At 36.3% G+C, this 144179-nt stretch overlaps 4 protein-coding genes across 9 annotated transcripts in view; 2 read left to right on the plus strand and 2 right to left on the minus strand.

Moving 5' to 3' along the window:
* The window catches only part of SPCS3 (signal peptidase complex subunit 3), a 7853-nt gene extending 5842 nt beyond the window's left edge, over positions 1-2011 (minus strand). The window contains exon 1 of the mRNA XM_050710549.1: positions 1673-2011. Within this exon, the coding sequence (XP_050566506.1) occupies positions 1673-1815 (143 nt within the window). The 5' untranslated portion in view covers positions 1816-2011. The remainder of the gene's footprint in view (positions 1-1672) is intronic.
* Positions 2012-4501: 2490 nt separating this feature from the next.
* On the plus strand, positions 4502-40147 carry ASB5 (ankyrin repeat and SOCS box containing 5). 4 transcript variants are annotated; one of them, XM_035557913.2, is made up of 9 exons: positions 11955-12202; positions 12763-12829; positions 14279-14571; positions 34104-34183; positions 35327-35434; positions 37011-37161; positions 37295-37429; positions 39233-39424; positions 39691-40147. In XM_035557913.2, the coding sequence occupies exons 3-9, from the start codon at positions 14376-14378 to the stop codon at positions 39816-39818; spliced, it is 990 nt and encodes a 329-aa protein (XP_035413806.1). In that variant the 5' UTR covers positions 11955-12202; positions 12763-12829; positions 14279-14375; the 3' UTR covers positions 39819-40147. The 4 variants fall into 4 exon arrangements, with proteins under 4 accessions (XP_035413807.1, XP_035413806.1, XP_035413805.1 ...); XM_035557914.2 differs by lacking the exons at positions 11955-12202; positions 12763-12829 and adding an exon at positions 4502-4617; XM_035557912.2 differs by lacking the exon at positions 12763-12829.
* Positions 40148-42260: 2113 nt separating this feature from the next.
* On the plus strand, positions 42261-48014 carry SPATA4 (spermatogenesis associated 4). The gene is given in 5 exon segments (XM_050710373.1): positions 42261-42661; positions 42744-42873; positions 43280-43398; positions 43780-44000; positions 47941-48014. Coding segments are annotated over 5 exon segments (945 nt in total).
* Positions 48015-50943: 2929 nt separating this feature from the next.
* Positions 50944-98617, minus strand: WDR17 (WD repeat domain 17). 3 transcript variants are annotated; one of them, XM_035557901.1, is made up of 30 exons: positions 98552-98617; positions 88031-88159; positions 86756-86939; positions 84780-85010; positions 80158-80409; positions 79383-79505; positions 78842-79029; positions 77503-77671; positions 75510-75601; positions 74348-74430; positions 73576-73662; positions 70977-71141; positions 70327-70529; positions 70069-70218; positions 69851-69981; positions 67882-68007; positions 65934-66089; positions 65594-65658; positions 65072-65204; positions 63496-63587; positions 62399-62498; positions 61184-61323; positions 58739-58759; positions 57441-57552; positions 56581-56722; positions 56394-56496; positions 55432-55533; positions 53125-53220; positions 52758-52941; positions 50944-51063 (listed from the first exon to the last, which is right to left on the minus strand). In XM_035557901.1, exons 1-30 carry the CDS (start codon positions 98615-98617, stop codon positions 50944-50946), a joined length of 3945 nt encoding a protein of 1314 aa, XP_035413794.1. The 3 variants fall into 3 exon arrangements, with proteins under 3 accessions (XP_035413794.1, XP_035413795.1, XP_035413796.1); XM_035557902.1 differs by lacking the exons at positions 70977-71141; positions 98552-98617 and having other exon boundaries at positions 88031-88153; XM_035557903.1 differs by lacking the exons at positions 58739-58759; positions 70977-71141; positions 98552-98617 and having other exon boundaries at positions 88031-88153.
* Between the last annotated feature and the right edge of the window lie 45562 nt (positions 98618-144179).

Below are 144179 nucleotides of genomic sequence, written 5' to 3' on the forward strand. Positions count from 1 at the left end.
TACTACAAATCTGCTGTTTGAGAAATATCTGACATTGCCACAGTAAACCGCATTAAAAAAATGAAACCAGAAAATAAGAGAGGCTCATCAGATATTTTCATATTATCAAAGTTTATCAGTTTACCAAACTCACCGTCTATGACAAGAATACCATAAACAGGCTGGCAATGAACTATGAACCCTAATTCCTCATGTAACAAAGGTACCAGTAATTATGAACTTATCAATTGCATTTATTCCACTGTGAAAATTAGTAAAATATAATTTCATGAAAATTACATTTAGTAATCTCAGAGGGGAAAAAAAAACGGTTACCAGTGAAAAAACTTTTGGAAATAGCAGTCAAGAAAAATACCACCAAAACTGACCATTTTAAGACTTGGTAGGCGCTTCCAACCCTTTGCAAAAATCAACACCTTTGTAAGTATTAAGCCGTAAACTGGGGGCCTGCAGAACTTATAAGTTCAAGAAAAACAGCTTCTTTTCATTAATATCAGATCTGCGCATCACTGAAGGGACTGGCAGTATAAATTTCATCCAGATTAGGTATTAGTATGCTACCTCACATCTGTCAAGCTCACCAGAACACTCTCTTTTCATGCCAGTTTTTGGCTGTTTGCAACCCTCAATCCACTATAAGTATGGGTTTGTTTCCTTGAGGCATTAAACCTATCCAAAAAGTGACTGCAGTTCCTACTCTTTAATTGGGTTCATCTTGCCTTTCAAAGGCTGCTGCCAGCCATCCGCTCCTGCCACTTGCCTTGGGGTGGCTCCAAACCTCCATCAGCTGCTTTAACTCACTAAACAAAACCGAACCTGGTAAGAAAACAAACCTACATTTTGACTCAGCAGCGAGTAAGAGCAGCTCAGAAAGGTGTCCAGCGCACCCTATTCTCATGTCCCATCTGGTAAGGGACCACGCCACCAGAAACCCGAGTTGAGGCCTTCAGTTTTTAGTGGCGGGAGCGCAACTGCTTGTGAAACTACAGTCCCACGCTTAACTTGATGCAAGCTTCCTGTGACAAAGTTTCCTTTGAAAAAAAAATAATGAAAAAGACAGTTCCGCTGGCACAAGTTTGCCTTGTGTCATGTGGGCAAGGTGCTTTCGATGCCGTGTTATATATTCCACACCTGGTAGGTTTCACAGGAAGACAAGCCACCCGGGTCAGCCTAATGCTACACAACTCGCCCACACCCCATAAAAAAAGGGAAAATATGTTACTAAAAGGAGCATCTGCGGTAACTAGTAATTTAAAATGTATACATATATGTTAATTCCGGTGCAATGAACTCCCCGCAGCCCACAGAGCCTTCCCGGCATACACCCGGCCCCCTGTGTAAGCCACAGCCCTGCCTCAAGGCACCCGCAGGCTGCCGGTGGTCGCCCCTAGGCGCAGCCCGACCCCGGCCGCCCACCCCGGGCCCCGCCCGCCACTTGGGGCCCCGGCCCCCCGCGAGCTCCGCCCGGGCCGGGAGGCGGCGGACGCCGTCGTGGGGCTCCCTCATTGGCCGCTGCAGGGGGCAGCGGGCAGGAAGCGGGGCTGCTCCCACGGCCCGGCGTTAACGGCGAGGGGGAGAGAGGGGCGCGGGCAGGCCCCGCAGCCGGCCGTTACCGTGCCCTGGCCGTTACCACCCCCCCCGCCGTTACCGGCCCCTCGCCCCCCGCACTCACAGCGTGACTCGGGAGATAGCGATGCTGACGGGCACGCTGCGCTCCTTGAAGGCGGTGGTGATGAAGCAGCCGAAGGTGAGAGCCGCCATCACGCTCAGCGAGAAGGCGAAGAGCGAGTTGGCCCGGGACAGCACCGTGTTCATCTCCCCGCTCGGCTCGGCCCGCCGGGCTCTAGCCGCTGCTCGGGCGCGGGATGTGAGCGAGGCGGGGGGCTGGGGTGAGGGGGTAGCTCAGCCGGCCTGGGACGAGGCGGGCGGCGACGGCGCCTTTGCCTTGGGCCGCGGTGAAGGGGCGCGCGGCCGGCACGGAGAGGCGCGGCCCCGCCGAGAGCACGCCCCGCCGGCCGGCACCGCCCCGCGCCTCGCCTCGCCCCGCCCTGCCTCGCCCGGGCGCCTGCGCTCGCGCCCGCGGTCGGAATGGCGCCTGCGGTCGGAATGGCGCCGCGCGCAGCCGTTGGGGCGACCTCACACGGTTCTGTCACAGCCGGGTCCTCACAGGGCTCTGGCGTTTTATTTTAAGGCAATTTTATTTTAATAAAATGGAAATAACACGAAGTGAAGTTTGATTTTTTTTCACTTGCTGTCTATCTTGCTCAATCTGGCACTTCACCTTGCTATGCGTTAACTGTTTCCTACAGTATTCCTATTACTTGCCACTTGATTGCACACGTTAGTATATAAACCATCTTACCGTTAGAATTTTTTCTCTTTACCAAAGGGCTCAGTAGTCCCACACATTAGCCTTCCACCCTGCTCTCGTGAGTTGGTTGACATTTCGCTTTGAAATGTCTAGCATTTGTGCTAGCAAAAATGAGCTTATGTAGTGGGGTGGCTTCTGGCTCATCGTCCCAGGCCCCGCCTGGGTTCCCAGTCCTGTGCCATGGACATGAGAGGTTACAAGTCTGAGAACTGGGAAGATGGAGGGTGTACTCCAGCTGACGTCATTTTCTCTCCCTTTCCTTCTAGTTTTGTACTGTAAGCCTAGGTGAGAAATGTTTCTAAGAGAGCCTGTACAACAGCATCTGTGTATTTAACTGTATGAAGTAGACCAGGCTTGATTAACACAAATTCCTCAGGGTGGACAACAGGTGTCAGCAGTGGTTCACTTCTGTTTCAGTTCCCACACTGCAAGTCCAGCACTATCAATGCAAGGAGTAGGCACAGGAGCTAAGATACAGGGGTCTAAAAACGTGCAAGGCCTCATGGTGCCTAAAAGCATGGACTGCCAGGCTGTTCTGAAATAAGTATATATTACAGTGCTGTTTCTTTCCCTCCCCTGTAACTGGCCATGAGTCAGGTTTGAGATCCAGGGAAGAAATAAAATCTTCGCAGATAAAAGTAGGGGATAGAAGGAAAAAAAAAAAAAAGATAGTACTAATGCTGTGTGTTTCTACCCAGCTGAAATATCTGTTGCACGTCTCTGTTTAGCTCTGTTCTTAACTTTAGGATGTGAAGGAATCTGTGAGGACGTGCTGCTGGTTTCTCTGTGTCCCGTGCGTTTGCCATACTGAAATCAGTTGCAGGCCTAAACAGGATGGGCTCTTTAGCAGTGTGCCGATGATAAACTTTTTGCTGGTTTGCAGTTGGTAATTCTGTGTGTTTCTCACATTCAAGAAGAGCTCGAGGAACACAGAGACTTCCTTGTGTAAAGGTTTTTAAGTCATTATTGTTTTATATTTTGATTTGCTATTCAAAACATAAGGTTGGTAGGTAAAGGTTTTTGATCTATGGTCTGAAGTAAAGCATTACTGAAACCTTGGATAACTGTTACTGGAAAGTGGGTACTTTCCACAAGGGTATTTGAAGACTTAGAAGCAAAAAGGAAATTTTTACTGCAAACTGGGGAAACTAAACATTTCAGAAGTAACATAATCTCTGCTACAATTGAAAACACAGTTCCAAATATTAACACTATTCTTTTTTTATACCTAAACACAAAGGGATTGATTGCCTTTGCTCTTGTTTCTAGTTCTTATAGTTGCAATATAGAGTTTTTCATTACAGAATCACACAGAATCTGTTAGGTTGGAAGAGACCTCCAAGATCACCTAGTCCAACCTCTGACCTAACACTAACAAGTCCTCCACTAAACCCTATCACTAAGCTCTACATCTAAACATCTTTTAAAGACCTCCAGGGATGGTGACTCAACCACTTCCCTGGGCAGCCTATTCCAATGTCTAACAACCCTTTCTGTAAAGAAATTTTTCCTAATATCCAACCTAAACCTCCCCTGGTATACCTTACGCCCATTCCCCCTCATCGTCACCAGGCACGTGGGAGAATAGACCAACCCCCATCTTGCTACAGCCTCCTTTAAGGTACCTGTAGAGTGCGATAAGGTCGCCCCTGAGCCTCCTCTTCTCCAGGCTGAACAACCCCAGCTCCTTCAGCTGCTCCTCATAAGACTTGTTCTCCAGACCCCTCACCAGCTTTGTTGCCCTTCTCTGGACATGCTCCAGCACCTCAATATCCTTCCTGTAGTGAGAATAGATATTCGATATTAGACAACTCTGCTGTTGCAGAAAACTGTAGGAGACAGGCAGAAACTGTAGGAGTAAATTAGTAAAATTTCTAAAGCATTGGTCAAGTAACCAAAGCAAGTTGAAATCAAAAGATCTAGCCAAACTCATGTTAGCTCCGTGTTCTTAAGACAAATAAATATGACTGTTGTTCATGTTGTTTTGAATGTATTTTAAGAGAACCTTTAATTAAATGTCACTTATAAACACAGTATGCAGGGGAAGACAAATCGTGTTGCTTATGCAAGGACCAATGTATTACTCTTTCAGAAAAACGAAGCCATCTGTAGCTTTTCTGTGATCAAAAAAAAAAAAAAGAGAGGAAAGAGATCAAAATAAAAAGTGAGGAAAAAAAAGTTTTGGAAGGATGAAGGCAGTTGTTAAGGAAGAAGAGAAGAGGTTTATTCATAATAGTTCTTTGTTGGTAAGTTATGAATTGTTCTGTGAAAAATATAAAATCCCTAGTGGCATAATATTAGTATCAGAAGTTAGTATCAGCAACATAAGCTGTGCAAGTCTGAATGTATCAAGTACCACGATTACTAAAAAAAATGTATAGAATCTTGGAGAGAAGGAAATGTTTGGGATACCATTTCCAAGATGCAATGCTGTAAGGTGGCCAGTATATCTGAGCACTGTATTAAGGTCCTGACCAGCAAAGCAGCTAAGTCTTGGCAGTGCTCAGGCTGTTCTTGTTTCAAGAAATTTCTCAATTTTTCATTATAAAATAATTGAATAAAATGCAGAGAGAGGATTGGTAGCAGATCTGAAACTTAGAACTATCGCTTGTTCATCCCTTCCCCAGAATTATCCCACTTTGGAATTGTGTTCTTATGTACTCTTTGATCTATTAATCATGCGCTCTTTTTGTGTAGCATCAGCACTTCTAGAGGATTGATCCCAGTCAGCAGCTCAAGATGGTAGTCTTCTGAGAGAGAGCGGTATGCAGATAAAGATTAAAATAAATGTCATCAGATATTAGAGTAAATGTGGCCATGAGCAGCAGCCTGTGGAATTTTCAACCCTGTTGCAAAAGCCTCCTTTCAGTTAGCACCTCTTCTGGCTGGGCCATTTTTACAACTGATGTGGGAAGACTGTGACTAAAAGAAGTAGTCTTTCTGGACTGCATCAAAGGGTTTTTGTTTCTAACCTTCTTCTCACCTCTATTTTTTTCATTATGGATCTACAAAGTATGGAGAATTCCAGGGTAGCCAAACAAAAATTTTCACTCGCACCTACATTACTGTTCCTAGTGCTTCAGCAAGAAAATGTCAGGTAATTTAAAATTTCTGATTTCAGAACAAACTTGATGTTTTATAACTGTGTCTCATTAAGTTGCACAGGGAGATGGGACCAGATATTCTTGTCTCCATAACCAACCAAGTATGTTTTGGCACCCAACACAGTTCATTTTTGGCTCCTAGCAGACTTGCTTGTGCCCGTTCCATGACATATGCATCCATGTAAAGTAAAGTCCTCTCATGCATCACTGGTTTAGCTGAAGCTTTCACTCTTCAGTGTGCTTTGCATTCTGTGGCAAGAAGCATGTGTGCTACTGATCCACCTCACTCTAGTTTGACCTCATTCCCTAAGTCAGTTACAAGTTCTTCATCACCAAGTATTTTTATATCTCCTGTAAAAACACCAAGCAGAGACTGTCATGCCTCAGCTTGCGGAAAAGAATGTTTTGATAGCTCTGTCATGATGATATCATTTAACTGATACCAATTTTAGTGGATGGAAAAACCTTTCTGATATTAATGCTAGCCATGGGAGTCAGCTTATAGTGACCCTGGACATATGCTTGTAGTGTCATCTCAGTCCTACCAAGTTATGAAATTGACTTAGTAGTTTTCTTTTATTAATACCATTCATAGGCACCCGAAATATACTTTACACAAAAAGGAGACAAATGAAGCTGCTTCTACTTAGTCTAGAAGAAAACTTGTCAAAAAAAAATTAAGAAAGTGTGTATGAAGTTAAAAGAAATTGATGATTTCACTTTTTTAGAAGCCACTTATAATAAAGAAAAAAACAGTTAAAAGGTGAATGAAAAAATAAAAGACCCTAGTGTAGAATAAAATTTAATAATTATGAAAGGATTTCAAGTTGGTGACAAAAAGCATTCACAACTCAGATATATCATCTCAAGCAAACTTTTCAGTTTGGAGTAATCAACAATCATCTCATCTGGATGACGTAGTTTGAGGGTCTCACACATAGATAATTAATGATTTTCTATAAATCCCAAATAGTTTAGTAAGTCCAGAAAGTATTAATTCAAACAGCTGAGGTCTGTCTAGGCCTCAAGACAGCAGAAAGGCTTTAGTTACAGTTGCAAGACTGGTCTTTTGAAAGCAATCAGCTGAAACAAAATTTCTGTCAACCCTATTTTTTAGATATATACTAACTCTACATGTGATAAAAACAAATCTTCACATCATGGCTGTTCTAGTATTTGAATGTGGCTGACTTGTTTATTTTTAAATAGATAGCTATTTAATAAGAATGTGACATTGTGCAGTTTAAGGAAAGGATTAACTGTATAAACTGCAAAAATGTCATGTTCAACCACATTAATTTAGATTAATAGAGGGTGGTTGCACTGCCTACTAGAGAAATAGCAAAATTAGGTCTGTCAGGGTGGTTCAAAATATCAAACACATATTAGCTGTAGTACCACATACCTAAGGAAGAGGGCGAATTAGTTGCAGAAGAAGCAAGCTGTGAAGTTATATAGATATGGTTAGTAATGAAAACATTTGTTTGGGCCCAAGAAAGGTTCCTATGAAAATGGGAAAGAGTTATAAAATGAGGAGACCCTTCAAAGGCTCATAGATACAGTCACATCACTACAGTCAGCTGTCAGAAATTATGACTAAGCTTATTAACAGGTGGCTTGTACGTGAGTTTTGACATTACTGTCCTCTCATAGTTTGTGCTACCGTTCATTAACTGGAGGTTACAATATCTGTAGCAGAATGGGTGGTGAGGCGTTTTTCACTGCTATGTCAAGTAGGTTAGTTTAATGAGCAGTTAAAATTAAATTGCCACATTTTGAACTGAAGTGGCAAAATACCAATACAAATTCCTTCCTGTTGATTTCCAGGAATGGGCAGCTGGAGATGGTAACTTTTAGCAAGTCTCTCCCCCCAGGAGTTTAGAATTTATCTGTCAATAATCTGTGTGCGCCTGCCATTTGACATGTTTCTGGTTTTAGTAATGTCTCCAAGTACGCACATGACTTCTCTTGGAATCTTCTGCTATAGAACTCTTAACAATTGGGTTGTGGTAGCTGTCTAAACAGGACTGAAATAAATACCATAGGACAAACTTAAAATGTTTCTTAGCAGAACTCAAATTGAATTTACTTGTAAGCAGGTCAGTTATATCTGCTTCACTTCTGTAGTGCAGATATAGACTTTACTGTCAGCAATTAGATGGAGTGGTTAAGCAGATCAAGCATGCTCATACAATAATGTTGCTGATAGCAGGGATTGTTTGATACTAGACTTGTAGTTGAAGTGGAATCTATCACCATTGTGACAAGCAGCTATCCAGTGGGTGTATAACAAAGTGATACGGCTTTAAAACTTCTGTGTATTCTTTCAAAGACCTGAGACAGTTGGAAAACTGGAATTTCGTAATCACTTTTTATGATTTTAAATACATGTGATATAGAGAAAATCTGGAATGTCGAGAGATACTGATTTATATTTAAATCCTTGAGAAGTAATTTCATTCTCAGGAAATCCAGATATGCAAGTCTGTATGTCAGAACTATTTTCCAAAGACAGGAGTAGTATTTTCAACAGGCAGGAAAGACAAAACACCCGAATAAAATCAATTTAAGTTCATTAAAAGTTATCAATAGATTAAGTAAACTTTTCATGATGTTACAAATGCAAGGTTGCATCATTCATGTGGTTCAATACTGGAAGAGCTTGATTTGTATAGAGCCTAAACAGTATCAGAGCACTGGTTTTAAAACAGTGGAGGAAAGAAAAAGTATGATTGTATCTACCCGAAGGCATGAATCTGGACTTTCTTTAGCAGTTTGAGAACTGGTAAAAATAATGTTCTAAAGCAAAATACATAGAGAAACTACATATCTAATAAAACTTAAGACAATTTTTTGTGCATTAAAGGTTTTTAAATGATCTGGTATGTTTCATAGTCTTATTAGAGAAGAAAAATGATGTCTAAATACATAGCCCTCTAGTGGAGTATGTGTCAGAAATCAGAGCATGACTACTGAGGAAAGGGGTTTTATGCTTATCCTGATTTTCCCCTTTTGCAACATGTAAGATATCACTGCATGGCATTATCTGGACAAGCAGGAGACTAGCATAACTTATAAAAACTGCAAAAGTCTGAAAGAAACATAGCTCTGTATATCAATTACAACTTCACATTGTACTCTGGATATCAATTACAACTTGACATTGCATTGTTTGTGTAGATTCTGGATAGACGTGGCATTAAGGTACATCAGGATGAAAACAAGCTGTAAAAAGGAGATGTAGGCCTTTAATTTGTTTATTTTAGTGTTGCTTCAATTGGCAATACAACTCTAAGGCTTTTGTGTGGACAATCTAGCTTTGTCATGTGGTCTGAAGAATTTTTAAAGATAGCAACAGGATGCAGTGAAAAAGCATTGGATCTGAGTCAAGCTGACTTCTCCAGACCAAAGTTTTTGTTCTCTCACTTTTCTTCTTTTCATTCCCCCAAACTAGTAACACTAAATCTGTATTTCCACTACCTCTTCTCTTCTTATTTTACAAAGGTTGTACTACAGGGCTTCAGTTCCTGTTTGGAAGAGGATCCAATAGCTGTTTCATGTCCTCCAATCACTCCAATTTGTGAACTCCCTCTAGCTATCAGATAGATGTGATTTGTTTGTTTTTCTGTGCTTAAGCTTGGATGTGTAATATTATTACTAATTATTACGGATATTCCTGAAAAGAACATTTCATATTTTTAAAGGTTTCATTGTATGTGTGTCATTTTTTGCTTTACCTTCAATGTCAACATTTTGCATAACAACACACATGAGCAAATGCCTTTTTAAAAATAGTTGCTCTATGTCTAAATTCAGTTCAATTGCTTTGAACAAGAAATTACGGGGAAATAATGCTTCAGAATGCATATTCAGGAGGAAATGACAACATTCAACAGCTTTAGATGAGTCAAATAAAATTTTTTAGCATTGAGGATTAACATTTCATGCATCTATTAAAATACAAGTCAGCAGGTCACTAAAGCAGGTAGTTTTTCTTACTGAATTAGACATTGTTTAGTAACTCTAGCTTCTCAGCATTTTTGAGTCTTTCATCAATAGTTACATCAGAAACTTAGTGAAAGAACTAGTGACTTCTTACTAATTTTATTTTAAACTAAAGTTCTGAGGTCGTTGTTTTTGAAGTTTCTATTGGTGGGTTATATATACTGTATAAAATAATGCAATCTTCAAAGCGTCTAAGTGTTTTCCATTCCTCTCCCTGGCATCCTATTTCATTAAATTATATTTTGTTATATTTGGTATAAACCAAAAGTTTCAAAACCAGTATGACCATCTTGTATATTCTTAGCCGGATCTCTTATATGTGTGTATATAGAGAGAAAGACATGCAGGTAGAGTGTCATACAAATAACTCCTTATGTTGTATTGCATATTTCATCTTTTAAAAAAATAAATAAATACCTGCTTTCAGATATTTAGATGCATTTCCAAAATACTGAAGTAAAAGTCTGTTAATAATGTGTTTATAATAACTCTTCTACAGCATACATTAATCTAATTTAAAGATACTGCTTTAAAAGATTTAATGAGAAGTGTACTTTCCAGAAGTAAATACACAGGATATGCTATGAAGAAATTGTATTCCTAAGTGTTTTACTGTGTCTTTTGTATTTAAGATGCCTTCAAAGACTAAATATTACATTGGTTATGTTATTTTTCTTACCTTACTGAAAATCAAGCACACCATTCTTCTAAGTATTGAGAATTCCTCAAATAATGCAGAGTTCATTATTGTGGTATGTAATGAATTGTAGAAGACAGAGCTTTTTTCCTAAAAGTTACTTGCTTAGATTGTGGGTAAATTGCACTAAATTTCTTAAACACTTTAAATTATCATATGCTGTTGCTGGAATGTTTTCTTTCTGCTATTGGCCACTACTCATTAACGTATTAAAGGGCAGGCTACTTTGTCTGGCATTGTCTGGTATTCTATTAATCTGAGGACTAGAGCTTGACATTAACCACTTTTACTGCCATTACAAATGGCAATACTTCTAACTTGAATATACTGGCTATGATCTTTAGAAATGATAACACAACAAGCTACATTAAAAAGGAATTTAAGACCATGAAATCCAGCATATGAAAGATTTTAGATGGTTTTAAAATTAAAATGATAGTTAATTGCTAGAAAAGGGGAAAGTATACTGGAAAAATGATTACATTATACTTGTTTTATTTGCTGAGAATATGCTAGCATGCCAAGCAAGGGAGATCCTTGTCTGTGACAGTGTTTTCATGCTCTTAAACAAAACAAAAATTTTGATACTGTTTGTCTGCAGTGTAGTTTGGTCCCATTTCCTTGTCTGCTGTGATATACCCTTAAATGTTAGAATAATTTTACACATTATCCCTTATGTAATCATGAAATCAGTGATCATTCAGTACTTCATTCTCTTTAGGTTTGTTATCCAAACTTTGTATTAAAAGAAAAAATAAGTACCTAATTAGCTTTAGTATTGTTTTCACTGTAATATCTGAGTGTTTTGTTTACAGCAATGAAGTAACCTTCAGAATCCTGCTACTGAGTAGTCCTGTTAAACCTATTTTCCAAGTGAGGAAGTGAGGCACCGAGAAATTTCATTTTCCAGTGCCAAAATTATACACGAAATATGAACGTCCAGATTAAATCACTGCTGCTTTCAAGTGCTTTTATATTTTTATAACGTATATTTGTTGCATATTGATGATGCATCTCTATTTGGAAGCCATCTGTATTCTGCACTGCTGCAGATCAGACTCCAATTGCTCCGCATTGCCATGCAATAGAACATTTACAGGCCATTTTTTTCTGCTCTTGCATAGCATCACAGTAATTGTTAATTCCTTACTACTTCTACTTTCTGATTTCTCTTCCAACATCCATAGCTTTCCATTCCTGTCCACCCAGTCTGCATGTGCTTGTTCTCAGCTATTTTGCGTTCAAGTCTCAGTATTCACATTGTTGATTCTTCCCAAATGCCACATGAATGTTAACATCTAAACTGTTGCTCTGTTTTCATGACTGCGTGCCTGGAAGCATGAGTCTGCCAACAAGCTATAAATGGCAATTTCTGCTGAGCTTTAGAAGCCTTAGACTAGGGTAAACTCAGTTGTTCTGTGCAGTTGCAGTGTTTCCAGTAAAGCTGGAAATGTGAGAGAGTTATGAATCTAGAGAAAGTAGAAATATTATTAGGAGAGTAATTTTGCAAGCTTCTTTGTATGTGTGAACTGAAATTCTCAAAACTTATTATTACTTTTGTCAGTATATAGTTTACAGCCATGGAAGAAAATTCATGAGAGGATGGAAGATAAGTTTTGATACAGGAATAACCCTTCTGCTCAATTTTTGTGCTATTTCTAAAAGCAGAAGATTTACAGATCAACTGGGATTTTTTGAAAGATCAGTTACAAAATATCACGTGCATCTGCAACCTTATTTTTGAAAAATGTTTTTGTTGACGTTTTACAGAAAAATTCAACCTGAAGAAGACACCTAAGAAATTCCTCTGTTCAGTGATTTGTCTACTGCAGTTGTAAGAAGTAGCAAACACAATTGTAAGGGGAAGATTAACTCTGAGTGTTGCTGTTAACTCCATCTGTTATTTATAGTAATTGCTATTTGGATTTTCACCTCTACAAAGAAAGGCTGCTTTGTTAATTAATGAAATGTGGGAGAAGTCCAGATGAGAAAGAACACTTACTGGATGACACAATACACAGTCAGGTAAAAAAAACAAACAAACAGACAAAAAAAAAACACTATAAAGAAAAAAGTTTCCTATAAGATAATTGATTCTTCCTTATTCTGCATGGTAAATTTGCAAAAACAAGTACTTCAGGTGGCTTGGGAATTCTGATTGAGTTAGGCTCAGTAATACACATAGAAATATGGAAGTCTGAAATTCCAATACTGCGTAGGTTACTAAGGAAAACACCATTTCTATTAATGATTGAAACGGAAATTGGCAGTACTGCCTCAGAACATAATGCCTATTTATCCTTACGGAAAACATGACACCTCAATTCAGTGTCAGATAACAATGTGCCAAATATAAAAAGGGATTTTCATTTGGCATTTTAAGTACTCACTTCTACTTCTAACTATGGTATGAGAAGACCAGTTCCTATTCTAGCTAGATGAGAAAATGTCTATAAACAAAATGTAAGAGAAAATGTATATATTTTTTCACAGACTAATATAGTTTACAAGGTAAACTGCCTTTTTATTGCCTTTTCTAGTTACTGTTTTGACTTCTACATAGATTAATTATTATTTTTTTCAAGGAAAAAGACTGAATGTCTGCTTCTCTCAAGATAAGCACAGTCTAGTTCCTGTCTGCTAAAAATCCTGGTATTTATTTCTAAGCACACTCTCTTTTCTTTTATCATTGTCTTTCCTTCACTTAGAAAGTTTTATTTGAATGTAGTTTTCAGAAAACATTACAGTTTCTTAATGTAATAAATTACTCCTGGAGCCAGGTGATAAGAGTGTTTTTTTGTTTGTTTGTTTTTGCCACTTTTCCTTTAGAAATATGATTTTGTATAATATTGTTAATTTCTGCTATGCTATTCATTAAAGGCAGGGGGATCTTTGGATGCAGTGACATTTGGATCGTACCCACTGTTCCTCATGGACAGTTGCCAACATTCTAAAATTTTTTTTTTTTTTGACTATCAAACAAGAGAATCCAGAGTAGAATAGAAAGGGTGTTCCACTTTAAGATTACAGAGTTTTTCAAGAGTATTTTAAGTTATAAGTAAAGATGCTATTTCTTTTTATTTAATAGGAAGTATAATGGAATTAAAATAGGACCTTCACCTATGCTGCCACAATTATTTTAGGGCCATAGCTTGCTTAGAAATCTAGTTCTGTTCTGTGGCTCCTCAGTTTGTGTCATGTTGTGACACTGTAATTTACTCATTAGTAATTACTCACACTAATGGAACAATTTGTGTGTGACTTCTGATAACTATGAGTAATAAGCTTATGGTATATAAGCAAATTCTTAAAAAATCTGAGGAACTTTGATTGCCCTTTCTAAAACTGGCCAAGAAAAAAACCTGCCATATCATTAGCTTAAAATAATATGAAACAGCACAATGAAATGTGTATCAGAAGCACTAGAAATTTTCCATGCTGTATATTTACTAGTGCCTTTATTTAAAATGTTCTGAGATCTTATTTATAAACACGTTAGAGTTTGATTCTTACCTGCTCTGAGTACTGTGTTGTGGTTTTTTTTTTTTTTTTTCATAATGCTATAAGCCATGCATACTAGCGATTTTCATTCAGCCTGAACAAAATAACAAGAGGCTGTCGAAGCTGGTCTATTTTAAAATCTATGTATCTTTATTAATGTGTATTTCAGGTATTTACTGATGTAATTCTCTTTTTTTTTAAGAAAAATGTTAGCCAAACATAAAATGAATTAACATAAAAGAGCACTTGTACTTAAGCAGAAGAACTTATTTTAGCAGAAACTGACTTATTTACCTGAGTTAGCTGTTTTAGTACATGAAATTGTAGCTTATAATAATAATACTTTTGACAGTGTCTTTTTAAACGTGTATAAACAGGATAAATAAATGAATTAGAAATGCAGAATCTGGAATGAAACAGACCTTTTAAGTGGAACAAGTACAATCCAGGCTCTTGCAACTTGTGTCTGTTATATTCTGTCCCACTTGAATATCACCAAGCCAGCAGGAGTGGTAGTGAACTCAATACTATGTACAGTATAAATAATCCTCATATTTTGAGCAGCAAGCATCATGACCAGCTGATATTTTCTTTCCTCAGCACCAGTTGTTCCCAAGAGTGCGTAGCTGGAGCCATATGATCTTATCAACACATTTGAGAGCCCTACCCAAACACTGAGAGAGATTTTGCTGCAGCAATGACTGTCATAGAAGAAAGTCGCCCCTTTGCCCAGCAGCTATCCAATGTCTACTTTACTATACTTTCCCTCTTTTGTTTTAAACTTTTTGTGAAGATCAGCCTTGCTATACTCAGTCACTTCTACATTGTGAAAGGGAACCGTAAGGAAGCAGCAAGGATAGCTGCTGAATTTTATGGAGTTCCTCAAGGACAAGGTATATTTGTATTTACTATCTTATCACTAAAGTTTGTGTTCTTTGTTGCTGTGGTTTTTTTAAAGTATTATTTATTTATTTATTTATTATGTTCAGGCAATTACTTATCTGCTAGCCTCTTTTATATCCAGTTTGTCAAATGATATGTAGGAGGAGTTTTTTTCTATAGTTCTCTGGTATTTTTAAGAGAAATCTGAAGGAACATTGTTAGATTCTTTAAGCAAATTATTATTAGTAGTAGAAGTATTTTTTTGCGTATTAATATTAAGTTCAGAATAAAACTGAAGTATTACAATCAATGTTCTGTTAGGAGAGCGGCCTATGCCTAAGGCTGCCAAACACTTCCCAATTCAAGATATTTTTCTTTCCCAGTTGCTTCTAAGGTTGCCCCCACTTTAGCCACATGTTGGTGAAATTTTCCGCACTTGGCATATTATTATTTGGCAACACTCTAGTGAAGCTAGTCCAGATAGTTCTGAGAATTATTTATTGATTAGGTTAAAGTTATCCTATAATTTATTTGAATCATAGAATCATAGAATCATAGAATGGTTTGGGTTGGAAGGGACCTTAGAGATCACCTAATTCTACCCCTCTCTGCCTGGACACCTCCCACTAGACCAGGTTTCTCAAAGCCCTATCCAACCTGGCCTTGAACGCTTGGAGGGATGGGGAAGATACAGTCCTTCTGCATCTTGAATGAGCATCTTGGAATGTATCAGGAAACAATGTTTGTCAGAGTGAGCTTTTGGCATCTGTGTGAAAACCCATCACATTTTAGTGGGTTGAAAGCTCTTGTGAAAATTCCTTTTTCTGTTTGTTCAAGCAGAACTTTGGCAGAACTGGGCATTACTGTTCCCACAAGCTCACCTCTGGTGAGCCAGTACCATTTTCATACAATACTTTTTCTGGGTCACAGAAGACAGAAATCTATTTTCTTAATTGACTGAGCTGTGCTTTTGTTCAGCATGGGATCCCTGCTGCCTCATTTGTCTTTGATTGTTCCTTGTGTTCCAAGATGACTGAAAGTTTGAGTTCGGCAATGAAACAGGAAGACTTGTCTTGCCTTTTATCACATTCATCTCTAGGTAACATGAGTTACCTTAGAAATAATGTGAGTTAAATGTGAAGGGGAAAACTAAAAATATGCCAAAAAACAGCTACAAACCTGAAGATCTTTTCCTTCTTCAGTACTGGGACAAAGAAGAAACTAGCTTGCTTTGCAGAACATTTACTTGAGGTGTATTTATATCATGTCTTTGTGTGATTTAGAGAAAGTTCTGAAACCCAGGGTTTTCACATCTGAGTATATTAATCAGATCATTTGAACTATTAATGCATGTGTGCTTGTGTGTGAATATATGTATAGATATATGTGTGGGTGTATGTATGTACATGTGTTCACTAGAGTGGGATGGAAAGGACTGACCATCTGTCCCACTGGCAAAAATACTCACAGAGTACATGGTAGGTAACCCTTGCTTGAAATCGAGAAGAACTTTTTGTCAGAAAACTTCCTTCTAGCTCTAAGGCGGATCAGTCTGTGAAGACAGACACAAAATCTGAGTAAGGAAGGAAAAGACTGGGGGGAAAATAGAGGGAAAGGAATAAAATGCATCAAGATGAAAAGTCTTCCCTATGTCATCTTTTGAATCCAGGTCAGTCATCAGATGTCTGAGCTATTATAGCCAAATAAATGTATGTTCAACCTTCTAGTAGTCAGCCCATACAAAAGATGAAAATCTGTCACTCTTGCAGGTTGCTGTTTTGCTCAGGTAGCAGACATTTATACTGATCTTAAAGGCTCACACATACTGTGGAGTTTCTGTTTTTCTGTTTGGTTTATTAAAAAACAAACAAACAAAAAACAGTTAATGCAACTATTTTGTATGTAAACTGTATTTTTCACTGTCCAACCTGCAGCGTTTTTGTCTAGTTTTGGAACAGTTCTAAGCACATGTTCAGCTAATGTTTCATAATCTACAAATTCAGCCATTTGTCATGATTAACAGGATTGGTCCTTGCTCTCTGAGATGCTAGTAAGACTCTTCAAAATCATGATTTTCTCTTACCCTGTCTGCATCTTTGCTCTGTGTTTGTAGAAGGGAGCATGATACTGTCTTAGCTCACACCATGTTGTGGCATTTGGTTTGTTTATGCTTGTGAAGTACAGTATGGAGATACCTTAATAGAGTTTATAAAATACCGTGAACAAAATATCCTGTTCAAACTAATATCTGGAAGATGTTCAATAAGTTATGTGAAGCCACAGCTCGAACCATTAAATAATAAAATTAAATACTGAATATCTACCTGATTACCGATCCTGTTATGTGTTTTTTATTAAGCAACAGAGAAGTCTCAGCAGGAAACCTGCCCACAAAACAAAAAAATAGCCTACCATTGCCTAATTGAAGTTTATAGTATCTTAGGAGTAGCTCCCATTAGAGGAAATGTTAGTTTTCATTTTCTAGTTTTAACTTGATTATGTTACTCTTAAAATCCTGCTAATGCTCGTATTTTCAGTTTGCTTACAACATTACAAAATTACTTTTTGCTGTTATAAAGGCTGGCTAGGATAGAGTGTTATAATTTTGAAGAAGAAAAGAGCCTTTGGAAATGTGCTACTAGCCACAGGCATTATTCCATATTTAGCAAATTGAGTTCTTGAGTTAAAATAAGCCATGCTTTTTACAGAGATTTAATAATTGAGGACATTTTAGGTACTGAGCACTAGTACTTTATGGAACTCATTTTATCATACTGAAGGTGTATGGGTCAATACAAGATTTGAGGCCTAGGAACCACACGTTTCTTGGCTGACTGCCTTAGTTTTGTGACTTTTTCTTTGTTGAACACAAGGAGACAGCTTTACCTGTATCATCTGCCTGTTGCAGTCTTGTTGCTAGATAGAAGTGAAACAGATCACGTTTTCTTCCTTCAGATTTCAGAAATATCTTCTCTCTTGTTTTCTCTGCAGTCTACTGTGTTAAATTTATCATTTAGATCTCACATGTATGTGAACAGCTGGATTGGGACAACGCCCATAATTAATTTTAAATTATTATATGGTTTATGTGGCATTGAAATATAAGAACTAGATCAGTGTCCAGCATCAGATAAGACCAGAAATGTGTGTATAAAATCTCTACTAATTATAAATTACACAGTTTGTTTATGAAGATGAAGTCTGAGTAAAACTTTTCTTCTGTACATCTCAAAGGCACCTTGAGAGGTGATTTGGACCCTCTAGTACCAAATATACATGGGTTGCCTGGTAAATATTTGCTTAACCTGTTTCTCAAATGCTCAGTAATAGTGATTTCTGCAGTGTCCTTATGCAACTGATGCCAATTTTTACTATTCTCATCACTAGAATGCTTCCCACTTAACCTGAGATCTACGTAAATCTTATATAATGAATGCTTTTATCAGTTTTTCTTCAACTATGAAATTTAAAGACTACTAGCATGCATGTTCCCACCTCTGTATCTTTTGTCTTTTCTAGAACAAAGGAAAAAGGATTTCACTTGGTCTGTTCTCTTAAGTCTTGTTTTCTAGACCTGGAATTACTGTAGTTGCCTTGTTTGGACTTGTGCCAGTGCATATGCAGTTCACAGACATCTTTATTCATGTCTAATTCCTCATGTTAAACTGGAGTGCTCCAGCTGACACTTTATGGGTGCACCCAGTGGAACTATCGGTTGTACAAAAGTGGGACACTTATGTCACGTGCCTGTATATGTGATACCCTATGTAATACCTCCTGTGGTGATGCTTTTTTTTTCCCAACAGTATAGTATTATGGATTGTAGCCAACTATAAACCACATGTTAAAACAGAGTCACTGTATTATGCATTTGCTTCTTCCCCTTTAAGTATAATACTTTATACTTGCCTTCAGGTAACTTCACGCAATTTCTCCATTTTACTCAAATCTATTTTTAACTGTTTCCCTCTGAGCAGTTGCAGCACCTGCAGTTCAGTGTCATCCACAGATCTTAGAAAAAATAAACATAATAGTCTATCATCAGTATTTTCAGTATTAAAACACTGAATAGCACCAAATGCAGGACAGAACTATGCAGTCCTTTACATTTGTTTAAAGTGGATTAAACACTGTGTCTTAATAAACTATCAAAATGTATTTTTTTTTTGCCTCTGGTGAAGTCAGTGGTATTATTAGCATAAAAGACTTAAATGAAAAAGGCATCCATTCTATTGTAAAGGTCCAATTTACTGGATTATTTTACTGTATCAGTTACTTTGGCACTGATCTTGTAAACACTTACTCATATACACATACTTGCCCCATTGAATTGAAAGGGACTGATTAGTTATTTAGAGCTAAGTGCTTTGCAATCAGGCACTTATAGCTGTGCTATAAATAGATTATGATACCTAGCTTTTCTGTCTATCTAGCTTTTCTGTTTACCTAGCTTTTGAGTTAAAGTGAACGTGTATTTATTAATTATTCTAGAAAAATAATTTTATTTATTTATTTTATGGAAAATGTCATAGCGCATGTATGTTTATTCAGTTTTAAAGTTCTGTGCCCTATAAACTGACCTACAGAAATGAACTTACTTACAGATTAATTTGGGGTATAATTAGCTCCTTAATAGGCTATCTGCAGTGACAGTGACTTGCACAGTAAGATTAATTCTCTTGCAGTATTTCCAGATCTGTGAAGAGTTAATAACTCAGGCTTTTGTACATCTGTTGCTTGACAGAAACCCAAAGATCAAAGCAACCTTTAGGCTCTTCCTACTATACCATCCAGCTGGTCTTACCATGAAAGTACTCTATATATACAAGTGCTGAATTAGAGATTGAGCTGACTTTTATAGTTCCTTTGCTTTAGGATGAGGTAGTAGGCTGTGGTTTCAAAGTACATGCATCAAATCTTCAGACATAACTAATTGTTAGATGTTTTGGGGACCGTAAGACATAAACTCTACTGGGAAATACTGCTGAAAGTTTGGCTTATATGGAAGAATCCATAACATGATTAATATAGATAATATAATAGAAGATGGAGTTATAATTCCCATTCATAAACCTGTGTAAGGCAAAATATTCTGTTTTCATAGAATCACCGAATGGTTTGGGTTGGAAGGGACCTTAAAGCCCATCCAGTTCCAACCCCCTGCCATGGGCAGGGACACCTCCCACTAGATCAGGTTGTCCAAAGTCCCATCCAGCCTGGCCTTGAACACTTCCAGGGATAGGACATCCACAGCTTCTCGGGGCACCCTGTGCCAGTGCCTCACTACCGTCTGAGTAAAGAATTTCTTCCAAATATCTAAACAAAACTTACCCTCTTTTAGTTTAAAGCCACTGTCCCTTGTCCCATCACTCCACTCCCTGACAAAGAGTCCCTCCCCAGCTTTCCTGTAGGCCCCCTTTAGGTACTGAAAGGCCGCACTAAGGTCTCCCCAGAGCCTTCTCTTCTCTAGGCTGAAATTAATTTTATCAAAATTAAAACTGATACTCAGTAGCTGTCAAAGTGCTTTTAGCTGCAAGCATAAAGTGTTCGGAGGAACTTTCTTTTAAAATAATAACTTGGCAGAAGTTAATGTAAGCAACAAACAACTAATCGTACTTACACAGGTATGTGGGGTCTGTACAGAAGTTAAGTACTTCTGACAACATGAAATGTTTATTCTTTAATATCCTAATTTTAATTATGTCAACTCAGCAAAAATCTTCATAGACTATCACTTTATGCATAACTATACTATTTTAAAGTTGTATTTGAGAGTTACTTGAAAGCAGAATTTGTAGTGTTTGAGTACAGTTTCTCAAAGCTAATTATACTATTTTTGTAGAACTGTAGAGGTGAATATGCTCTTGTTTCTTATAGGTTAAAAAAATAAAAGTCTACTCCTGATACTCTTGAATGAACATGGCAAGTTCTAAGCTACCCTTCTCTGCTTTATCTGCCATGGCTATGCATGGTAGAAATGACCAGTACATTAGTTATTCCTAGTTATCCAAAATTAAGCCAATGGCTAGGATTATGCCATTTAAGACTGGGGTCCCCATCTCCTTTCAGGATTATGAGACTGGTAAATAGTATTAAGTCTGCTGTACCCTGCTTTTTCCTGTACGCTGAGCACTGCTTGGGCAGACCCAAGAAACCAGGTCACTAAATACAACTTGGAAATTGGAAATAATGCTATGTTACACTGTTAGAGATCCACTATTTGGAAAGCTTGATTTTTGACCTGTAGCAAATGATTAGAGAAGATTTTTCCTATTATTCTACTCTAACAAGTTGCAATTGATAATGTCACTCAGCAACAGTTGTTAGGTAGGGAAGATAGGCACGAGGCATTTTCTCAACTTGCATTCCACAGAGATCACAGTTCTATTAATAAAAGCTGTATAAGACCTCTAATAGCTTCCTGGATACAATAGAGATTCATTTAGTAATGATAGGAATATTGTATGGCATACCTATTCACCATAGCACTCAGTGTAAGGCGCCACATTTAGCATTTGTTTTTCATATGCAGCACGTAAGCTAATGGTGTAAGAATGCTTAAGATAGTGAGAATGTTCTTTTTGAAAAGTTCAGAAGGGAGTTTTTTTGATGGAGCTTGTCATCCCCTTTTACATGTGGAATAACTTTGCTTAGTATGACAAATAACGGCCAAGGAAGAGTCATACTTAAGAATAAATCTCAAGATTCTAGACACTTGCTTAGAGTGGAGCTAAATCACACCAACATCTACAAGATACCAGAACCGTTCTCCCCTGAAGAACATAATTTTGACACCTTAAAGGCATTTTGGTGAAGGCTATGTGATGCAACTAGAGTGGCATGGAAATTCATGCAACCAGAGCTCTGAGCTGTCTGTAGCAGCAAAAACCAAGCACAACTGTTGGCAAGCATTGGCTCTTTCCCCACCTTAAAGAAAATCTCTGAGGCTACAGAAGATTCCAGTGAATGTATCTGCTGGGGCCTGTTTGCATGCTTGCTTCCCTGAAGGGAAGTGAGCTATCCTATCATGTAGGATGTGTTTTATTTTATTCCTGTTTGTATTTGTACATTAGGACCTCCTTGGGAAGACCATCACCGAAGGCTGTATATTACAATCAGTATCATTCATGTGTGCTTCCTTGACATGTGTCTTTTCTGAAGGTGAACTTTAACTTGTCACCATCACAGATCCTATTGGCATGCTTGATTTGTGTACTCTGAGTTCACATGGAAATTCCCTTCATCAATTGATTTATTTTTCTGGGTGAGATGAAGTAATAAGCTTTCAAACCACAAACAAGTACAAACGAAACTGTTTGAACTCCGACGTAGCTTAAAACAGGCACAGGTTTTAAAGGTGCACAGCAGTAAGATGAAAATATAATCCTGGAGCAAATGATAGAAGAATCTACCTGCAAGGCCTTACAGGCAACTATTCAAAAAACAAAGCCATGAGGAAGCTCCTGAACTGGGTTAGGGCAAGCTCAAATGCACCACCTGTATTTGGTCTTTTTTTACAGCAGCGGCAAGGCATAGGCACCATGGGGATACCAAAATAGCATAGCTCCCTGAAGGTGATGTTCCTTCCCGCACCCATAGACTTGTTATGGCCAGAGTTCTGCTATTCACACTCTTCTCTTGTAGGAGATGTTCTCAAACATTTGCAATGCAAGCAAGCAGCGAGTGAACTTCTGCCAGGGTTGGATGATGATGGCTTTGGGGGAATGCATTACATGCCTAAGTACTGAGCTCTGTTCGTGACTGCAGCAACGCTGCCTGGCTGGTCATAAATCCATTATGGCATGCTCCATCTGTTGCACTAGAGGATGTTACTTTTCGCTATGTCTAGTCTTTCTGTCAATAGACCTCATCTCTCTCTTTATGGCTCTCACGGTAGTTGCCTGAAGATTCACTCTGGGGTGCGCTGTACCATTCCCATGTGGACTACTGGTCTCATGCCTTGGCTCTTTATGCTCTCTGTCAATATCCGAAGCCCGGGTTTGTTTTGGATTTCCAACTAACAGAGAGTTATAATACTGTAAAATGGAGTCTGTAGTAGGATTGTTGGTTTTCTTTATAGTGGCATAGAAAAATAGCATTTTGTGCTTAAATAAATAGCGACCGTTTAAATATTATCTGCTTATCTGCTGGCATTGTCAAGATGTGGAGGACAGAGGACTGGTTGGTGACACCTGTGTAATGCCTAAGCTTCTGCTTGACTGCTAATTATATCATTGAATTGGCCATGAAATACACAAGTACATGCAATCATCTTTTTTTTGTTGTTGTTATTAAGGGGGTTCCAGTCCTTTCCTGTCCTGCTGCTGCCAGTTTCTAGTCCTGTTCCAGGATATAACGTGGCAGGCTCCATGCAGTCACTGACTGATAATACTGCCCAAAAAGGTGGAGTGACCAATTCTAAAAGTACAAAACAGTTTGGGAAGCTAAATGGCACATTAGTTGGCTTACTTGAGGAGGGTGGCATACAAAAAAACACCAATCTGTGACATCTGAAAATAGTGCAATTTTGTCCAATCCTTCTTAAGATAAATTGATGTTATTGGAGTTCAGACTATACTGCATTGGGCTTCATCGTGTGTTGGAAGGATTCTTTTTTTTTTTTTTTTTGGTTGTTGCTTTTATTTAAGCATCTTTTAGCATGTTATCATAGTGGCCTCTGCGTGGCCTTACAAATAGCCTTGAAAATAGAGTGAATTCCCCATGGAATTCGCCCCTGTGGAGTAAACTCAGAGCTATTTGCTGGCATAGAAATGTTTGAAACTGTACTGAATTTTATTTTAAAATAAAAATCTGGATAAAAACATTGTGAAGAAAATAGCTTTGAAGTTTCTTCTAACAGTTCGCCTATTGGGATATAAAAGCACTAATTATAAGTCAACTGCAACGTAGTGGTTTATTCAAAGCCTGTCAGTTAAATTAAGTCAGAATTCCAAACTCATCAGTAAAATCCCCCAGTTTCCGTATTTTGAAACTGTAGTGTCTGCCCCTTCCTCTTGCAGTTTTTTGGATGGTTATCTGCATTGCTCCCATGGGTACATGAATATACGAATGGACATATACATAATATGAATACTGTCCATAATTACTTGTGTACCAGGGCAGCAAAATAGTGGTCTATGATATTTTCTCCGTACATGGGTTTCTACTTAGATTTCTGTTACAGGTTTTGTAACGGATTTTGGAAATGTTTGTCTTCAATAGCAAAAAAAAAAAATAAAAAAATCTGAAGAACATAATCTGAGTACCAAACCTGAGTAATTTCAAGTAGTAGTAGTGGTTTTATTACTTAATGAGGTTGAGAGAGAACTGATGTTTATTTTGAAGTTGATGCACACAGTGCATGGATGGCTGACTTGAGCAAGATCACATAGCAATTCCATGTCAGGGGTGGAAATGAAATACCTGGTTCTTCAGTCTTACCACACAGTTTTAAGTATATGTCCATCTTTTCTTCATATCAACATCACAGTTATATTTTTAGTACATTTCTAGTTGATTTCTGATGTTGGTCTAGCTTTCACTTCAAAGGAAAAAAAACAGTTTATTTACTTACGGTTTTGATATGGCTTTTGCCCAGAATATGAAGAGCTTTGCCCACTTTAAAGCATGAAGAAACAGCATATATTTTTATTGTGCTTCGATGTCCTTCAAAGTGTTTAAACTATGTTGGAATGGCAAGTGTCTATGGAATAGAGATACTTTTGAAGCTGGCAGATTTTTGGGGTAGTCTACCTTCATTGATAGCTTATTGCTTCTTATGCAGTTTTGTGGAGGAGAATGAGCAGGTGCTGCTGACTCTCCAGGGAGTCTTCTCTGAAGCCATGAAAGCTTTCTGTGTATGTGCTGTTTTTCTCGCTACTGCGTGGTCACACCTGTGTGGATGGTGAGAATAATAACGTGGGGGTTGGAATATCTGTGGGAAGCAAGCAGTATGACCTGCGTCCATGTTGTTTGTGGCACTCCACTCGAAGGATCCAGCTTCATTGTCAGCTGACAACTTCATCCACGAAACTCCTACAAAAACATGTAGGTCTTGTCTTCCCATCCCACTGTCAATCCCTGCCCTGCAGTGCCAGATGCTTTGCTTGATCCTAATCCTCACCACCTTCTCCTGAAAGTGCTGGGATTCCATTCCAAATGCAAAGGAAACGTAAAACTGAGATGAGCCGCTGAGCCATGCCAAGTACAGAAATTGTCATCAGTTATTTCTCACCTGGAAAATAGTGCTGATATCTTCATGACACAGACACGTGTATACATGTTCTTAGTAAGGCTTCTGGTTGATGTGCTGTATTTTCCCATATTTATTTTCTTGAGGAAGATACGATGAGTTGACAACTAATTCTAGTATTAAGGTTATATATAATGTCCATGCCCTTTTGCAAAAGTTCTATGCCAGCTTTTACTTGCAGAGTCTGATTGCTGGATGTATAGAGGTGCTTATCTCAGTTGGTGAGACATTCTGGCTGATGCAGCTAGATAAAATCTGAGGAAAATAACTTTCTGAAAGGAGCATAACCTCTGGGAGAGCACAGTTTTGTTCTCTATTGTGATAACAGAAGCAGCCCACCTACTTCTGTTCTGTAAACAGCGTAATACTGTTCCAGTAAGACAGTAATCATGTTCTGTAATTTCAAGGTAAAAAATTGTGACTGCTCTTTCTTCATCCCCTCACCCCACCCAACTATAAACTTGCTTCTGATTTTCTCTTAAAGAAAAACAAGAGGGATTTAGAAAATCTCATGAAATACATTTGTATTATTCCAGTATCTTAGGAATTCATTTTTGTCAAGTACCTGAAAAGAACAGTACCAGCAAAACCCAGTAATGTTAATTTCCTTCTATAAAGTTTACAGATGGCTAGTTTTTGTATTAGTAGAAAAGGTTAGTGAAGGAAGTGTTAGGGGGTGGGGAGGCAGAAGTAAAGGCAGCACAACTTGTTGCTATTAGAAACAAATCACTTAGAAATCATTTAATCTTTGTTATTATCATAAAGAAATAGCATGCTGGAATTTTATTGTGGATTGCTTCTCCTCGCAGATTTCTGTTGTGCAGTATCAGTATGATACATAATAACCAAAAAAAAAAAAATGCTACTAGTAGTTGGTTGTCCTTGTTTTCATTATTTTTTAAGAAATAGCAGCTTTTGCTTCTCATGACAAGACTGCAACCTTACTTTCATAATGGGATCAGACCCATTCAGGTTAACCAGTGAAGTCTTTTTTGTAGTGAAACCATTTTTTTTTAAATTAAAGACATAGTTTCTGGTTGACATCTGTAGAATACCTTCTCCCCTGCTTGAGAAAAACAAACAAATAAACAAACCAGAAGTGTTTTATAATTTCATAGCTTCTTCTGAATTCCAAAGTCTCTCTCTTAACTGCAAATTACGTAGGAGTAAGGCCTGCTGCAGTAATAATTACTGTTTCTATCTCTTACTATAAGATTTGACAGTATGATAAAAACAGATTTATTTTTCCTGTTTTAGATTGCTTGTTATTCAAGAAACAAAGCACTGAATACTTATGCTTTAACAATATGTTTCTTTTTTGATGTAGTTATTGAAAAATTAACACATTCTTTCCTTTTAAATTGTGTAAACAGTTAAGACTCATGCCTGTAGCTAAGCTGATTCTTTCTCTGCTTTAAAAATAGAAAATGCTAGAGCAATCCTTCCCTTCCCCCGCTACGTACCCACTAGTCCAAGCTAGTAAATGTTACTGAATGGATTTCAGTGTTGTAGCTATTCTACAGTAAGTACAAGAGCCTTTGTGAAGAAAACGAAAGGAGGAAAAAAGGTAGTAGAAATCCATTTGTGGATGTTCGTCAGACCGGAATACCTGCAGCAATGACAGCCAGACTTCCCTCCAGAAACAAACAATGACAACAAGCACTGCTGTTCAGAGGAGCCACAATCTCCCCAAAAGACGCCTAGAAAGCATAGGGGAGTGTCCTGCGAAACGAAAAGCTAGCTGGGGTATTCTGACCAGCCAAGGTTAGTACAGCAGCCATTTCAGAAACTGTGTACTGAAATACACTAACCTGACCCAATTTACCATGTTCTAGGTCCAAACTGTTGTTGTTTGTTTCAGCTGTAATATAAATGTATGTTTATGTTAAAGGCACTCTGTTTTCTTGCATGGGTTAACTCAAGGGTGTTGAGGATATTTTATTTTTATTTTTTCTGTACTCTTATCAGGTGATCTAAAATACCCTTTATTGTTTATCTGTCTTATTTGTTTTATGGCAGTGTTTAAGGCTTGACTTACCCTGACTTTTGCTGTCCGGACACAAGGTAACTGGATACTGAAGGCTAATTGTTTACAACAGCAAATTAGAGAATGAAAGGAGGGGGAGGAGTAACTTTATATATAAAGAGCAGTTTATAGGTAACAGAAGCAGGAGGCAATGGAAGAACTACAAGTGACAGAATTATTGTGTCCTGAACTGAGATACTAAGGACAAAGTTATAATTCTAAGGGTTTGCAACAAAAAGTACTTATGAGATAATAAAGTTACTGTACACAGGCAGTTTGAGCAATGAAGAACAAACTGTATTATAAAAGAAGTGCTTAGGACTGCTATTGTCTGAGCCACATTTTCCTTTTTTTTTCTTCTTCTTTTTTTTTTTCATAAAACAAATGTGTAAAAGGGAGCTTTGAGTAATCATGAGAGTCTAACAGGACTTTTTTTTTTTAACGGTTATCATAGTCATAATTAATATTGACCACATCCTAAGGCTGTGTGAGGGGGGAAAAAAAAAGACAAAAAAATGGTATTGTTGATCATATATCAAATTTAAGTGTTTCAAAAGTGGAGATGTTAAAATACTCAAGGAAAATAAGAGTATTAAAGGGACAGGAGACAGGAAAGAGAGATTCGATAATGTTGTGCATAATTATGAATTTACCATGTAAAACATAGCTATATGTTACAGAAATACCTTTGCTAAAGTCCAATACTGACAGTTCTAGAATTAAGCAATATTCAAGAATTAAAGTAACAATTACTATAGCTTCCCAAGTAGCTGTTTGAATGCAATGGTACTGTTCACCATTTGGGCTAAGATTTCCTGATAGTAACTGTTATTTATGAACATTTCAGCTAGTTAAGTCAGCAGTTCCCCCAAAAAACAACTTTGTTCATCAGACTAAAATTTTACAAATGTTTTGTCAACCAGTGTTAGCGTTAGCTGCTCCTTGAGGGTTAGGGTTCCTTTGCTAATCTTAAAACATATTAGCCCCAGTTAGCCAAGTTTTGGCAAGTTCAAAATCACAGCAAAATATGGAAAGTAAATTTTTCTGAAGATTTTATCTTAACATGGTTCAGCTACTTACAGCCTCCTTGTGACCAACCAGCAGGGTGTATGTACTTACTGACTGATGCCTGAAGTACCAGGAGACTGCTGTTGCAATTGATGCTTCTGTTTGTTGCAGTTCACTTGAATAACAAGTATATCTAATACTAAATCTGAAGGAGCCACTTTTGTTCCCTCTCTGTTCCCGTCTGTGAGAGTTACTGAATCCTGATTTTGTTCTCCAGGCACCCTAGCAGAACAAAGGAAGAGGAAGTCATACAGCAATGCACGAAATATGCAGATTGGAAAATAGGCTAAAAGTGATGGGGTGGCAGGAGGCATATGTCAACGTTAAGATTTAGTAGAAGGGAAAAAAAATAGAGCCAGGTTATGAAAAGGTTTTTAGCGTACTGGCACGAGGGTCCGTAACCAGGCTATTTGAGCAAAATCTCCTGGATGCGGCAAAAATCAGCACACACTGGCCCCAGCTTTGCTGGCCAGTGAGCTACTGCCTCTATGGCTAGGAATTACACCACATGCTGCATGCAGTCTGGCAAACTGGGAAAATACAGAGACTTCTGAGCACAGCTTGGGGAAAATTGCTGGCAGTCTGGCTTAAGGCCGAGACTGGTTTTGATGAACAAAATTACTTCAGGCAGAAATGCTCCAAAGCCCCAAGTCAGCTCAGATTGCCAGTATTCCTCTTCTGTCAGCTTCTAGTTGGCAGTCCGTTGAAGAACTTGTTTTAATAACAGTCCAAGGAAACAATACTAGCCTTACAATGTCACCAGCTGCTCCACATGCTTAAGTCAAATCCGATGTGGGTCTAAAAGTATCTACTGATTTAGAGGTTAATGTGATTTTAGATCTTGGTGCTCTAGCTATGGCACACAGAGTTTGCAAGCTACTTTGGTCCAGAAAAATATCCATCCAGTTGTTGATCCTCCAAAAAGACGGAAAAAACAGACTGTGCGTGAGTAATGGGCAGGGGAGTTGTTGCTGTGCTCTCATGTGACAGGAGAAGGGGCCTGACACGTTTCTTCCTGGGTGTGCAAGGCCTGGCTCGGAGCCAGCAGCAACAACTGCTGCTGCTGCTGCCATCGTCACTATCATCGCCTTCACGTAGCATAGTGTTGCTTCTGTTAGCACCTGTCTGTCTTTTTTTTTTTTTTTTTGAGGCTTTTAATACAGTGTAGTGGCTCGCATTTCTGTTAAATTGCAACAGCAAGTGCTCAGGATTTAGGAATTGTTAGAAGCAATGTTGCTTGGGCCACAGTGATTTGATCCTCTAATGCCCGATAACAGTATTTGACAACACGTTCACCTGCTGTACTTTTCCACAAAGCTCCTACTTTCTTTGCTTTGCAAGATCGATGGTGTTCTGAGAATGCATTAGGTTTAAGTTTATATAAAGAAGAAATACACCCTCTATATTCTTGTATGTTGCAAAGGTTGGAAGGCATGTAGTCAAGGGCAGGAATCCGCAAGAAAAAAGAGCTAACTTCTTTATGCCCCATCCCTAAAAGAAAACTCTGTCCCTGTCTTTGTTGTGGCCCCTGCATGTTTTAAAAGCAGTCATCTAACCTAAGTTTGTTGGTGGATCATGGTTGTTATCTAAGCCTGAAATTTCAGAAGTTTGGTGCTCTCATAACTATAATTAAACCATGCTTTCAACGTACACTCTAATACTTAAGTACTCTGGAGAAAAAAAGAAAAAAAAACTATTATATCAGTTTTACAATTTGAGCCTTAAAATTCCATCTTTTGGTTCCTAGTTATAGGAACCAAATATAACCTAGTTATAGGAACCAAATAGTTATAGTTCCATAGTTATAAAATACTGTGAATGGATGATGCTATGAAGGTGGATTAAATAAGGGCTTTGAAGTATTTTTATGGTATTGGGAGAATACTATTAAACTGGCAATATACAATTATTAAATATTATGTTCAGGTTGCAAGATCCTACTAGATACGGAGACATAAAATAATCTGAATACTAATTCAGTGAATATAGCACCAGAATGGCAAGAATAATGTGCATTCATGTCATGTAGGTGGACAAACAGAACTGTGTGAGGAAAGAAGTTTTGTTTTGTGTGGTTTTTAGGAATAGGATATTGCTGGCTTTTGCAGTTGGAATGAAATCGCCACATTTTGAAAGTCTATGTGATGATAAGCACTGGAAAGAATATTGGTGTCAGTCAACCAAGGTTTCATTTTTTTGTATGTGTATATTTACATGTTTGTGTATACATATTTATATATTGTTATAACACATAAAGTCAAATTAAAGCAATGATGATTTAAAATACTGAAATGAAATACCTAAGCGCCACTTGAGTGGATGGAATGACTGTGTCTAATGACTTTTACTAAAATATTTTTACTTAGTATTTTGCTGCTATGATCATTTGTGCAGGAATGGCTTACAGGTAATTGTAGGTAAATGTGGAGGAGTGCAGGTTATATGAAAATAGGAAGAAAATAACGTTAATGACAGAAATGGATCAAAATCAGAACTGCAAATCCCCATTCTTAGGGGTGGACTGATACTTTCACTGCTTAGATTAGTTATTAAAAACAGTTTAATAGCCCAAGAATTGTTAAGAACATAATAGGGAATAGTGAACTGCTAAAATACAAACCCATTCCACTGAGCAAATCAAGCAGCATTTGCAACATGTTCAGAATATCTTTGCTTCTTTCTTTTCTAAGAAAATAGGAAAACGACTTATAAACATTTGGCAGTGCTTCCCTTAGAAATCTATGCACTAATAATGATGTTTGAGGATACCAACTAATTGCATGAGGTTAAAAAAGGAGTTCATTTTGCAAATCTTACTCAGCTCAAGGTTCTCTTGATCTCACTAGGAGATTCTCTTGGGTTGAAATTCAAGTTAAGCTGTCTTGGAAGGCAAATTCACAGATGCTGGCACTTTTGTTACATTAAAAAAAGAAACATGGGGGAAAAAAAAAAGGCCACTGTCCTTTAGCATAAGAAAAGAAACTGGCAACTGCACATGCTCATATCTTCGGAGCTGTGTTTACTGCAGGGTGAAATTTCATGTTACAGTGAGCTGCTGATCTCCTTCCAAACATAGCTGGAGAGTATTGAGAACAGGCCCAACTAGCAAGAGCAGGTTCATTTATTTATTTATTTTTCAGATTGAAAGAAATGAGTAGGATTTATAATTGCAATTGGTTGGAAGTGCCATGGGGAGACGGAGATTTAGGTACTGTATGATACTTTGTAATTTTGTTTTTAACTATGACTGTTCATACACTGAATATATTTATTCTTTCTTATTTTAGTGTTTACAAAGCAGTGCAGGCTGCCCTTCCTGGTAAACTCTATGCCAGCAAGCTTGGAACTAGTGTGGCTTCTAAATATAGTTCAAGATGCTTTGTATTCAGCATCTGTCAGGGACTACATCAGTGGGGACTTAATACATTAGCAGTTTTGGAACAGACTGTGTTTGCTAATACTGCTGTTACAGACAACGCTGAATTAAAATTTTTCCTTATTTATATTCTTCTTAATGCTTTCTAAGTAAGAGCCATAGCAAGCTTGTAGATTAGCAGAAGGCAGCAAGTTAGATAAAGAATTTGTTTTAAGACAACTTTGATGTTTATTTATGCTGAGTATTTATTTTTAACATATTCTTGTCCCTGTGATATTTAATGATTATTATGTTTACCAATAAATTAGTTGGAATGTGAAAGATTTTTTCCAAACCTGGTTTGCACAATTTTTTTCCTGCAGTATTTTGCTTATAGATTTTCTTTCTAATAGAGGTGGTACAAACGTAGGTTTTAATGGATTTAGCAGAAACAGTGAGCTGCTGGATGCCTACTGTAAGGTGGGGATATAAGGTGGGCCTAGATGCAAAACAGAGCTCAGAATGCGATCTGGCATCATTTGCTTTTCAAATTTCACTGACACTGTAATATTAACAGTTGTTCTTCTGAGGAATGAAAGGTGTTTTCAGATATAATGGTGTTCAGGAATAATGGTGTTTTCAGATTCTGCATCTTCGTTCAGTTTAGAATTACACAAAGCCACAAAAATGTCCAAAGTATGAGTACATTTAATAGGGATAAAGACTTTATAGACTTTACAATATTATTAGATTTTTTTTTCTATATAACAGTTGTCTTTTTCTTCCTGTTAATTTAGGAGTAGGGCAAACCATCAAGAGAGAGAAGTTCTTATCTAAGGAGAAAAGGGGACAACATTTCAAAGGCAGCCTCTAAATGCAGTTTTTAACTATTTTTGAGGATTTTTTGCAGCTGCCAGAAGGAGAATTTAATGAATTTAGCTTCATTTGAATTAGAACAACATGAGTGCTGGTTCAGATACTGCTATAGAAGGAGGAAAACATTGGTCAAAATTCTCATAGTGATTACACACATTCAAGCTACTACAGTAGGGTAACTGTATTTGAGCTTATTGGGATGGCAGAGAGGAAATACTGGTATTTTGTAAAAATCAGGTCAGTAAGATTTCTGAGCTCAGTTGTTGTGTAATATTCCTTAAAATTCCAGTCAGTGTGTGTATGTCTTTTAGCTCAGTAATTCCTACTAGAAATAAGAGTTGCAAAATACTGCATTTAATCTTGGCAAGGATTTTTTTTAGTTTTAGTGAGTTTGCAGTAGTTACACCAGAAAAAAAAAAAAGTAACATTAACTTTTCACCCTGATTTAAAATATATCTGTAATATAGTAGCTGCTAACAGTAATATTACAAAATGGCTCATTTAGGGTTCCTTTTGTTCTCCTCATACAGTTATTTCCAATTAGAGTTCCAATTTCAATTCTTACGAGAAAAACATGAACAGAGAAAGAAATGGTACAGGAAGAAGAGAAAGAACAAAGTCAGAATCATTCTGTTTATCAACTGTACATTTTGGATGATTTCAACATAATGGTAATAGCTGGCAACAAATCCATAGCATGGTTCCAAAGTTGGAACTGCAGCCTGCGCAGGTAGTTGACATAAAGTCACTCACCTGGGGGATTACCCTCAAGTGGCCATGATAATTAAATGATGATAAACATGGCTGGCCATTTTTGTGGCTGTCTGCTTCTAATCAACAAAGACTTTATGACTGGTGAACTAAAAATACTGTATAAACTTTGGTAAGGAAGCCAAAAAAGTCCTAGTCCTAACCCATACATTCATTCCAGACAGCTAGGTGAGAAAAAAATATCTGCCAGTGTTAGGAAGAACTGCAAGATTTAGAAAGCTGCAGGTTTCACCAGTAATTACATCAGCATCTTAGAGTTCAAGTGACTTTTTCTAACAGGAATAAATATCGGTAATTCATAATGTATTTTGAAGATGGCTCTTTCTTACATAGTCTTTCAAAACTTCATTTGCAAAATTCATACAATAAAATGTGATCAGCTATGCTTGCAACCCTATCTGGCTATGAAAGGGCTGTCAGCAGCCAGTCTTCTAGAGGAAAGGGCAGGCTCTTCAACAGGAACGACATGGGGGCTCTGGGACTTGGGTTGGAGTTAGGGGTTGTGGAGTTTTTTTTTTTTATTGGGTGGGAGAGGGTTGCAGGACAAGTCTTGAAAATAAATGCAAACCTTTACTTTAAGCATAACTACCTATTCTTAGTGCTAATAGCCTTTCAGAACTTAATATCTTTTTCCTACTAGAGCAACCTTTTGCAGTATGAATTCTCACTGTATTTCTCTTCTTGAATTTATGTAGCAGCAGATTAACCTCATCATGCAGAGGGATTTCCAAATTGTATTTCTAATACTTCTTCTTCCTGCACTTTTTCAGGCAGGTTTATGTTTGTTTTAGGTTTAAATACCCATTTGTTGAAGCCTGTAAACTTCTATAGGATAGCTGCTAAAATAAATTATATTATTTTTAAAAATAACGAAAAAGTAGAAGTTGGAAATATGGCAATCACTGCATCTATTACATCACAGCAGTGAAATCAATATAGCAATGTTTTGTTCTCCTCTGTACTACATAATCATTTATTATAGATGTTTACAGTTAACAATATAATATAAAGCAGTTAATAATATAGTTTTTACTGTTTATAAACTGATCATTTTAAATACAGTCTCTAAAGGGGAACAGTTATTTCCACAGGACAGTTGACTTCATTCTGTGCATTATATTTTCTGCTTTGCTCTGTGCATTCCAAAAGCCTCCTAATTCCTATGGTTTACTCAATAAATGTTGTTATTATATAGGTTCTTGGGCAGATCGCTCACCTCTGCATGAGGCAGCCAGTCAAGGACGTCTTCTTTCTCTAAAGACTTTATTGTCACAGGTGAAGGCTGTGTTCTTAAAATTGCTTTCCTTTTTAATGTTACTTAATTTCTCAGCATAGATAATTAATGCAGATTTAGTATGTTTTGCTTTGCTTTCATACACCCGAACTTTTCAGAGCAATACACATTTACAAATTCTTGATACAATAAGATATAATATTTAAAATATTTCCTCTGTATGTTTTAAAACCTCAAAAAAATAATCTTTACCAAAGCTGTAACTAAATTTCTATCAGTCTTTCCCTCCTGTGTGGTGTAAATCAATGTATCATAGAATTATCTGAGTTGGAAGGGGCCGACAAGGGTCATCTGCTCCACTGCTTTAAGTCCTCAGGAAATAGAGCTAGCCAGGAAGATGCTTGTTGAGAGGGAGGTATCACTGAAAGATTATGTTTGTTGCACAGTTGTGATTAAAAAAAGGATTTTGAGCAAAGGGAGAGGACTGTATACCATTACATGTTAATATTACAGTATTGTCATATCAGTTGCTACAATACTGATAAATTATACTAAATAATACATTTGATGAATGCAGTTATTAGCTTTTAAGAATTGAACAGTAATTACTGTAGCAAATTTCAAGAGCTTGGTGTTTTATCAACCGAAGAAGTGTTCTCCTTGCTAAAATTTATTAGATTTCTCTATATTTTGGACTGTAAGTCAGAGAATCTTAAAATTATGGGGCAGTTTAGACTCAGGGCCTTATTGGGTTTTAAAGATCACCAATGGTGGAGATGCCCCAACCTCTCTGGAGCCCTGTTGCAGGGTTTCACCATCTCCACAGTGAGATTTTTTTCTTTTTTTCCCACATAAGTAATTGGATTTCACCACATTCTAACTTGTGTCTCTTGACTTTTGTCCTGTTGCTGTGCATCTCGAGAGTCAGGCTCCATCTTCTTCATAACCCCTATTCCTGGTTCTAATATAACTGATTTAAAGAAAAAAAAAGCTGACAACTTATTGTTATTGTTATCTACGTTGATTGAAAGATTCTTTATATGCTCACTGAAGATTTAATTACTGCAAGTAGAGTTTTAAGCCTATTTAGAGTGTTATGAATTATTCCTTTGAATAGTAGTGTGAGCAAATGACTCTTTAACAGCTTCTGTGTGATCTTCATATGTCATTCATATCTTGTTTAGGGTTACAATGTAGACACACTAACTATTGACCAAGTAACTCCACTTCATGAAGCCTGCCTGGGAGATCATGTAGGATGTGCAAGAATCCTTCTTGAAGCAGGAGCAAATGTAAGGGTGTTTTTGTATATGAAGTCCAATGCTAACTTTGGTTTAACTGAGAAGGATATATTCCTTGATTTTTTTTTGCTATATTGATATTTCTCTGTACTCTCCCTATTAATTGCATTGATTTCATGTAATTACAATAAGTTGATAAGTTGCTATCTGAAAGCCAGCAAAGGAAAGTGATGGGTCAAAGAAGCATCATTAGAGAGATGTAAGGTTAAAAGAAAAAGAAAAAAAAAAAAAAAAAGAAAAGACTACATACGTGTATACATTAAGAGTAGATCTCAAACAAAAGAACAGCAACAGGAAAAATAGATGGGAGTTGGGATGGCACAAAGACAGAGTAATGAATTGGAGAGAATCTGCTAGCAGTGTGTCACCAGCCTTATTTCTCCTCTGAATTTCATTACATCATTTATCTTTTAAACTTCTGAATGCGTCTCTCCTTGCTGGTTTCCTCTTTCACTGAGTGGCTTCTTAGAGATTTTTCTTTTAATATCTTTGGAAAAGTTTTGTCACATTGTGCTTGTGTGCTCTTAAAATTCTTTGGTCTGAGTACAAAAGAACATTGGCTCTTTTTGGTACTCCTGATACAGACCCCCTTATCCCAAATCAAAAATAAGAATTCACAGACAATTTTCACTACAATCTGTGCTGACATCAGATTCCCCATCAGTTATAGTTTCCCAAATCTCTGATTTTTGTAATTGAAATATTTATTGTCCTAACAATTAAATTTTGAGAAACATCTAGAATATGTCTAAGTAATAGAAAAAAAAAACATAGTTGTGTTCCAAAAACTAATTCCTGTCCACTTCAGCTAACACAAGGATTCTATAGATACAAAACTATAGATACTATAGACAAAAGTATAAGAACAAATTTTATTTTCCTATCTTAATTTTTTGTAGTACTTTTAATTGTTGGCGTGTGTTTGGGGGTGCATGGAAGAGGATAGGCAAGACTCCTCTCTCCAAATACCTGTGCTTTAGTATCATCAGCCCTCACAATTTTGCCTACTCTCTCTCATCATTCTCTCATACTGAGAATATTCAGTTAAACTGGGGAGTGGCTACATTGGTGTCAGAACAGCAAGCACTATTAGCCTTGTCTTGTCCCATGAAATATCACTCCAACACAGAGATTAAAAACATAGAAGAAAACGGCAAATAATTCCCATATGGAGCTTGCAGTCTGACAGAGCTACAGAGAAGGTCCCCATTACGACACAAGGTGTGGATTTTTTGTATCAATGAAAAGAGCTAAGTGCAATTACTTTTGAAAACAAAGTTATTTACTGCCCAAATAGTCTTCAGTATACCAAGTGTATTTTGTTTTATTTGACATAGTTTAACAAGAATACCAGTGAACTGATTTCACCTGGGGAGTGTGGTGAGAGGAAGACAGTAGCACAGGGACTGAACAGTTAAGCTATTTTATTCTAAACTGTTACTCTAAACTGTGTTTCTTTTGTTGTTTTGTTTTGTTTTTGTATTTTAAAGCAGTTTCTAACCATATTCTGTTTAAAAAAATATTTTTTCTTTCAATTCTGTTCTTACCTAGATTTTATGTATTCTAGGTAAATGCTACAACGATTGATGGAGTGACACCTTTATTTAATGCATGTTCGAGAGGCAGCGCAGCATGCGCTGAGCTCCTGTTAGAGTATGGTGCCAAAGCTCAGTGGGAGTCCTGTCTTCCATCCCCAACTCATGAAGCGGCCAGTAGAGGTAAGAAATTACCCTCTGAACAAACATGGAGTAGTAGACAAATGTTTCAATAACAGTGTTAAGAAGCGTGTCCGGTTTTGTCAATGAGACAGCTTACTGACGTTGAGCAACCTGTTATGCTTTGTACTGACAGGACACAGCGACTGTCTGGAGGTACTGATATCCTGGGGTATAGACGTTGACCAAGACCTTCCCCATTTGGGAACACCTCTGTATGTAGCATGTGTTTCACAGCAGATCCACTGTATTCGAAAGCTTCTTTATGCAGGTACGTCATGATTTAAATAAAAGTACTGCTAGTTTATAGAATTAAGCACGCTGTACTCACTTTTGAAGTGAACTGTGCTCAATCAACAAAACTAGAACCGTTGCTTGCAGGGTTCTATTTGCAAGTTTACTGTGGTGCGTGCTTGCTCATAATAACTTAACGTATCTTTCATTATTTTGCGGCATAGCAAACATATGAGGGGAAAAGGGTGCAAGACCAATAAGAATGGGTGTTCAGAATTTTCAGCACGTACCTCAGCTTTGTAGATGTTCGCTTTCTGTAGGAAAAACAAAAGTAAAAATTAGCTTTGGGAAAGTTGTTTTTTTTTTTTTTTAAATATAGTAACCATTGTGTTTTCAACAGATTTTTTTTTTTAGCAATGTAGTCCCACCCTTTTTCATTCTTCAGCATATTCTGATTGATCTTTTTTACAAAGCATAGAGGCTGAGCTGCAAAAAGAAGAGGTAAGGTAGATGGCAGTTGGTCCTAAACTTCATTTTATGTAGTTAATCAACAAAAATAGAAGTTGGAGGTTCAATCTCTTTCAGTGTAAGTCCAGGGACATGATCTGCAGAAAGGATCATTTGTTGTATTTCAGGCAATGAGATACAAGGTTTTTGCGTCCTGCAGAATGTATCCCCAAATATCCTGCAGAACAATGAATGAACATATATATTTGAATAATTACAGCCTTGTCATCTTTGCACTTCAGTTGTTTTTTTCTAGTTAATTGCAGGTTACTTAAGCGAGCAGTTAAATTATTTCTTTTGAAGTTAGTTTCTTTGCCTTATTAACTATCCTATTTCATGATTTCTAGGTTTAAGAGCCCCAGAAATAAAACTAATATGTTTTGGGATTTGAATACTACCACACAATAAGAACAGTACCAGGATATTCTAGATTCATTATTGCCCTAATGTAGAATAGGATATGTAAATAGACAATATAATTAACTATTTATATCTATCTGAATTTATTTGATCAGTTTGTGAGAGTGTATTAGAAGGTGAAAAGCAAATAGACAATGAAACAGGCAAATAGACAATGAAATAGGCAATACTGGGGAAATACTCTCAAGTTGTTAATACTGTTAACAGTGACCTATTTGGACTCCAAATTGAATTGCTAGGCCTGTGATATTTTAAAGTTATTTTATTCACATGGGAATTAAAAAGGTCAAAAACTTTTAATTGGTTAGAAAATTTGGTACAGAAGCTAATTTTTGGTCTCAGTAGATCTCTCAAGATTTTTTTTTTTTTTTAATTTATTTTTATTTTTTCGTCTTACAAGATAGTCTAGAAACCTATTGGGCTGAACCCAGTTTTAGGAGGGATTAACAGCTTGCTTATCAAGGAAGTTATTCCATACTATCTATTTTGTTTAGCTCTTGTGTGGACATTTTTTCATGAATAGAAATTCATTATTGCAATTGCGTTTAGTCCATTTTAATTGAAATACTCCAGTTTAGCGATTCTTTTTAAACACATAAGGAAAGTATATTTTTACTTGTAGCAAATTTTCTTAAATGTGTACTTTTTATAATTTTTTTATAATTGATTTTTTCAGCTTTTTATAAAGTGTTTTCCCTTAAAATCGAGTTGTGTCTAGGAAAAGTATATGGGATCAGAAGAATCACTAATATGATTAGCTATCGTTGTATGGAATAAAATTAATAAAATGGCTAAAATAAGTGTTGGAATCCCCAGACAGTGGATATTTTTTTGTTTGGTAGCATCTTCTTTAGTCGATTGCAGTTTTAATTGATCTCTTCTTTACATTTCTTTACATGCATATACATACCAGGTGCCAACGTGCAGAAAGGAAAGCATTTGGAAACTCCACTCCATGCTGCTGCCCAGCATTCAAGTACAGAGATCGTAAACTTACTCCTTGAATTTGGGGCAGACATAAATGCCAAAAATACAGATTTTGAGAGGCCTGTAGATTTAGCTGCTCCAAGCAGTTTAGTGGAGAGACTGCTGCTACTCCATGAAGGTAATCAGATAATTTCTGTGTGCAGGTTTTTTATTTAAAAACAAATTATTTGCTGAACCTTCCTGACCTTGTTTTTTTGAATATCTGCCTGTTTATTAATTAGGTTTCCCCTAGTCTTTATCTCTGAGAGGGAAAAAGGCCATAAAGGAAAATGAAAAAGGATAAAGAATTTACATTACAGAGATACCATTATTGTGCAAGGCTGTTTTAAACAAAAACACTGGCTCTTATATAATTATACATCTCTCTTTTTTTTTTCTTTGCAGCCACACCTTCTTCTCTTTGCCAGCTCTGCCGACTACGTATCCGAAATTACATAGGAAGAGCCAGACTGCATCTTGTGCCACAACTCCAGTTGCCAACAATACTGAAGAATTTCTTACAGTATAGATAATGTAGTAATTAACCTTTAGAAGCTTGAATAACAAATACGTTTTCTTCTTTCTGTTTATTGTATATTTTACCTAAAGAACTGCTGGGCGGAAAAAAAATGCCTTTTGCATATTACTTTAAGAAAATAAATCTTTGACACCTGGTGTTGATATGTAATAATAATTGGGAGCCATTCAGCAACTGGTACCAAGGTGCTAATAAGGCTGAATTGAATGTGTGCTGATACTCTGGGAAATGATTGTATAGCTTTAGCTTAACACTAATTACTAATTAGCTTTAGTGCTGTTAATTTTAATTGTATTTATACTTTAAAATTTGGTTGACACACCTGAAATGCAAAAAGTTTCTTCATTATTATTTGTTAAGTTTGTCCATTTGGAGTCATTATTTTATGTGTTTTTAAATTTCTGTTTTTTGTGTACCTAAAATTACTTGTTAGTAGGTACACTATATCCATTGATTAAAAAAAATAATAAAATAAATACATATCTATTTTTCTTCCTTTTCTTTATATAAACAATTCATTAACGACAGTGCAAAATTCCCTTAATACTTTCTTACTGCCTGCGCTGTGAACTGGAGTTCTGTGCCATGAACTTTTTTTTCCAGCCATGCATAATTTGTAGATTCTCTAATTTAAAAATTAGTAAAGTTACAAGTCTATAAATTCTAGGAGAATATTCCTCAGAAGCCTTAGTTCTGAGATACTTTCTGGTACCCTCTTGTAACAGGATTCTTTGGGCTCTTTCCATACCTTTTCATAACAGTACTCTATCTCATAACTTAGGGACATATTAATTATTTGCCTCAGAGAAATACATTATTGTAGGGCATCTGCAAGGTTTCTTAAGGCTACTACATCTTCAACCTGAAGTTCAGGAGGTGGACGCAAGGCTCTGGAAATACATCAATTCCCTGTAATCTGGCAGGTCTCACTGTGAAAGAGCTATTACTTCTTCTACTGTCTATTTCATAAACAGGTTCCCAACTCCAAAAAATGTGTTTCAGAATCCCAGAATGCAGGCATTTCCGTGACCATACTGAAATTATATTTTTCAACTCTTTAGCCAGAGAAGGGATGCAGACAGCTCCAGGAGACATCAGAAAATCCAAAGGATTTTTACTGCACTCATGCTCTTGCATGGTAATGATAACCAGTCCTATCAAAAAAGGTGATCTGACTAGATAATCAAAATATAGCACTCCTAATTTTGTCTTTTAATTTGATCTTCATTTGAGAACTTCCTAAGTGACAGGCACTCAGTTCCTGTGAACCAAAGCATGATACCTGAAATTTTACCACTTGCCCTCGTGATTCACCTTCTTCCATTCCTTTTCAGTGACTCCTTTCAGTAGTTATGTTAGTATGGAAAGATGCTAAGCGAGGAACTAACTATAGAGGAAGTTTTCACAAAGAAGAATGCTTACTCAGTTGCTAATTTATGTCCACCTAATAAAATCCAGCTCTCTGACCCTTATCCTTGTTAAAAGGAATATTAATTTACATCTGCTCCTTGCAAAAAGCTCCAGTGGGAGCCTCTTCTGGGGTCCCTCTAAAGGAAGGTTAGATGGGTTAGGACCCCATACTGTGCATACGCTTCTTAACAGAAGTTAGAGTACATAGTGAGCAAGTTTGGTAGTTTTGTTTTGCACCCAGAAACTAGTAATTTCTTGGTTTTATGTACAACACCATTACTGTGTATTACTTCAAGAAACAGGATAGTGCCAAGCCAACCACAGCACCACTGGACATTTATATATGGAATACGATCACTCAGGCTCTCATCTTCAGGTGTGAGATTTTCAAGTTCGACTCAGGAAAAGTGGCATGAAAAAACATTAGTTTTGCTGAGAGTCACATTACAGTGCCTACCATCTCATCTCACCTCCCCTAGGTATGTTCACATGCTCACGGCATTTGCAGTGTCTATTGCCGCTGATCTCTGCAATCATCCAAAAAGCAAACGAGATCATTTTAAGTGCTTGCAGCTACTGGGAACTGCTTCCTCTTTGCTTCTACAGAATGGTAGCCTAGCAGGGAGACTAAACCACAACCAGCTGGCAGTAGTACTTTTATGCCTTTAATCTCAGGTAACATGCAGTTCTCCACATAATCTTTAATCTTTTGCTACCAGATAATAATATGAAAATAGAGTCACTTGAGCCAACTGCGCCAAGTTGGACAGGCACGGCTTCTGTTACTATGTAACAGGGACAAACAAAATAGGGAATGTGGGTTGTTGCCCTGGCAGGACTACACAGTGGAACAGGTCCTTGGCAGATAAGACCACTCTAATACCACATACCAGAAACACATGCTAACAAAACAACCGACCTTAGGGGTCAGTAAAATCCCTTCCAAAAAATGATCCTTTGTTTAGTCAGAAATTGAAGAAAACTGTCACGTTTGTACAATGGGGCTCTGATGGGTTGAACTCTTAGCATGAGGCAAATTTTAGCTAATGTATTAAAACATGAGGAATCAGACCTGAAACAAACACTGAACCAAGCCAGAACCCTGGCAAAGAAACTACTACAACACAGCCAGTCTTACAAGGATCCTTCTTCGCCAGTTGCCATACCTTTGTATGAACAAAACAAAGGTGAAGTGCGGCCGCAAGGGGAACGGCGGGGCGAGGAGACCCGACCCGTTCCGCGCTGCTGGCAGCGCCATAGCGCCGCCCGCCGCGCGGCCCCGCCAGTTGGGGCCGTTGCGGCAGTTGCCGTGAGGCGAGGAGAGGGGCTCGGCGCCGCCGTGGCTCCCCGTCAGCCTAGGCTGCCCCGCGCTGTGCTCCGCTGGCTGCAGAGCCTCGACCTCCCCGCCTGCCCCAGGCACTGCCGCAGGTGCGCCGAGCCGGGCCGGGCAAAGAGGGGTGGGCCGGGGAACGGGAGCCGGTGCCAGCGCCCCTTCGTGTTGTCTCGGCAGGGATTTCTCCAACGGGTACCTGGTGGCGGAGATCCTGGCGCGCTACTTCCCCGCCGAGATCCGGAGCCGCGCCTGCGGGACCGGCAGCTCGCTGACCGCCAAGCTGAGCAACTGGGCCCGGCTGCGGCGGGTGAGGGCTCCGCACTGCAACGCGTTATGCCCCCCCTCCCCGCCCCCTAAAATTTTAATGGGCAGTTTGTGGCTTCTTAACGAGGTCTAAAGTTTGTCATTTGTCATTTTGAGCTCCCGCTCCACAAGAATGAGGTGTGTAAAACTGGCACAATTGGGACAAGCTGCTGCTGCCAGGAATTCTGGGCTTGTTGTGCTCTTGGTTGGTACAAATTTCGTGCTGAAAGCTTGTCTTGGTGAAGTAACCTTTCATGGGGCAACAAGAAAAATCTCATTTGGGGTAACAAATTCAAACAAGACAGGCATCTTTGCACTTGGTCATGCACAAGGATACGTGTGTGTATGTATATATATATATATATGTATGTATATGTATATATATATATATATTTTCCTGTTGCATAAAGTTTTTTGCAAAACACAACCTCAACGTGGCCCAGGAACTGATAGAGGTAACAATTCACTGCAAACCAGGAGCAGCAGAAAGGCTGGTGCAGGACATCTACTCCATGCTAACAAACAGATGGTGAGTCGATGATGCCTGTAGATGGCTTTAACGGTGTTGATCAATCAACGTTTCTTATCGTATCCTAATTTGGCAAGAAATAGCACAGTCATAAATGAAAAATGTATTTTAAAGTGAAATTTGACTCTGGAAGAAGAGCTTGAGGAGCTGTAACTGAGTGGATTGAGCCCACAGCCCTGGGTACTGACTGCTTCTTGATTCAGTTCAGCTCCTGGACTGGCTCTTTACATATCATTTTGGTCAAGCTATTAGTTTGTGTATTGGTTTCTATTTGTTGAAAATGAAAATAACATACATTATAGAACAGTAAAAACTAATATTTAGCCATTTCTTACTGTAATTAATTGCCAAACACTTTTTTTTTTTTTTTTTTACCCCCAGTATTAAAAGCCTTCAAGACAGGGAGATTGATTTTACAGACTACTGTTACCAGACACAGTTACCAATGGTTGCCAGATCAACAGCTTCCAAGGTTATCAAGAATAACATTAGGCTGACAGAAATAATGATGGAACCCAGTGTTACCATAAACAGACAGAAGGCTAATGCCATCAGTAATATGCACATGAGAATGAGAATGTAAGAGAGGGAAGAGGATCCACGTGAGTGTTTCTCTTGTTGTTCTTTATTTTCCTCAAGCAGGACCAGAGCTTGGGACAGCCACGTTTTCCCACAGCTACAGCTCAAAATTTCTGAACAACAGCTGAAGATAGCAAGTAGCAGGCCTGCATTGGTTGTCTTTGTCTCGCTTGCCTCACTGTGGCTGGGGAGTACTGTGAGAACCTTTAGATGTGATGCGCTGGGTTGTGAGTACAATCTTTGAAATTTTTCTGAAGTTTCGTGGTTGATGACCACTGTGTGGCTGCATTCAACGCTCCTTGGGTAGTATATCAATGTTATGTTATTGGAGTCAAATTTAATTTTAATAACACTTCCACCATTAACACAATTAATACTTCCCTCTGATACTTCGTATTACTGAAAGAAGCTGCCGAGTTCCTTCACTCTTCTTTGTTGAAGCAATACCCAGAGATCCTATAACTTGCCACTGTTATTCTTTGAAGAAATAAACAGCTCTGGGTTCACGGGGATAGCAGTGGATGTTGTATATCTTGCCTTTAGCAAAGACCCGCAGTATTCTTACAGTCAAACTACTGAGACATAGAGTGGAAAAGTGATTGATGAGGTGGATGGAAAATTGGCTGGAGTGTCACATTCAAGGGACTGGTTGTAGACAAAATCTAGACGATGGCCGGTTACGAGTGACTTCCCTCAGATATCACTTTTTGGGCTAGCACCGCCTAATGTCTTGATCAGTGACCTGGATGGTGGGATGGAGGGCGCTCATAGCAAGTGGGGGAGTGACTGGCATGCTGGATGAAGGTCCCTTCAGGTTGGAAGAGACCACAGCAGGCTGGAGAAATGGGCTGACAGGATGTGATGCTCATCACGAAGTCCTGCCGTGGGAATGGAGTAACCTATGCACTGCTACAGACAGCCGCTTAGAGAGGAGCTTTGCACAGAAAGGTTCCTGGTGCATAAGTTGAATAGTGCCCTTGCAGCAGTGGAGGCCAGCAGCATCTTGGGTTGCTAGTAACAGAATAGTATGTCAGTGGTTTGGGAATTGATTTTTAGCCCCTTTATGGCACTTAAGAGACTGCACGTGGAGTACTGTCCTCAGTTTTGGACTACTCTGTACAAAACAGGTTATCATTCTGGAGTCAGTCCAGGAAGGGCCACCAAGGTGGTTAGAAGGCTGGTGCACATGATGTATGAGAAGTGGAAAAGAATTGGGTTTCTTCAGCTATAAGATAATGTGAAATGATAATATAACAGCTGATTATTTCCTCCTTTTGTTTATTAGGTTAATTTAACTTACCTGGATAAAGAATCAGACCAGTTGTTGCCTTTCACTGGCATTATCGAATGATCTTCAACAGTGCAAAAACATTTTTAAAATCAATTATTATAATTCTGTTCATTGTAATGTTTATTGCTCTTCTCTTCTGCAAGACAAAGGATAAAACCTTTGAAAAAACTCAGTCTTGCAGATGTTTGCACATACATCAGTCATGGATCAGTCTCATCGCAACCAGTTCACCCATTTTGAGGTTTGAAGAGATAGATCATCAGGCTATGTAGTTCAACCTCCTTTGGTCAAAGATGCTCTGTATCAATTAAAAAACATCAAACCTATGCCCATTGCATTTCACAAAATAGATTGAGTTCTCTGGTTTGTTTTCATATTGAAGCCTTTTTCTATACTGTGAATTTTCAGTATCCTTCTGAAAATGCTGGCACCAAATCTGAGCCTAACATTCCAGGATTGGTCTCTTCTATGGCATAGACCAAGGCTGAGGTCTCTTCTAATTTTTTTCTGTTTTGTGCATTGCATGTACTGGGAGTATGAGTTCTGAGAGTTCTTCCAGCTTCTTGATATCAATGGTAGTTGCAGGAGTAAACAAAGCTTATGCAGGCAGAAATTGGAAATCACATTTCAAGTAGCGTTTCTTCTAACTTAATCTTTAACATGTTTGAAGAGGCTCGAGCATTCTGATCAACAGACATCAAACAAAGAATTTGTTCTGGATCTGCATCAGAATGTATAAAGTTTTCAGGTTTTTTTCTATTGTTTTTTGTTTTCTCCAGTAGAGGACCTACTTTGCCAAGTAATATATTACTATTACTATTAATATATTAATAACTACAATGACTTAATGATTATACTCTTGAAATATTTTGAAATTGTTGAAATTCAGAATGTGTGGTTTCAAGACATACCTGTACAATCTCAACATTTCATCTCATGCTTATTTATGAACTCATGCATATTGTGTCCAAAAATGCTAAAATTCATTTTATTTTTTAAACATATAAAAAATACCATGTTTGAAATGAAGATACAGTGAATTTTTACTATACAACCTGTTTAATATTTCCCCTTCTCTTTAGAGGGTTTATTTTATTTTTATACAGCTGCCATGGTTGTCTGGGTGTCTAAGTCAAGTGGGGGGACAGGGACAGTAACTGTTTTCAACTAAACTGGGGAATTGATCAACTAAGTGGTCAGATGCTTGACATACTGCTGAAATGAACAACTTGTGATTTTTGCTTTAAAGGATGGGTTAACATTAAACGAAGTTTCAGACATCATACAGTTTACCATCTTAACTGCACAATGTCCTCTACAAATATAGCTAGTATCCCAAAGGAAAAAGCATTTGCTCCATCATGTAAGTTTGTTTCTCACATCATTTAAGTTTTCAATTTAATCTTTTCAGATTATAATGTTGGGTGGTTTTGGTGTACTTTTGCTATACAGGCAACCAAGAGATTCCATGTTTAAAAACTTGGAAGAAACCAGCTACAATTTCTTAGAAAATAGAAGGCTTAGAGGGGTTTGGCAGTATTTTTTTTTTCTTTTAACATAAAATTGCTTCAAGGTTTTCTCTGGTCTTGCATCTGCAGAAGTTATTCTGATATTCAAAAGTGCTTCTCTTACTTTCCTCAGAACTTTATTTTGCATACGTTCACCCTACTGAAATCATTTTTTTCTGCTCCTGTTACATAATGGAGATTTTCATTTTGTTGAATGTGTGAATGGGTAGATGTAGTCCTTACTTACGCAATAATCTTGCCTGCATATGGAACTGTAGAATGTAGTCCTGGAAAAGTGGGAACTGAATCAGCATAGTCAGCTCTGTAGCAAATTACTAAGCCTAGCGTGTAGGTACGCTGAACCACATGATGGCCCTAGGCACACAGATGTCATCTTGTTGGGCTGTTTTGGGTACTGATAGTAGTCACAGATTGAGCTGACTGATCAGTTTACAGCTTGTTTGTATATGTTCTTCCATTTTCCCATCAAGGTTAGTCAGTATTGATTTAAACAAACATACCCTCAGAAAATAGTAGAGCTTTGACTTTACCTGTAAGGCTAAAATGGTGCCTTCACAGGGGAAAATGAGGCCTTCTTTAAAAGCTTAACCATAAGTTTGTATGCTACATTTAAATCTGATTAAAACAATGCTTTGACCTTTAAATTATGGCATTTTAATACTTCTAATCTTCACACACACACACCCTTTTTTAAAAAATAATTTTACATTTTTTTCTGACTTGCTTGTAGATTCCTCAGGAAAGAGAGACAAAACAGATGTGCATTCTGAAGAACTCCAAGAGAAACAAGCTGACAGATCCTCTGTTATGATGGTTATTTAGCACCTTCCAGGATACCACTGAACGGATTAACCAGAGAGATGTGGAACTTTGAAACACAAACCTCATTCTAATTACAGTTCTGTTGACTGTATAATCAACAAAGAGAAATCTAAGTTTACTGCCTGTTAGGGAACAAGTCTATTTTAAGCCAAATAAATTGGAAAACCTGGTTTAATTGTAGTCACATTCTACAATACAGCTTTTGTTATTATTTATTTTAACAATAGTTTAATTTACTTGTCTCTATAATATTGCCTAGTTTCCTTTTCAGCTTCATTTCTTATTAGAGTTGATATTTATCAGTATAATTTTCTGATACAGATGATATTGATACAAGATCAGAACCCACAAAGTATAACTACTACATGGAAGTATACGAAGATATGAAGACTTGAAGACAGGATCTTCACAAATGCTTTTTCTTTTTTTTTTTTTTAAAAAAGCTTTATTTTTCCTCCTGTTGTTCTAGTAATTTTAACTAAAGCAAAGTTAATTCTGGATTTTATTTCTTTTCTATATAAACATAAAAGCTTCAGATTTTAAAAATACTAATACCTAGTCTGAAAAAACAGGTATCTAGACTTCATAGTTTAATTTCTCTGGAAAGAATGAAGGCAGTTTCTTGCATTAGTGTAATCTTAAATTATTGCAATTTGGGATTTAATATTTTTTCCCAATGAAGAGTTCAACAAGATGGATTTAAAGTGTCATATCTAATTTTTAAAGGCAGTGTTTGCAATGGGAAGAGTTCACAGTTTGACTTTTTTTTTTTTTAATCATTTTGGAACCCACCTAGGAGGGTGTTCTGTTCTGAGGATCTCACCTTTGGCTACAGCCTGTGAAGCTTACAGACACTCATAACAGTGGTCAGATTCTTTCAATAGAACAATGATTTTATAGGGATACAATCATGTAAAAAAATCTTACCTTAGGTATACTGAGATTTGTAGTAACTAGGAAGCACTTGGTATATAGCTTGCTAAATTTCTTCATTCAAACAGAAATACTGATTTTTACAGAAGAGTCAAACAACTGTTTGAAGACAAAGGATTCTTTAATATTAAAGCAAAATACTTGTATTTGACTAGCTGTGCTGGACAATGAAGTCACACATTAACAAACAACCTGAAATTCTTTTTGAAAATAATGTAGCTATGTTTTGACAGTTGCAACCAGTTTTAGCAGCAGACACACTTAACTTTTTTTTGCATGTTCCCCTCACTCACCAGATGGGGTACAATTATGTTAAAGAAATGCAACCTCATTTTATTCACAATGACTGTTACCTGATGGATCCCAATACAAAAAGTGCCCTTTGACTTAATTTTTGTATTTCAACAATGAAACAATTATTAACCCTCACTCTCTAGTTTAAAGAGGGAGTAAATTTGTCTAAGACTCCATGTTAAGGCACAACTTAGGCACAACAATTGATGCAGTAATACTACGTCTTCTGAGATATTTGAACTATGATGTATTCGTAAAAATCCTTAAGACACAGCATAAGTTTTGAAATACAGCTGAGTGGCAGTTGAGTCAATCTTTCAGATCCTATCATCAGACATAGGGTTGCACATTCAGTTCTTACCTTTGGTCTCCAATTTTGTATTAAATTACACAATCTTGTGTGTAATAGATTTTATATTAAATTACACAATCTCGTGTACTAAAAGATAACTAGTCTTTCAAGCAACCCATCAGATATTGACTGCTGGAAAATTGTTTCACAAACTATGAATTTTTATTTCTGAAATCCAACTCTAATTCCCCAAGCTCCACAGGGTTGAACAAAGGAAAACATTTTCCAAACAATACCTGCAAAAAGTGAAAAATTGTTCTAACACCTAGGTATGTACAGAAATGTTTTTGTATAGATTACAAAGCAGCTATGATTTTTTCCAACATATTCTTATACCAGAAATCCTGTAATAATACTCTAAAACAGACAAAATGAAATCTTAACCTTTTAAAAATAGGAAAAAAAAAGAAAGGATTTATTGATTTCTAATCTCCATCCCACCTTTTTGGCATGGGGCATTGTGATTTCTAGTTAGATGAGGGCATTGCTTACTGACCTATTGAGGGTTGTCTTGGATAAGGTCTATTAAAAAGACCTTGTGTTACTTCTGATTTTACAGGAGTTGCTCTAGAAATAATTCTGCCAATTTCTAAATGTAACTTCTTTATATTTTATATAACTAGCGGGATTTTAAAATTTATTTTAAAGATGCAGCAAAAAATGTAACAACGGGTTAGGTAGATTTCTGACTGGGTGCCATCAAGCTGAAAAGAACCAAGGCATCTTTTCTACAGGTGAATAATTCCAATTATAAGATTTCTTCTATAATTAAATTCCATACTATATACATCTTTAAAATTTAAATATTCATAGTATTCTATTGACATTTTTTTCTTCCCATTTGAGCACAGCATTAGTAAATAAAAATATATGCACAAGTATTTGTTTCTGGTCCATCATACTATATGTATAACTAATATAAAATGTAAAAAGAAAACACATTTTAAATGTATATAATATATTTAAATAATTTCAATACAGTTGCTGGTTGTCCCTTACAAACCCTCTGTTTAAAAAAAAAAGTTTCTATACATTTTAGTTTCTGATTAGGGAACTACAATGGGGACAGTTGCCAAAGACGAACTTATTAGAAAATAGAGTATTATAATGTAGATATTCAAACCTATCTAAACAAAACATTAGTAAACATCTTTGTACTGCTATTAAAGCACGTAAGTAATGGATGAAAAAATCATCTAAGCACTTGAAATATTACTTTTGCTATAGAATTCTGTATGTAAAAACTAGTTAAAATTAAAAAGGGGGACACAATGTGTTAATCAGCTGCAGGATTTCAGTCATTCTAAAAATGGGTTGCAGTGGCTATCCATAAAGTCACTATGTATTTAAAAGAGTGTTTATGAATTTCACAGTTTGTTGCCTGTATTTTGATAATGTGCAGATAGTTGCCTACTTGCTCTACAAGGCATTTGTGTACACAAATTTAACAGAAATGTGTCTGCATTGTCTGACAACAGTTCGTTCTTTAAAAAAAAGGCATGGCTGTCAATTAAGTTAGGACTTTTTCTCTTTGGATTCTCAAATAACTTTTTCTTTGGATTATCAACAAACATTTATATAGAAATCTTTTTCTTGTTCTCATATTACAGTTTTCAAAGTCCAAGTAATTGCCTTTCAGGAGGGATCAACTGCCATCTTTCTGTCCTTTGACAAGCAAGGTTAAATTGCTATTAACCCCCAAACTGTTATTCTAAGCACTACAAAGAACAGAGGAAAACACTGCATCAAAATGGGTTAAGTCGTATTCCTGTTCCTAGTGGTGAAAAAGGATTCACTTTGGCCCACATCAAAGCATCATTCAGTGAAATAGCAGATTTTCCATCTTCAAGGAAGAACACTGGACCCTGTACAGCAAAAATGTTTGGAGAGGGAAAGAAAAACAAAGTACACAAGTATTGAGTAAAGACTACCAGAATGACGAACACATTGTTACATCTGAGAAGCATGTAAAAATCAGATGTACATCTATCACCTAAATTTATGCAAAAATAGTACCTAGTCAACTCAAAGCTTTGATACTGAATTTGTAATGCACAATTGTTAAGTGAACTGGTTATCTTCTAAAATCTGGAGACCCAACATTTTGTAATTTTTCTATTTTTTGATTTTTATAATTGTTGTATTCTATATGTTTGTCAGTAATTCAGGCAAAATTTAACTGTAAAATAAGAGTCCAAGGTAAGATTTTTTTTTTCCCTTCAGAATATTGTACATATTTCGCTGTAATTATCTATGGTGATCTTTGGGTTTCTTCATCCTAAAAGTAAATAAATATGTATATATAACACCTGCACGGAGGCTACATGCAGTCTACAGGAAAATTTCAACTGTTTACTATGAAAAACATGAAGGACAAAACACCAATTTATCTGTTGGGAGAAAAGCTATCTGCTAAATTTCCTCATTTGATACAATACAGTGTCAAAGCTGCAATTTAGTTTTAAGTGCCTTCTTCTCTGAACTTACCACTTAAAACTGTAAAACCAAGCAATTAGGTTACTATACCTTAGTATTAACCCAATGAATTGTGAGCTGATCCGCATGCCTAAAGCAATGACTCCTAATATTTGCTAATCCAGAGGTTAGGATATTGTAGACAACAAACTGGTGACACCATATTTGCTATTCTTGTCGAATGGATTATAACAATGACATCTTTCTGTGGCTGTTAGCAACAGCTAACATGTGGCATGTATTTTCCTCTGAGCCACAGCAAAGTCCACTGGTCTAATGTGGAGATGTTGGCAGCAAATCTTTTAGACTTGAGGATGCTCAGTTTGTAATTCTGTTTACCTCAAGGACCTCACTAGCATTTTGTGATCTCCAATTTCTGATACAAAACCATCCCTCTTAATCCTTGAACAACCCTCTCATTCTTTGGGCTGGCATCTTGCACTGGACAGAGGAAATAGCCTCATACAAGAGAGTAATTTGACATTGAAGCAGTGCTTGGAGAAAGAATCCTTTGAGTAGTGTTTTCAGGCCCTGTCAATTTCCCCTTTGTGAAAATACTAACATATACCAAAGAAGCATTAAAAGGACTAGTACATTTTGATCATAAAGCCCTATGCAAGTGAAAAATAAATATATTTGAATATTTACTTTTCTAATATTTGGCTTTAAATAATGAATTTTAAGTTTTATATTATACATTTCCATAATGATTACTTCTAACAATAGAATAATGTCAGTATGTTGTTGAAAACAGAAAAACAGGATTTTTTTTTTTAATTTAAACTGCAGTGAGGTAGGAGTTATTAAATTGAAAGCACTTTAAAAAGAACATTTGGCAAAATAATTTTGTCTTTCCCATGGAAATTTAAAAGTTTTGGTTTGGGAAATTGGGCAATTATTTGTTTGGACAATTCTTTATATAGCTTTTCTAACACAGCAGATCTCAGCACTTGTCCTCTTTAACTTCGGCTACTCTGACAACACATTCCTCCCACATGATGGGCTAGACATTAGACTTACGGTAACCTCACAACTAGCCAACACTATCATCAAGACAGAATACCTTGGCTCTTTGAAACTGTACCTGTATCCTTAGCCCAGTCAAACAAGAGATGTGAACATCAGAATGACTAGGAAGATTTGATCCAGTGACATAGTCTGGCCCAATCATTCCTTTGAGAGGCTCCTCTTGTATTCGTGATACCAGTATTGAATACACCATTTTTTGCGATTCAGATGGTGGGGTGCATGGCAATTCATCCGTAGGCCTATGAACAAAAGACACTTATTTTTCAACCATACATCATAGTATGCATTAGAAATTAATGTCGACATAATAGCAATTTTTTACATTCAGGTTAAAATTTTACAAAAGGATAAATACTGTATTTACAAATAAACATTTAAATGCCAGTAGTCTCATTCATGCTAATTTCATACTTTGCACCTACTTGTTTAACTGAGTACAAGCTTGCCATGCATCTAATTCCTCGGAGAGCTGTTCAATTTTCAAAGGTACAGATACTTCCCGTCTTTTTAAAAGCTGACTGAAAAGGAATAAAAATAATTAAAGTCCAAATCAATTCTATTAATATTTTCTTGAAAGAAAAATAAGATAGACAATAGTAAAATCAAAATATTTTGATGCAACTTTAGCATTTGATCCTTCATAATACTCACGAATATAAAACCTTAGAAATATTAAATTACTAGATATTCTAGTATACTAGAAAAAGCACACTTTTTCATTAAGCTCCTCTTCAATTATCTGTGTTTGTTTTTTTTTTTTTTTTTGTTTGTTTCTTTAAGGCCTCTCTATATTTTAAGGCTTTTATTTTCTTATGACAAGTTTACTAAAAGTAAGGGCATATATATAATGTGATAAAAATATGGTTACAATGATGGTGGTTTAACACATGCTCTGGGATAGCCTTGTTTTATCTGATTACCTGGGGAAAACAGAGTTTCAAAAAACTTCCAATGGATTTATTGTTATTATTTTAAATTAAAATATAATACAAGTGACAGTTACTACCAGACCTAATTCAGCAAGCTTCCATCTCTGTTGGACTGCCTTAAAAATGTCCAGTTTAAGCATGTATGTATACAAGTGTCCAGTTTCAGATGGCCTGAAATCTAAAAACCTACGAATCCCAAAAATACTGTGCAATCTGAGAAAAAAAATAGAGCAGTTTTGTTCAGTGGTTCTTTAAATCCCAAGAAAACTTAAAGCTTGACAGCCAAAGTATCACAGTCTCTGACTGTTTGTTACTAGCCTATTAGTTTCCGTATCAGAATAGCCCTTCTGTAAAAGCTTATATTTCTTCTTGTTGTTTTCAATATGTAAACCTGTGGCTCATAAAAGAAATAAAACCAGTGCTGTTTCCTTTCCTGTTTGCACACTCAGGTTTCAGGGATGACAGTGGCTAAGAGGAAAGGAGTGCTGTCTAGAATCTAATGGAGAGGAGTCAAAGAAATGGGGCAAACACACAGATCTAAGATCTGTTAAATTTATACTGTTTGTTTATTGTTGGTAGAAAATTCTGATAAAACATCAGGAAAGCTCACAGTTTAGGGTTCAAAAGGACTGGACAACATGCAACATTTATTCTCAATGAAGAGATAAACAAGCTGTAATTTTTAGCAAAGCTGCAGATAGTGTCTCAGTATTAGCTGGAGCAATGCCAAAGCAGACTGCATTACAAAATCAGCGACATCTTGGACATGGCTTTGCTACACAGCAAAATGGGTGACAAAACCAAAAAGATCTGATGATGCCAAATTGTGAGGGAGAGGTTATGCTAGAAATGGAAATTACTTATCTGGACAGCAGTGTCCTTACAAATGAGAGAGGAAGACTAAATAATAGTTAAAGTTTGATGAAGGAATACTAAAATATTGTATATAAACCTGTTTTATTTACCAGATAAGATAAAGGTTACAGATCTTATTTTTTCTCCTTTCAAGTTGAGTGGATTTAGTCAAGTCAGTCAAGTCAAAGTGGGTTTGGGACCCAGGTTGGGTCAAATAAGGTCAAGTTGGATTGGGTCAAGTGGGTCAGGCCACATGGAGTCAGATCAGGTCAAGTGAACCAAGTGGGACAGGTCAGGTAGGGTCAAGATGGGTTGGGCCAAGTGGGTGAGGTTAAGCCAAGTCAGGTCAGGTCAAGTGCACCATGTCAGGTCAAGTTGGTGAGATCAAGTTGAAAGGGCCAGACCACATCAATTGGGTAAAGGTAAGTCAGGTCAAGTCAAGTGACTAGGCTGGGCTGAGCCAAGAGGAGTCAGTGGGCTAGGCAAAGTAAAATGCTTGCAGATAGTGAATATTAGCTTAGCAAGTACCAGAAGGTCAAGACAGGTGTCTTAGTGGGAAATCAAGCAAGTCATGAGGTCTACAGTCACAGCTTGTCCTTGTCGTTACTGAACGAGTCTTCACAAGTGGTCTACACTGATACAAAATTATATATTTACAGTTACAGTTCTAATCATGCATGGAGGCAATGCTGAATATTCATCTACTTCTAATAATCTGTTTTTCATAAAGAACTACAAGTTTGAGTGAAATCCTGAATTTACAACTTGTTGCGCTAACTCAAAAACTTTTATTAACATAATGCACAAAAAAACCATAGCAGGCATGGGTCTCACTCACAGAACTGAGACCTCAGATTTTTTTGTGGGGGAGAAGCGTGGACTATCTATGGCATACACCGTAATAGGGATTGAGATTTCTAAGTGTTATTGAAAGCTTAATATTACCTTGTATATTCATAAAGTGCAGGTACAATGCTATTGTACTGTCTTCTGATAGCAAGTAAAGCACCAATGTAACCACACAAAATCAACAACTCATTCCGAAACCTATAAATGGACAATTATTAATCAAAAACAATAAGGATTTCAAGCATTTGCAAAAACCTTAAACTTATATTCAAGTATATGATTTTAAAAACTAATTTATCAGTCCTTCTTTCATGGGTAATACATGTTAGCTGATTGTTTACTTTCTTTGTGGTGTGATGTAATTGTTAAAACAGATTTAATCTGCTGTGTACTGATTTTAGTTATTAAATTTTAAATAGCAAGTATAACACAATTAATAAGCCCAATCACATAAAGCTGCGAAAGGAATGCACTCAGACATTTTAATGTAATAAAACTCTAAAATGTAAATAAAATTGTCTCACATATTTGTATGGTTTTCAGTACCGTCAATTTTCCCCACACACCAGAGGTAAGAGTTAAGCTTTCTGCTTCTTTCTTTACACATACACTTGTGCAGATACCCAGACCTAGCTTCAACCTCATTTTTTATGAAAGGCAAACCACAGCACTCCAAATATTTTAAGAGTTAATTTTAAGAGTGCCAACTTTTCCTTGACGTAAAAACCCATATTGTGTGTGGTACCACTACTCCTTTTCTTCAGGAAACTGAAAGAAGTTGTGATCCAAGTGAACTTCTTCAAATACGGCCAACCTTGACTCACCCATTGTAAGTGCCTCACAGAGAAAGAAGAAGAAAAATATCTTTTTCTTCTTGCTAAATTTAGGAGAATTCCACATTCAATTCTCCATACTGGGAATTAGCCTGCTTGTTGCAATCTTTTTGTAGCCTTCTTCTGGTCAGCAAAAAATACATTAACAATGTGTACCTATAGTTATTTTTATTCCAAATGTTTCCTTTAAGCTTGCACTTCTATAAACAGGTAAAACATACTCACTTGCTACATTTATGCAACACTAATCGTTCGGTACGTATGTAACTTAGAAGATCAAGATATGGGCAGATTGAATCTAAAGTCCAATCTGAGCCACGAAGTTGTTCTGTTGAAAAACAGAAACAAAAATATCTGAAGAGGCAGGCTGTAAAAATTACTTATGCTTAAAAAAGTTTCTTCATTTAAGTACCTTTCACATATTGAATGCCAATAGGGAGAGCCTTCTCTGGTTCTGTGCTTAACAGATAGTACTTTATAGTTTCAAATATATCCCCGTCTGCCTCAGTTGTCTCTGCCAATCGCATACATTCTTCTACATCAGGAAGATTACACTAGAAAACAAGGTTTTTGCTAAAGAATTATTGTAATACTCAACCATCTAAGATGCACAGAAATACTGAAGCTTGTATATATCATTAAGATCAAACTCTCTGAAGATATTGTTTGAAGGACATACCTTCATATAATAGGCATTAAAAAGCCATCTAGAGTAGAGATGACACTGCTGAAGGAGAAGGTTCTGTAACTATCAGCTTCAATTGCTAGTGATTTTGTGAATTTGTTACTATTCCTTTGAAGATGTACAGCCTGAGTTTAAGGGAGGGAGTTAGTGGAGCAGACTCCTTCACTGCTGAAGATGAAGGGGGGGGGGGGGAGAGGGGAGGGGCAGGATTTAAGGAGATTACAGACATCAAGATGTAAAACAATTCAGGGTAGTACAGAAAGGTGATCTGCCAAGACATGATTAGGCTGCACTTCAGTGATGAGGAGGTTATAAATCCTACTGACAAATAATGGTGAAGATCATAAGCTACTTCTGGAAGTAATCTGTGCCATGGAAATACTGCACACACTAGAATTAAAGAACTAAAGTTCTTGTACTGAAAATAAAGTCAATAAAGACTAAAAGAGAAAAAAGGTATTGAACATATATAAAAATGTTAGTGACAAAATCATCTTAAATTTATTTGGCATTATATGTTCTGAAATAAGAAACAAATCATTACAAAACCTCTTTTTAGGATTCAGGTAAATTCTTTCTCATTGTACCTTTTCATGTAGGTCATTTATTTCTGCTATGCATCCAGGATAAAAAGCACATAGCTTTACCAAATGCAGTTTATTATCAGGAATCATCATAAGAAGATCGGCTGCTAAATCCCTGCACAAACACAAAGACATGTTATTCTTGATGGTTTGTAATAAAAGGAAAGAGTTTTCCCTTTACCTTCCTTCTACACAGATGAGTTTACTGGGAGAAAAAAAAAAAAAGGCTATTTTTAGAGAAGATCAGAAGCAACTTGTGAGTCTATTTTTGGTACAATAAATGAGGCTTAAGATTTCAATCAGTAGCTTACTAAGGCCTAAAGAAGGAGGTTCTACCTCTTCCTTCCCTTATATCTCCACTTCCCTACCATTCTTATATCATTTTGTTCCAGTTTTCAAAGGCATCATCCCGTCCCTCATCAATTTCTCTGATGCACATATCATCACAAGGTAGGCAGACCCAGGTCACTACCTTGCAAAAATCGAATTCTGTCTTTTTTTTGAGAATTTAATTTCTATTTTTTTTTAACATTACTTTAGGTGGTTGAATTAAACAACTGTGCAATCCTCAAGTGTAAGAACCACCTCAACGTGAGATGGAAGAATACATGAGCAGGGATTGGAAGGGAAAGTAGGACCTCTCCCATTGAAAGAAAGATGATAGCGTGGCTCTGTCCTGAAACCACATCCTCAGTCAAACTGCCAGAAGTTGAGGGTAAAAGGCTTTTAGAGCACCATGACATCAGCACAAAACATCTTTCAGTCATTCAGAATGGCTACAGCTTCTGTGATAAAAAAAGAGATTATACAAGAAAAGAATGATACCTATTTTCATCCTTCTGATTAAACACAAAAAAGTGTGCTTTAACAGACTGATGTTTCTGAAGTACTCTCTACTTCTTACCGTTTGTTTACTTCCCCACCCTACTTTACACAAGAAGCAGCTGGAGAGAAAGCATGTAAATACTAGCAAATGATTTTTTTAAAAAATCATATTGAGCTTTAAATAACTAATTATTCTTATTGTTCTGTGTCTCTCCTACTCATGCAGGCATCATTTCTCCTGTGACCCACAAGACTGACTTGCCACTGTGTAAGGCAAAATCTCCTCCTGAGTTCCCCTGGCTTGTCAGAATGAAGTCCTTGGCTTAAAAATGTAAGTTGTTGTCCAATATCTGTAACTGCTTTCCACCCCACTTCCCATCTATGATTAAATAATGAGGACACATTTTATATTTATTTTTAGCATTAGTGAAGTCACACACTTTTCTAATCTCTCCTTCTAGAAAGAAGCAAAATACCTGTATCCAAGTGATGGAGAGCTAAAAGGAAGACATTGAAACAGTAATGAATAAAACTTTGTTTTGTATTCTTAACTTCGTATACAGAAGAAAAATCTAATAGAACATCTACAAAAGCAAATCTAATAGGATAGCTGACTGTGTTTAAAAGAAATCTCCAATGCCTTTTAACAACCTAACAAACCTAATGCCAAAAGGTCTTTGGAAAATGCGTTATATTATTATTATTGCTATTATGTAATAGCTACTTTTCTAAGACACAGAAAGGCCCTTTCAGAATATAGTATATTTCACAATTTTTTAGACTATTTTCAAGATCAGTTAGTCGCACGTACTCAACTTCAAATATAGTAATTTTTTTTAAGTGACTAGAAACTGCTCAGCTGAAAACTGAAATCAAATGTTTATTACAAAAAAATACAAAGCAAACCTCATATAATGGCTTCAAATTTTGTTACCTTGAATGTTTTTTTAAGAATTGGATTGTAAAAAAATGACAGTTAGCCTCAAGAACAAAGTAAGGTGTCTGAGTCAGAATATGCAGAATTCAGTGTTTCAAGTAAAATGCCACTAGCCTTCTAAATAGCAGAAGGAAGTTCATTTTAGCAGTATTTAGGCACTAAACACACATAAAATGAAAATGGTCTTGTTAAACTCACTCATTTTTCCCAAATGCTCACGTGTTTTCCCAAGGTTGCAGATTTGGATTGGTTGGGAAGGGTATGCATCTTTGGTTTTGACATTTTTTTTTTTGTTTGGATTTTATATTTTAGAGCATTTCTAAAAAAAACATTTCATCAATAATTCATTTCATTAGCAATCAGCCGTCTGGTATTCCCTGAGGAATTAAGTTAATTAACACAATTAAGTGTTTCTCAGCAATGAAACACTTTTGATTGGTGGATTTCCATAAGCATAATAATCAATATAAAGAAAACACGAGGCCTTCAACAAATAGGCCCAGAGGCCCTCAAACTCCAGCTTCCCCATTCATCATCTTATGCATGCAGGTGACTAAAGGATACTTATGCTATGCTGTCAGCATCTTTTTATTACAAAACATGGATCTCTGATCATTTCTACAGAATGGAGAAATATGCTGTATTGGCTGCAAATCAGAATCAAGGATTGCATGGTATAGCTATAACAGATATTCTATATAGCATACGGAACACACTGATAAATCCAGATGTATACTTGGGCAACATACACCAGACTAGTTTAAAATTTTATTGTGTGTACCCATGGAGACTGCAATGTATACATGCCACAGGCTTGCAGAAATTTTATATACTTACATGTAAATGCTGTACTTTTACTAGTGTTTCTTATAGCAGTAAGATCAAAACAAGTTTTAACTATGGAACTGGATATATACATCAATTGTGAAACACCCTCTAATAGGAAGCACTGCAGGTAAAGTGAAACAATCTTCACAATGAATGCAGGGAGAACAGAGAAAGAGCTTCCGAGACTTTAGAAGATGCAGATGGAGTTGCCGGAATAACTGTTATATTTGGTGCGATGTGGACATGCTAAATCATTATGGATCCAAAGTAGCAAGTCATCCATTTCTTATTATTTCTTTTTCTGCAGTGCTTCTTTTTGTAGGCTAAATGCTCTGTAGAAAGGAGTTCCACTATATTTCTCTCAGGCTACCCCCAGATGCTTGAACAAGTATCAACTTTAGCAGCAAAACTGAGGCTTGATTAAAATATCTGTTTAAACACACGTTATTTACTGAATGTCAATTCTGAAACACTGTACAGCTTCCAAATATATCTTAGCAAGATTTTCTGTTTCATTGGTGGACAACAAACAGACCCAAACTGTACCCTTCAAAGTAAAACAACTATGAGGAAGAAGAGAAAGTTTAGCAGAGGGATGAAGTTTCCACCATATGCAACAGAGAAACTACCTACTCCTGCAGAATTAAATAGTAAACCTGTTTCATCTTTAGATCTTGTCAGCTGTCCTGTACTGTATATCCAATACAGATGTAAAATAATATGTCAGCCTCTTAGGGTTTTATATTGTAAAGCAAGTACTTAAAATCACTTTGCAGATCCTACCTGAACTTCTGTGCTTATTAACTTCATAATTCAATTCTAGCCTTACTTTGTCTGAAGCAGTCATTTTTACTGAGTACAGACTAGGACTTACTATGTTAGTTATTGCCCAAGTACGTACCTAGCTTTTTCAGCACATTTCATACTCCAAATGACAAAAACTCTTCTCTCCCTTACAATGCATACATAATGTATTTTGAGATTAAAGTGGAACATTTGCATTCTCCATGCTTTATAAGTCTAATTTTTACTCAAGCAGACATCTATCTACCCATAGCGGTCTGGCATACATATAAGTTTCAGAATGAGAAACACCTTTATTGTTTTGTCAGGGGGAAAAAAAATAAATAAATCTTTGGAGTAAAAAAATTCTTACCATGTTGTTACTGTCATACATTTTCTTGCTAGTAATTCTAGGGCATAATGTGTTGCTTGCGCTGCATTTTCTCCTAAGACAGTACCCACACTGATTGCCAACTCCAGTTCATTTCCACGAATCAGGTTTGCCATGGCAAGCTTGCTCAATGAAAAAGTTATATCATTACGGGACACAAGCATTTTTGTGGATTCACTGCATTGAGCATATGACATTCATCTATGAAACTGCCTTTTACAGGACAAAATAAGCATTAATTAAAGCAACTTTTATATAAAATTTGGGCCGCTTGAATGAGACCATCACGTACCATGTATTATTAGTTTTCAAATAACCAAATAGATTTCCTTTAGCAGAAACTTCCTATATTGAGAGAGATTAAACATCATACATAACAAGCATGATAGTGTTTCCTTTTAGTCCTAGGTAAGGACAGTAGTATTCAGAGTACGTAATTCCCCCCTTTTGATTAAATGGGGAATATAAAAAACAGGAATGACTGTCCTGTTCATATCCTCTTTGGGTAACTGGAGTTCCTGATAGGGATAATAGCATATTAAACAGTAAGAGACTATACAAAACTTGAAACTTGTCTGTTTTGAAATACAGGCATTAACTGATTATTGCTTTCTCTCAACAACATATTAAGATGGAATTTTACTCATTTGGGGGAACAGAGAAGGAAGAACGTATTGGGTCAGCAACAACAAATTCCAGAGGAAAGTCCATGAGGAAAAGAAATAATATGTAAAACTACAAACAAAAAACTTACGTTCCTCACACATCAGCCATATTTTTGGGCTTTTTTTTTTCTTTTTTTCCTATTTACTTCATTTATATTGCAAATTTGATGGAAATTGCATTCATTGTAGTACAACAAAGTTTCAATTCTGAGTAGGTCTTTTTAGTCAGCATAAACAGTAAACGATAATACTTATGTATATATATAAGGTACTTATGTACTGTATATTTTCTGATATAAAAAATACTTTATTTACTAAAATTCAATTAAACAACAACATATGTTCATGTTCTGTGCATGAGAGAAACCTTGAATTTAAAACAATCATGGGAGTTTTGCCACTAACTTCAATACTGTAATGACCAGTATAAATAAATACAGAGCAAATAATTTTAGTTAGTAGAATTTAGAATGTGGCAGACATTTGAAAAAACTGTCAATATGTGGAGATGTAATAAGGAAATCAATGTTACCTCTATATTTTCAACAGCCAGATGGCAACATGCTGCAAGCACTGCATGGCCGTCTTGGAAATACCATTCTGCCAATTCTTTACTGACTTTCTGAAGGAGCCTGCAATAACAAAACATGAATTCAGCAAGATCACTTTAAGGTTGCAGTTGTTTGGTTCTGTATTTAGATACAAGTCACGTTTGTTTATGTACCCTAAAATTTTTATATTTGACTTACAAATAAGGACGCCACACAGTCAAAAACGTAACTGGTTTGAGCTGAATCCACCTATGTTGGTGCACATTCAGGTGGGTCAGTTTCACAAAATCCACACCAGCATTGAAATGTCTCTTCAGACCGAGGGAAGAGAGATCAAATGTTTGGGTATTTATTCCGTACCTGGGAACACTGCATAAATATCACTCCAACTACTCAAAAACTGTGTGTGTAAATGAAGTAGCTACACAGACTCCAAACTGTTTTTGTTACTATACATACAGCATGACAACGTGATTTAAGTTTTTAAGTGTTGTTCTTAACAAGGAGAGATGCATGGCTTCTTTGTCAGCACACACAAAGAAAATATGTCTGTTAGTATAAATTTTAGAAATTTCGCTGATGAAAAACAGTGAAGCCTTCAGAAGAAGACGCATAAAACACAGGGTCTCATAGATACTTACTAAGTCTTACTCTACACTTCCCAAAAGTTCTAATGTAATAAAACTATATATCTAAAAATATTTAAGTGCATAGGAATAGTGCAGCTCCTTAAAGATCAAGGAAAAAAAGGATACTTATAATAAATATAATACTTATAATAATACTTATAATAATATAAATATAAGGATACTTATAATAAATACATATGACAAATGCAACTAGAAAGGGCAAGTGGCATAACTGGGGAAATTATACACTGTAGCATCAGTTAGTTGTAACTGTCTCCCTATAACTAAATACTAGAAGATGTAATATTTTGTTGTCAAATTCTACATTGCTGTTGCCAAATTATGCCAGGTTTATGTTTATGTTATGCCAGGTTGCCAGGTTTATGTTTCTTGATGACTTTATATACTGCACCAAAATGAGGCTTTAGTTATAACTTAGAAAAGCTTACTCATTGTAATCATCTGTATTGTTTAAATCAGAATGTGAAGATCCAGTTGTTGTGGAGAGTGGTGACATTTGTATATTTCCCTCACAAGCTGCCTAGAAGTGAATAAAATGACAGATTCATTAATGTGCCAATCAAAACTGACATGAAATGTTATTTTCAACAAAAATAAATTTGAGATCTGTAAAAATTCTTCTAAAGCCCAATTATAACAAAGGAAACGTTTAGACCAACAAACCTATACATAGCTAAATCTTAGCCTGTTTTTATTCAGCCGTATAAGAAATTCTACAGAAGCAAGAGACCTCTTCCCCCCTGTGGATTTGTAGAGGATTTTTCCAGTTTTTCAATAAACTTCAAACAGACAGTGAAGACTGCAAGCTTGATTTTTACTCTCCTAGGAACAAGTGGCTGAGAGTGGAGGATGAACTCCATGGCCACACCTCAATAGGCAATCCGATCAATCTGGGAAAGTTTATATAGTGGCATAAACCAAACCTCTTTTGTTTCTTGAAATACATTATTTCTAATGTTAAGTGAAAAGAGATCAGTGTGGCTTAAAATGAAATTCTTTCATGCCCTTTAAGGTGCAGCTTGTATAATGCCATTAAAATTCAAGGCTCAATTAAAATGGTAATTAAGTCCCAGCATTTTATTGCTTAATATTATCTGATTAAACATTTGAGACAGACAACTCTGTTAATTGTAATAAAAGAAAACCCTGTAATACCTGTCTTCCAAAAAGTTATGTGAAGATATTTATAAAGTGTTAAGGTGCTTTGAGGTTCACAATTTATACCTTGTTAAATTTAACAAAATACAGATAGACAGTTTCTAAGGGACCAATTCACGTGCATTATTATTCAAGTTCCCAGGTATGAGCCAATTAAACTCTTGAGAACAGGTAGGCATGAGAAAATGTGCCAGGGACATATCTTGACAGTTTATTAACAAGCTGTACTAAGGAAACAAAAAAAAATCAAAAAGAATAAAATGACAGGGAGAAAGAGTGAAACAAAATATCAGTCTTGCATGTTTTGTGCACCCTTTAACTTGTGCTTACATTCGGAAGCAGAAGGGACACGTCCCTCTTAATAATAGGTTACACTATTTTTTTGCATTCATTTAAAAGTTAGAATCATAGAATCATTATTGATTTCCTATATTGATTACTACTGAAATTGAATGGTTTCACCCGAAGATTCTAGAAGAAGCAGTATAACCAAGACCTTGGTAGAAATGCAAGAGAAATCCTACATGCCTTAAAAGTTAAGGGCAGCTCTGACTGATAAAATCAGGTTAATTTTTCACTTTAACCAAACACTAATATACCAGCTTTCATTATAGTTGTTTGACTGCAATTCAGAAGAATCAGACTTAAAATCTGTAAGCATGAGATACCTTCTTATGATTTCTTAGTAAAAACTGGCCAATAAAGAATGAAAGTGAAGAGTAGGGTTTCATTATTTAGCCATTTTGAAAACGTGAACAGAGCTAGCCTTTTAAATATGCTCGTCATCTTCAGAATCAGAAATAAATACATAAATGCTATTGCATACACTGGTATATGTAATAATACCTGCGCAACGAGCAGAGCCTCTTTAAGCTGGCCTCTTGAAGTAAAGAAAGAAACTAGTTTCTTTACATCTCCAATAGCTATACAGTATGGGATGACATCATCATTTTCTTCCTGAATCAACTGATCAGCTCTCCTAATTAAACAAATGAATAAACAAACAAAAAAGGTCTACATATAACATTGATCACCACATTTTATGGTACAGGTGTTAGATGAAGTTCAAGTTCACTGAAACACATCTACTTTTCCAGATCTCAGAAGACTTCCGAGTTGTAAGGATACTGCTCTCTACTGCATAATAACTTTTAGGTCAAACTTGTAATTTATGTTGAACATTTTAACTTGATTTACATACCCCCAATCATTGTTGAAATCCCTGACAGTTCCAGCCCAAACCTTACTGAACAAAACGTAACATCACTATAATCTTGTAAGAGAACCCAAGTACTACTGATATCTTTCCTACTTATGTTATTTTATGAACAGAAGTTACAATTCAGCACTGTATTTTTATCACTTTACCTTTGCATTAACTTCCTCCAATATTTCATCGATACACCAGGTGCAACTGAGAGAGCTTTGTCCCACTAGAAGAAAGCAGCAATATGTTTTATCTGAGCATTTCATTTTCGGAAAGAGCTGTATTTTTAATTATTTTTCATGTTTCTTCCATTACAATAAATTCATCAAAAGGTTTAAAATACTAATGAGCTATTTATTAGTCTGTGTATGTTAAAAACAACATATCTGGATCACTTTTTTCTGGATTTATTATCCCTTTTGTTCCTATACCAGCTTTGCTTGGGTAGCTGGTTTTCATAAACTTTTGTATTTTGTTTTCAATAGTGGTCTGATATTTTACCTCTCCAAGCTCTACCATCAGTTCACAATATCGCTGAATTTGTCCTAATCTTAAATGTATTTCTGCAGCTTCTTTAAGCCTTTCCTCTTTGCTTGGTGCACCGATACCACCTCCAAACTTGGACATTTTTACTGTCGTCAGTTCTTGTGCTTTGGACTGATAAAAAAAAAATTAAAGAGTACTCCAGTTGGTTTTCTGTGATGAAAACAAGTTTTCTTAAGAATGAATTATAATCAAGCATTACAATAAAATATAAAAGCTATAATTTAAGAAAGAATCCTTTTGAGAAAATACTAATTCTAAGAGATTACAGTAAAATGACAGTGAACTATTTATATTGTTATAACAACTGTTAGTATTTTGATGCACATATACATTTTCCTTATCTTCCTTTAATCTTTTACATATTTTCATTTCATTCTCAAACATTTTCACATATGTAACACTAATCCACCCAGTTGTCCACCATAAAAATCTCAGTATTTTTGAAAATATTTATGAATAGCTCTGCAAATTAAATTCCAGCATAGAGCTGGAAATTACTTATTACTCTTATAGTAATTCCAAACAAAGAAAGAATAATTTCTGCTAAGAAAGGCAAAGCATCTGTTTTTTTTTTTTTTTTTTAAAAAAACTACATTATTTTCTTATTTGGCAGCTTTATCTTCTGTGTCGTTTTTATGTTAAAATTTCCAATAAATCAATAAATCAACTTTGGTTGCTAGAAATAGAAAAACAAAAGAAAAACAAAAAAAAAACAAAAAGCACACTTGCTCTAGATCTCTACATCCTCATGAAATGTCTAGTTGCTGCAATGTCATTATCGAGTTTCCTAACAAAAAAAATGATATTAGCAGACATACACAGGATGTCAGCACTACCTTATCCCCCCGCTCTCCTATAGGGCTTAAGCAGGATTCCAAGTCGACAAAAAGGTGACAAAATGCTTTTAACTGATGGGAACATTTAACCACAGAGTGATCAGCAATTATGGCAGTTATTCTGGCTCACCTGAGTTTTAAGTTCCCAACATCAGTTACATGGATAAGAGATTTCTTACACTGCAGGGGTCAAGAATGAACTTCTTCTTCATAGGCTAGCTGACTGAGATAAATGGTTGTCGCGTTTTGTTTTTTGTCTCTCTCACAGTATTAGCAAAGTAACTGCTATAATTACAGTCAATATCACCAGTAGAAAATTTCCATCACTTAAGAGCCATTCTTTAAGAGTCTTATAAGTTATGCAAAAGAGACAGCCTACGACAGCAAACATCAGGTAATACCTGGCAAGTATTTAATCCTGTGAGGGGACAGTTAAACATGTTCTAATCCATACCACTAGATTGCTTTCCTCTATTTCCAACCCAGTCATTAGAGTATAGGATTGATTAGTTTCTCTGAGAAGTCCCTGAAAGAACCACATAGCCCCATATTCTGTACAAATTGTACATCAGTTGCATGTTCACGTATGCAACTACAAATAAATTTGTGGCCTGGTTCTGGAATTTCACATTCGAGTTACTCTTCAACTGTGTATCTCTATTAATGACAGGTTCTTGCTTTTCTACCCCTCCTTCCAGAGGGCCACAGAGCATATTTGCATATTTCTGCTGCCTCTCCTCCATTTTCAGACATGAATTCCTGCCCCTGCATCTGAACACAACTACAAACTTTTGTGTTTATACAAAGAATTTAATTTTACTGAATACAGAAGTACTCTATACATAGCCTTGCATTTTAACACTGAGTATGTATGAAGTCATGCAGACTCACCTAGATGCCATTGTTCTAACAGATTAGTATTGCACAGAGAACTGATAATGCACAAATATCTTCAGGCATGAGATAAGTTCTGATCCTTTTGTAAAGCATCAAAAGTGCTATTTTTAAAGAGTGAAATACTAAGTGGATTATTAACCATTTTCAAGTAATGTTTACGACTCACTTACCATTCTAAATCTAATGAGATGTTTCATATGCATAATTCCTTTGCAGTAGTTTTGTGGAAGCAGACTATCATCCTGTCCTTTTATTACAGCAACTAAATCCCACAAATTTTTGCTGCCTCCTGGAGGCTAGAATTGTTAGGGGAAAAATAAAAAATGTTGAATTACAATAATGTTCAAGAGAAATTAAACTTGTAAAGACCTTGAAAATTCTTCTCAGTCAATTCCAAGAAATATAATTTCAGACCATTTTAATATTAGAAGCTTTACCGTGAAGACATGACAGTTCAAGATACTATAACCTCTTCGTTTTTCTCAAAGACTTGAAGATACACTAAGATTCATGAATTCACGTTCTTGCTTATGTGTGGCCACAGTTGAGGGCTCATCATTTGAGCTCTCCCTTGTGCTCTCCCTTGTGCTCCCAAGTGTTTACAAGCTATGTGGTGGTTACTGCAGGCATAGAACAACATTCAGCTGCTGGAGTGCAACCAAATAATTGTTTATTCTCTTTTGTAGAACAAAGGTATGGGTGAGGTAAAGAAACAACTTCAAGTCTCAGCTGCCACAATGCAGTTTACAACACTAAAATCTTAAAATAGATACATATAACAGTATACACAAAATTTTGCAGGTCCTCAAGGCAAATTTTTTGTTGCTGAACTTTTAAGCATTCATATAGGTCTAATATTTGAATATTCCCCTCTGTAAAACAAGGATGATGGCTTAACATTCAATGAAGTCTAGAAGTGAATGAGTCATTAAAAGGATAATAAGAAAAAAATATTAAACCTTTGACCTGAAGGAGCTTTTTTAAGAGTAACAGGATACATATTTAGAAGCTCAGTCATTTCTGAGCTGGTGAAAAACAGAGGAATGTACCAGAAAAAAAAAAATCACTCTTTTCAATTTTCCTTTTTCAATCCCTGAAAGCTGTCATTTGACTCACAATAGTGTAAGCATAACACTTAGCTTCTGGACTCTAAAAAGCACTGCACAGAGATGATCAAAAAAGTTTCTGTTGTTAGAAAATTCTAGTATTCCATAATAGTTTTACTCAAAAATTAATATGGGACATCCAAATGTGTAATTTCTGTAAAACAAAGAATTGCATTAAAAATATTTTTAATAAAACAGTCAGGAAATTTCAGGATTTGTAACTGAGGAAAAGCATTTCAGCATTTCTGAATTATACCTTAAACTTTAGACAGAAATCAAAACATACAAACATTTGTTTGAACATACTGAAAATATTTTGTATTTTTTGCTTGATCTTTGTAGATCAGGATCTTTGTAGATCAAGATCACTTAATTAACAACTGTTTGACACAAACTGTAATTTCTAGGACATTTCTGTCCTTGTTCTACCTCAATTTCAGCTCCCATGTAGGTAAGCACGCACAGGCACCCAGTAGTTTATAATTTTAACTTAACTGCACAAAAAAGGCTGGAATGATTTATAGGAAATGTTACTGTGCAGTGGAGCAAAATCACTAGATGGATACTGGGGCATGGGCAATCCACATCTCCCAGCAGTTCTGGCACAGACACTCAGGTAGTTCAAACCTCACCCAGAATGAAGGTGTTTCTTTAATGGATTAAAATAAAAAAAATCCAATGTAGTTTCATAAAATGTATTTTTTTCTTTTTCTTCAAAGGAAGATTCTAATTAAAGCAAACCATTCCTATGAAAAATTAAGCTATTCCACCTATCTTCCTTTATGAAAGTTTGACGTTCACAAGTGACAAAAAATTCAGTCATGGATGTTTTCACAAGCAGAATTGTTAAGAGAGCTGATTTCTGAATATTTTTTGAACTTCCTTTTAGAAAGAGAGAAAAGAATGGTAGAGGAGAAAGCAACTTTTGTTTTAGAGATTAACTTTAGAAGAGTGAGTAGAGAACACTGACAACCTTAACCTGTCTGACATCCTTAAGATGTCACTGACATCCTTATGTTTGTAGAATACTTACTGAAAAACATTCTGAAAACCATCTTAGTTTCTTTCCTCGAGGATTTCCTGTCAGTTTTTCCACTTCTTGCTTAATATCCCTGGAAACTTTACCACACAGCAAAGGAGGAGCACCAGATTCCACACCACGATCTAACAAACACAAAGATTTAGACTTTTTTTTCCTTAAGTATAGTAACATACAGAAAATTAAAACAACTGTATATACAATTTACTTACCTGTATTACCAATAACCTCATCCCAACCTCTATCTGCTAAGATATTGATTTGTAGAGGATTTACAAGAGGTGTCAATGACCAGAGTCTCACAGTGGAGTCACGAGAGCAAGATGCCATAGTGAATGGACGACTAGGATGACATGTTAATCCTAGTAGAGAGAGCATTTAGAAATATAGTCAAATAATTAAGTTTATCTAAAACCCAGTTTGATTAAAATCCATTTTAATACAGAAATAAAACATATTTAAAATATTACCATACACATCTGCACCATGATCATAAACTGTGTCCAAACACGTTCCATCTCTTGTGTCCCAGACTCGAATTGTATAGTCCCAACTGCCAGATATTAGAAGGTACGGAATTTCAGGATTCCACATCAGTCCCCGTACTGGAGCTGTATGTCCACTAAGAATATTTATACAAGCATCCTGCGTATAATCCCATATTCGAACAGTACTGAAAAAGGATACAAAAGATCTATGTCCATCAAATCACCTATCTGAAATAAGACTGTCTTTACTTCAGCCAGTATTTTAAACTTCAGTATATTTATTTCTAAGAATATTTATTTTCAAAGAATTCCTCCTTCAAGACCAAAGCTTGCACCTGTATCTTTAAATGTAGAATAAGCATGTAGTATCATCCTTGTCTCAACTCCTGTGATTAACAAGTATCAGGCACTTTCTGCTCTTGGGAAAGTATTTGGAAAACTGCATTGATACAGCAGTTGTGACAAATTTAGATAATTATTCTGCTGCCAAAACACTGTGTTAAACTAACAGCAAAGCAACACTGAATTTGACCAACACTGAGATTTGGACTACTATTCACAGAGTTTTTTAAGGTGCCAGAAACAGTGCAACTAAATATCTTAAATTTTCCTAATAGTTCTGATATACACACCCGTCATCAGAGCCACTGCAGAGGATTCCTTCTCTCAGAGGAGACCATCGTACATGAAACACCTTTGCAGTATGCCCTGTAAAAACTTTCAGCGGTTGATCAGAGCTGGTTGCCAAGTAATAAACACGAACATTTTTATCTTCACAACCAGTAGCTATCATATCTCTGCAAAAATAAAACAGGAAAATCAGTCACTGGAATCATGAAAAGTACTTACGGGTTTTGAGTTTAAAAATAAGCATGATGCATATTTTACAATTTACTTTTAAAGTATCTTATTTTGCTCCTACTTTGTCTCTTCATGATGTCACTACTGATAAGCGTATTTCAGAGTAAATCAGAAAAAAACGAACCAAGATCCATCAGTTAAAATAGGGAATAGTATTTGCACTACAGTCTGACCAAGCATTTCTGAAAATAGTGAGTATATTGTATTCAGAACTCAGCACAGAACTATTAGTAGATTGAATTACTGTATAACTGGTTTTGACAACAAGTTCTCATGTTGTTATTAGCAATTACCTGCAAAAATATTGCAGTATATTCAGTTGCCTCCTTATGACAGCACGTATGTAAGTTGACAGCTTAGCAGTCATTAAAAGGAAGCCAATCTAAACTTCCCCTTTCCTGGTATTGAATGTCTGCTCTTTTCCATGCCCCTGATGGCCAGCACGTATAAGTCAGCTTTCAGCTACCAAATTCCCCTGCAATGCTTCTCCCTTAACACAAACTTGAGGTTCAAATCCTGGTGCAAAAATTTGTATTAAAAATTCAACACAAAATTGTCCATACCTGCATTAAAACCAGACAGTATGAAGACAATTATTTCTGTTGCTAGTATTAGTATTATAAAAAAATGCATTCCTATTATTAGATACACTGAAACCTCAGTTTGCTGCTTAATCTCTTATAAGGCAAGTACAACTCAATTTTATAACTCAGAAATCATTTGCCAATTAACTCTATTCCTTGCTTTTTAGTGTATTTATCTAAGAAAAGAAGTGTGTTCTTGTCACACTCGATTGACATATTCTAAATTAACTCATACTTCTTGTAATCCTTTGGTTAGTCTATGCAATGACATCTGTATTTGTTTTCATCTACAGTTTTTTATCATGTACTGCATGTTTTATAATTTACTGAAAAACACAGAGAAAAAACACAGTAAAGAAAAACATTGACCCTCACAGACTATAACTTTCATTAACACAAAGGTTTCTACAATTCCCATAAAGTATGGGTGAGTGAAACAAGTAGTCAAGAAGGATGAGGCCTAAAACAGATGGTTTTTTCCTCTTCTCTTCTGAAACTTTATAGACACTATCAGAACAAACTATGTATTAGGAAACTCACCAAGAAACAAGTTGACAAAACTGAAAATTCAGAAGAGATGTAGAGAACAGCATGACTACTTTGTCATCGAAAGTATTTGAAAAATCACTTAGCAAAATCCATATATTAGAATTTGGGGTATTCTCAAATAATTCTTTGAAAAATTATTTAAATAAGCCTTATATTGATAGATTCAGTTTTTCAAATATTATTTTTTGTTACTCAGGAAGAATGCTGCAATACATTTTCAATGCTTCTTATTATCAATTTATAAGATTACATAGTGTACAAACATTTAAAATATAGTGTGTTACTTCAAGTTATGTTTTGATTCATCTTCAGGGAGTTGTTTTCAAATTAAATATATAATATAATAATTGAAGAGCTGTAACATGACTCTTATTCAACTACACTTATTATTTATAAACTATTTGCCAAAATGTAGATACACACTGGGTTCCTTCTGATGACCTTATGTGTGGAATATACTTAATTTTTTTACTTCGAAGAATTGCAACTTACCTAGACATAAATTCTCTCATAGCTACTTATGGATATTTATTACTATCAAAGTGTTCTCGGAATTGGACAACCAGCAATAATTAGACATGTATTAAAAGTGTCTTAAATTTATTACATTAAGCTTCAGTTCTGAGAAGGATCTAACAGCATATTTCTAACATGTAATTCTGTTCAGTACAGGTTGCCAGAACTAGAAGTACTTACTTTGCATTGTTATGTTTTTGACAGAAATAACTAGCACTTGAGAGACTGAAACTTACTGTCTCAGGCACAATACCGTTGACATAATCATATTCATTTCAGGGTTGAAGTTGGTATCTCTTCGTAGCATGCAGTGCCCTAGTGGATGTCCAGGGTGTTCAAAAGTAGCTTAGAGATCCCTATGCCTTATTTCATTGCAGTTTATGTATCTCCCAAACCTTACAAAGAGGTTACCCCATACCTTGTCATATAGGTTTGCCATTATACGGCATTAAAATCAGAGATGTTTTCCTCCTGCTAGTACAAAGATAGCCTTTTTAGAAGTTAAATAGTCTTTGTCTTACACAAAAAATTAGCATACTGGACAATGAACACTACTGGAAATGCAGAGCTACTACAGACATCCTACTGTGAAACAGAAACAATTTCTGTGCTGTAATATGACAGTAAGTATCACATTCTAAAATCAATAACTTTGTGTTACTTTATAACATTAATCCAATTAAATAGTACATATAAATTATTTGGGTTAATTTTTACTCACTTGTTGTTTTGACTCCAATCACAGCCAAACACTGCAGCTGGATGTTTGTACTTGTGAAGAACCTTGCCATCAATGGTTCGAATAATACTGAAACCAATTACAATAGAATATTATGAGGAAAAAAGCTACCATTCTGAGTAGGCTATCCAAAACTCAAGTTTGATTATATGCAAATAAGCCAGATAGCAGTAACTTAAAAAAAAAGTATACGGAAAGAATTTAAAGAATGTGGGTAGCAAAGGAAAAAAAAGGTTTGAAAATGTACTGAAAAAAATACACACAACATTGTTCTTGCTTGACATTTGATCATTTTTGCAAATAAATTATTATCCTCCTGTAGTAATACAACTGTAAATTTTATTTTGCTCTGTAATAGTGATTTCTAGTTCTTGAAATAACAAACTTTAAAAAAAAACAACAACACAAAACAATGAAGACAAGAAGGATAGCTTTTTGATAAGTGTCCTCTATGCCTACAGGTAAGAAACCTGGAAGAATATTCTTGGCTAAATAAAAATCAATAATCAGTTTCAGTATCGAAGTGTTTTAGACACTACTCCTTTTGGATACAATTCCTTTATTTTTTCTTAAAAAATAAAAATGAAAAATATATCCTAACAATACAGGAGATTTATATACACCAAATTCTGGCCAGTGAGAACAGTTTTAAAATTAATCACTGATGGTGCTGCCAAAGTTCACTGACTTGATGTGCATTTGGTGTTTTTTTTTGTTGTTTTTGTTTGTTTTTTTTTCTTCCAGTAACACTCACCAAAATCCATCACCGCTGCAGGTTGCTATTCTTTTGGAATCTTTATGACTCCAGGCAATGCAGAAGATTCCATTCTTTCCATGCTTCAAAAAATGCAAAATACCTATCAATAAGAAATAATTCACCCCTTTTTCTCTTATCTATTGACTCATCTGTTTTATTTTGTTCTCCTATGGGTTTCAGCCCATTTCTCCCAGAAAACTGGGACTGAGGACAGAGGGACAGAGACAGTAAAACTGCCCTACTCTCCAGTATTCAAGAGACAAAGAATGAGCAACTCATATGAATCTGAAGCTTGAATAAAGGTTAGCTGCTTGTTCTAATAATGACGTTAGTGGGAATGAATAATTGCGTTATGTGAAAACTTAATTGGGGGCATGCATCAGGACCAGTGTTTGAGAACAGATGTTTAGTAGCACACGCTCCATTCTTCTACATGTTAAAACTCGAGAACTTCTAAATGTTTTTTTTGTTGTTCATTTGCTTGCTTTATTTCATTAAAAAAGGTTCTTCTCCACATCAGTCTTCTTAAAGAGCAGCCCTTCCCTCCAATGCAGATATTGCCACAGTTAACTGTCTGTCTAAAATAATATTAGAAAATATATACTGAGAATACACAAAACAGTACAGAATACTACACTACTAAATAGCTCTTTCTGCCACTAACTAGTTATGGCACCACTTCAGGACTTGTAAAAGCCTGCATAGATTACAGGTAATACAAGGCAAGATTCTAAATAAACCATACTGTCTAGCGTGTTGCAAAATGCAGCTTCTTGGTCTAGACTTCAGGGAATTAATTTTTTTGGGGGGACTTACATTTGAAAATATAGAACATCAATTCACCTTTTTATGTTTTGAAGTTTTATGTCCATACACATTTAAGAAAGAATTGGCTTTGCTTTTCCTATGTATCACTACAGAAACAATTTTAAAATAATGGAGACCTTCTGGTGCTTCAAGATTCTCAGGTCACAAATCTACTCTTAGGAAGTAAGAAAAATTTCACCTGCCTCAGAGATAAACTGGCACCCATATCAATCTTTCTACAGATTTTTGTTATATCATCTTTTAAGAACATGTGACAGATCTTCATTTATTGGCACTAGAGGGAATAACTAACTTATATGGAATAGACAAAAGAGCAGTAGGCTCATCATACCTCACTGAATCGGGTTATCACTTTGCCTCTTGGGACATCCCAGATGAAGCCACCATTTCTGGATGTTGCACCCGCTATGCAGTTCAGATCTCCTTTAAAAAAAGGACATTTATAAGCTCTCATAATAAACATAATATGAAGTCATCAATGCACATAAACAGCAGTTTTTCCATGCTTTAAGGCCAGCATTTGATATTAAGTCACAAATACCAGTTTCATTAAAAGCCTGACCTACTTTTCTATATTCTTATTTTGAGCAAAGGGCAAACCAGAAGTTGAATAGTTGCAAAAGTATTCTCAATGCCTGCTGAAAGCTTTGCAATTAAGGTGACAAAAAGTCATGTCCATTATGCATATGACAAACTAAAAAACATATACAGTCTCAATATTTCAAGCTTGAAGTAGAGCATTTGCTTTTAAAGTTCCATATATACTAAAGACAAATCAGGAAGAATGCTACAGGTCACATAACTTGGGCCTAATCCAACAGCCACTGGCTCCTCCTCACCCCAGTGATCATCTATGCCAGTAGAGCTATAATTTTGCTGAACAACCCTATGACACAGTTAGGTAAGTTTCCACTGTTGTTTTATACTGTACTTCAGAGGCAGAAAAGGCAATCCATACAGGAGGAGTCTAGAAAGCTGTTTAGAACATACATACATAGAATGGTAAGAGATTCAGGTAGGAAAAAGTCAGGGGGGAAAAAAAAAAAAAGAGGTTTAGAACATACATACATAGAATGGCAAGAGATTCAGGTAGGAGAAAGTCAGGGGGGAAAAAAAAAGAGGTATCACCATGTTTAAAGGTCTTCTGAGACCAAACCACATGGTGGCATGCATTGGATTATATTTTAGGAATGAAGAAATATGATGGTACAAGGTGGAAAGGAAATTGCTGGGAGTAAGGGATGTGAAAGAAACAAGAAACGTTTTGTCTGGAATGGGCAAAAATGAAGTGTAAGGAACCGAAGTTAAGAGCAGAAGTACATACTTTCAATTGGCTTAAATTTACTTTTTTAATAATTCAGAATACAAATCTTAAAACACCCCCATTCTTCCCCTCACCATCATGAACAAACTATTCTCTTAATGCGAGATACTACTACAAACTGAATTTAAATTTTAGAACAAAATAACACAAAAGATGGAATAACATATGTGATATTGTCATAATTTCCATGTAGCACGAAAAATTATCTGTGAAGAGGAACATGGTGCAAGATACTCTCTGAATTTTATTTATTTATTTATTTTTAAAAAGTGCCATCTCATTTCACTTATACAGACTACATTAAGCTTCCCATTAGAATCGTAGGAGAGTAAAGCACCGAGCTGAATTTAGAATTAAAAAAAAAACAAACAACTGTATCTGCTGTCCAAAGAATTAAATCACAAGAAAGCCTTCTTATCATCAACTACTGACATCAGTAACTTTATCAGAAATGTACTTTTAGGTTCATCTAAATGGATTGCAGAACAGTTCTAACAAGAAAATTTCCTACCAACTTCAGTGGCTTCTCTAGGGAAGAGTAGACACTTTGTGGAAAAGGTACTCCCTATCCCAAAAATAATTTAAAAAAATAGAAAAATAAAAGTGGAGCTCTTCAGTGAATAGAATCCTACATGAAGAAGGATGAGATTGAACTGAACACATATATTCCACTTTTTCAGCATAAAATAGAATTTGAATTCCTTTAATCATTTGCCTACTGTGCAGAGGAAGTCTCATCATCTCTGTAATGTAGTGCTAGAAGAACTTTGCAGAGCTTTGTTCCTCTAGTCTCAGTATGAAAGGCAGAGATCAGTCCTTATAATGGTGAGCCTCAAGGAATTCTGAACCACTAGTTTTTACAAGTTTTACAGATACTACTTCAGTTATGTTTAAAAACTTTTAAGACACCCTCCTACCTAAAACTAATACTTTTATAACACAAATTGCTGCTAGTCAATGCTAATTCAAAGAACATTTAGACAAAGTAAAATATTCTTACCTGGAGCCCAAGAAATTGAATAAATAACCCCCTCATTACCAGGAGAAGTGTAAACTGCTGTTAAAGTATTTATATCCCAAACTTTTATTGTGCCATCAAATGAAGCTGTAGCAAGAAGATCAGGGTTATCAGGTTTGAATTTGCAATCAAAGATGGTCTCAACATGTCCCTTAAATGAAACAAATATTGAATCCATTTTTATTACTTTTTTTTTTTTTTTCCAGAACCCCAACTCTAGAACAAACTCTAAAATAAACCATATTATAACCTATATGTTATGGCTAATCAGTCAAAATTAAAAGACATAAAATAGCTTGGACTATAACACTCCTTCCCTTCATAGATCTTTATTAAAAACAGAAACATTCTGCCTTAAAACAACAAGGTGATGGAATGCCAGGGATGCATTAGCATTGTCCATTGAAAATGAGTTACTAAAAAACCACTAGACAAAAGCAAAAAAAAAAATATTGTAAAACAGAAATAATTTTGTTCTTCAGGTAAAAACGATCTGACTGAAATAATAAAGGTCTGTATGTTGATTATATTTGAAAACATTTACTAGTATTAGGGCAAGTTTTCTGTATTCTAAAAACAGTCTGCTCTATTGAAGTTTAAACTTCAATCATTCAGAAGTTTTGCATCTCAATTGCTTGTTTTCTAAGACATGGTCCTCTGGAATTAAACTTGACACACGCATGAAAAATAGATAATATAAAAAAATGTTAAGCCTCAGGTGCTTTACAGAAAAAAAATCTATTAAAAATTAACATGGAACACTAACCTCTATTCAAACACATTCTGGAGTACACCTGAAAATTACTGACATTTTTCAATGCAAAGGGAGTAGGGAAAGAGGAAAAGAGAAAAATCGTCAAGAATAACCAACAGACCAGTGAAGATGCTTACCTAATATGGGATAAATTCAGCTTTGAATTTCTGCTTAAAAAAATTTAAATAATAATTTGGTCTTTGTCATTTTAAACTGAGTGACCTCACCACCTGAGTGGCTTACATTTTCTCTCAGATTTGACTAGAACCTTCATTCTGGATTATAGAAAACAATTCAGGTAATATTTCAGTGGAGAAGATGAAATTAAACTAAAATTTTAGCTAAAAAAAATGAAACAAAAGCAAAACAACAACCACCACCACAACACCCTTAAATCTTTACTGGCTAACAACAAATCTAGTCTCTTTTTTAATGATAAAACTTGTTTGAGATTCCTATAAAAACTTTATTCCTTTTTTTTTTTGTTTGTTTGTTTGTCTGTTTTCTGCTGTTAAAAAAAAGCTATATAAGCAAAATTGTCATTCCAAAGACAGAGATAAGACATACCAAATCTCTAAGGAAATCCCACTTTCTGGCGCCCATGTCATAAAGCCCCACACCACCGTCCATGAAACAACAGACAGCATGACCAGGAGGAAGAGAAAATGCTTGGTTTGGGGTTAAAGTTGGAGGAGGAACAGCCTCACTTGTCGAGGATGTATGATGATTTTTAGTTGGAGATGGTGATAAAAATGCTTAAGAAAAAATAGAAACATAAGATTTTTTTTTTAATTTTCCATTTAGTAATGAATAACAATTATACAGAGGAAATTGCTTTGTATTACAAAGAGATTTAAAAAGGAAAAAAAAAGAAATAAAGAATTGCTGTACAAAGCCTAGCCTACTAAAGAAGGACATTATAAAGAGCTTGATCCTTTACACATTCATTTGTCCCACCCATCGGCACCAGAGAGCAAGCACTTTGCTTAATTAAGAACTAGAGAGACAAGAAAAGTTTTCAGAGATTAACTTGGGTATACCAAGATTCACGAAAATATTTTCTTAACTTGCTTCCACTGTAATGAATAACAATCAAAAGTAAACTTACACTTTTTCTTTGGAGGAGAACTTAGTACATGCAAACCATGGAAACCCGTTTTCTTCAATTTAAAATTATCTATAGGTGTTGTACGTGAAACATTCCAAATACGTAACACACCAACTTGAGAATCTGAGGTTAACAAAAACAAAGGTTTTTTTTAATTATTTTTTACTGTATACTGTCTGTTTAAGCAAAAAAAAAAATATGACAATGAATTAAATTTATAATCCTAAAAATATTTATAGGCAGGCACAGTCGCCTCCATGGTAATTTCACTATTAACAATAGCATTTAGTGACATTAGTTAATTAAAATTCAGCAGATAAACTCTATGGAAACTCTCTCTTTAAAAAAATAATCTCATAGTTTCACTTTCCTTATTCATTGGTTGTCCTACCTTGAAACTATACAGTATAGAAAAGAAGCAGGAAAAAGGAAAAAAAAAAAACAACCTTCTGGAAATAGAGAAAGAAAAGCAGGAGAACAAGTAATGGCACCCTTCAGTGCAATGCATTCCTATTCCCCAAAAAACTCTAATATATATTGCTTAAGCGTGCATAAGGAAAATATTATTTAGCATAAATAGTTTGATATCACTTTTTTGGACCCTACAAATAGAAAATATGTAAAAACTGCTCATTGTCATTTTCTGTTCTTTTGCATACTTTTTTTTTTTTTTTTTAACAACACATGTACGTTTTAATTTGTAGAAATATTAAGAAACAGAAGACTCAGTGCTATATTCACTATTTTTCCATAAATCAGGAAAGAAAAGACTTACCTCCAGTTATAAACATTCCTGGTGCGCTAGAAACCCAGGCTAAACACTGAACAGATGCTGCTGCACTGGGAAAATTAAACGTTGTGATACAGGACAGAGATTCAGAATCAACTAGTCGAATGCCATTGTGTAAATTAGCAACAAGAAGGTAGTCAGTTGACAAAGGGTCCCACTCCAGCGCTGTAACAGGATCCTCTTCATCTGTTCCTTCAAGAGACTCTGGTCTTAAGACATGTTTCTGATTTTTAGAGCCTTTAAGAGTACAAGAATACAGTTATTTCAAAATGAAATCAAATATATCCTTGGAATATTTACAAGGATTGCAAATCTAATTTTTGTTTCTCCCTGAAATTGTTAGCAGCTTGCTCTACTGTCTGTACCAGTGAAATCAATGAAGCTGGCTTTGCAATATTTGACTTAAAAGTAGTCCTAGCTCCATCAGATATGACTTTATTTTTTAATACAGCAGAAGACAGAAACAACTTTCAGATTTAACAACAGAATTTTATACTACAGAAAAATATGTTAAATATACATTGTCCAAATAATTTCCATGAGCAAAGAGGTATGCAGCACAGTTGAAGATGTGAGCTATTTTAATATAAGTAAATATGCATAACAGGCATATTATATTTGCACAACATCAAATATAGGCAAAAGAAAAGCAATGTGAACAAGAAAAAATTGTAGCAAAGTAATGTTTACAAACAATTGCTTTCAAATTTTTTGGTTGTCCAAAACTACGTGTGCAATTATGAAGCATTCATACATTTTAAAGCCAGAACAAGCCATTAGATATTGAATTTGACACCTGCATAACAGAACAGACCTTGTATTAAGAAAAAAAATCCACTATTTTGCACCACTTTTCTAGAAATAATTAATTTACATCTTCAACTGTTCAGTTTTAAATCTGTTTTTCGATTTTAATAACAAAAAATATAATTAATCATATTTTGATAAATGCCAAGGCCTAACTGTATTAGTTAATGATTGACGTAGGAATATGGTTTAGTGGCAGATTTAGCAGTGCTAGGTTAAACAGTTGGACTTCATGGTTTTGGAGGTCTTTTCCAACTTAAGTAATTCTATGATTCTGTGTAGAACAAAGCCTATCCCAACTAGAACCAAAAAAGAAAAAATGTTGATCACTGTGGAACATTCTTAATATTGAAATAACTATTATTTTCTAATAAAAATTCTATTATTGTACATTGTATCTGGCATTAACTTTATCCATCAATTATCAGAAATTGAGCAAAGGATTTAAGATTTTACAACTAATAGCTGCATAAACTGATTCCTCCATTCCACTTATGTTTTCATACAAGAAAAATGCTAAGGTGTAATCATCTCTTCTCAAGCATCTGGAATAACAACAGGAAAAACACTGGAAATACCATTATGTAACTGACTTAAATTAGCCAAAAACTTTAGGATTCCCCCCCCAAAAAAGTTCTCTTGAACGAGCAATGCCAGTCACGTTCAAACACCTCCGTCTTTAGAAAGCACAACCAACTGCTGGGGAAGTATGGACATCTAGGAGCTATTCAGTTTTACCTCTGCTTCAAAAAAGAGTCTGGAAGCAAAGCTCAAGGGAACCCTAACTGTTAAATTTTATCTTCTATTAAAAGAAGACAATTATACTGTGAATCATGTGATTGAGTCACAAGTGATTTAAGTAAGCTGTACTTAATTCTGAGAACAAATGAAAGGTAATCTAGTATAGAACACTTGGTTCTAAATGACTGCACTGTATTTCTTTAAATAGGTTACTAATCTTAAATCCTTGCATATTTTTTCTTTACGCTAAATGTTCTGCTACATTAATGGATAATCTGGAATTAATTAAAAGAAAGTATAGCTACAAGAGAAAGACCTAAGTAGTGCAGTCTGCTAATTATTCAGCAGTGACTCATACTTAAATAGAAAAAATGGATTCTTCAACAAGTCAACACACTGCACTCTCAAAAACTTAACAGGAAGCTGTGGATGTTCACGTTCTCTCTAGAGAGTGTTTTGAAGAATCAGTAAGTGTCCTGTAAGTATTTTACTTATCCTACAAAAGGACTGGACCCTTTAAAAGAATGGAACAGGTACTTTTTTTTTTTAATTGATTTCGCTTGGTGTCTACGTAAGTCCTGGTCCAACAACAAGCCATTGTACACATTTTACAGGAGGTACATGAGGGCTGAACTTTAAGCTCAGAATGCAAAATATTAGCTTACTAGCCTGTACTGGACACTGCCAATTCCCTGCCCATCCTTTTTTTTTTTTTTAATAAAAAATAACAAACACAGAGGGCCTATATTTAACCCACTGACATCTCTTTGTTTAAAGTACTGTTATTTTTTAAAAGCCACCAGTTACAAACATCTGATCAATACTGACTATAAACTGTAAACTAGAAAACCAAGGTTGATAAAATTAGTTAGCTTACGTAAGCCTACATTTTCAATTATATCCAAATGTTAAGACATCCTAGTAGTTCATGAAGGTGCAATTACATTTAAAGAACTAGTCGTTCATGAAGATGTAACCACAGTAAGGGTACTTGTGCTTTATCACAATGATGCAACCTATATTCAAATATTACTTAATTTTGAAACATATGTTAATTTAACTGTCCATCAGAATTTTGATCATCTATTTTTCAACACATCTATGATTTTATCTAAATAAATTCATCTTTTTCTAATACTGTAAAGACAGCAAGGAAAAAAAACTAGGACTTGTCTGTGTTCTTTCAAAATCATTATGATTGCTCAAATGTCATTGTCCTAATTACAGGAATATAATCCTTTGAAATATTCAATTTTCTTATTGCATGCAAGTCTGGGTTTTGAATGGCAGCAATATGGTATTTCAGTTAGTGCCTGTTCTTGAATACATCTGAATTTGTCAAACTAATTCATCCCACATAGTAAAACTTACAAATTAATTGTCAGAGCTAAGTGGCAAGTGGACCTCTGCAGATCCATGATTTTTTGTTACTAAAAAACAAATAAAAATCCTATTTGACTAAATTATCTTACATCCATTTCATTAAAAGAAGTGTGTTCGGAACTAAAAAAACCACACAATAGAATCCAACATAAAATGCATTAATTTCCTTGAAAAATTTTGTAAAAGTGAAATTTTACATAATTTAAAAACAAGAAATTGAAAAGTTCAAGTGTCAATTGCAGTACTTCCCTTTCTGTTCCAAATAATTTAAGAAGTAACCTGCATTATTTATATCCAGGAGTTTCAGTGGAAAAGTTCTGAAAAAAAAAAAATTCACTCAATTGCTTATGAATTTTCAGTTTGTTGGAAACCAAGAATTTTATATAGATTAAGAACAGAAAATGTATACCAGTGTTATTTATTTTTATTTTTAAATGATTTTAGAAAATATTTATAATATTACAATAATAATGAACTAAAAAATACTCTAAATAGATACAGGCAAAATTTTTGTTCCCTCCCCCCCTGTAGTATGAACAATTTTCAATTAAAAAAATACAGGAACTTGTACTGCGGTACATACAGAACTGCCACTGATGCCAGCTTTTTTAGCCAATGTTCTATTTGCATGACAAAAATTCTGACATTTTAAAGGTTTTGCTATTAATGCTATTTTCATATTGAAATAATTCTAGGCAAACTATTCATGAAAACTCTCAGTTCGATACATATTTAGAGGTGATATTAAAATTGATTTTAATTTCCCTATGCTAGTACTAAGTCAGCCAGCATTGCTGAAGCAAGGGAATTTATTTTCTGTAACATTCCTAGTGACAACTTATTACAGTGAACTGAAGGGGAACAAATTTTCAATGGCTGTTGGAGTATAACATTGTGTAAAATGAATGAATTATTTAAAGAACTATTTTTTCCTCAAAGTTGAAAAATTATTTTTCAGTGGAGGAAAAAGAAGTAGACAGAAAAGTAAAAAATCTAAATAGTCCATCCCATATTGTTATGTGTCTTCACAGAAAACTGTTTATAAAAGAGTGCTGAATTTTAACTTGAAAGGACAGGTCCTCATTCAGCAAAACCCCTTTTTTAATTAGTCCAGTACTCTGCTGATGAAGTATGCATCCACATGCTCTGTGCATTACAAACGTATGGAGAAAAATTCTTGCCCAGGTAGTCTCTTTTAGAAGAGGATCCTAAAGACCGACACACTGTTATTCATGAAATGAAATTCTACCTACAAAAAGGCAGCAGACTCTAGAATATGAAGCAATGGGCTCTAGAACAAACAAACAGAGTAAGAGACTAGTGAAAAATTCAAGTCTGTCCATTTGGATAAACAAACTTACTGGGAAATACAGAAAATTCAGTAGAAAATTGTGGCTGTTATCATTCCCCAAAAAAAGTTTGTTAGACTTATCAAAAATTGCAGTATTATCTTGAACACAAAAGGGGGAAGCAACAAAGAAAATGCTCTGCACACTTCAACTAAACAAATACATTTCTGTGATATAGAAGGAAGAGAAATACTATGAATTAAGAACAAGTTTTATGTATATGCCTATATTTCTAAAACCTAAATGAAAAAAATGCAGAATTACATGCAAAGAGACAACAGCCAACAACAAAAATATATACATATATATTCCAATATCAGTTTTTACCTGGTTGAAAAACAGACAGACTTCCATCAGTATGTCCAAAGACTACTTTTCCTTTTTTCTTTGGATGCCATCTAAATAGACAGATATCTGACAAGAAACTATGTGCTTCTCTGTGTACAGTTACTCCGCTGTCAGGTCCCGAGATAGTCCAAATGTACAAGGGACCTCTGTGGGACACAAATGCAACTGCATCACCTGCATTCCAGCACCAGCTAAGTGACGCAGGAATTCCTGAAACATACAGGTAAACCTTGTTAGAACCAGAATAGGAAATTCAGTATATTACTGTTGGGCCCAGTATCAGCAACTGTCTTGACAAGCTGTAGAAACAATTATTCATCTACATAAAAACTATTAGACTGAAATTTAAACAGTGTAAAAGTAAACTATACGTATCCATATGCAGAAAGCAGAAATATTTCTCAAATTATTTTAATACTACTTTGATGGGCTGTATTTCATGATACTTATACTTGATTTCATTAGTGCCAAAGCCAATCACATATATGAGAGAGGTTAAATCTGATCCTGTAAACAATCCTGTCATTCATTCACAATTCCATTTACCACTATTGTTTTATTGCTAGCTATTTGCTATTAAGCTAGTAAAATACTGAAAATTTTACATTTTTTTTCCCAAAACATAATGTAATTTAATCTAGGGATAAATAAAACAGAGGCAGATATTTGTGATAGAAAACTCTGTAGTCAAAGCAAACTCTTGATAATTTCTCTCTGGACATCTGCCAGTTAACTCAGTTGCGTAACACCTGTGAGGACTGACGTTTAAAGGTTTTGGCGTTAACAACTCCAACACTAATTATCCCCATAATTCAATAACGTGTCTGAAGGGGTGAATGGCAGTAAGACAACCTCCTCAAGATGAAGATTCACAACTGTTCATATTTTGATACTTTAATGCTATTTTTGCTTTCTTAACACTACCGTATTAATAGGATGTTTAAGCATATTATCCTAAAAATAATATGACTTTTAGAAAATTTAAAATAAGAAAAGATTATTTCACATGTATTCACTGGTTGAAGTAGCTTTTTAAGCAAGCAATGTGTTGAAAAATAAGTATCAGCTTTCATATTAATGCATAATTTGAGCCAATATTCTGTTTGGATTAGATCAAATCATTGTGTGTTTCCCTACTTACTGCTTTTGCAGGATATGCATGATACACAAGATTTTTAGGGGTATTCTAAATCCTCTGGAAAGAACAGAGTAGAGAGTCCCAAAATATCTTGGAAGAACCTGAGACACTGACTGTCCTTGGGTTACACCTATTTTCCAAGAAAGCAAATGTAGGAGTCAAGCACAGCTGACAGAGAATGCCTATAAGAACAGAAGATAGAGGTGCTGGTTTTGACTGAAGGGAATGAATGAGAACTGGGCAGGGAAAGGTGACAGGTATAGACTTTTAACCCCCCTAGACCTCTATTACAGTCTTGTCGTCAGTTTCAAGAACTTAGATAAGATACAGGTGGACAAGAATTAAGGTATTTAAACAAAAACTATTTTTCAATTTCATTGATAATTTATACTTGAACCTGCTGAACACTATATTTTGTTTTCACTTCTGTAAAGAATGCTACATTTTATTTGATTTCACTTCTGTAAAGTTATCATGAAAATACACGATCCAATGTTTAAATCTTATTTTTTTTTATGATAAAAAAAGGTTTATTTCTGCTCAACCAATAATCAATGGCAAAGTAAATTCTTCAGTTGGTCAAGTACTTTAGAGAAAAGAAACTTTTCACCAATTACTAGATAGTTCAGAGCAATTTCCTTGAACACACTATCGTAATTTTCTAAAATGAACTATAACAATCAGAAGAATATTGTGTTATGTAATTATTAAACCGCTGGTCTACTGAATGCTTTGAATTTACTGTATATCAAGTATTTCTGATACCTGGAGATGAAAAGAACTTTATTGAACAAATAGATCTCCATGTTTGAAGTACCTTTTGTGTTGTCCAGCTTGGCCACAACTTTCTGTTCAGTCACGTTCCAAATAATTACTAAACTGTCTGCACTGGCACTTGCAAACACGTCAGGATTGTGTGGACACCAGGATATGGCTGTGATTGTCTTCTTATGCTCAGACATAATTGCCCGGAGCTTGAATTCATTGTAACGGTGATCCAGCTAAACAAAAAGTAAAAATTCATTTTAGAAATACATATTTTGAAAGCTCACTTTAAATACTGTTGGGTCAGAGAACAGCTCATGTAACAGACTTACAAATGAAATTGTGGTGGATTAACAATTCTCAGTACTTGACATCTCAATAAATGAAATTCCTATGTAATTTACTTACACAGAAAAGGTGTAAAATATTCAATTATCCCAAGCACTATTAGCATTCTATCATTTTCACTTATAAACTATTATATTTCTTTAAAAACTGCACTCTAACATGATTTTTATATAACGATACTAAAATGCATTCTTTACAGTTAATCTACAAGGGATGGAACACAAATGAGTTTGAAATCTTTCTGATTCCTTAATTTGCTTGGTCAAGTTAAAAAACAAAAAACAAAAAACAAAAAACGAAACCCCAAACCTGACACAGAAAAGTTTATTTTAATCCCACAAGCAGTGTAACTCATGCAGTTAAACTAAGGTTATCCTTATTTCATGCAGTATTTCTCAATCTGAAAATTCCACGTGATAGCATTTATACTTTTTGTTACATGTTGATGCACAGTAATCGGGGACTTTAAATGACCACACTGCTGTGCAGTTCAGAAACAAAGAAAGTAGTAAGTTGCTCCAAACCAAAGATAGGTGGGCCACTGAATCCACAGCTCTGTAGCTCCATCTTCAAAGTTTCCCAGAGTGGATTAAAAACTGCTTCAAATGACTACTTCCACACTACAGCTTCAAATGAAACCATAGAATTGCTTCATTTCTCTCTCAAAAGCTGTTCTTCTTTGACAGATTTTCATTCATCTCAGGCATTTGCTGGATTGAGAGCCTGTCTTTTACAAATAATTCCAGATACATACAACTTCAAATACAATGCTTACACATCAACTCTATGCACTATTTGTAACTAGCAGAAAAAAATACTTTGGAAGAGGTATCTTGAATGGAAGACTGAGTTTTATACAGATATCTTCTCAGCAGTAATCATACTTTCAAAAGCATAATGGAAACATTTATTGAAAGGGCTCAAAATAAGGTAGGCAATAACGTAAAATAAGTAGTCTGTTAAATATAAACAGTCTTACCTGATAAATATAAATAGCAAGGGTAGCACAGTAGGCAAATCTGTCCCCACTAGCAGCACACACATCTTTGTTCCATGGCTGACATCCAGCAGCTAAAAGACCCACTTGTTTAACCTGTGACATTTTTGCCTTTAAAACAGAAAATCATTAACTACAACATGAAGACAGAATGTTAAACAACAGAATAATGCAGTTTTGTTCCCATAATTTATGCATACGTACCTTAACAATATAGCTAACCTTTATGTTTTAACAGTAAAATCTTGTGTTTACGAGGTATAAACGAACAACCAGAAATACACTGAGCAGACATTCACAGGCTTCAGTGTTACACATGGCAGGGATTTTATTACCACTCACAGGAGTCTATTTGTGGGAGTGGGAGATAGCACACGAAAACCTGAACAGATCTTGGTTTGCACTAGCTGAAGCTGTTCTTCACCATTTTTATTTTCTCCTACACTCAGGTTCAAAACTTTCTAAATAAAAGCATAATGCTCTCTCTGATCTTTTCTCCCCTTCATTCCCCACAAAGTCAGCTGGACAAAATAAACTATGTGTAATACTTTGGTGTTAGTTATGTCAAGCAACATGCCTACAAAGGTGTTCAAACCACTAGCTTAGTACAAATATGAATTACTTATCATCCTTTTCTGAAGAAGCTTTCTTAATTACTACTATGTAATAAAAAAAAGTTGAACTGTGAAAAATAAATGCAAAGCTTACTGTAGGCATTACTGTACAACAACCTGCGTCTGAGGCCTAAACAGGATTCTCCTTCAGACCAGCTCTGCTAACCAGCACTAAAAGTCCGCACATAATAACTCAAACACTATTTGACCACTACTGTGAGTATAAATTTTCTCTACTGTGTATGAGGGAAATATCCACTTGCAGGGAATTTAAAAGCTGTAACACAAGATCCTTGTAAGAATGGCGTAACACAAGAAATACTAAGGGGAAAAACATATACTAGATGCTTTTTTAATACTGTTTCTCAAACTACTTGTTGTGCTTAGAATGAGGGGACTTTAACATAAAACCACAAGAAATGCTCTATTGAGCCAGATCAATTATATGCCTAGGTCAGTATTTGATCAATGGTAATGTCAAAAGGCTGCCTAGATAGAGCACAAGCATGGCCATTTCCCCATTGACATACCAAGAACGCACACATTTACAAAGGAATTGTTTGCTGAAACTTTACTCACTCTCTGCAAATTAATTCTTTTATCATACTGTTATTCTCAATTTCATATTACAATTCACTTCAGTCTCATCCTTATAAGACTACAGATTGTTAACAAAGTGCTGCAATATCTTCAACCAAAACATTTTGTCACCAACACAAAGGCTCAATATGTTAAATGCTACTAAGATGAAACATAACAAATCAATACAAACACATACTTTCAACTAAAAGCACACTAAATTAGGAAAAGAATTTCCTATCAATAGGCACTTTTCATCAAGACTTCATTAATTATTTTGCTTAAAAAAAAACCAACACAACAGGGCTTGTTTGTTTTTTATTTATTAAGGAAATCTGGCAAGTCATTTAGATGCATGTGAAGAAAGAATTCTGCTAAGGTTTTATCTGTGGATAGCTTGGCTATTCCATATGCATGTATTAGTGACAGGATAGGCACTAGTCTCTCACTATTTTATTGAGGTAGTGACAATTATTAGTAATCTTAGATTAGTACAGGTTAATTTTTTTATTTTATATGTTTGAGAAATGCAAGTGTCATTGCATATGGAACTACCTTCTGGCATAACTTCAACCATAATTACATTTATAGACCATATCAAACTTGGAGCTCAGAGTAAAAACTCACTAAGAAGCAGAAAACTCAAAGTTTTCTTTTACGAGATATGAAAGTAAAGTATCAAGAAATAGTTTAGTTAAATTATTATTTATTAAGCATTGTTATATGCTTACAAGAATAAAACAACACACTTCGAACAGAAAAAGTGCCTCCTCTAAGGAGAGGCTCACTTCATTAAAGTATAAGTATTTATGTAGTATGTTAACAAATTTTTAGTGCTATTTTTATACATAAACCATGAAAGTGGTAGTAATAGGAATACTGGAGGGACCATGCCTTTGTGGCAAAAGAGGCTAAAGGTATCCTGGGCTGCATGAGAATTGCTGCCAGCAGGTCAAGGCAGGCTATCCCCTGTACTCAGCCCTGGTGAGGCCACACCTGGAATACTGGGTCCAGTTCTGGGCTCCCCAGTACATGAGAGACATGGACTTAGTGGAGGGAATGTAATGAAGGAACTTGAAGATGAGTAAGTGACTGGAGCACCTCTCTCACGAAGAAAGGCTGAGAGACTTGGGACTCTTCAGGGAAGAGAATACTCACGGAGGATCCGTCTGTACAAATATTTGAAGGTAGGCTGTACAGACAGAGCCAGACTCTAGTGGTGCTGAGTGACAGGACAGGAGGCAATGGGCACAGGCTCAAACACAAGGTCCTACCTAAACATACCGGAACACTTTTCTACTGTGCAGGTGACTGAGCACCAGCACAGGTTGCCCAGAGCAGTTATGGATTCTCCATCCTTAGAGATACTCAAAAGCTGTCTGGACATGCTCTGTTCCAGGCAGCCCCACTCAAGCACGGGTGGGGTTTGGACTAGAGCTCTAGAGGTCTTTTCCAACCTCAACCATTCCGTGATTCTGAGATGCAAGAAAAAGTTCACAATGAGCCTTGGTGAATTTATTTACAGCAGACAAGTAGGGAAGGCCACCAATTTTTACAGAATCTCTGACTTCACTTAGAAACTAGTCTTCATGTGACACACAGCTAGGTTCAACCCAGTTGCAAACAGATGCAATGCGAACTCCATCAACCTGAAGACATACTTATGACTTTTTGATCACTCCAATAGCCTAACAACTGCAAATGAGGCTGATAAAGATGACTAGGTGGATCACAACATGGTGATCCAAGTGTCAGAACAAAGTCCAAATGACTGCAGAAGGAATTCAAGGAAAACAATTGTACTCGCATCAGTAAGAGCACCTCTAGAAAAGATTCTCCTTGGACAGAAGGGCGGAGGAAAATTTTGCTGAGTTTCACCATATCGCCACATGCTTCAGCGTGGGCTCAGGTAAGGTCCAGACATGACAATTTACATCTGCAACTACACTAAAGAATGTCTCATTTAAGGACATACTTATATTGTGGATTGGTAAACAGACTGAGGGACATTATGTAGAAAAATACTATATGGAGTAAGGAGGATGGGGTCTTTAATTCAAGGAACTGAGCCTATAAACATAAAAGGTGAGGAGAGTTATGGTCAATTTACCAAGCATCAGGTCAATTTAAGCCCCACAAAGGAGAGGGAATTTAAAAAAAAGACGATTTTTGATATGAAGCAACGCTAAAAGCAATTGTTGATTAAGCATAAGGGTTGTTTTTGTACAACTACAACAGTGACCTATAGTGCAAAGGGAACTAACAGGCTATGTTGACAAAAACTTATGACAAAAGTATTATTGGAATTTCATTTTAATGCATACATACTAGGGATGAAAATGAAGCTGAATGATTAATTTTATTTTCCATTTTTTCTTATGTGCTTGGGGCATATACTTGGCACACAAACATTCCGTAAATGCTATAAATTGCATTACCCTGCAGTTCATTTACAATCCTTCTCGTGCTATCAATAAGAGTCCCTAGGAAATTAATTTATCTTATTAATTAAACAATCATCATCACCACCCCCACTCTCACAAACTGACAAAAGTAAATAGTCTCAAAGTTTCTGATTTTGCCTCTAAGTAAGACTCTAAGTAAGACTCTAAGTAAGACTCTAAGTAAGACTCTAAGTAAGACTCTAAGTAAGACTCTAAGTAAGACTCTAAGTAAGACTCTAAGTAAGACTCTAAGTAAGACTCTAAGTAAGACTAGTAATCTTAGTAAGATTACAAAATCCAAAGGTCCTTTCTTTACAATTAAAGTATCAATCACATTCAGAAATATTTGTATTTTGGACATTTAGAACTGCAACAAAGATTTCTTCCAGTCATGATGAAAAAATAGCTGGTACCATTAACAGCCATGTTTTCTGAAATTAAAGTCATCCATCTGATTACATAAAAATTTACTAAAATGCAAAATAGCATAATGAACCAAAACTCAGAAAATGGTGGTCTAACAATTAAAACTGTGGATATGCGAACACAAAAATAATGAAAATTGGAAAAAACAAACAGAACCTAAACACGTGAATAATCAGAAGATAGATACATAATATTAGATTATCATAGATTTAATTTATAGGTTTACTGCATATAAAAGTGATTAAAAAATGAACTCTTCTTTAAAAATTAATAGTCCACAAATATTCATATAATTAACAACAGATTTGTCTCCTATTTTGTACAGATCCTCTTTTCTCTCTTTTTTTTTTTTTTTTTTAACCTTCTTTCTTTACCTGGGAGCTATTATATTCCTGATTTGATGAAGTTTAATCTGTAAGAAAATATTTTAAATCTAGTTTTGTTCACGATTTGATTACAGGCAAAACTAACTGGAAGTTAACAACTCGTATAGATGATAAACCAGAATTTCTTAATTTTTTTTCCATTTTACCAACAGATCTGTCTTGTAGGATTCCACAGTAATCTATATTAAAAAAAAAATAAATCCTGTTAGCATAATCAGAAGATTGTCTTTTTCAACTTCATATGAGAGAGGAACATAATTGTTGACTACATAAAGACTAGGAAACATAGAAACATAGGAAAATATTATTCTAAGCAGCTGAGAAGGATTTTAAGTCTCCAAATGCATTCATCACTGATTAGATTTCAGGGTACACTAATCATGATCAAAAATCATTGTCATCAAATGGCTAAAAAAGTATTTCAGCCTAGTTCTAAATGTATGCCTGTAAGTTTTACTGGGTATGCTGCACTAAGTACTGTTTTCCAAATAAAAGAACACATCTGACTATGCTTTCTCTTTATTTCACACTTACATTAAAGACAAAAGGTAAATTCAATGTTTTTTTGAAGAAATTCACCATAAGAAACCTCACTCATAAGTTAAATTTAAAGCAACCATTTTTTGGTATTATGTTTTTTTCTTAAAATCTGATATCCAAATGAAAATGTCCCCTCAATAAGACTACCATTTGGATAAAAAATGCTGCTTTGTGATACTCCATTATTTCACTCCAGTTAGTAGCTTATGCCTAAGAAGCATTATTAAACTTTGATTCCTGATACAGTTTTTTCCTTAGGTTAAAAAAAAAAAAGAAAAAATATTCACAACTTAAATTACATTGCATATGTGAAGTATTTTGAGCTGTATTCTAAAAAGCACTTTAAACTTTATTTGCTAATATGTGTAGTTTTAACCTTGTTAATATTTCCCGCTCCCTATTCTTTAAATATATTGTAATTAGTAAGAAACATTTGCTTTGAAATGTGGTATAATTGTATCTTGAAGAAGAAATTGCAGTTGCGTGACACTGTTATATCTCTCAAGTACCTTGTATCAAAGCAGTTTCCCACAGATCTTTTCAGCCATTATAGATTTCTGTTGGACATGCTTATAGTACATGGGATAAAACAGCATTCACCAAAACAACATGAGTAAAATGGCAAAAAATCTACAAATGCAATATAAAGGTATATATATTATAGACACATATATGACCATACATGTTGCATTTTAAATAATGGAGATTTTTTTCGTCTTTTGTTAAAAAATATTTTCTTTCAAAATAAAGGATATACAAAAAATTATATTAGGCTCTGAAGAATACACTGAAAAAAACGTGCATATAAAAATACTGCACTGGGAAAGCTATCAAAGGATGCCCATAGTTTCCAAGGAGATGAGGGGAAGAGGGAGGACAACAAAACCTTTTTTTTTTTTTTTTTTTCAATTGGCATGAGCAGCAACATTTTAAGTCCTTTCTTGTTGCTAAATATAGGAAAAAAAAATAAATTGAAATTCTGTATACCACAGAGGTAATATTATTTAAAAATAACATCTGAATGGACTAGATACATAGACATGGCTATATATCAATGACTTAGAGATAAATGCCTAATAATCCCTACCTTAGCATAGGTATCATTTTTTTGTAAACCACTTAAGAATTTCCATGTTCATTCCAATACCTTGCTGCTCCCAAAAATGTAAAATCTTGTTCTGGCTGTCGAATGAAATCACTTAACTTAACAGATGAAGGAACTAAACCTTGATGTTCACAGAATAATGCAGTTACTAAAGGATGCAGGAGAAAAGACTGAGCATTGTGTCGCACCCCACACACACAGCAGCAGTGTCAGTAGCCTGGCAACTGCAGCTCTTTAACAGGCACCATTTTAATTCCAAACTAATTCCTTTTCCTCTGCTTCAGGTACTCAGTGCATTTCATTGTTTGTTGTTGTTTTTTTTTTTCTGACTGTACTACAGCAACATTTACACATTAATAACAGCTGTTTAAATCCATCAATTGGCACCCTTTAATTATCAGGAGCTACGCTTGCACATTGCAAGTATTCCCAAACTTACAACCATCAAGCACAACAAATAACGTGCACCCACACTGTGAGCCTTTGGGGTCCATATGAGTACATCTACAATGTGGCATGAGCACAGAAGTGAATATACAGTATCCATATGCTAATCATTACACTTCTGTATAGACCAAAAGGCTGGTTAATCCAGCTGGAGCAGCTGTATGTACTCAGGTGTCAAGTGCTTCTGCTTCCATTAGTTCTATCGTCACTATCTTCCAATTAAGTCTGTATGTTTTCTTACAAGGAAAACTTGCTGTCACACCTGTAGGGGTGGCACACACCAGTATTATCTCTCATCCAGTCCACTGTCCCCATTTTTGTCAATGTCAATGATAATGTCATAATTAAAGACCTACTTTACTGACATAAAAAAGTCTCAAAAACATTCGACATAGGTGTCCATCCTTGTAGGAAAATCCATTAGAGATGAAAACACGATGTGTGAACCACGGCATTTCACATTCATTGCCCTATTCAACTGGGCCAGTTTGAAGCACCGGACAAAGAATTTACCTCATTAAAAACACGGAGGTCTTTAAGCATAACAAGAAGTCTCTTCATGTCTGCAAGACAGAGCAGAAACCAACCTGACTGTGCCTGCCTCAGTAGCACCAAGCATTATGCAAGAATGGAAGAGTAATTAGTGCTAGTCCTCTTCCAAAGGAGAGGGAAAACACCAAGCACATTATTGCCACGTTAAGAAATTAAATCTGGTTAATAATCTACCCAGATTTAGGTGAAAGAATCAAATAAAGGATAATTGGAAGTATTCTGATACATAGGCAACTTAGAAGTCAATGACAAATTAAACCTGCTAAACAAAACAATGAACCTCCCCAAAACTTTAAACAAATGATTCTTCCAGAAACATTAAGAAATTAGTGTATTTTTTGAATTATATTCAATGTTCATAAAAGTAGGAAAATATTGGTACAAAATACCGATTCATGTAGATGAATATTCACAATTCCACATCTCATAATCCTAGCAATAAAACATATTTCTGTCAATTTATGAATTTGGGGAACCTCAAAAGTAAAAGTAAGCACATCAGAAGATGAGAAGAAATCTTACACTATGAAGAATCTGACTGAGAAGTTTGACTGACACTATGAAAAACTGATGAATATTGTCGAAGAGCACCTGTCATGGATTTAAGTAGATCCACAGGAAATAAAGGTCAGAAACAAAGAAATAGATGGCCATGTCATATATCAATTTTAATTGCTTAAGAACCAGATATCTCAGTATCAGTTGAGCTATTCCCTTTAAACAAAAATTCCTTCTTCTATGTGTGGAGTACCACAAAATTCTAAAGAAGTTTCAATTCCTGATACGGAAAATCAAACTGCAGTTGCTAAGATAGATCTCTAAACAGCCTTACCAAGACTGTACATGTACTACTTCAAGCAATCATTTCTGAGGAAAAGATGAGCAAAGAAGCCTACATTAATCCTGACAGTCACAATGTAGAATAACTATGGGGATTTACATATTTAGTGCTGTTTACAGAAGTTAAGCATTTCATACTTCCCATCAAGATTCATCCTAGGTAGTCTACTGCCTGTTAAAGTGTCAGGTTGGTTGTTAGTTTAACACTGACCAGCTTACAGACAGAAAGACTGTATGCTTCTCTGCAAAAAAATCAGAAAGTTTTCCATTTCTGTGCACACTTCACAGCGCACAGATCGGCTGCGGCTCCTGCAGGGTCAGAGGAGTAACTACAGGCAAGAAGAGAGTTCCATTTTCAGTGTACTGAAAAATTGAAAAAGGCTTTGAATTTCAGCAAGATTCTTCAAAAATATCAGAAACCTGGGCTAGATTCATGTTACGCAAATGCTGGCTGCAAATCTCCTAACGTACGGAAAACAACCTAACAAGTGTTCAAAGTGAGCATAATCAGTTATTCAGACACTGACTAGGAAAAACACACTTTTTTTTAAAAAAAAAAAAAAAAAGCAAAACTTTCTACTAGTTTTCACAATGATTTTAAACCTCCACAATAAACACAGAGCCAAAGTATTATGTGCCAGCTCAGCAAACAGAGATTCTTCCATTCACCTGCTCCCCTAATCCCTTTGTACAGGCACGAATACATCATTTGTGCAATTATAATCAAAATTGTCCTTCTGCAAACTGGTATTTTTGCCCATGTCTGATGACATGGGGCAAGGATATGTAGTAAATGACAAAAAAAAATTTTGAAACACAATTTTGATCAAATGTCTCTCTTTATATTTCAGGTCAGAAGTATATAATCATATCCAAGGGAATCGACAGTAACAGAATGCTATTTCAAAGCCAACCACTCAGGTATTAGAAATTACAATAAAGTAACTGCTGCATGAAGTTTTAACTCAGCCACTTTGACTAGCTATGAAAACATTGCTAAGGATGTATTTTTATATTTATAATCCACACTCATAAACCCTCCACAATTTCAAATTCCTCTTCCACAACACACAGAGAAGCATCTCATGGATATGACTATAAGAATTTTAAACAGATACAAATTCTTATCCGAAATTAAAGTCAAAACATCAATCTAAGACAGATACCCTGCTTAGAAAATGTAAGAATAATAATTTAACATTACAAAAACTAACTTGGCAAAAGTTTTGCAAAGGAGCATTCTTGACTTTCTTTACTACACTACTTGTAAAGTTTAATGAGAGAATCTTTTAATGTGCAACTTTACAAAGACAATCTGAATAGAAATACTAGGGTTTGAAACAGACTAAGGAGAAATGCTGATGATTCATTAATACATCTCCAGGAATCTTGAGCTACATACAATCAAACTGAGATACATAACAGTGGTAACAAAACTAGAGCATTAATTATTTATCTGGTACTAGAACTCCAGCTTTCAGATGCCTTATATGATACATATAACCACGTCTTATCTCGCTATAAAACATCTCATACCCTCCATAAGAATTCTGTTCTCATCTTCCAACCCAGAGCTATCACAATCACCAGAAGATTGCTTTTGTGCTGGCTACTTGCCAAGAAAGCACTTGTGATAACAGACAAATTTACCTCTGGACACATCTTACATCTGAGTCCCCGATGAGCAGCTATTAACAGATTATTCCACATCTGAGACATTCATATGGTAAGAGACATATAAAATTACAACAGTTGAAAAAGCATTAAAAATCTGCTAGTTTTTAAATATTTACGAACATATAAATGGCATTACTAAGTGATACATGACAATACAATTAAAAAAGCTGCTGTCTCTTATGTTTCAGTAGCATCATCTGCATTCTGATTCAATAGCTAGGAACATACTATCAGAATGAGGAATAGAAATTACAAAAATACATGGTTATGTAAAGGAGCTTAATACAGTGCAAGAAACGTGACATGTTCACTTCTCACCCTAAATCTGTGAAAGCAGCAGTAGATCAAGCTTGCCCAAGGCATGCAGTTAATAAACATAAAAGGAATTCAAGATATCCTGCAAATGTTGCTATAGTAACCACTCCTCCTCTTCAGAAAAATGTTAGGATAAAAATGTACAAATATCCAAGGTACAGCTTGGAAATGAACCTAGATTAATTTCATCTCCCCCAGTTTTGCTTGGTTTTATTCAATTAACACCTATAATTAGTTTATTCCATGCACAGTATATTATTTCCTCCTCATACAAGAAGCTTAAGTGCTTGATTTCTATCTCATTAGATATTAAAGGATTCTAGTCATTAAATTATGCAAACTAAAAATACAAACAGCTGTCCACCGAACTTCCAATATATTTCATCCAGCTAGAAACATTTTAAAATCATTTTAGATGTCATTATCTATGATTCTAGATCCCATTAAAATTACTAAAAAAATCCCTTCTTAGTACCATGGAAACATTATTTTTGGTACTAGTAATGTAATAAACAGCAGCTTAAAGAAGAGAAACAATAGAGATAAAAAGAGAAAATATTAATTTAAACAAATCTTACTCGTTGTTGTCCTTCATACCAATCATCTTCATCAAACCAGTGGGAAATGTAAGTCATCCAAGCCATGACAGAAGGCACAGTGGAAACTAAAAATACAGAACCTGAACATATGCAAGTACGATGAGTTCGGTGCTAAACTTTATTCAAGACTACAAGCTACCCAGAGATCAGATCTGAACTCTGTGACATGATTCTATACCAATAAGCTTTAAATTCTTAAATATATAATCTGAAAAACTGTTAGCAGCAATTTACATGCTATCTATGTGTTGGATTCTGAACTGGAACACAGAAACCAGCACTAAAACAAATATGTATTATATATCGCTGTCTTTTAAATTAAAGCTGGTCAGTGCTTCAAGCTTGATTTTACAGTGCTTCTGAGCTCTGAAAATGAGGTGCTGTTTGAATCATTCTTATTTGCCTCCTAAAAAAAAAAATTCCTCTTTTTTTTTTCCCCCAAAATGTACTGAAATGTGGTTCAGTGCACAAAAGCTAGTGTCAAAATGTAAAATACCTTCAGAATCATGGAGTGTAACGTGTTTGGGTTATGTAGGGAGTGGCTTCAACTGGCAGAGGAGGAGTGGCCACGACCTTTCCAAATGCAGAACATCCTATGTTTAACAACATTAAAAAAAACAAACAAAAACCCACAAAAGCACTGTATTTCCATCACAGCCAGCAGAGCCTGAAAGGCTTGTCTACAGCCACCAGCACGGGCTGGGAAATTTAGAAAGCCTGATTTTCCCTAATTCATCGGAATGCTTCTTTTCTCTCCCTCAGGATAGTCTCAGAGATCTGACTATTTATTCTTTCAGCAGCTAATTATAATTTTTTTTTGGTATGCTCCTGAGTTTCATGTCAGACAGTGCAGTGTTCCAAGGAAAAAAAAAAGAGGTGGGAAGGGGAATAAAAGATGTACTGTTCACACCACAATTCAGTACTGCAGCAGCACATTTCATCAGCTGTGCTCTTTAGGACATTATCATACAAAGCTTTCCAGCTGTGTGGTTACAGCAACTACCAAATCCTCAAGAGATTCCAGAGAACTAAAATAAAAATCCCAATTCCTTAAGAAGCTTAGAACCCAGACGACCCATGCCCTTCTGGACTGGATTAACGAGTTGTTTCCCCACAGTTATTAATACAATAAATGCAAAAGCTAGAATTGTTCAATCAAGAAATAAACAAAGCAAAATGAGAAAAGAGCAGCCTGAAGTGCCGGATATTAACTCAGAGTTGGTGGTCAACATTACTCTGTTTTAAAAGAGCAGAATTCCCTCAACACCAGTACACACCTTGGTGTCAGCATCAGTCCTATTCCAGCACAGTTTCCATTAAGGCTATCACATAAAGAAGTTCTCAGATACACAGCAGGCAAATGAAGAATAGAAGCAATACTTTTACTTTTTAACCTCTTAGTCAGAAATTATGACACCCCAGGGAAAAAAAACAAACACACAAAAATTAAATCAAGACACCCACTACATTTCTGGGAAGTGGCATTCCCAGACTAACAAAAGATGGTTTGTTGTCATGTAGTCCTCCAGACAAACACATGAGAACGAAAAGGAACTTCCCACCCTACTACTGAAACTTTTCAGATTATTTGCCTCAATATTTGCCTATTTGACTTCACCTCAACCACAAGCAACGAACAATTCTGTGCACTTTGCGATCTCATAAAATATATGGGAAATACAGGATTAATTCAGACACATCTACTCACACAGCTGAAGAAATGCCTGATAGTAGTCTTGGTCTATGACTAAATTATAAAGGTGTTACTGATGTACCTCTCTTGGGAATGAAAATTTTACAGTATGCTAAATGAATCATACCCACATTATTACTGCTTGTTACACCCTAAAATCATAATTTCAAACAGATTTATATTACCATTTTTAGGAAAGCCTTTGCTTTCAGGCTGCTTTGCCTCTGTATAAGGCCAAATGATGTTAATCATCACCCCTAGTTCAGCACTAACTGAGCTTTGTTGCTGTTCAAAGCCTGCAGCAGTCCCACAACGTACGTGAACTGAGTTTTCTAGTCTCAACACCAACACGTTAGTACGACGAGTCTGTCAAGAGAACCTAACACCGGCTCACATTTAGTGTCAGGATCATCAGGGCAGCATGGACTAAATGAATAGAGATACTGTATTATCCTTTCAACAAACTGGTGATACTTTCAGCTCAAAGGTACAGATGCAATTAAAATCTTCATGTGACAGTGGATGGGAACTTAAACTGCTGAAAACTGTTACGATTACCTGTAAATAAAGCAAAAAGCTTTGTCTCAATTATATATGAAAAAAATAAGACAAGGAAGACTAGTAGCTGCAAATGCATCGCAGGCCTATTATCTTTGCCTATTCCTGCATCCGTCTCCAACTGCCGGCAAAACTATTTCTGTAGGCACATTAGTAATCCAGTGGAGGATGAAGTAAAACTCCATGTACTAATATTGCAATAAAGATATGTGAAAAATCTCAAACCATATAACCCCTTAATTTTCTATAACTAAATTTAACATTATTAAATGTTTCCTAAATCACTTAGCATGCAGTTAACCAAAAATCCACTTGTACAGCTAGCAAGTCTTCTTTTCTTCTCTCTTTTAAGGGCAACTAAAGGTACCACGACATCAAAGTCCTAATACAGCAAACTGAAAAACTGAGTTTTTGTTCAAGCACTGGATATTTTCCCCTATGAGGAAAGGCTGCGAGACCTGGGTCTGTTCAGCCTGGAGAAAAGAACACCGACAGCAGATCTTACCAATGTGTATAAATACCTGAGGTGTGGGAGACAGAGGGATTTGGCCAACCTCTTTTCAGTGGTTTGTGGGGATAGGACAAGGGGCAATGGCCACAAGATAGAGCACAGGAAGTTCTGCACCAGCATACAAAAGAACTTCTTCACAGTGAGGGTGACAGAGCACTGGAACAGGCTGCCTAGGGAGGTCATGGAGTCTCCCTCTCTGGAGATATTCAAGGCCCGTCTGGATGCCTACCTGGGCAGCCTGCTCTAAGGAGCCTGCTTTGGCAGCGGGGTTGGACCCGATGATCTTTCGAGGTCCCTTCCAACCCCTTCAATTCTGTGATTCTGTGATTAGTAAGGTATTTGAATAGATCAGACCAAAAGAGACTTCTTTAAAGTGTATACAGCCTTAAAGTAGATTGTCCAATACATCTATTTAAAATATTCCAGAAGGAATAAAACACAAATCCTATTCATTTCACGCAGAAATAATTGTTTAATTCTTGAGCTGATATCGACTTAGTGAAAAACGCTATGATGCAGATATTTTACAACCCTCCCTTTGGAAATAGGTACTCAGCAAATGTAAGAATTATTTTACACTTTTCTGAGTCAGGACTTACCTCCGAGGGAACAATTCTGATAAAGTAACTATATTTTAGAAAGTAAAGTTTTTATGCATATGTATTAATTAATATGTAAACATATGATGCAAAGAAAATAATATTGTCAATGTGTGATTCAAGTCAAAAAGATCTGTTACTGTTTAATTCTCTCAAACATTAGCTTATCATTTTGGGTGGGAATTGCAATAGCTATGAGTTGTAATATAAGGCTTCTAGAGAAATATATACAATTATAAAAACATACTTTAGAGAAATCAAAGATCATACTCTGGTATCTTGCCAGATGCAGCACTTCAGCTTTTTTAAATTGCCACGCACGTTTTATAAGGCAAGTGAGATATGCAAACTAAGCCAACTAAACGCATACAGAAATAGCATTCTGGATGTAACGCTGTTTTGTATAACTTCACAGTGTTTAGCACCTTCTGCATCTGCAGTTACATTAGAATGTATTCAAGAGTGCTGTCCAGACCGACCACCACAGCCTTCACCAAGTCCCACTGTCACACTGAGACTGTGTCTCAGGGCTGTGAATGAGCCAGGCCAAATTCTACAGCTCCACGCAGGTAGTCTGGCAATGCAGGATCACACTCTGTTTTATCCCCTTCACATAACTGTGCAATATGTATTCCTTATCCCTTTGTCTGGACTTGGAGGACGAGTTTCCTTTAGGAGAAGAGCTCTTACCTGCTTGTGATAAAACTAACAGGGTGCATCACGAGTAGGCTGCTTTACAAGGATTTGAAGCCAGGAGCCAAAGGTGACAGCAAGGCACACAGGGGGGTGGCCTTGCTGATTAGGGGCACAGTCCCTTGGTAGTCAAGAGGTCTGGTGATGGCAACCAGGTTCACCTGATAGTCCAGGGATAACCAGACAGGTTCACAAGGACAAGGCAAATCTGAGACCAAGGGAGGAAGCCAGCAAGGCCGGGCACAACATCCCAATGGCACAATTTGCGCAAAAGACAAAGACAGGGGCCCAAGCTTCAATACTGCTCTAGAGCCAGTGGGCAGAGGTGTGTGGATAGAGGTCCCAGACAAGGTTTCTCATATGTCTTTCCCCAAACTTAGCTGTTTTCACAGTCTGATCCAAGTTTATCCTGCTGCACCAAAGCAGAGCTTGCTGAACACAGTGTTAAACTCCCAGCACTGGGAGGAAAAAAGTACCTACAACAGGAGACTGCAGAGAGAGTTATGGGCTGGTCAGGCCAACGAGAGCCTGGGTGTTGGTGAAGCAGGAGATGCAGAGTAGCAGCACTCTCAAATCCACATCGCCAACAGGTCAGACAGTCCTGTAGGCTGGCAAGAGGTCACCACCTTGGGATTCTGATCTAGAAGGATCTTTAGCTTGCAACCCTTTGGCCAATTTTATTTTCTCACAGCATGACACTGATTAGCAAGAAGAAGCTGCTGGTGGCAGCATTACCTTTGAGAAGGTAATAATGTTCAACTAGCTGTGGGTTCTGAAAACCTCCTCTGCTTACTGAGTCACTGGTATCCTCCACCCCAACAGAGAAATGAAAACTTCTGTCTTGGTGCCATGAGATGTTTTTTCTTGTTTTGATCTGCTTGATATCTCCAAGAGAGTTGGAATGGGGAGGACACACAGAAGTGGAACAAGGGATGGTTAATAAGGCGAAAGCTACAGTGGAGACAGGGAGCACCTGCTATACTGTCTAGCTCCCCAGTGTCAAAGACACCTGGATGCTCCATAAGCCAAGCCCCTGCTGAAACAAAGGACTATATAAAGTGTAGATGGACTGAACCCCACAACTGCAAGCTCTGAAACCACAAGCTACACGGATACATAGAAGCTTGCTGATTCAGGAAGAAGAACACAAACTAGGCAGATAAAGGAAAAGGATGGAGTATACAGCTTATTGGGTGGGTAGGTCATACAGGAGGTAATAACGTTCATTTCTACTTACACATACAAGCAACTCTTATGAAGGATGTTACATATGTGATCAGCACAATTGTAGTAAGCAGCTGTGTGCTACCATAGAATACAGCACACAAACCAGTAAGTTTGGGAATTCTTCACATAATGTGTGTATATTAGGGAAATGAGGTCTGTACTCTGCTATGCTATTTTTTTTTCTTTTAGCTTTACCACTTAATAACATTTGTAGTCCCAGATATTGAGACTTCACATGAAATTGCTTCTCTAGTTTCTGAGCATAATCTGTCAAGGATAACAGAAAATGTGCATATTTACAGAACTACTGAGTATGAAGCAACAGCAGATCATTCAGCCACATATACAAGGATCTTTAATCCTTATTTGCACTCCTAAGTCAAGTTAGTCTCAAAACAGTTGAATACCAAACTGTTTAATATAATTTCAGAATCAGAAGCTTCCTCTTGCTTCAAGAAGAGGATTTCATTGCAAATGAAGACTTACTTCACTGACAATGAGGACCTCTGATTACTTTAAGTGTGGCTCTTCAGCAACACAGAAAGCACATACACTATAAAATTTCCTTTAAGACAGGGTCCAACAAGAGTGAGATAGGTTTTGGATTGTTGTTGTTTTTTTTTTTATTTTTTTTTTACAACTGCTTTTAATCATTCTGCCTTTTATGATAATAAGGATAGATGTACAATTTCAGTGTAATGACAGTTCCTGAGCTGGTCACTATCTCCAGTAATGCAGATAAAACAGATGAGTAATTAGCCCCAAAGTTTGGCTTATAAAGCATAAACAAACACACATCAAAAAAAAAAAACCCGACAAGGATAAAATGGAAGCGATGGTAAATTGTGATACTTTAGCATAAAAACATCGAAATGTGTGGTTAAAGTTCAGAGTTACAAAATTCAAGACTTACAAAATTCATGATTTTCTTCCATTTGTTTATGAAATTAAAGTTGATCTTTGCGACATTGTGCAGGTAACTTTTCACTAAGAGATTAAGCTACTGCCCTCTACAAAGGCATGACATGGGATGTGTCATAGAGGATAAGCTGAAGAGTAATGTGGCCTCAATCCCTATACACTAAAATATATTCCTAAATATAACATACATACATAGCTTATCTAGAAAACAAAGAATAGAAGATTTCAGTGACATGTAGATTATTTTCAGATGTAACAAACAAGCTGACACTGTTCTCTCATGTTATTTGGCAACATCTCAAGTCAACAACTCATTTCAGTTTTGACAAAAGACTTTCATGAATAAGAGGGTAAGAAATCTCCCTATCTTAACGTGCCACTTTTTCCAGACAGCTTACAATTATTTAATAAACTGTAGTTGATATCTTGTGTCAAATCAATTATGTGCTTCTATTTTTCTCCAAATACATTTGTAACCATTGTTTAGGTTTCTGCTTAAATCTTATACAGAGAAATACTCAGACATTTGCCTACATCATTTCTTAAAAGTCAGGTTTGACATATGCTTGCTGTAAAACAGTAGCATTAAGCACATTTCAAAATTAAGAATGATTTTCAAATAATTGGGCTATATTTACACATCATTTCTGAATTCACTTCAATTAATTCTGTGAAAAAAATCAGAGCCAATCTGAGTGTCTGGGGCTGGCACGTTGCACAGGATCATATCCAGGCAGGTTTTGAGTATCTCCAGAGGGGAGACTCCACAACCTCCCTGGGCAACCCTTTCCAGTGCTCCATCATCCTCACAGTAAAGAGGTTTTCCCTCACACTCAGAAGGAATTTTCTCTGTTTCCGTTTGAGCCCATTGCCTCTTATCCTGTTGCTGGGCACCACTGGAAAAAGTCCAGCCCCATCATCTTTACACTTCCCTGAAGATATTTGCATACATTGATAAGATCCATTCTCAGCCTTCTCTTCTCCAGGCTAAACAGGCCAGCCCAGCTCTCTCAGCCTTTTCAACATACGAGAGAATATCCAGTCCACTAAATTCATTCTCTGTCAATCCAGGTTGTAGGTGTTATTTCATATTATGCCCCGTCACAGCACTGAAACTATATACTGACTATATACTAAAGATTAACATGCTACAAGTTTGCATTAGTTCTTTTCTCATATTTTGAAGCCACAGAATTTAGGATAGGAATTAATGAGGTCTTCAAGACAACAAAAAAAAAGACAAAAAAGAAAACAAACAAAAACCCAAGAACAAAAAAATCTAAAAAACTACTTAAGTTACAAGAGCATAGAAATGCATTATTTCTCTTTCATAATATGTATGACATTATGTAAAATAATTGTATCAGTATCTACAGTAAAGAAACCAGTTAAAAACCCTCGGGTTTTATTTACTAATTAATGCTTTAAGAATCTTTACAGTTAGAGTAAGAAGCATGTATAGATCCTAAATATCCTAAAATAAATCCTAAAATAAGTGTTTACAGTAAGGTTGTGCAATAAACAACTACATGATAACAACACAGCTAACCTGTCACAGTGATCTTATGTCCCACGAGGTCAGTTAGCAATTAGGTCTCCCCCTACTCATCCCAAGCTATGGATGGTACAAATGTAAGCAGGGCTCTAATCAGTTGTCCTTCCTTCCTCCTCCCTCTCCCCATTTGCTCTTTCCCAACAAGCTGTATGGATTAATCAGGACAAGATCACAAACAGGATGACCAGGCCACCCCCACAGGGATCAGAATAAGCTGTTAGTAACATATGCAACAGCACCATCATCACCAGATTTGCAATGGGACGGAACTTTACAACAACCTGCCTGTAAGGGTGCAAGGACAAAGTCGTAGCTTCTTTTAAGACTGAGCTTTATCAGTTTATGAAGATTAGGCTCTAGCTGCCAACAATAGCAGTGGATTGGATTTGATCACGTATCTTCCTAATTGGATCTTGAAAAACAAATTCAATGAAACTTTTGGTCATTTTTTTTCTTTTTCCTTTTAGGTAAGTAACTTTAACACCTGTTAAGAAAAAAAATATAAATGAGTATGTATGCAGTATCACAGTTACTATTGCTCAGTAGATGCCTCCATTCAAATTCAGTGAAGAGCACATACAACTTTTAAGAAATGAGAAATTTATATCTCTCTTATTTTCAAATTTCTTAGAAAAAAACAAAAAGGGCACACTGCTTATGTGTTGAGAAAAGCTATAACCTAACCTTATAACTAACCTTATAACCTAAAGCTAATTCTATACTGAATTATTTGTCTCAGTTACATAATCACTGCACATGTACTAAATTTGGACTTACGCAAAGCTAAGTACCCATTTGTTTACCAGCAGACGGTTAACACAACAAGAAAGACACTACCTGTATTTGTTGTATCACGTCCATAGGATGCGTCTAGCTAGAATGCAAGTCATTCCATTCTAACATGTTTTTCAAAGAAAAAAGTTTAGACAATGGTAGTGCAAGTCTCTGACTGGAGTGATAACGAACACATCTGAAAGAAAATTTTAATAACTTTTAAAACTGTATTTTTCTGATTTGCATGTTAAGATAATGGCACTTGCTATTCAATATCTGCCATAGAAATGATATTTAAATATAAATTAGAAATAAAAAAAGGTTTCCTCAGAATATTTATCTCAACACGCCAAGAACTTTACTTCGCAAAAACCAATTTTCAGCATCTGAAGAACAAATACATAACTTACAAGTAGGACAAAATTTATGAAAAAAAAAAAAAAAAGAAATAATTCTGTCTGTGAAGCTCAAAGCAAGTATTTAAAATCCCTCAGAGCTTGGTCGTGTCCCTGTGCTATTCATCATCTCTCTGTAGTCATTAACAGATTTTGGTGAGCTGAGAATTTGAATAGAAAAAGTGCGGATGGCATCCAGCTGTCTGTGATCAAACTGTACCCTCTCTCAGATCTGCCAATGCTAACTGACAATCCAAATTTGGAAAGCTAAGTAACGCTGGACACAGGCAAGACCAAGATGTTTTTTTCTGTGAAAACAGCTCAATGCTGGATTATGTTTGTCTCCAACATAATGTTCTAAAACACAATTTTTACAGGGCAGTTTGCAGATTTAACAGTTCTGTTCAGACATTTGAAGGGGACACATGTGCCCTAACAACCACAGAAGCAAGAAGACCCAAAGGAAGCACTGTCACCAGAAAACCCTTTACCTGCAACAAGACTGCACTCCATTCTCTGGAAATCTGAACGGGATACAACCACCTGCATGTTCAGAACTAGCAAGTTAAGTACAGAAAACATTCTGTAGTTAGTAACAAACAATTACAGAGCCCTGTTCAACACTAACCTCCCACTCGAATAAGTCTTAATTTTATATCCTGGCATATCAACTTATTTATGAAATTTATCTCTGGAATCTGATTTATCCTCTCTCATTCCAACACCAGCAGTCTCCCAATACATCTGCTTTCAGAGAATTGGCAGCAACTAGAAAAGAAATTTAAGAGAATGAAAACTGTAGCATTAATTAGTGCTCTTACATCTTGATTTGTCTATGTAAAGAAAAAAAAATTAAAACAAAATAAAACAACAACTCTAACAACAACAGAATAATTCTTTAACCAGATTGCAAAAGAAAAAACAGAAGAGTCTAAACCAGAGATTAGGGTCCAGGCTATCAGCAAGCTAGGAAGTTTACATCTCATTAAGAAGCTACTTGATAAGAGGCAAAAAACACGTTGTGCAATTGGAGCAAGTAATGTAAACAGCCATATCCAAGACAGAAACAAAACTGAAGATCTTCAAACATAAATCAAAAGTATGCAATGAATTCCATTCACTAAAACAAACTGCAGGTAGAGACTGGTTTCAAGAGTCCATCAAATTGCCACACACAGCAGCAAAAACAACTTCTCCAGTCTGTGCCAGAACAGGATAAGGAATAAACAGTCCTAATGGATTCAGCGAGGGTATAGTTATTATAGTACTTAAATGGGGAAAAAATACCGTACAAAGCTTCCGTCTTTCTCCAATGCCCAGAGCACAGCTCAGCTGCTACCATAAATAATTGCTTTCCTGAATGACACTCTATGTCACTGAAGTACCTATATCCTACTGGTGAATTCTCAGCTCTTATAACCAGTTGCTGTAATTTCAATGTTGTATTGACGCTCACATCTCTTCTTTTACTGCATATACAAAAGAAGCAAAACAGCAAAATATAAGTTACGCTGTATCTTCACCAGGATTTGCGGCAGTATTGTCCACATCAATTCTGACTTAAGGACTGCACGAAGAAGAAATATTTCCCTACGCTATCTCCTATTAGTGCTGTTGGAAATAAATACTGGCCCACAGAGTTAAACAGATCACTAGACAATGAGGACTTATGTTGTTCTTCCTATGGGAAAATCTTCCTTATAGCAGAGGACTAAATTACAGTTATATCACTGTGTTTTGGGTCCTTTAAATAGCCAGAGCTGCCCAGTGACTCCCAGATTTGCTGCAATAGAGTTCACAGAATGACAATGGTTGAAACAAAGAGATGAAAGAAAATAATAGATATCTTGTGAGGTAGAGTAATTAATACATTAGCAATAAATCATCAAGTAAAACAATGCCTGCAAGATACCTTAACACTTTATTATTAGTATTACTCTGTATCACCTATGTTTCTTCTCAAATTCTTTGGATCACCACGTCCCCATATAGATTACAACAATTAGCCAAAGATGTCTATGGTCTTAACTGAAGATTTTGAACCATTCTGCTATGTAAAACCCAAAAGCTAATGTAACAGACTCTACAAAGTGCTTGTTCTCTAACACAAACCTTAAATATATATCAGTAACCTATACAGCTGTGCCTTTAGTCAGGCAAGAAAGACACAGACAAAAAGTTCTTTGCAAATGGCACAACCTAAGGGAATTTCCCTTATTTTTTTGCTACCAAAGAAGTGCAAAGGTTAGCAACTTTAATCTAAAATAACGGGAATTATGGCTTGCCACGAATTACATAGGCAAAATAGTACTGGAGGAACATCTGATTATTTACTGTGTGTGTTCATTATCAAAACTCTTGCCCTTAAACGCCCTTATGAATAGCAGAAAACTGCAGAACATAACGAGAAAAATTTTAAACAAGGCATACATAAGCAGCAAGTTCTACATTTCTAGTAGAGATTTAAACCCTAGAATGAATCAGATGCACAATGGACTCTCTACCATATGTTTTTGAAAGACTGAGTGGATGCCCATCAAAGATATTCCTGAAACAGCCAGTTTGGACGACAAAAACAAATTTTCAGCTATACATGTTATACATCATGATGTGCTTAAGATAAGAACACTGTGCCCCTTATTGATTTTGAAATCCAGGACTGCGACCTTTACTACAGCATCCCAAGCAACCAAAGAGCTCCCTCAGCCTTCAATGTCATTCACACCTGCTGCTTTCAAGCCTTCCAAAGCAGACCAGTTCTCCCTAAAGCAACAGCCCTAAGACATCAGAGGAATTATTTAATAAGAAACAGCTTTAAATATTTACTTCTTGATTTGCAGAGCCTGCTTCAGCTGGCCTTCGTGAGTTTTGTTTGCTTAGTGCGTACCTTGCTTTTGCACTTGGAGAATTTTTTAATTCTCCGTGCTCGTTTCTGCCCCTAATCCAGCTCTGTCCCTCCCAGCTGAGGGAAGCAGGGCGAACCCCGGAGCTCTCCCTCCTTCCCTCCGGAGGCAGAGCGAGCAGCTCCAGCCTTTTTACCCCTTCCAAAGACCGCTCCCCCGCCGGTTTCCGCGATTTTAAGCATCCGTTTCCACGCAACCACACCCACGGAGACAACGCACGCGGCAGCAGGGCGCCCCGAACCCCAGCGCAACCCCGGGCTCCCCCCGAGAGACCCCCGGAGGCCTCCCCGGTGCCCGCGGCCCGGCCCTCACCTGCCCGCCCGCAGCCCCACCGCCAGCGCCGCCGCCGCGCAGGGGCGCCCCAGCCCCGTCGCCCCGGCAACCCGGGCGGCCCGCCCCCGCCGCGCGCCGATTGGAGCCGTTAACGGCAGGCGGCGGGGAGGGCAGGTGGTGGTTGCCCGCTGCTCTGTCATGGCAGCGCTGCTGGCGGCGGCTCGGAGGGGTTGGGAGTGCCCCAGAGATCGGCAGGATCCTCGCGGGGCGCTGGCCGCACAGCCCACGGGGCGTTCGGTGGAGGCTAAGGGGCTGATTGTGTGCCCAGTTCTCATTTTTCAAAACTTCCCGTTGTTAAAAACTTAAAAATTTCCGGTTAAAAGGTATTTACTCAGCCTCAGTCCGATCATAGAAAAAGTTAAGCATTTTAAGATGTCATGAATCCTGAGCCATTTAGCTGTATCTGTGACTTGTTTGTAGAGCCCACATCACACAGAATAATCCCATCAGCAACGAGTCAGGACATCTACTCTGCTGGACTTAATGCCACCCACCTGGAGCCATCAGGTACTTCTTGTGGGCTTTCAGTCTGCAGGTGTTCACTGGACAACAGTGCACATTTATAAAATCATCGAATCATTAAGGCTGTAAAAGACCTCCAAGATCATCTGGTCCAACCATCACCCTACTACTAATGTCACCCACTAAACCATGTCCCTAAGCACCTTTCCTTAAACATCCCCGGTGACAGTGACTCCACCACCTCCCTGGGCAACCCGCTGTAATGCCCGACTGCTCTTTCTGAAAAGAAATGTCTCCTATTTCTAACCTGAACCTCCCCTGGAACAACTTGAGGCCATCCTCTCTAAGTCCTGTGACTAGCTATCTGCGAGAAGAGGCCAACCCCCAGTTTCCCACACCTTCCTTTCGGGTAGTTGTAGAGAGCAACAAGGTCTCCCCTGAGCCTCCTCTTCAGACTAAACAACCCCAGCTCCCTCAGCCGCTCCTCATGGGACTTGCATTCCAGGCCTTTCACCAGCTTTGTAGCCCTATTCAGTTATGCCCCTTCCCACCTGCCTGTTTTCCTCTTCTACGTTTTCCTTCCTCCAGTTGTTTGTGCAGTTAGATGGTGACTTGCATCAGGGAACTTTATTTGTTTACCGAACAACTGCTTCTCCTTGGATTATTTTTCAGTTAGAAGTTTCCTGATTCAACTCACTGTGTCAACAGTGCTGTTATTTATGTCAATGCAATACCAATAGTGGGGGAATAGCCTACAAATTGGGGAACTAAAACTCCAAAGGCAGTTCTCTATTTCTTTAATTAAAACTAACTCAACATCCTGCAGTTGGAATTTATTCAGGTAGTGTTCAAATAAGAAAGAACTGTCTACTTATTCTGTTCTCTGGATAAAAAGGATCCATTGCCTGAGGAGATGGGTGCTGTCTGCTGTCCTACTATGTAATTCCTGACACTTCCAATAGATTCTTTTTTTATTTTTATTTTTTAGCAGAAGAAATTGAGTGGAAGTAGATAGAATCCCATTTTATATATGGTTTACTGGATGGAAAGCATACAGCTCCAACACATACCACCCGACAGAGAAAATTTTTGCTGTAATTTCTTCATTCCTACAAAGTTTCTAATGCTGTGTTTTATTTTCTTTAGCTAGAAAAATAATGCAATTTTTTACTAACTGCCAAGAGTTGTGATTAATCTCAGCATACATACAGACTCCTTTATGCAAGGTGTCTCTCTCTACTGCACTACTAAGAGCAAATCCTAATTCTAACTTCTCTGTGACTTTGAGATCAAGAAATGTATCACGGTGAAACGTGCTGGCTTATTGCCATCCAATTCTGTCACACAAAATCTTATCTGGAGCATTAGTTACAGTTACCAGAGCCTTAGGTTTTTACAGAAATGCGTCTTGCTCTTTTTCCATCACTGAAAGCCAAACTGGAGTTTATTCAACTAGTTGTTCCTTTTCTTACCAGAGTTCTATAGTTTCTCCTTTACTTGCTTTATTAAATCAAGATAGAAAGCATTTATCCCAGATATGAATAAAACAATAAAACAAGTAGAAATATAACTTTTAAATGGGTCAAAAATGGAGTTTCAATTTCTACCGTGTGGAGAATCCATGAGTATTTAAAACTTTGCTGACTTTCGTTTTATTCCTATGATGTGACTGACCTCTGGTGGGAGTCAGCAACTACAAATTTATTTTAATTTTTCGATAGGAATGTTTTATTTCCACTAGTGATCCTGTGACATCATTATCCTGCTGCCTGGCAGTGATTGCGTGCTCTTCTACCTCATCATAACTATTGAACTGCTTCTAGCAAAGGATTCCATGTAGGAATCGGGCTGCTGATGGTTTTTCTCCATTCTTGCTGAGAAGTGCTTACAGAATGGTGTCAAAAAAGAAAACACTTGAAAGAAGTTTTGTTCCTTACATTTAGTTCATGTATTTGTTTTGTTACATGCATACAGTCCCTGCTATGTCAAAAATCAGTAGCTTTTAATAATCCAGAATGAGTTCCTTGGGAGGAGCTGCCACCTTGGCAGGACTGTTGAAGCTGTCACTTGGTAGTTACAGCATTATGTTTGCCTAGAATTAATTTCTGGAAGTAGAATATTTGTCACAGAATCCAACATTTGCAAATGAGATCAGACAAAATCAGAAAGTCCCACTTGCCCATAACAACTTGTACTAGCTAGATTTTGAACAAAGAGATTCTGAATGACCTAAGGAAGTGAAAAATGACAGATTCTTTAGGGCTGATGGTTACCAATATTTTCCAAAAAGCAGCATTTTTAACAACCCCGGGTGCTCACTACTCCAACCTGGCTGACGGTGAGGCCCTAGCTCCAAAATCTCACACTGGGGTGAGATTCAGTCTGAGACTGGGGCAATTACCTGCACTTGCCTGTGGGTATCTAACCTGCTGTCGCAGCCAGTCTCTCACAGGAGTCCCCCAAGATCTTGCAGTCTCTCAGAGCACCCCAGTTTGCTAGAGGCCGGGTCTCCTCAGGCCTGTATTGTGGTGCAGGTGCCCTCAGCTGCAGGATAAACTTGGCCAGCTCATTGAGAGGAGCCTGCAGGCAGCCCCGTCTTGGGACTTGGCAGTTACAGCACGTGCCTTTATCTATTTATCTATCTTCATCCTTGCTTTTATCTAAAACCACAGCAAGAAGTCCTCATGTGAATATCTGTTTTCTGTTTGGCAGTAGAAATAATTAATAGAGTTGTCTTCTTCTAAGAAAATCCTGTAGTGACTCAAATGACCAACATGGGGATACCTTTTCCACAGACAGGGTCTGCACAGTGTGCTGCTTTCTGCTCAGAGGCCGATTTGATGCTGCTCAGCTTGGGATTCCTGGCATCTGAAGGGAGGTAAGGTTAACTACACTATTCTCTTTCTCTCTCCTTTTTTTTTTTTTTGTTAACTCTGATAAATACCTTTTAAATAATGCCGTATACTGCTTTGGTGCACCTCTTATTGGGATAACAACTAACCAGAATCTCCTGGTGCAAAACACCTCCCTTTCCGTTATATTTTTTCCTTTTTTTTTTTTTTTCTTCAGAAACATATGTGGGATTTCTAGCCTACTGTGAAAAAATAACTTTAAAGGCATGTTGATGCTAGTTAAAACAAATATTTAAGAATCCAAAAAGTGTCAAGGCATATTTTGTTCCCTTCTCTGGGTATTATTGGTTTGGCAGGATTCCTTCAAGGCAGAAAGAGCAAAGGTTTGGAAAATGCAATTATGTGTTTCTCCTTCCTAAATAGACCAGAATAGATACTGTGCTAGAGGACTAGTGAGGACAGGGAAATGGCTAAGGCTTGTAAAGCCAGAGTACAATTATTGCAAACCAAATTAGTTCAGAATTAGGACTATAAAAATGCAGAATAAATCTGTTGCCCATCCAAAGCCCTAGCTTCATCTTCTGTGATAAAAAATGCAGCACTTATTTTGTCCAGTCTTTTTTAAATTTTAATACTCTAACTCTTTAATATTTTAAGTCACAAATAGTGGCTTTATAGCACAATCTCAGCTTTGGTTTACATGTGGGAACCGTGTTGGAAGACATTATAACACAGAGGAAGTGATCCTGATGTCTATTCTGACCCCGCTAAGCCTCCCTAGCTAGTGCCCGTACTTAGCCTGAGTGGCCTCTGAATGACACTACCCCACACCCTGTTACGCTAGCTTGCAGGTATAGTGGAGGATGTGCAGATGTTACAAGAGGATGTACAGATGGTCCTACCTGGTGTTCTGACATATATGACCTGTTCTTTGTGGACATTTCACACTCTTTAGGTGAGAAATTAGTGGCGGGAAAAAAGATTACCTTTAGCTGAGAGATGAGTGGTTGTCTGGTGAGGAAAAGGACTCTGAAAGTGTGGCAGGTGGCAAGGTGTGCTGAACCTCTTCACAGATGGGAATTCTGTGCAGCATGCCATGGCCACCTTGAAGAGGACTGTCTGACGCTGACACATCTCAGCAGTCTTAGCATCAGAAAGGACACAGGATTCACTCATTACTCTCACATTCTAACTATTCAGGAAATAGCATTTAACCGTCTATACATGTTGAGCCACCTCTCTTACTGAGATCCAGAAAGAACCTGACCAATTGAAAACCATGTGACTTGTGAATTTTTGGGAAATTGCTCTGAAATATTAGCAATCATAAGCCATTAACCTCTGTAAGCTTTTATCAGTACTCTACAGACTTCAGAATCAGATTATTATTTTTTTTAATTATATCTCCAGGAAACAATTGAACAACCATATATACACAACACAAAGGGAAAGTGTTAGCACCTTTCTTAGGATCATGCATTAGCTAGGGTTAACTTTTAGAAATACTGGAATACAGCTGTTAAGCTTAGTTATTGGACTGGTATGAGTATCCTTTAATGATTATCCTTGCCATCCTCCTTTAATGTTAGCTAGATTCTAGTTCCTAGATTCATTCTATTACTCTTAAAAAAGTTTGCTGAAATTGACAATTCTATCACTATTGCTTCTATCTGACAGCAATATCAGAAAGACAGCTTCTATCTGACAATTCTATCACTGGCTGCGTCTTTTCAAGTTGGTGTTCCGGAGAGGATCACCCTGTAAAACAAAATGAAGAGACCTATCAGGGCCATTCGGTTGCTGTAGTTTGGCTTTAAGATAAGTCAAGGTTGCCTCTCTCTATTAATTAAATGTGGACAGTTTCTTTCAGTTGTTTTTTGTTGTTTTGTTTGTTTATTGTTTTTTTTTTAATCAGAAATTTCTATCTTATCTGAGGATTTTAAAGCAGTGTTGGAAGTTAAAAATGCTGTTTTTTCACATTATAGGCGTTTTCATATTTCATAACTGTTCTGTTAAGTCTCTTGCCTGTTCCTCATATTCCTGGTATTAGGCTCTGCATCAGGACAGCATGCATCACCTATCACCTCTCAGGAGTTTTGATTCCTACCCCTCAAACACCTTGCATTTCTGCTCACCATTCCTGTGAGCAACATTTTTGCCATTTCTTTTTTTTTTTTCTGGGTTCCCCTGAAGGATGATAGCTATTATTTTCATCTCCATTGGAATGAATTCTTGCTCTTTGTACATACAAGTTGCATTGTAAAAGGCAGCACATGTCATTGTGTGCGCTCAGGTCATATAGCAGTCACTCCTGTTAACGTATGGGCCTGTACAACCAAGGTATACTGCTAACATTTTGCTTGAAATTGCTGTCTTAAAGTGTCTTCTGCAGAGGCCACTACAGCGTATTGCTTAACTAAATATCAAGTGCAAAGTGAATGAAAAACCTAAAATGATAAATCTGAGAACTAACATTTATAACTTTCCCAGATATTACAAAATATGTAGTCAATGGACCTGTTGGTTTCAAGATATGTTGTATTTTCCCTCTTGCTTGCTTCCTTCCTCTTTGTAGCCTTTGGAGATAAAAAGAGAAAGAGAAGGGTATTAACTATCCTGTCATTCAGTCCCACTAACAACACTTCCTATTTCATAGGTAGCAATCATCTTTTCTCTCAAGTGATTTATTTCATACATTTCAAATTAAACTTGAAGCAATTATTCTCATCTTACATTTGGCATGAATTAAACCTTGTGAACTGGGTTTCTTTCTTTTTTCCTAAATATCTTGGCACTAATTTGAACTAATAGATAAAGAAGTCTGAAATATTTGTGTTGACTCAGAAGCTACTGTTATGAGTTGCTTAAATTTTATAACAACAAAGCACTCAATTTGTTTAGTTTTAGATAATTGCAGAATACAGCAGTAATTTTAGTCTTTAATGATAAATATATTTTCTACTCGTTTTCAGTAACTCTTTGCAGGTAGAAAGGATGAAGAATATATTGCGAACTCTACTACAACTGTGATGAATTGGCTTAAATTTATCCTTGTTTGTGCTGCAAACTCTTATCACTTACAATGAATTTGGGGTAACCCCAAGTTAGGTTCACAAGAAAATGAGGCCTGAGGTGCCATGAGACAGGATGAGATGCCATGAGGCAGAATGATGTGCGGTGAAGCTCGGTGAAGTGGATTGAGTCTCAGCATTGTTGTAAATGACTGGAGGGAGAGAGCAGGCCTCGTTGTGCCCTTACAGTCCATAACCACGGCTCCCCTCACAGGGCTGTGGGAGGCCGTGGCTAACATATGAATAGGATGCTGTTCGTGCAAAATCAGTGTCAGGCTCAGGCTAAAAGGTTTGGCCATTATTAAAAATGCCGCAGAGGCACCTGCATGCATTTGAAATCTTGCTTGTATCGTGCATTCATGCAAAGCAGTTGCTGAGTGCTTCTTTATGTATGTTTATGAAGGCTGAACCAAAGTGTTTTAATGTCAGGAAGCAGGAAACACTGTCTCACAGGGTACCTCACCCTGTCTCAAGTAGTCAGATGTCACAGCATTGCTAAGGCCTGGATCCATCAGCTTTGAGACACAAAGACTGAAGTTATCACTTTGGCTAGAAAAGTCTTTTTGTCATGTTCTGACAACCCCAGTTGGATCCAGACATGGTGGATTTGATGAGTTCAGATTCACTGCCAAGGCTAAGGTTGATACATGTATGGGCTGTGGAGCTCCCTGGGGCACACAGTGGGATGGGGGTATGCAATGGTGCTGCATGCAGCCACTGCAGGGTCTGTGGCATGTGTTGGGACAGACCTCACTGCTTTGTGAGAAAGCGACCAGAAGTTGCCTTGAGTCTATTTACCGTTTGTGCTAGAACTTTGTTTTTAAGATAGTCCTATGAGTTCACTGCTTGTGCACTAGATCATGAGGGAGAGCTAGAGTCTGATCTCTGCCCTTCTGGATCTGTCAAGTCATCTCTTTACTGCTCTTGCTGTGTCCTCCCATGAACTTCAGTTGTCCCCGCCTATTTTGATTCCTTGCTACTTCGTTCAGTCCCTCTTCTGTTTCTTTTATCTTTGAGTGGCCTTTCAGGGACCAAGTGCACAGCTAATTATTTTTTTCTAACCCTTTTGCCTTACTATGCTTTTTTCTAAAGTTTAAATCTACCTTATTGTAGCATCTCCTTGGCAGGAGTTCTCTTGAATTTTTTGCCTTTCTTCTCCTATCATTTTCTCTTGATTACAGGTTGAAAGCTGGCAGTGTAAGTATGGGATGATAACTCAGTCAATACCAAGGGATGTGATATCAGGTAGTGACAGTTTAATTCTTCAGCTGAAGAATTAAAAAAATGAAAACAAAAACAAAAACCCAACATCTGGAGTTCACATACTCTTCTTATGTATACTAGGATGGTATAAGTATTACCTTTCATATGCAGAGAATAGAGGATTAAAGAACAATTCCACTTCTTTCACATTTCTTTCCAAAATTTTCCTTGCTCTATATCCACCCTCCCATCACCTCAGTGTCACTCAAATCCTTCAGTTTTCATTGAATAAAATAGGATATTATATTTCTTGTCAGGTGCTTTCATGCAGGTGTAATTTCTTCATGCTTGCTTACTCATCTCTGGAGGCTAAATCAGTGTTTTTCAGGAGAGGAACATAGTGAATGTAACTGGAACTGGACTAAGATCCAGAATTCAGACCTTGTTGTTTTCCAATTGAGAAAATTCTGTAATCTACATTAAATAAAATGTACAGTAACTATTTTTATAGAAGCAATACACCAAAAAAACTTGCCTTTTAGAGAACTTTACAGTACTGAGATAATGGGATAATGAATTCTGGCTGTCATTATATCAAGCAAAAGTTTTGTTGTTGTTTTCAGTGGGAGCAAGATTTCACTTGGAGGTAATTGAAACAGACGGATGAATATCAAGGTCAAGTTTTGAAGATGCTGTGACTTCACAGTTTACTGAAACCTCAAACGTACTGCTAGGCAAGTACAACAGAACTACTGTAGTAGATAAATGCATTGTACCATTTCAATTTAAGGTGTTGGAAACTACATTTTTGAGCTTTAGTTAACTCTACTTTCAAGAGCTGTCACAGTGGCTCAGATTTATATTAATCTAGACTAATGTGTCTGGTTGTATCACTGTTTTGATCTATCATGTAATTTTTTTCTATCTTAACCAAAGCAGAGGAAGGAAAAGGCAAAATTTGTTCAAAATTTGTCTGACACAAGCTAGTTAGAGTATTCATTTGTTTAATTTTTTACCTTTTTAAAGTTTTCATTTATGTATAAGCATATCCTAAGTTGGTGTATGGCAAACCTAGCGGAATTGCTACTAGGTTGATATTGTGCTTTATATAGATATATTAATTTCATTTGTATATCATTGTAAGTTCTTGTTTTTTGTAGGTGCAGTACTAAATTACTGAAGAGTGTAATTCTAATTTAAGTAAATAGCAAGAGAGAAATAAATGATGACTGTTCAGATTGACATGCTCGTTATCAACGTAAAATCTGTTAACTTCCCACTAGCTCTCATAAAAGGTCTGAAACCCTTAAAAGCATAGGAAGCATACCTTCCTTCTTTTATGCAAAATTTTGCAAGAGAAGAAAGGACGCATCTGCTTTTAGACTTCCGTGGTGTTAGAGTGGAATGTAGCTTTCATCTGCAAATCGTTATTTAAATGTGGAAACAAAAATCAGTTGACCATAGATATTATGTATTCTGTCTCTGCCTAATCATATCTACAAACTCAGTCTTATTCATTGATATAAGTGCAAGTGACAGTTCATTTATTATTGGGGTAGGCAGAGTTTTGAAAATATTTGTTTGAGGCACAAATTATAATTAATTGGTATTATATATTGATTAATTGATGGGCTTAATATTACACTAAGAATGTGAATTTCTTTCAGTCTGCATGTGATTGCTCATGAAGCATGAGTTTTCATTTTACTCCTTTTCAGCTGCTTATTTCTGTTCCATTTTGACTTCAGCAGCTATATGTATTTCTGTTTGGAGTAATCATTTCTAAGACTTATAGTAAAATTAGTTTGCTAGCAAGAAGACCCAAATTAAAAAATGAAATATAAACTGAATTTATCTTGATGCCTTGAAAAAACAAACCTGAGAAAGATTCAAAATATATAGCTAGCTTTAACACAAAATGGGAGGTGAAAGGGAAAGACTTGCACTGGTTTATTATTAACTTGCTCTCTTAACCTGAATAGCAAGAAATAATCTTTGTCCCTTTTGCCTGTGGGAAGCGTGCAGATATTCATACTGGTCTAATCCATTTTGGAAACAAATGGAAGCAAAACAGTTGAATACTTTCAGGTTATGTGCACAGTTAAGTGACACTTAGACACTTAACAGTGAGTTTTAGAGTTTGTTATCTTTCAAAGTACATATTTCCATAGTCTATTAAAATTATCAATATGTTAATTTCTAATAATAACTCACTAGAAATTCTACTAGCCTCTGATGTTGGTATGTATACATGTTTCAGAGTCAGTGGTTGATAATGTACAGCTATTGTAGATAAAAACTCTTTGCTGGCATTAAGAATTTGTCTAGGGGCCAGAAAGCTGTTCAATTTATTCTCTGCTAGGGCTTTCATGCTGTCTTCTGTCAATGGATTAATAGAAGAAATAATCATGGGCAGTGAATTCTCATCAGATGCCTTCCAACTAGATGCCCCATTTTATAAAATGTAAGTTTTTAACATGTTTGACATTGTCAAAAGCAAGCTTTTATTTTTGATGAAAAACATGAAATTGAACATCTCTGACAGGAAAATAACCCCTTAAAATAAACAAGTTTCCAGTGGAAACACTGTCTCGTTTTTCCAGTAGTGGAATTTTTGTTGTAAAATCTTGATAGTTTACTGGGAATGTTTAAAGAAAAATACCTATCTGTAGCTGCTATTTAGTGTGTGTATATATATAGATAGATTTAATTTTGTATTAGTTAATATCAAATATTTTGGAGGGAGCTGATGAGTTTTTGGACTTGTAATTCTAGTTAACAATTTAACCTCCTGGAGAATGCTAATTCTTCATATTACCTACCATATTAAATATGTGAGTGTAACAATCTACTTTTATGTGCAATTAGAAAACATACGTGTTTCAGATGAAGGGTGACAGTCGAGTTTTCTGTAGCCCAGAGTATTGAGTTTGCTTGGCACACTGTAAACATATTCCTAATTCTTGCAACTGACATTCTAACAGCTCTGAAGATGTGTTTTGTATTCTGTGTCTGTGTCTTGCTCAGATTTTTTGAACATTTTAAAAAAACATGGTGTTCTGCCTTCATTCCAGAATTCGTAAGCAAAAAAAAAAAATATATATATGTGTTTGTGCAAATACAGAATGTGAAAGGTAATAATTGCTTTTTTTTTTTTTATCAGTTGCTGAAAACTTATATAATGCAACATTGGTAATAAGGCAAAAACATTTTTTGGTCTGCTATACTTGTTAAATAATTACATATATCTGCTTGACTTGCCTAAACAAGAGTAATATATTCTTCAAAAAAATAACTAATTTTACTTTTCATAATGTTGAACATTCATAATCCAGTTCCAGTGGATACTCCATTACTTTCAACACAGTCCTAATCCAATACTCTGTACCATATGATTTACCAAATCTGAAATCATTATAATGTCCCCTTTGCTGTGTAACTGAAGCTTAAGACAATGATATCCAAACGAAATCATAGATAAGGATATTTTTAGATTCTTTGCTCTTCATTATATGACCTACTCCTTTCCCTTCCCTTCCCTTCCCTTCCCTTCCCTTCCCCCCCCACTTTTTTTTTTTTCTTTCCTTCCTTAATCCTTGGTACATTTACTTGTAGCTCTAGAAAAGATAAGCCAAGTGAGTTTTCCTCTCTAACCGCAAATCTTGCAGCTTTCAGAATGCTCTTCTCCGGTAACAGACTCAAAGCTTTTGCCTTCCTGCTGGGACCCCATCTCCCAGCCTTACACACTGTTTGTTGAGGCTGACTGCTTCACTCAGCACTACTGAGAAATGTAGCATCAGCAGGGTTAGTTTTGAGGATGTAGAAGTGCTTTTTTTTTTTTTTTTTTTTTTTTTTTCAGGATTATTTGACTTGGGAATCTTAAAGATCGGCATACAAGATACTGACTTTGAATTGATGTTCTCAGAGGAATCAGTGCACTGTCAAGAAATGCGGGCTCATTTTGCACTTATTTATTTATTTATTTATTTATTTATTTTTCTGTAAGCTGTTTATGTTACCTGCATGGCAGAATGCTGTGCTTTTTTTTTTTTCTTTTTTTTTTTGGTCAATGGTAGTTGGTCCTGTAAAAACATGTAAGAGTTATGGTATTTCTGGCTGCATGATCACCTCCATACTCCATTCAGGCTTGTTTATTTGTTGCACCACATGCAGGCAATTTATATTTGAATTGCAGCATATGCCAGTGACGTACTGCATTTGGCACAGCTGAATAAGGTGAGTTGACTGTTGGCGAGTGGGGAAGATTTCTTTAAAGCTTCCTTTACAATCTTCTAATGCTCTGTAGCATAAAAATAGATAGTAACACAATTTATCTGAGCAGATATTTCCAGCCTGTACGAAAACAGCAGGGTTAAAGCCTGGTGAAGCATTTCCTCATTATGAAAGTTAGCACATGGGAGTTTCTTTTATGCTGTGACTGCTGTATGAAGCTGAGGTCAAAACCAGTCCCTGTAAACATGGGAGCATTGCAAATGCTCCTACCTGCTATCTGCCAGCTGGTCACTAAGATTTTGAGACTCCTCCGTTTGTTGAGTGAACTCAGAGGACTGACTGGGGTTCTCTGAACTTAAACACTGCTTATTTTGGTGTCCTGTAGAGCAGCAGGGAAGTGTGTATAATAAGTTTGTGGCAAGGTCCCCTTTTACAGCAAGAGCTAGCAATAAACAAATAAATAAATAGATGTGTGGCTCTTTGAAGCCACTTATTCCAGATACAAAAGAAAAGAAAACAAAAACCAACCAAACAAACAAAAACACAACAGACCCCAGACTATATTTTCTCTGCAGCAGCTGACTTCACACCTAAAGCACTAATACAGGAACACCCACGTCCTGCCAGCCCTGGTGCTCTCAAGCCGCCTGGCTCCAGGAGCTGCAGCGCCCGGCCGTGCGGGAGCGCGCCCAGCAGAGGGCAATGCGCTTTTGCAAACTGGTAGGAGCCTTCTGCTCCGGAGTCGGAAGGATGATCTTGGTTTAGATTTGTAAACCTTTTTATAAACCGTTTCCCATTCCTTCATCTCTCCCTTTAGTTGTAAATTCGCTGAGAATTCGTGAGAAGTGGAGCACAATTTCTAACTAGGGAGCATTTAAAAACAATGGAACAAAATGAAAATGAGAACATTATCTAGAATAATTTTGTCTCTTACCATCCTGCTTTTTCTTTACGACATTTATTTCTGCCTTCCCCTTTCCTGTAGCCTAGGGTAGTCACTTCTGTTCTATTAAAAAATCACAATGACTTCATCATCCGTTTTTAAAGTGAATGGAAATGCTTTTTCTTTGAGGAGAAGAGTGAAGTCAGGCTGATAATGTTTTTCCCAGCAGGACGTGCTGAATGTGGGTGCATCTGCCTGCCTGCCTGCAGATGGAGGACTGGAGGATAAGATAAGGTCTGACAGGGAGCACGTCATGGGGGAGGACACAGAAGACAACACAGTTCCTAATCATAGGAATTTCTTGAAGTCAAAATTGTCTATCTTGATTCAAGTCACTAATCCCGTCACAAAATTAGCCATTTTTTTTTTCTGATTGGTTAGAGTTGGTTTGGTTCATGGAGGAGTGCAGTTTGTATTGAAGCCAGCATGTATCAAGCTGGTGATAGGTAACTAAGGACAATATAAAGCAAGGACCAGAAAAACACGTGATGTAGGAGCCCTGTGTTGGCTCAACTTGTTTTATGGACCTGCACCTGGAAAGAAAGAATTTCTCTCTCAGCATCTTTGAAAATAAAAGAGGTTGTGTTAATTCTTTTTAAATAGCCTTTCTGATGTTGATTGCAATGGGCTAGATTAACATTCAAGGGGCTTATAGTAATACACTAACAGAATTGGCTCATACCCTTTCTCAAAAAATGGGGAAACTAAATACAATCATCTGGGCACTATAGCTATCTCTGCTTAGAGGTAGAGAACCTAATAATACTATTATGTCTTGATAAAGACCTTGACAAGGCCTCATTATGTCCTTCTGTTCACCTTCCCTTATTTCCCAGCAAGACTTTTCAGGTGACTCAGATTCCCATTCTCAGTCCCTCCAAAAACCTCAAGGAGGGATTGTTTTTTCCCTTGGACTTCAGATCAGCAGGTTTTTACACAGATACCGGCTTAGAAAATGTTTTGGGTATCATGTCTGGCATAAAAAAAAGCACGGGAATGGACACTACATCCTTTTTATTCTAGGAGCTTTTAACTGTGGTGCAACATGAGATAGTGATGTGGATTATGATGTGCTAATCAACCTGGGTAAAAATACAAAGTTTTGATAAATGAGTGAGGATTGCTTGTAAGGTTACCACGCAGTTTTCCAATCTAGGTATTGGTGATTCCACTTTGTTTTGGAAATGCTGTGTTGTAAGATGGAGTTTGGAAACTGTAGTCTGGTATGTTATTGAGGAATAGCTCACATACCTGTACAAGGAGACAGAGTGAAAAATCTCTGTTCCTGTCAGTCAGAGCCCTCAGACTCCACTCTTCTAAAGAAAATATTGTATAATAGGGCATTATATTAGTACTAGTGGGAAATGGCTCCCTCTTCAGTTGTGGAAGAGTCACAATTTCACAGACTTTTAGACTCAACTTTGTTATTTATTCATAGACGTGAATATTGTAGAAAATATTGAACATTTTCTTTTCAGTGGAGTTGTCTTCATCTCCACAGTCATAATAAAATAATGATATCTAATTTTCCAAGTCACTTCTATGGGAATGGCTCTTCCATTTGACTGTAGTCTGTGAGATGAGTTGTTTTCATACCATCTTTTAGAAGACATGTATTAAAGTTTTTTCCAGATTGTACCCTGCAGAAAAAATAAATTATTTTTGTCAGCTATCAAGAAAATGTTAGCATCTATATTTATAATGTTGTTCTTACGAAGCCTATCAATGATTCTTTTTTTTAAATATAGAATAAGACATACCCAGATTAAAAACGCAGGTTAAGCTCCTTAATTTAAGAATGTATTTAATATGATTTAATTATTATTTTTTTCTAGTTGGAATATTTGTAATTCCACAATGTGAAGTATGTATAGAATCTCAAGTACTTCACTCTTGCTCATCGTTCTACTTCTGGCAAATCATGTGTGTGCTTAAAAGGCATTCACATAATAATGCAGTCTGGTATGGCTGCTAAAAATAGAAACTTTCTTGGTTGTGCTAGTGGTTCAAGGTACTGCAGCTGTTATTTCCAAGAGCAGAACCCTAAAAAAAAAACAGTTTAAATGTTCTCATTCTGGTTCTTTATCTTCTGAAGTCCTTTTATTGTAATGAAGGAAAGGCAAATGTGTTATTGATGTCACATCTGGACTTTTTCCAGTTTCAAGTGCAGCCTCCTCATATCGTATTCTGTGCTTCTCAGCATTCTCAGCTTCTCAGTCTTGATGGACTGATTTCTTTCATGTAGATCTGCTGTTGCCACTGCCAGCCAGCATGCATTGAAATTGCAGAATGCTAGTATGTGCTCTGTATGTTTGGTAGAAATAGATCTAAAAAATTCAAAGGTGATTCTTACAGTGCTTTGAACTTGAACATATTTCTATACATTTGTGCATATTTCTGTTATTAATCATCATACACTGCATACAGAATGATAATCCTGTGTATGAGCACTTGTTTTAAACTGCCACTTATGCCATATTAGAGCTGTTCTTAGTAAAAGTGGAGCCACGGGAAGGGTGCCCAAACATTACCAAACAGCAGCAATGGTGGTGCTGGCTGTTGTGGCCCAGGACTTGCTGCAGGTCAATAGTACAGACTGATAGTAGGCGCTGGTGACATCATGCCAGCGCACCCAGGTTCTAGCCAAGAGAACTATTTATTTAGCGCTGGTAGGTGACTGTTTCTGTCATTCTAAAAATGTGAAGCGGTTGCTTCAGATGTTGTTGAGATGGGTAAGCAGTGGCTCAACAAAATTGCAGTAATGTTTTCTGTTAAATAATATATGCTGCTGGTAGTGAGTAGGAGGGAGTCTGTTGGAAAAGACTAGTTCCAAAATGTTGCTTGTGGAATATGCAGCATTTCAGTGATCTTTCAAAAAAGAAGTGCTCTTGAGTGTGCACTCCCCCCCCCCCCCCCCCCCCCAAAAAAAAAACCAACAACCAAACCCAAAACAAACAAACAAAAAAGAAACAACTTTTTGTGATATCTTCATGAGTCATTTTGACTTTCACTTAGAATCCTGTTTCTAGTGGTGAAATTGGTCACAGAATTGTTAGATATGCTTTGATACTGTATGAGAAAGCTCGGGCAATCATTGAAGTTAATGTGGGGAACAAGAGGATGATAATAGCATAAACAAATGAAGGGATTGATGTAGCATAGGAAAAAATAGTGAATATTTTGCTAGGGACTTCTGTGTTTAGGACTTCTTACTTTTAATAATGGTGCTGATAAAATTTTACAGGTATTCTAGCTAGACATGATTTCTTTATCCCGGGTACTAATTCATTTGAACGATGCTTTTTTATTGTCTTTTCTTCCCACACTTAAAATTCATTAGCAACAACCTGAAATCTGAGAGGTAAAAATGTTCAACTGGGTTCTAAAAGTAAAACCATTCCTATATCATAATAAAGATATTAATTGGAGAGTTTTCTGTGCATATGTTGCATAAGCTATGAGAAATGAACATTGCTAATCATGTTTTTATAGAAGTGGACTTTTACGTTCTGTTCTCTTTCCATTGTAAAAATACTGTTGAAAAACCAAAATGAGATTTATAACTAGTTTTCCTCCAAATTGGAAAGACCTCTGTCAAGAGTGTGACTTTAAATGCAGAAAAAACGTTCAATGTAGTTACTGTGTAGATCACAGATTTTGAATTTAAAGATGGGTATCATGACCATTTTCCTTACTCAAGTGTTATTGGTATGATGAAACTTGATGAGGTCCTGTTGATATTGCCATTTCTACTAGATTCTTTCCTCTAGCACAGTGATGCAGTGCTGTTAGTTCCTATGAAGCAGGGGATAGACGTTAGTAGGATACACCTTTTGAAGCAAAAAGCACAGGCAGAAGCAGCAGGAAAAAAAATAAAAAATGGCTGTGCCCTTCAAAGTGTTGTTCTGCATATTTTGTTTTATGATTATTTGTGCTGGTGTAGAGAGGAAGCAGAAGGAATAGTCCAGGAAAGCACTGTAGGATATTATGCGAGAATGAAAAAATTAAACTTTTTTAGCCAAGTGCTTTCTTGAAAAGAGACTTGAAAGTGTAATAACTTAGCTTAACAATAACTTCTTGTATTGATTATATTAGTGGTCGGAAAAAATAGTTTATTTTATATGATTTTTTCATTTAAAAAGTCCTAATTAACAAGGAAATATTTTCTGACCATGCGAATGTCAGATTTTTCTTATCTAAAATTTGTTTAAGCCTGAAGGTAATAATATCTGAAATCTTTATTCATCATTTGCAACAGCATAGAGAATGGCATATATTTGGACCAGATCTTACGACAGTTGTCTTCTGAAAAACCTGAACAGGTCTATTACATTAGCAGCCTAATAGGATAACAAAATGTTGTCATAAGCTGTCACTTCGTGAAGGTAGATACATATTATGATTCTGTAATATACCTACTGTTTTCCCATTTTAATATTTGAAATCCTTAAAATGTTCTCTTCAGAGCCAGGCCTCTGGTTGCTAGACTCCCAGACCTCTGTGCATAATGGGATAGTTTAGGGGAGAGAAGTGCTACCTATAACCAAGGAAAATCAAGTTATAGTCCACATAAGCAAACTAGGACTCCTGGAGGTGCATCCAATGTTGCTCTTATTGTGAGGGGCTACTTCCTATAATTTTTGAAAGCTTGTGGTGGTTATAAGAGGTCTGTAGTGACTAGAAAAAAAACAAATAGCATACCTACCTTCAAAAAGGTTAGGAAGGAAATCCAGGGAACTGTATGCAGGTCAGTATCATCTCAATTCCTGGGAAGATTATGGAATAAATCTTCCTGGAAGCCATTTCCAGACACAGGAAGGTAAATAAGGTAATTGAGAACAGCCAGCATGGATTTACCAAGGACAAATCATGCTTGACTAACCTGATTACGTTCTGTGATGAAAGAGCTGGCTCTGTGGATGAGGGGAGAACAGTGAGTGATGTTTACCTCAACTTAATCAAGTATTTTGACATGATTTCTTATAGCTTTTTTTTTTTTTTTTTGTAGCCAAATTGGAGAGACACAAAAGAGGATGTATGCCTCAAAGAGCAGAGGTGAACAGCTTGAAGCCTAATTTATGGCTGATTACAAGTGATGCTCTTCAGGAATTGATACTGCAAATATTGTTTAACATTTTCATCTTTGACCTGGATGATGGGATGGAAGGTGCCCTTATCTTGTTCATGGATGAAAGTTAAATGGGTGGGGAAGGCGTATATACATTGGGTTATGTGCAGGGCTACCATTCAAAGGGACCTTGATTAGCTGTAGGAGCGGGCCAAAAGATACCAGGTGAAATCTGGTAACGACAGATGCAGAGTCCTGCATCCAGGCAGGAATAACCCCATGCAACAGCACAAGCTGGTGAGTGACTGCCTAAGGTACAGCTCTGTAGAAAAGGGTCTGATAGTCCTGGTGAATGGCATGTTGAATATGAGTCAGTATTGTGAGATAAAACCTATCTCTATGCTTGGTGGCCACAGTAAGTGTAGCCAGCACAGCAAGGGAAGTGATCCTTCCCTCTAGTAAGCACTTGTGAGTTTGCATCAGGAGAATGCTGTTTGTATGTCCATCCTTCCCATCACCCATAAGGAGACTGGTAAACTGGAGTAAGTTCAGCAGTCAGCCATCAGGATAGCTAAAGTAACTGAGCACAATGGGGATTTTACTCTCTTGAAACCACAGATCTCTTATTTCATAAAGGGATAAATATATACAATTATTAAATAATGGGTCATTAAAATCGTGTGCTTTTGACACCTAGGATTGTGTGGGCTGTGAAGTTCTAATGTGAAAACAAAATCTGATACCTTTGATAAGAAGCAGTATTCTTTCCAAACATACAAAGGTTAAGAAAAACAAGGTAATATCTACCCTTAGTATTCCAATTTGCATTATGACAAAGATTAAAAATAAACAGATTAAAGGAGATTTATGATTGGTTTATTCAGTATTCTCCTTTTACATTTATTCTAGTGTGCCTTGGTTTCCATAGCTACTAGTTTAATCATGATGCATGGAGCTATTTCTAATTACAGTATATGCCAGCATAAAATTAATTCTTTGAGTATCTTAAGTAACAAGCAGCTTGCAGCTTGTTCTTCGGCATTTTATTACCACACATCCTGAAGTAGCACATTAGCACATCATATTTAATCTGTTCAATTTTATTAAAAATAAAATAAGTTTTTAAATATATACCTGCTCAGATCTGTGTCAAGGGAGTGTCTTGGATGATGGAATGTATTGTATCCAAGGCTGATGAATTCATTTCAAATTATATAGCACATGTAAATGATCAGTAGCTATTGTAGAAAAGACGTCGTACTGAACATCCATTACAATTCAGTCTTGTTTACAAATAGTTTTTATCAGTGTCAAGTCTGTGATGTCTTTAATTTTTTCTTATGCAAATATGTGTTTTTCCTTACAGAGTAATGGAACAGATTAGATATAACTTCTGTCCTGAAGAACCTGCAATATGCAGGACTCAGGTTCTACAGCTGAGTATGGGTGAAGCAGCCGTATATTTCAGTGAGAAGTTGCTCAAGTGCAGTAACTGCGGGGTAGGTCATGAATGAAAAAATGCTGTGTTTTCTAAGAAGTGCTAAACATAAACAGGGAAGTCAGTGGCAGCTGACGATCAGTGCCATCAAAACCATGACAAAACTTGTTGATAATTATTTCCTAAATGAAACAGGTATTTGTCTTAATATTTTAGCTTATTAGTTTACAATATTCTGTTATATCAAATAATATTTATATTTTATTTATTTATTCAACCCTCTTCCACCTCCCATGCCCTGTCTGTGCTAACGGATTATCTATATAACTAGGTTCCTGCAATGGAAAGTAGAATGTAAAGAGTGAGAATTTCTTCCATTGCGGTTCTTGTCTGACAACAATAGTACGCTTAATTAAAATGTCTTTGTCTTTTTGACTATTAATATAATCTGTGTTTTCAGGAATCCAAAATAGTCTTTCCTAATGTGGTTTGGGTAGAGACTTGCAAATTTGTAGAGATTTGAACTGGAGTTAAAATTGAAGTTAAGAAATATAAAATCTCTTGCTTTATATAGAAGCCAAACTATTTTAAAACTGTTGCAATACAGGTCATCCATTTATCAGTTTGGAGGTTAACTGCAAAATACAGACTTCCTGATTGCCACGTGGTAAGTGTTCTGTCAGTTGACTGGTTTTTATGACATTTCATTGGCTCAGTGAAGCAGTATGCAGTGAAAAATGCAGTTCATACAAAGAGCTGATTTAAAAAATTCTAAAATGATTGAGATAATTGTCATTCAAACTGCTATGAAGGTGGCTTTCTTCAAATTATTTAATTGATGTACTTTTAAAAATCTTGCTTCTGATTTGAGATTAATGTAAATCTTTCTTCTGAAGTGTTCAAGGCCAGATTGGATGGAGCTTTGAGGAACCTCATCTAGTGAAAGGTGTCCCTGCCAATGGCAGGCAGGTTGAAACTAGATGATCCATAACGCATAAAGCTAAATCATTACGATCATTATTTACCAGATTGTTACTCAATACAGAGGAAAAAGAACCCAGCTAATGGGGAACAAACCCAAAGCGTTACCTCAAATTACATGCAGTAGAAGAGGTATTTAATCAGTAAGATAGTGACCAATTGCCAGAATCAAACTGAACTCATCTGAGAATACTGAAAGAATCCTGAAATTGCTTAATTGATAGCTGTGGTGTTGAACCTACAACTCCAACCAGCCTTGGTACTATATGTAAGTGGCAGATAGCAAAAGAAGGTACTTTTAAAATCATTGTTATTTTTTAAAAGGGGTAAAAGGGCTCCTTGGAATTTCTTAGGGTGCTACACAGTAAATTTGTATGATTTATGAGGCTGTGTTGGATAAAAGATATATTCCTCATTTTACTTCTAAAAGCGTTCATTAATTACCTTAAAGAAGTCTATAGGAAGGTGGTGATGGGTCTCTTCTCCCAAGCACTAAGTGATAAGATAAGAGGAAATGACTATAAGTTGCACCAGGGGAGGTTTAGATTGAATAGTAGGAAAAGTTTCTTCGCTGGAACAGGCTGCCCAGGGAAGTAGTTGAGTTGAGTCACCATCCCTGGTGGTCTTCAAAAAATGTGCAGATGTAGTGCTTAGTGATGTGGTTTCATGGTGGACTTGGCATTGCTAGGTTAAAGGTTGGACTAGAAGATCTCGCAGGTGTTTTCCAACCTAAATGATTTTTATGAGCCTGTTTGAAAATTGAGTATTGAGCTAGCGAGGTGTTTTGTTCTGATCCAGTAGGGCTTCAAGTGGTTTTGTGTTTTAGTATGCTGGTAGAACTTTGACTAGGCTTCTTTGCTCATGAGTGGGAAGGTATTCTAAAGAGTGAAAGATCCTATCAAAGGTTAGGCCAGCAAGGGATATGTCAAATTTTCCTGTAAAATGTGCCTGCTAGCTGTTAGTGAATTCATATTGTACCATTGTTCTCAGCATGAGTATCTTTATAGTACTTCAGGTGGTCCCTCATGCTCTGTGTAATGAGCTCAGTAGCAATCATGAAAGAATATTAAAAATCTCTGAGGAAAAAAAAAACAACTAATTGCTAGCTTTGATTCTTAAATATTAAAAGTAGCAAAAAGAGATCTTCAAGTTCTAAAATTTAACTTTGCAATCTATTGAATGGATGTAAGAAAAAAAGAAACAGAAAATAACTCTGAATTCACACTGATTTGGGATCCATGTGACTAATGCACACTGATCCCAAATCATCAAGTAGATGTTATTTGTGTAAGTAGTTTTTCTTATTCCAGTGCTGTTTTCTGGGAATTTGTTCAAGCCTCAAAGAAATAATTATTTAATAAGGATCCTTTGGTTGCAACTGCCAGTGAGCAGTTGCAGTTCTATGAATTAACTTAAGAAAAGTTTGTTATAAGTTTGACTTTTAAAATGTCTTTCTAGAGTTTTTTTTTCATTTTTTTTTTGTAAACAGCAAAGATTTTAGAATCTCAATGACTCTTTAAATACTGTTCTTTGAACATTTATATTCCTGTTATTAGAACAATACTATAAACAGAGTAGTCATACTGCCAAGTGACAGTGAATGCAAGAGTTGCTTTTAAGTTACCGAATGGAGTTGTTTTAGTGTAGCTTTAAAATGTTATTTACTTTTTCCCCACTATATAAATGGAAATAAGAGTATATGTCAAAATATACTGCTACATTATCCAAGACAAGTGGTATATTTACTTGCATATGTTACTTTGAATGCCCCAAAGTGCAAACATTTTTATTTCTTTAAGTGAAATTCAGTAAGTGTTGAACTGAAGTTATATTTATAGTAGAAATTCTATTCTAAAAGTAAATCAGATTTTTTTTTATTTATTAATGTACTGCCTTCCAGGCAAGCTAAAATAATTTTGTTCCTTACCAGTGCATCTATTTTAGAATTGCCATTGCATTTTGAGTTCTAAGGAAGTCTACAAAAAGATTTACTCTAAGAACAGTTCATCCACTATTTGAAAATATTTATATATACTTATGCTATTTTAAAGAGAGAAGACAATATGGCTTTACCATGCAGTAGTTCATACTATAGTATCTGTATGTATTTAATATCTTTGTCTGTACTGATTTAAAAGAATTATAGATGTACCTGTTTGGAAATATGCATCAGCTGAGATTTTCTTATTTAAATATAGCTTGTCAAATACTTTGGGGCAGAAAAGCTGACATGGATATTAGGAAAATATATATTTTATTTTTAAGTGTGAATAGTAATACCATTACCCTTGGTATTTATATCTGATCCACACTGGCAAAATTGTTTTGTTTAAACTCCTGTAGCTTTAGATCCACTTGAATTAGAATTTAAAGTTGTTTATGTTAAGGTAGCATAAACTATTCCATCTAGCTCAAATATACACTGTCTTGCTCTTCTTCTAAGTGTTTGAAAATTTACTTATAATGGCTCTCTGCCTAAATCCTCCAATTCAAATCTACTGTTGTCCTGTAGAAGCAAGGTAATACTGTCTTCTAAAGGTGGTATGTGAACCGTGAAGTGTTTTATCTTGCAACTTACCTCTTCCTGAGATAATGCCTAGTTGGATATTCACCTTCTACCTGCAGCTTGGTGTAAGAGGTGCATCATCAAATGCCTTTGGTAGTGTCCTTCTTAGTAAACCCCAAGTCTTCCAAGATACCTTATAAATGATTTTTTTTTAACAGAGAAATAAAGGGTTTCAGCTTTTCACGTTTTTTAATTTGTTTGTAAACTTCCGCCCCCCCCGCCCCCGCTTCCCAGCAGCAGCAGCTATTTTACTTTGCAGCTCCATTTCTCTTGTGCTATGCTGCTTGTTTATGAAGGCATAGCTTGAGCCATATTCAGCTTTTATATAAATGCTCCGTATATATTGTATTTGTTCATCAAACTTTAAACAGCTTTCAGGATTTCTTTGTGATTAAGGCTGCAGCAGCCAAGTGTAAGGCAGGCGATAACTCAGATGAAGTAAAGTGGGATAAACACAGCCTCAAATACCTACAAGCATTAACTGTGTGTCTACTCCAGTAAGTACTTTTTGGTGATAGATGACCTATTTTAAGATCCAGTATTCAGTTAATCTCATGTTTGGGTAAACAGTCTCATGAGGGACAATGAACTGAAAGGCAATCAGAAAGAATGCATATTTTCAGATGGTTGTTTAGGGAGGAAGGGCTTCTCATATCTAGATTTAGCAAAACATTAACTATTTTCTCTAATGTGACTTGATTCATGTGTATACCACTGGATCCAAGTAAAAAATATGCTTGAAGATGGATTTTATAAAAAAGCTGGAAAAAGGGAAGAGGTGACACTTGAAGCTATTCCTGAAATACCTGAATTCCTTCACTTGCTCCCATGGTCCATTCCATATTCCCTGGTGTCATTCTGATTATATTTTTAGGAGAAAAAAAAATGTCAAAAAGAAGTATATGATACTAACAATTTTTTTTCTTTTTCTTTTTCCTCCAGTAAGGTGTTTTTTCAACTCTAAATCAAGGATAGAATTTAAGTTATTCTTCCCTTGACACAGGTTTGAATTAATGAATAATGCTAACATCCTTTGTATCACGAAGCACATGTGGATTTGACAGTGCTGACACTCTTTTTAACTTTAAACATTTTTTAAATCAATTTTAAATGTGGAAGTTGTGCAGTTCTGTGCTTACCAACTAGCTACTTAAATATGTTAGCTACTTCTTTCTGCTTCTCTGTATTGTCTTGAACTGAGAAGAGTTCTGGGAAGGTGGGTTTACTTATGATAAACTCTAGGTACTGTAAATTTACTGTGGGTTTGCTTGCAGCAGGCTCTTTCCATGGATGGATATGTTTCAGGGCTTGTATTCTTACTACCTGTTTCCTACTGACAGTTGAATACCCTCAGTTGAGTATGCTGGTGTATATAAAGACTTTATCCAGGAGATCATCCCTTTGTGTACTGGTGTGACTGCTGTGACCAAGTCTTGTATGGTAAGCTTTTAGACCATTCTGCTGTTGAAACTGGACAACTTAAGAATTAATTTCTCCTCAGTTTGGGAGACATTAGCTTGTTTGTTTATTTATTTATTTTCCAGGAACATCTGTTGTTTGAACTCTTTCTAAGGAACTTTGAATGGTATGCAGCCATCTATTTTATGACAATGAATTGACTGTTTTTAGATATTCACACATGATACACGCCATCCTTTTTGGTGTAATACTTTGGCTATAGCTTTTAATTTATAAAGCTAGCAAACTACACTTAGTTAATTTAATATTTTCTAAATGGAAAATTATGTATTTCTTTCCATCTCTGCATTGCCCATAGAACTGTTAGCAGAAGAATGCAGTATATTCTGCTATTTTTAATTCAGTCTCCAATAGATGTCCAAAAGAAAAATGCATTCCAGCATCAGTCATATCACAGATGCTGATGTGGCGACTAACATAAAAAGTTAAGTGGTTACTCTTAAGATTTTACCAGTTTGACAGTTTAACAAAAGTATGCTTCTTCACTCTCCCTTGAATTAGTACATACCTTTCTCAGAAACATCTAAAATTGCATGTTGCAGTGTCTTCCATTTTCTTTTTATTTTCAGCATTTGAAACTAGATACACTATTTCCTTTGAAATTGTAATACCTTAAATATGTACCTAAATGAGAATTCATCTGTCAGCTCTGTGAACTTCTGGAATTTTCTGTAACCTTCCAATTGAGTGACAATATATAGACATGAAAGTCTGTTTTATATCTTTGTAAAGCTGTAATCTAAGTTTCAGTTACATGTGTTGGTAACTTATTTTTCTTCTTGATGGCATTTTTTTTGGGTGTAGTGCCTATTTAAAACTATAAATTTGATTCTTATTTATTTAACCTTCTACATCTGTGCTTAGAATTTTCAAAGGGATGGTCTTGAGAACTGGAAATCTTTGTTAAAAGTCCAGCTGCTCTGAGTATCAAATTCACAGATTTTGGAATTTGGTGGAATATGCAGGCCTGACAGTCTGTTGTCAGAAGGTGCATCTTCTGGGCTATGCTCTGTTTGCTGTCATTACTGGCTGTATGTGATAAGGATAGTTTAAAATAGCCCCTAGATTAATTAAATCATATAAAAATTTGTTTCAAGGGTAGCATGGAGAAGGCCCTGGATTCTGATGGGCATTCAGTAGTGATGATGGGGATAAAAAGCAGGGGAGCACCATGATCTGCTGCAGCTCGTATTATCTCATGAGTTTTGACAGTGCTCTTGTTGAGCCCTGTCCTTGCTTCAGATGGTGTATCTAATGAAGATTTTGTCAAAGGAGGGTAGCCCTCTCACTGGATTTTGATTTCTGTCCTGCCTAGCCTCCCCGCCTTAAGGCAGGTTACCATGTTTTCTCTTGTGAAATCTCTTAATTCCTAGCTGTATGCTACAGTATCAAAACATCCCCAAGGCTATTTCATGTCAATCTCAGATTTATGATAAAGGTTTATGATCTACCAGAAGAACAAGATACCAAATTATTCATATGTAGGAGATATCTAAGGTAGAACATGCTGATTAAAAATCATATGCAAAACAAAAACCTGACCATCTCCAAAGCCCTTCCGCTAAGAAAGCTCCTTTTTAATGTATGGCAGGCTAACTTTTTGTCTTCATTGCTTGACTAGAGTTTTAGCATCTGTATCATAGGCCTGAAGGCCTTATCCTTTCCAGGAACAGTCTTCAGACTATAGCCTCTTTATGTAGCTGGATTAGGATGAAACAGATGGCTGGTTGCAAAAGAAAATATAAAAAAGGATAGAAATATTCTAAATGCTCTACTGCTTCTTGTCTTGTTTAAAAAAAGGTCATTTGGTGCTTTTCTTATCTGAATCTTTGCTGAAGATGAAAATGTGCTGTGGGTTGTAAAACTCTTAATTCCCCACCCTTAATGGTCTGATGAAATTCTGACTGAATAATCCTCATGCAAGTTAGAACGTTGCCATGATGCCTGCAGAGGCAGAAAGTACCAGGAAAGCCTAAAAAAGAAAGATCATCAACATCAGATTAAACAATATGTTATTTTAATTTTGTCTTGATTTAGTGGGTGAGTTCAAATCAGTGGATTTCAAAGAAAATCTCTGCTACGCTGTTAATATAGGATGTCCAATGCAAGATGATATACGACATAGAGGTTTATCATCCCAGGAAGCTGTTTACTAGTTTGGGGTGACCCAGCTTTGTTGATTCTTAAGGGATATAATTCTTACTTTTAATGAGCTTGAAGATCTTTCTGCTTGATTAGGTAGATTTTAAATTAGTAGCACATGAATCACTTAGCTTGAAAAGTTATTTTTGTTTGTGGTCCAGGATGTTTTATAGTGTAGCCATGACGGATGAAGAACTATGGTTTGATAAGGTTTTCTGTCTTCCCTTGTCCTCTGATTATCACCTCCCATTTTATCCCTCACCATTCTGATCCATTTTTACTTTGAAGTATTAGTCTTATTTGTATTAGTCTTATTATTTGTATGCTAGATTGTCAGTTCACAAGATCAGTCAGTGGAAGATTGCTAAACCCAGTGCTACATTGAGTACAAACAAATAAATGTTCTACACAGTAATGTTTTCCTGCTTATCAGGTAGTGTTTTTAGGATCTTCTCTTCTGAGATATATGGATCTCCTGCTGCATTCAGCTGAGAATAGTTTGTGGTCTGTGGAATTCCGTGATATTTTGTATCTTCTTTTGAAGACTGTGGCACTTTGCATTAATGGTTTGAATTAGACAGACAAATGAGGATCTCCCATTATGACTGATTTCACTTGAGTGTCAGTTGGCTCTCAAATTCGATTTCTATATTTGACATTGAAGGTAGTGAATATTGATACCTTGTTCTGTGATCTATGGGAACAAAGTGAAAAGGCTGGGTTTCATCTGTCTTTCTCCAGGTCAGTCATGACCAGCCCTACTGAAATCAGTGAGGATAGACTGGTACAAAGTAAGTGCTTAGTGTGTGTCAGAATAAAGTTCAATGCTATTTAGGACTGAGTATTACCAGTGTTATTTCTACAGCCTAGTGCTTTTTTTTGTATTGTCACCTGGAGCATCACTGTGGTGTCTGTAAAGCTCTCTGTAGGAGCTCTATTCCTGGCTAAATAGTAACTAAATCATTTTGAGAAGTAGTTGACAGAAGGCCTTGTTCATAACCCCTATACCAGTGTGCTATAACCAAGGCTATAAATAATCCACCTCCTCTCTGTCTGCCTTTTGCAGTGTTTGCTGTAACATATTTTCTTTTTTTTAATCTTAACTAGCAAAATTTCTATTATACAGTGTGAATAATGAAGACAAGGCTAGTAAGTTCTATTGCAAATAATTAATATTTTAACTGTTTCAGATTTCCATAATAGTGTAAATTTGATTAAAAATGTCTATTAAATAGCAGATAAATTGTGGTGCTGCTTCAAAATTATTTGCTTTGCTTAGAAATAAATGGTTTTTGCAGCAAGAACTGTCACCTAACAAGCATGGTGCCAGTGAAATCACCTCAGAAGCCTTCTTGAGACTTGTCCAAGATCCTGTGTTTTAATACTTTATTTTCTTCTGATTCTAGAAATTGCAAAGCAAAGTTTAGAAAGCTCTTTGAGGGACCACGAGATTAAATGCCAGACTAGGCAATGCTTTCCAAGGAGGCCAAAGGAATGGGTATCAATTTCTTTTGCGTGTGTGAAGCTGCCATTTGGGTTTATAGTTTCATGGACCTAATACAGCTCTAGAATATAACTGTTCTGTTTAGAGGTGATTTTCTCAGACTTACAGCGAATTTTCTCATTGCAAAATATTTTTTCCAGTCGAAGATCTGCTAGATCATTTGAAAAAGTAGCTTGCAGATCATGAGTCTTTTAAAAATTGATACTTCGGGGGGCTGAATTTTTTGAAAATCCATCAAGATATCTGTGGCCTTTAGAGAAGCCATTGCATTCTTTACGTATAATATCTACTGTCATCCTAATCCCAATGTCCTAATGCTTTTAGGAAGTATAAAGAAGGAATGGAGACCATTTTTTTTGTTTGTTTGTTGAGAAGGTTATTCTTAAACACCACAAAAGCATTTAATTTCTCACTTGTCAGACATTACATTTTCCATCACAGTGTTTTCATGATGGAAATATTTTTCAGATGCTCGATGAAAGGAAAAAGGTTATAAGGACCTTGGGAGATGCAATGACGATTTTTATTTTCAGTGTCATGATCAAGTAGCTGATGTTTCCAGCTGAAATTGATGAGACTGGGATTTAAGTAAAGAGGTTGCTAACAGTGAGGCAGAGATGGTTGTGCATAACAGTAAGGCTCTTGAGATGGCTGAACAGACAGGACCATAATTCCCCTAAAGGAATGGATAGGGTTTTTTTTTGGCAATCCTTAAATGGAAGCTACTACCCAAAGATGTTGTTAAATTGCAGTGCCCTCCCTGTACACACTGGATGCCAGAAACCTTACTGGTAAATATCTCTTCCAGGCATATCTATTTGTTTGTGGAGTTGCTATAGGAACGTGATTTCAGCTAGAGTTAAGTAGAAAATAAACTGAGAGCTTAATGTACAATACTCTATGATGAATGAGATGTCCTTTAATGTCTCACCTCTCATCGGTATTTGGACTATAGTTTATTATTATTCCACTGTGACATACAGGTTTCTTCTAAAATACACTTTTTAACTATACTTCAGCAATAAATACTGAGTACAATAAACTAATTGAATGCTGAAGGAAGTGAAGTGCTATTCTGCAGGGAATGGATCATTCACAACAATAAGTAGAAGGTGTAATAATAATGGATCTCAATATCCTTTTACATATGTTTAAAATACGCCTGTACAGTCCCTAAGCATACATGCAATTTGCATAAAACTTCAAATAACAATTCTGGAATTGACTGTATGAAATTCTATTTTAAGCATAATATTTTCAAATTAGACTTCTGATCAAAGATGGTGTCTGACTACAGTACGTTTTCACAGTTAATGAACTTTTCCTTAGGTTATGTTGACTGAGGAAACAAATGGAAGCAATGAATCCAGTTCCTGGTATTCAAATTTCACTAGCCAGTTCGGCACTTCTTAGTACCAGCTGTCATCGAGAGGTTAACATATATAGGTGTTCAAAGCAGAGGAAAAACTAGAAAAAATTAAAGCCTACGTCAGTGAAAGTAATGATAGATTTAATGGAATGAGAATTAGACAGGCTTTAAAAAAAAACACTGAAAACACTAAAGTGAAGTGTACCAAAATATTTCATTTGTTACAAAGAAACATTCTCTAGATATTATAGACTACTACCAAAATTTCTTGTAAATTTCCACAGAACACCATATTCCCTATTCAGTCTTATGGATGTTCAATAGCAACCTGAAATTCAGGAGCTTTGAGAGAGATTCTATTCTTTGTGCTGGATTCCTACTGCCTTTTGTCTTTATTCCCATAGATCACAGAACAAGATATCAGTATTCACTACCTTCAATGTCAAATATAGAATTCAAATTTGAGAGCCAACTGACACTCAAGATCAAGTGAAATCAGCCGTAACAGAAGATCCTCATTTTACCTCATTTGTCATTTTCTGACGCCTGGAATAGTAGAAGTCTATCTAATTCAAATCACTAATGCAAAGGAGATAGCAAAATCAGTGAGAATGACATGCAAAGGATTGACTTGAAGTTTATAGGGAATGCACTGAGCATATACGTAGGAAATCTGTTGTTCAAAAGCAGAAAAACTAGTAAGGGAGATAGCTTTGATTTGACTCTGGTTAGTAGAAAGGAGGACTTTCCTGAAATGAAAAACTGAGTAAGAATTTAGATGAAAATGAATGCAAGTCAGAATTCATGACCCTTTAAAAAAAGGGATGAAGGGATGTCAAAAGACTTCAGCATACCTGAGAACTTACAGGATGACCATCTGCTGGAAAACTATCATGCAGAAGATCTAACTGCTAATGAAGGAAGTTGTGAACTGAAGCTATCCTGACGTGGAGGGATGACAGGAAAATAATGATAGAACAGTGAGACTGAACCAGAAACCCCAAAAGATCTGAATGTTATAGAAATATGTATTAAAATATGGAAAAAGGAAGAGTATTCAAAGAATACAAAGCAATAAAAAAATGCAGGAAAATGATAGGGCTGAAAAGGTTAAGATACCAAATGAATTACATTAATTGATGAATGGAATAGGTGTGTGTGTTTGCTAAAAAGGATCTTTATAGCAGTAAAGAGAAATGTCTGACTGATGTGGAGAATGCATTTAAAGCTTCAGTCTTCTCAAATAAGGTTATTTATCGGCTGTTTATCCTTAAAAAGCAACTAGCAAAAGACACTAGTGCAGAGGAGCTAAAGATCGAAGACATTTAGCTCTGCAGAGCCCTAGAATAATTACTGGGCTAATGGATGCACTCTCCAAACAAGTGGAGGATTTGAAAAGGATGGGTGAAGTCCCATGAGAAGCAAAATGCAGTATGTACTTCTGAAGTGTTGGGCTAGCCAATATAATTCTTTCTCTTTGGAACATGTTCTATTTTGTTTGTCAGGGTAACTTGGCTACTGTACACAGAAGAAGCAGTGCATCTAAAGTAAGCTTTATTAGCAGTTTGATATTACTTCATATCAGCAAAACAGAGAGGGAAAAAATTAGTTTCGTTTAGTTGTAGGACCAGTACACCAATAGTTGACAAGTTCTATTCAAAGTAGAGAGAAAAGCAGCTCCACTTTAAGCATTCTCAGTTGCTCCTTGGGGAAAGAAAAGTTTCCTCCTGCCCTCCATTCCTTTTTTTTTTTTTTTTTTTTTCTGAGGTGTCATACCTCAGCTAGTCTGTTAAAGATACATAGCATAAATGAAGAACAAACCAATAAACCAATATCTTACATATATACATATGCTTTTAATTTCAGTAAATTTTTAAAAGGCCATTATGTGATCCTATCAGTGAATGGAATAAGAGCCTTCTGCTTCAGTTCCTTAGGGACTTTATCATAGCATAATAAAGTAAGTGACATGAAAACCCTTTTAGCTATCTGGAAACACATATAATTGTTTAAACTTTTATAAAGTAAGCTGATCTCAAACTGAAATAATCTGAATTGGTATACTAACTAAACCTGGTTACATAATAAGAGCATCAGACCAAATATTTTTCTCCCTGGTATTAGAAAGTTAATATGACTGGGGCATTTTTGTTTATAAAAGCTGTCTTTCCTAAGTTTCCTTTCAAGTCTGGTCTTCATCTGTTTCTTTTCTCATCTGCTTCTCTGATTTGTTACTGTTTTTACTCTTTTCTTTGACTTCTCTTACAGAAAAGATTGTATGAAACTGATTCTGAGGAGGATGTTTTACTTTTTCTATTATTATTCACTTTTGCAGCTAGTGTAAGTAGTGTAGCCAATGTTACTTTCTTTGTGGCTATTTACCACATACTTGCTCACTTAGTCCGCAATTGATTCTATCCACTTTGGCTAGAGAGGTAGTCAAAGCTGTTACTTAGCCGAACCGTGTAATAAGGATTAGACCTTAATCATTGTATGACACTCTGGGCTAAAGCCAGTCCAACCTTCTGATGAGAGAGACTGAGATTTACATTTTAAAGATTTAATTAAACTAGGAGTTGCAAAGGCACTCTGTAGTGACCTGGTTAATTTGTAATGCTTTTTTTTTTTTTCTCCTACTATGGATGTCACCAACACTTGCACTAAGGAAATGTAATGGTAACTTTTTAGGTATAAGGAGCAGTCCACAAAAGATGGAGATGGAGTGGCATTTTCTCATGGTATTACAGAATACAATAAGTCTTTTCTGAATTTCAGTGTTCTTCCATGGAGCTCTTTTAAAATCTAATTTTGCAAGTACAAAACTCCCCTTTAGAACTTTTTTTTTTTCTTTTTACTAGATATCCAGTTTGGGGAGAAGGCTGGTGGTACTGGAGAATAGCGCTGTTCCAGATTTCCTCTGGCTACAGTACTTACCTATGGCAATGTAGGATGCTGCTCTCTGGTAGATCTGTGTTGCTGAGGAGCTGGTGCTGTGATAAACATACAAGTGTGTTCAATCAGCCTCATTGCATAAGGACAAATCAAATGATCTCTGAAGAACTGATAATAGGTCTGCTTTTATTAAAAGTCTGAATCTGGCAGGCTAAGAATATGTACCTACACTATGACCTAAAATCTAGGTACGACTTCCAGGAATGTCACAGAAGTTGAATCCAGGGCAAAAGAAACGATTGTGTAGAATGTGCCAGATACAAAAGCAAATATTGTATACCTGAAGAAATTACCTGTCTTTCTAATACTGTCCCTTGTCTAAGTGATCTGCAATACCTAAAAACTGAGGTGTCTCTGGATGTGTAGTCAATATTTAAGGCACACCCTATTGTTTAAATACCTTACCTTACTCATGCATCTGAATAATTCTTGCATGCAGTGTTGGCTTGTACTTTTTTTTTTTGTTTACACTGAATGAGGTGATAGGTTGAATAAAGATTAGTTGAATATTTATTAGATGAAAAACGTTCATCTTGTTATTAATAGACCTTGAAAATATTTCTAGCTCCTGGAAGCATTCAGTTATTTTCTTTGGCAGGGAATGGCTTAATAAAAATTAAAATTATAAAAGGTATGCTTCTGCTCTTACTCAGTTCCTTTAGTGCTTGCTGAAAGCCGTGTTTATGGTTCCAAGAACTGCTTTGCTCTTTATTATATTACTGGGCTTACTTAAGTTATTTTCCATTGGAAGAATTAACATTAACTGTGTATGTGCCTGTCTGGATGATAGATATAAAAGTATATATAGAAAATAATATATTTTTCTTCAAATGCATGTAACAGGTTTTAATGATGTATTTTTGAGGACTTTTAAATGTTAGTCTACTTGCTACATTTAATCCCTACTATCCTCTTGCCAATTTTGAACATACCTCTATTCCTCATCATCTCTTCCTTTCCAGTTACTGTGGCTTAGCTTCTTGGTTATTTCAATGACATGACTGATTGTTTTGGCCCCTAGAGTTCAGTGTCCTTAATATACTAATGCCTGCTGATAACCCTCAGTTATTAAACGTTCGGTCTGTTAAGTCTGTAGTGTGGCATTATAGCTTTTCACAGTTTTCCTCAATGCAATAGCATGGTATGTGGTTGGGTTAGACTTTGTATTTAGCAAAACTAATA

This window comes from Cygnus atratus, chromosome 4 (assembly GCF_013377495.2).
Source record: "Cygnus atratus isolate AKBS03 ecotype Queensland, Australia chromosome 4, CAtr_DNAZoo_HiC_assembly, whole genome shotgun sequence".
Classification (NCBI taxonomy): Eukaryota; Metazoa; Chordata; class Aves; order Anseriformes; family Anatidae; genus Cygnus; species Cygnus atratus.

What these genes read in the sequence shown, in the direction of transcription:
- WDR17 (XM_035557901.1), bottom strand. Translation starts at nt 98,617, where the DNA reads ATGGCTTGGATGACTTACATTTCCCACTGGTTTGATGAAGATGATTGG. An exon ending in AATACAGATGATTACAATGA is followed by an intron (nt 62,499 to 63,495) that starts GTAAGCTTTTCT and finishes TTGTTATTGCAG; the next exon opens with GCTCCTTCAGAAAGTCAGTA. An exon ending in GTGTTGCATAAATGTAGCAA is followed by an intron (nt 55,534 to 56,393) that starts GTGAGTATGTTT and finishes GTCCATTTATAG; the next exon opens with GTTTCGGAATGAGTTGTTGA.
- ASB5 (XM_035557914.2), top strand. Translation starts at nt 14,376, where the DNA reads ATGACTGTCATAGAAGAAAGTCGCCCCTTTGCCCAGCAGCTATCCAAT. An exon ending in TCATGAAGCGGCCAGTAGAG is followed by an intron (nt 37,162 to 37,294) that starts GTAAGAAATTAC and finishes TTGTACTGACAG; the next exon opens with GACACAGCGACTGTCTGGAG. An exon ending in ACTGCTGCTACTCCATGAAG is followed by an intron (nt 39,425 to 39,690) that starts GTAATCAGATAA and finishes TTTTCTTTGCAG; the next exon opens with CCACACCTTCTTCTCTTTGC.